Source organism: Eumetopias jubatus, unplaced genomic scaffold, assembly GCF_037043125.1.
Source record: "Eumetopias jubatus isolate StellerSeaLion01/CBP00866 unplaced genomic scaffold, mEumJub1_p1.0 scaffold_5, whole genome shotgun sequence".
NCBI classification, from domain to species: domain Eukaryota; kingdom Metazoa; phylum Chordata; class Mammalia; order Carnivora; family Otariidae; genus Eumetopias; species Eumetopias jubatus.
In genome coordinates this window covers 141121978-141243873 of record NW_028274811.1, presented here as the reverse complement: position 1 = coordinate 141243873, position 121896 = coordinate 141121978, and the positions used below count along the sequence as shown (strand labels likewise).

At 40.7% G+C, this 121896-nt stretch overlaps 1 protein-coding gene across 1 annotated transcript; it reads right to left on the bottom strand.

Moving 5' to 3' along the window:
• Positions 1-432: 432 nt before the first annotated feature.
• Positions 433-99248, bottom strand: MARCHF11 (membrane associated ring-CH-type finger 11). The gene is made up of 4 exons (XM_028097914.2): positions 98688-99248; positions 97310-97465; positions 23205-23397; positions 433-834 (listed from the first exon to the last, which is right to left on the bottom strand). The coding sequence occupies exons 1-4, from the start codon at positions 99246-99248 to the stop codon at positions 512-514; spliced, it is 1233 nt and encodes a 410-aa protein (XP_027953715.1). The 3' UTR covers positions 433-511.
• Positions 99249-121896: the final 22648 nt, after the last annotated feature.

Sequence of the window (121896 nt, the reverse complement as noted above, 5' to 3'; positions counted from 1 at the left end):
GGTGACAGATTATTTCAACCCAGCAAGAAAGCCTCGTTCACATTTGCCAATAAGCACGAGGCACACAGAGGACCAGTACACAGTGTTGCATTGCCAGTTGGCACTTTGGCATCTGCCCACAGCATTCTAAACTCTTTCCCGTTCGTAACATGCCTGAAAAACTACACATGGAGCAAAAAGTTTGATAAAAATATATTTAAAACAAGCAAGAAAAAATAGTTTCAGCCTTAAGGATAACTTTCATCATTCTTTTAACCAAGTAGAGTTAAATTATACGTAAAATGATTTCAAGTACCAACTTATAAAAGATGTGATAAATCAAAACCCAAAGAACCAGAGAACCTTTTTTTTTTCAGAAAAATGTATTTGCAATTCAAATGTTCATATAAAAAGCATAAATTTTAAAAAGTTCATAGATGTGTGTTTTTAGAAGTGCTATGGTTTCGCCATTCATTGCAATTACATTCCAAAATGTGCAGGGTGGTCTACACCACGCTGCCTTACACTTGTGTCACACAGAAGTCACTCTCATCACAACCTCCCCTGAGCTATTATCTTCTGACAAATCTTCGTGGGGCCTCATCCGATTGAACAGATGCAATAACACATAGCCACACTGAAACCTCGGGGAAGTTAACTGCGTTGGGTGGACCAAGTTCCTGTTCCGCAGAGCCGTCAATGGCAACCATAAAGTCCTGCTTGTGGAAGACTCTCCCCGGCTACTTTCTTCGATGTCTGTGGCTTTATCATAATTTAGTACATCCCAGTGTAAGTTAACAGCTCGCCAGCGCTTAAATACTCTGTAAACTGCAGCTCCTTCATGGACAATGAGACCTAAAATTCAAGGAAAAATAAAAAAAGGCCAGTCATAATCAAAAAAGTTAAGAATGTTATTTTGTATACAAGTAAGGGATTGAAAAAAAATAGTCAATTCTCTGTTACTCGTCATCATCAAAAAACATGGTATCCTGACTTCTCAAGTATTATGGCTAATGGTAAGCTACTTTCCAGATTACACAGGAATAATCAATATCCAAAGGATATGAATACACTAACATGCACAAAGCAAAGTTCTCATGAATATAATTAACTTGCCCCATCACGGCTGAGAACATACCTTGGGCACTTACATTGCTTTAAGAGAATCATTAGGTTTATTGATTCATTCATCATCTCTTTGAGTGCCCACTGTGGCCCACACAATGTCTTAGGGACTTTGGTCTCAACTGGTAACTTAATTTAGGAAAGAGACAGATATTAAAATCACTACCATCTTCCCAGTTCCTAAAACAATGTCTGATGCATAGGAGGTATGATACACCTTTTTCTTACTTTTACTCTCTTCAACCATCCAACAAAAATGTATTTAGCACCTACTTGAGAGTTTCATGTATATTACCTCATTGAGTTCTCATTATGAACACATCCAGCATTTTACAAACCAGGAAGGAGCTCAAGACCAGACAACTAGCAGCGGGGGAGGAGGGTTTCAGACCCAGGCAGCCTGGCTCCAGAGTCCTTGCTCATTGCTGCTATATAGTAAATTGGATGATTACACATTTCTGAGACAGACTCTCGGGAAAATAAACAAGGTAATGCAAGAACCTCAGGGACCATAAACTGGCAGTGTGTAACTAGGATACATGGCTCCATCTCTACCATCCAGCCCAGATCCTGCCACACCCTGCATTTTTCACACAGTTACACTTCCGCATGTGGTCCAAGAGCTTTTGAATTGGTGACTGCTCACAAAAAGAAATTCCTTGGGGGAGGTCCCCTTCATTCGAGAAGTGAGAAGAAACTCTTCTCCTTCAGGAGGCTGAAATTCCATTGAAAGTCGGTAGAGAGATCAATAAGAGTCTTTTCTTAGATGGAATGTGGTTTCAGCTCAAGTCGTGATCTCAGGGTCGTGAGATTGAGCCCTGCGTTAGGCTCTGTGCTTGGGCGGGGTGGGGAGCGATCTGCTTAAGATTCTCTCTTGCCCTCTCCCTATGCCCCTACCCCCCTTCTCTCTCTCTCTCTCTCTCAAATAAATAAATCTTTAAAAAAAAGTTTATTATGGAATTGTTCATATTTGAGGGGGAAAACCCCAAACAATCTTAAAGTGCATTCTGAGAAGAATGGATAAACTGCATTGTGTGAATCAATGATCACAGCAACACAATTGAAGGGAACAGAGTCACATGCACTAAGATGGATAAATCTTAAAAGAGCAGAAATCTCAAAGCCACATTAAAAAAAAAAAGAAAGTTTCAGAAATAAATGATTGGGGTAAATCATTATTAATTAAAAAGTCAATAGTGAATCTATGTAAAAAGTATAAAAACATGCATAAAAATAATAACCATGAAAGGCATGATAGTGGGGAGCAAAGAAAAGAAACAAGGTCCAGGAGAGGCTTCAAATAGGCCATTCGACTGTATTTCTGATGTCACATTTTTTTTATGCTGGGGGTGAAGATGTGGCTGTTCAACATATTCTGCGTACTTTTTTGTCCCTGAATAATTCCTATGTTAAAAAATTACAGAGAATTAGGAAAATTTATCTAAGATGTATTGAGGCATAGACAACTCAGGTAGTGGAGACAAATAGGGAGGTTACCACGTTGCATGTGGAGAGCAGAGTGGAAACAGTAAGGAGAATATAGAGGGACAAAGTAATACACTTGTCAGATTAAAAAAAACTGACAGAAATAGTAATGCAAGAAGCAGGAAGAATCAGAGTCTCATATTTTTAAGGCTGCATGAAGCGGTGATTGAAAGGATGATAGTTACCTTCCCATAGGCACAATGAGTAAGGGTTTTGAACATGGTTTTGTTGGGAGGATTACTTCATTTTTTTGTCCGCTAAAACAATGGCAGGTAGGTGATGGAGATACCCAGTTTTTTAGATGACACAACTACCTAATACCAGAATTTAAGTTTTATATTATTCCCTTCCCAGGGGATAAACTTCTGACGCTTGTGACCTAAAAGCATTCCAAGGATGTGAACATAGGCCACTAAAACATGCATGTGGCCCAATAAATAAAAATAGATAATTGTGGACCACCACCAAAATAATGAGAAGGAATGTAAACTTCTGTTAATCATAGCAATTGCAAATAATTGTTTTGATCAACTTCATTTTCCCAAGGAATAATTGACACAACTGATCAGATATTTTTGGGAAACGGCCAGACTAAGTAAAGACTACCAGATTTTAATTGATGATTCTATTATTAGCCTTCCGAAATCTCTGTGGGCCATGATTTAACTTTTCTGGCTCTATTTTTCCTCATTAAAACACAATCAGGGTACCTAATCTATACTTTCAGCAAGATAGTAAAAAGAGAAATTGAAATTCATCAATTATAAAGCACTCAAATTTCCTCGAGATGGCGGCTCTATAAGCACAGGGCATTATTATTAATTAAAAAGTCAATAGTGAATCCATGTGGTGAGACACATTCACTCACACTAATCACAAAACCATTACAGCTTGCAACAGGTTCCTTCTGGAGAAGTGCAGTGATGGGAGATGGCTTCACCCCAGGAAACCACTCATTTCACAGGATCCTATTCTTTTTTTTTTATCCATTTCCTTTAAGAGGCCAGAAATCAGATCATTTACTAGAGCTTCAAGTCATTTTCTGGGAATACATTCCTGGTAGCCCTTTTCTAAATACATAAATCTACCCAATGTGCACAAATAAATCCCACAGGTCTTTATAGTACATTTTGAACGGAATTTAGAGAGAGAGCTACTTGAAGTTTTCATAAAGACAGAGTCCTCTTGAATTTCCAGCTCCGTGTGCTGCTGCTTAATTGCATTTCAAGTTACGAATGAGGCTTAGATTTTGTTTTATTCCCCATTAGCGTTCAGAATTACTCCTTGCCCTTTAGAAGCTTAAATTTTCCTGAAATAGGAGAATGCCACTCCACCCCAACGTTGTCCTCTGGAAGGTGCATTTTCCCCCTTTCTTCTCTAAATCTTCTAGAATCGTAGCAAATGCCTTTTGTACTTGAGGTAATGAGAACATATGGCTACTCCCATCATTGAAATCCAAGAGTAAGGATTCATTTGACTTTAGCCCACATGCTGAAAATCCAACAATTAAAAATCATACTGCCATACTTTCTTACTGACGATCTTGTCTCCTCTTGTTTCACAACCGATAAACTCACTTCCTCCAGTGGCTTCACTCTCTGAGTAATACCTCAAATTAAGCATTAAATGAATTTGTCACCTTGACATTTCAGGTCATATAAGAACAGGCTTAGATTTATTCTGAGATTTGTTTTTTTTCATCTGAGTCACTAGACCTGAAAGGAAAAGCGATGATAATTTCTATAAAATGTAAATATTAAATATTTTAGGATACTTGCTACATTATTAATAGCATGGGTGTCAACAAGGAATGATTCATAGGAATTTGGGGTTTTGAGAGTTCAGTAAGTATGTGTGTATATGTGTGGTTGGCTGCTTTTTATCATTTCCCTGCTTTTTATCATTCAACATTTAATTGGAGCATCCCCTTATTAATGTGCAAAGGAACATTTTTGTTAGGGAACAATCTTCTTAAAAAAGAGCAAGTTTAAATGTTTCTGGTTTCACTGAAATAAAAGCACAGTGTTCATATATAGGTAAAATATATCCCAAATTTGTAAGTGATGTGTTGGTTGAAATTCTTATATGATAGTAGAAAATGAATTAATTACCCAAAGAAATGATGGGGGAGATTATCAAGGTACATAGGCTCACATGTGTGTGCACACACATGCCACTTGTCCATGTCTATTTCAATACAAACAAATGATGTGTTATAATGAACAGAGACCTGTAAAATTTATAGTCAAATACAAACACATTTTGGTATTAACAACCAAACTACTGATCAAATAATTTCATTTCTTGTGTTACCAGTCTCAGCTCTTGTTCAAATAGGTTTGGTTGTTTTTCAAAACTTAAATTTTTATCAATGTTCTATTTTGTGCCAAGCACTGCACTAAGTGGTTTATTTGCGTGATTTTCACTTAAGCTTGACAGAGACTCTACAAACAGATACCATGATTGAACAATTTCATGGTTGAGGAAATTGAGACATGGAGAGATTTAATAACTGTCCAACATCATGAAGATGTAAGAATAAGACCAGAGATGGGAGCTCAAATATGTCTACTTATAAACCCTGAGTACTATAGTCCCATTTATGTTAAATTTTCAATGGTAAGGCAGTTTCTCTTAGTCATAGAATTAAGGCCACCTAAAAGAGTCCTTGCTATGGACTGAATGTTTGTCTCTCCAAAATTCATATGTTGAAGCCCTAATCCCTAATGTGATGGTATCTGGAGGTGGGACTATTTTAAGTCATGAGGGGGAGGCTCTCATGATAGGATTAATGCCTTTATATAAAGTGGAAGAGACACCGAGGAAAGGCCATGTGAGGACACAGGAGAATGACAACCACCCACAAACCAAAACGAGAGACCGACTAGACTGAACATGCTGGCACCCTGACCTTGGACTTACCAGCCTCCAGAACTGTAAAAAATATATGTCCTTTGTTTAAGCCACCCAGTCTGTGGTATTTTGCTTTAGAGGCTCGAACAGACGAAGACAGACCATGTAGATCTACATCATCCTCATTTAAAATATGAGTAAATAGAGCCCTGGAGACTGTGATTTGGGCAAAGTTAGATCATTAGCTGCCATTTTTAATATCCTTGTGTGTCACTGACACTGTTATATCTCTAAGAGGCCCAATGAAACAGCCCCTTCCTCCTCTCCCTACCCACAAGAAGAAAGTTGTTGAAGGCAACACTAAAAGTGGTGAGAGCGTCATCCGGGAAGCCACACCCACCCTGAGCTTTCCCAAGAAGTGCAAGGCCCACAAAGGAATAAAGACTGAAGCCCTGTGTGCTGTTCAATCAAAACGACCTTTGGGAGAGCTAAAGAACTTGCAACGCACAGCAGATATTTGGCCAGAAAAGGTCCAAGATTTCAAGAAAAATTTCACCACTGTCCACTGTCAAGAGTTCTTTCTGTCTCTCTCCCTCTCTCCCCACCTCGCTCAGTGAAATTTACACATATTCTATAAAATACAACCGATGTCATTCAGAGAAGTCAGCGTGCACCAGAAGCAGAACAGGGAGTTTGGGTCCCATTTAATCCCACTTAAGAACAGTTTAGAGTCAATCTCATAAAGTGGACCCATTTTTGACTCCTTAATTTCTATTACTTGAAGACCAGAGCATGGTTGTTCAAGGAGTATTAACTAAGTAAGACTGTGGTCGAAGATACCCTTTGTAGTATGAGCTTTGCTAGAGTGTCATAAAATGCATTAATCTTCCTGGCGTATTTTCCCAACCTACCCTAAATTTAAATGCTCGTGGACACTTAGATGTGACGGTAGAGGTAAACACTTTTAAAAGTCACTCCCCCATGGGGCACCTGGGTGGCTCAGTTGGTTAAGCGTCTGCCTTTGGCTCAGGTCATGACCCTGGGATCAAGCCCCACGTTGGGATCCCTGATGAGCAGGGAGCCGGCTTCTCCCTCTCCCTCTGCTCCTCCCCCTGTTTGTTCTCTCTTTCTTTCAAATAAATAAAATCTTAAAAAAAAAAAGTCACTACCCTATTGTTGAATCTTGTTAATATGAACCTTGAAGAAATAAACATGAGTGATTCCTTCTTTGTATACTGAATGCTTTTTGTTGAACTGAACTATATGTGGAGCTTAGAGAAAAAAACAAAAATGCAAAAACATAAAACTTACAGAGATGAAAACTGAAAGACAATATAATATATACTGTCGCTGAAGTCACTAGACTCACAAGACAAAGCCATCATAAATTGATATCTCAAAAGCCAGGTCTCTGGGAACTACATGCCCTGATTATATATGGGGAGTTTTGTGAAAATGTACTTCCAGTGTTGCCTGTATCAGAACAAATAATGTAAAGAAATATCCCACATAAAATGCACTTATGTCTATAAAAGACGAGTTGATTTTTCCATTGTTGAATATAAATTATATATATATATATATATATATATATATGTATTAATTCACAGATTTAAGTTGAGAATGGCAGGCTGATTGTGAGAGCATAAAGTTCAGGGGCTCAAACACTCAAACTATTGGTAAGAAAATCTTCTGTGCAAGAAATATAATAAGAATAAGAATTATTCACAAACTTCCCACAGCACAGAAGCCCTTGCAACAAAAGGCTGGCTAATTTCCAAATACTGATGATCTGACCCACCCAGCCCCAAAGTAGGGTACCTAACAGTACACATGAAGAAAAGGTTATTACAAATAGTGAAGACCCTAAGTGACTGTTTCTCTGAGAGTACACAAAAGAAAATTCACAGTGTCTGCCTTATGACCCTGCGACTCTCTCTGTCCTCCCGTCTGCTCAGTGAAGTCCACAGCCATCAGCCTGGATGCAAAGAGCACACAGGTGCTGGCTCTTCCATGTTGATGACGTCACTGCCTGGCGACTGAACAAGATGGCAAAGCCGAATTTTAATAAGGAGTATAATAGTTTACTAACTGGCAGGGAGGGAAGAACACTCTTTTCCAAAAAGTCTTGACATAGGTTGAATTTGCTTCTTGACGTACCATCCCTGTTTCAGTTAACGATTGTCCCCCAAGTCAATTAAGCTAAAAATCTTGGAATCACCTAGACTCCTCTATCCTCTTGCACTAAATTCTGCTAATTCTATCTTCTTAGCAAATCTGTGATAAACCCGTAAGACAGAGACTTCTCCGGAATGATCACTCTCCTACATTTTCATAATGAACTATTATTAAACATGCTTCAAGATCCAGATTCTCTCATAATTTCTTCTCTGACCCACTCAAAATTAATCCCTCTCTCCTACCTTCTACCTCACCACAAGGAAAAACCTGCACTATTTTCCTTATTACCTGTAGTCGAATAATTTTTTTCTATGCCTGTGACCTCACTCAGCTGTGTGTCCCCGGAGGGCAGGAGCCCTACTCCTACTTCAGTGCTTGAAACACAGTAGAAACTCAACAAATCTTCACTAAATGAGAGGGAATGAGAAAGAGGAAAGTAGCCATCCCTGGAATCTGAGGGATGACAAGGGTCTAGTCGTGACAGTGCCACCAACACAAAGATCTCAAGTATTGTTCTTTAAAACGGTAGAGTACCATCTTAAGATACCAAGTGGAGACATTGAGACATGTGACAAGGACTCCAAGACTAGAGATGGAAGGGGTTTAGGAATCGGGAGCTATGTTTCATACATATATGAGCATATGTATGTGTACACGCACACACACACACACACACTCACACACACACACTCGGATGGGCACAGGATAGTGCTTCTTTACAAGGACTTATTTTCAGTCCCAGTAAACTGTAGCTGACTCCTCCATGGTCTTTTTGGCCTGGTCATCAAATATCTCCCTGCATCCAACAATCATGAACCCAGCTAGTCACAAAATGACTACGCTCAGGCCTAAAGCCTAAGAGGCTGATATGGATTCTTCTCTGCTATTTCCAGGCAAAACAGGGAGTATAAAAAAGATTGTCCATTCATCTGACTACTTGCTGTTCTAGGAAGCCAATCCATCAATCAATCATTTTAATGATTTCTTTTATTCCTTAGTAGATAGGAGACTTCTGATCTTTCAATTACTAGCCCTGCCTCTCAAATCTACCTTTGGCATAGTCACAGAACATTCCTCAAAAGCTGTAGACCTTGTTACACGTTATAAAACACATGATACGTTAATTTTTTAAAGGATTAAGAGAATTCACCGGAGAGAAGAACTGTTATATCATCTAAGCTTCTGCCCAGAAGTGCCTGTGAGAAAAGCCACCTACGGATACAATTATTTCAATAAAAGAAATGAAGGAATAAGCCCAATGCCCTTAGAGATGACAAAGATATCCTAGCGCCCTCCTATAACTGGGAGCATGGATTAGAACTAGTTTAATTTCAGCTGAATACAACTTCAAGTCTGTCCTTCAATTCATGAGCAGATGAAACACCTTCAGCAAAAGGGTGATGACATATCACACAGCGATTGGCAGTGGACATAGTCACTGAATTTCAAAATTAGAAAACACTGGGTATGATTTCATCTAACCCCTTTGCTTTGGGGGATGAGGACTCTGAGGCCCAGAGAAGTGACATGGCTTGCCCAAGGGTCCACAGTGCTAGAGCCCAGGATCAGAGTCAGACCTCTGATGCCTGGTCCAGCGTGCTTTATACTCTGCAAGAACTCAGACCTCAGGAGCCGTCCTTGGCCAAAGTCAGCCCACACTAGTGTCTCCTTGGCCCAAGGGATATTATACCATGAGGTAGACAGAAGCACAGTCTCTTCAGTAACACCCGAGGCTGGGACGGTAAGTTCTCCTCCGGTCTTTATCCTCAAGGGTACCCGGCAGCATTGGGACGGATTACAGTGACCCTCACAATTTATAGGAGTAATTCCACAAACCCCAGTGTAACAGTATTGGGTTAAAAAACCCTATCAACGTCCATCTTCTGTGTTAAAGTTTTTGGAACTGGGACTCTACTTTGGTGGGTTTCCATTCGTTTCCCACATTCCAGTATATGGACTAAAAACAGTTCTTTTCTTCCTTTCCTAAGTAGGCTCCACCCCAACGTGGAGCTCAACGCAGGGCCCGAACTCACAATGCTGAGATCAAGAGTCAGATGCTGAACTGACTGAGCCACCCAGGTGCCCCGGACCAAAAACAGTTCTTAGAAGAAGGCTGTTATGGGCTTTTCCTAGTGACAAGTAGAAACAAACACAATGTCCTTCTCCAACGGACAAACTGTCTACTGCAAACTCACAGAACACGATTTTATCAATCTCTAGAGTAAAGCATATATGTGTTGGTTGTTCTATTTTTCAGGATGAGAATAACACTTAAAAAGACCTAACCTGAAACATCTAAAGCCTGTTTATCTTTATGACTGTAATAGGCTATCTCATCTTTGTTGGCTTTGTTTTTCATTTCTCTTAAATCATACAAGCAGTGGGTAAAAATTCCAAATAGAAGTGACCACCTAAGCATAAATAAAATTTCTAACTCTTTGATTTCATTCACACAACCTCCGTAAGATTTTTTTAATTGAAAATATTAATGGCATTTTTAACCTGAATATTAAAATGCTCAGACCTTAGCTTTCCTTAATATTCTAGTCTATGAGCTAGCAACAAAATTCAAGGTTTAGATGTGATTCTTTACATACATAATTCTTTTTTTTTAAGAATTTATTTATTTATTTGACAGAGAGAGACACAGCGAGAGAGGGAACACAAGCAGGGGGAGTGGGAGAGGGAGAAGCAGGCTTCCCGCTGAGCAGGGAGCCCAATGTGGGGCTCGATCCCAGGACCCTGGGATCATGACCTGAGCCGAAGGCAGACGCTTAACGACTGAGCCACCCAGGCGCCCCTACATACATAATTCTTATTAGGAAATTGTTTCACTCAGATCAATGGAAAAGAGATTGCTCTTGGGATGCTGAATTAAATCTTGCCCATTCTCTATTAATATTTCTCTATGTTCTGTATGGCTCTATTAATTTAGAATACATGAGTAAAGACTTCACAAAGTGGCTATATTACTTTGGGTTTTGGGGGGGGTTTCTCCATTTCTGATCTAAATTCAGCTCCCCCATCCCTCCAAAAAGTACTTATTCCTGTTGTTATGCCCTAGGTGTTTGAGACACCAACTGACGTGGTTTCACTTCATGAATAAACATCTTGTAAATGAGCCATTCGAGCTCAGCATATAAGAAGGGGTATTTACTAAATAATAAATAGAATTAACTGAATCACATAAATATTCTGTCACAGGCTCTGGGGCGACAAGGTCTGGATTCCAATCTCGGGTCCCTCTTCCAATCTGTGAGACCCTGGGGGGACTACTTAATGGTGCCTCGTCTCTGAGATGAGAATAGCAACCTACACCTAGCAGAGTGTTGAAGATTAAATAGGAAATCTGAGGAAAATCGCTTCGCATAGTACCTGGATTAGAAAACATAATCTGAGATATTATTGCAGTATGGTCTTTAAAACCTTGTTTCTACATATCTGGAATAAGATATGAGCTCCATTTCTGTGCTCATCTCTGTGCTTCCTGAGTTTGTCTCCGGCTCCCCGTCAGCGCCCCCACAGTCCCCGAGCCTCTGTGTTGGGCACTGACGCATCATCAGAAGAGTGATCATGTTCACATTCTCTTCGGTAAATAAAGTTCTTGGCTGCAAAATAGTCTGAAGCCAGGAGATCCCCAGAGAGGCAGGTGATGGTTCTGAAGAACAATCTCTAGGATTTTAGGCTAAGGGGCTGCCTCGTCGTGTCACGGTTCCCTCTGCCACACTATCAACTCTGATCTCTCCTCCCAGGAAGACTTCCCGTTCCGAGCCGGTGGCCTCAGTACTAACCCATCTCCGACTGGCCTAGGGACACACTCAGATCTCTCAAAGGCTGTTCAGCTGTGCGTGAGCCTCGTGTATTTAAATTCCCACATCTAGGAATTCCCGCATGTGTGATCCCATGAGCATACAGTGTGGCCACAAGAGATAGCCATCCTGGCCCCTCCGCCACTCTCAACCATCACCGATGATCTGTCCCCTGGTTCCGGGCTCCTCTCAGCCCTCTCGACACACACGACTTCATGTTTCGGGCCAGTGTGGATGACCTGACCATGACCTGAGGTGCATGACCCTCGCCCTCTGCTGTCCCTCCTTCACTCCGGCCTGGGCCCTTCCCTTCCAGAAACCATTCCAGCTGCAAGCTTCGAAACTCTCCCACCTGGTGCGGACAACCACCGCCTCCTGGGCTTCTTACCCACTTTCTTAGGCTCAACGCACCCTCCTCCACCTGCTGAAGCCTGAGCCCCTGGACCGCACATTCCTTCCCAATTGGCCGCTTCTTTCTGGCTCTGGTTCCTTCCCCAGCACCGAGAAAGCACCCCCCCACCCTGTAATCACTCTCCCAGCCCTGGAGGTGAAAGTCAAGGCTGACAGTGCTGCTCAGGCTCCCTGCAACTCTGCATCACAAACCCCATCTCAGCCCAGCCTCAAAGTTCCCCTGTCTCCACCTTGCTCCTCATCTCTAGTGCGTCAAAAATACAGAGCCACGGGTCCTTGCGGATCGGGCCACCCTCATTCTAGTCTCCAGGGGGCGCTCTATCACGCCCAGTGCAGGGCCCGAAGCTCTCGGCAGCTGATCTTCATTTTTAATGCTCCCCTCAGACTCTTCCCCACAGCGTGCCTTGAGCATACCACCAGTTTGACTGAGAAACGGGAAGTCTTTTGCCAGGAGGCCCTTCAGCTTGTTCTCCGGGAGCAGCACAGGTAGCTGTGCCCACTGGGCCCGCTCTCCACCTGCCTGCCCTTCTCGGGCACCATGCCCCTCCTGGGCAAGGCCAACCCCTCCCCTGCGTGCTGGGTGCTAGCTCTGCATTCACACAGGCATCAAGCTGTCCATTCTTCGGTCTTTTCTCTGGTTTCTTCTGGATCTTTCTTCTCAGCATTTGTCCCTGCCTGACTCTACCATTAAAACAAACAAAGAGATGGGGCGCCTGGGTGGCTCAGTCAGTTAAGCATCTGTCTTCAGCTCAGGTCATGATCCCAGGGTCCTGGGATCGAGCCCCGCCTCAGGCTCCCTGCTCCGCGGGAAGCCTGCTTCTCCCTCTTCCTCTGCTCCTGCTTGTGTTCCCTCTCGCACTGTCTCTCTCTGTCAAATAAATAAAATCTTAAAACAACAGCAACAAAAACCAGGAAGTTTTCTCAATTCCACACCCACCTCTAGGTTCTGCCCTCATTTAACTGTGTCCTTGTTCAGCCAAGATTTGTTTAACCTACATTCTGAGCCCCCTTCTGCCTGTCCCAGCCATTCTCAGCCTTGCGTCTATGCAACCAACACCCATACTGCTAAATCCAGCGAGTACACTTTGGCTTAATTCACCTACTCTTGACTCGGCATCTGGCACTACTGACCACGTGTTCCTCCTCCCCGAAGTTCCTTCCTTCCTCCTCACCTAGGCTGACCCACTTTTTTCTCCCCTGGTCATGCTCCTCTGCCTGCTCTTTGTGTTTCTGTGTTCCTCAAACTGCTGTTCATCTCGCCCCGATCACTTTCCCCTGCAGACCACGGCTTCAACTACCAGATGTCAATCTCCAGCTCAAATTCCTATCCTGAGCTCCAGACCCCTATGTCCAGCCACTTCCTGGCGATTTCTACTTGATTCCTCACAAATTCTGCAAAAAGAAAATGTTCAAATAGAACGTATCATCTTTTCCTCCCATCTGCCCATCAGCCTCTTTAAATCACACCTGATGGCCCCTTTCCTTTACCCCCCACTTCTGCCCTACCTCTATTGATTCGAACGCCGTTATCTTGTGATCAACCTTTTTTAATTCCAGCAGCTGCCTATCTACCTTAATGTAGGGCCTAATCCTTTGCCTGGATTATTATCTTCTTGCCTTCCCGGCATGCCCCCTACCCTCTTCAACCTCTCCTAGATATCATTGCTTTGTCTTCAACATCACGCTGACCGGTCACACGCAGCCGACCACCCTCCAGGGGTTCCCTGAGCTTTCAGGGTTGGGTCCCACACCCATGTCTCACCTACAGGATCCCTGTAGACAGTCAGACCTTATTTCCTCTGCTACTCCCCAGCAAGCAGCTTTTGCTCTTGTCACACCAAATTCCCTATGAGTCCTCAAAAATACACATTTTCATGTGTTGACAGGTTCAGGCAGCTGCCTCTCTGGCCCCTTTCATGTTCTTCTTTAAAGTTTAGCTCAAGATTTCTCCCCCCACCCCATAGATGCTGCTAAGGATGGCTAACAAACCTTCTCCCACGAGCTCTCACAGGTATTTGTCTCCTGACACCTTCCATTTCCCATTTTAATCGTTTCTTTCCCTGTCTCTCGCCAGCAGCTGGAGAGCAGAGAACATGCTATATTCCAAGCTCCACAAACCTTTTCTGGGAAGGACCAGACAGTAAATATTTTAGGCTATGTGAACATTATGGTCTCTCAATGATGAGATTGTAACTCCTCATCGACAGCACATAAATGAATGGATATGTCTGTATTCCAATAAAACATTATTTATGGGCCCTGAAATTTATATTTGATGTAATTTTCATATGTCACAAAAAACATTCCTCTCTCAATATTTTTTAAACCATTTCAAAATGTAACAACTATTCTCAGATCATGGGCTGTTCAGAAACAGGCCGTGTTTTATTCTGTTCTAGTAAAACCTCTTACCCTGCACTCCAGGCTTATAAATACACTGTCAACACTCAGCAAATGTTGGCTTCATAGATGACTGGTGCCCCTTCGGCTCAACTGGTCCCCATTGGGAGAGATGACTGAAAGGGTCACCTTTTCTCTCGAGGAAACAGAAGTCAACAGCACGAGCATGTTTGGTCTGCTGCTCTGTTAACCTATGTCAACGTTTCTCCAAAAGAGCTTGAACTTCCCAAGGTCAAAGGAGAGGAAAGCAATGGGTTGTGTTTTCTACCCCATGAGGAGGTCTAAAGAGTTCATTTGCTTTGAGAGCCCATTTTAGACACTGCACTGAAGGGCAAGTAGCAAAAACAAGTCCTTCTATTCTATTTCCTGGGTTTTAAAGGCAGCAATATCCCTGATAACCAACCAGGATAATAATCTTTAGAGAAATTGGTAAACATCAGTGTGGTTAAGGCATAGAAAAGCCTCTACTTGAGTACTTCTCAAAGCATATAAAATATGAAGATTTGTTTTTCCTCTGACAGTTCTGAATTACAAAGCGCCTCTCTGCCCCTCCCTCGGAGGGGCCTGACCATGATGTGCTCAGAAGTGAGAAACGTAAAGATCAGAGGATGGACTCTTTTCAAGGGAAGTTGTGGCATTTCCTGGGGCATGATGCGTGCTAAGACACACTGAAGTCAGGAAGGAATGATCGATGCTTGCAAAGGAATCCTACTCTGTTTAAGAAACGATTCCAAACGAGCTAGCAGAGCACTCAAGTCCGGTACCAGGTCATGGCCACAGCGGTACCAGACCCCGTGGAGTGGCTGCCCTCGAAAGCCAGCCCTCAGCCTGGGAGGAAGTTTGAAGGGAAACCCAGAAGGGCTCTGGGCAAGAGCAGAAGGAGGCTTTTGTCCTCCTGCATTAGCAGCTGGACCAAGTTCTCCTCAGTAGCCAAACTGTGGCACTGAGGGATACAGATGCCCCGTCAAATTACTGCTCCGGAAATGGAAGCATTTCTCTTGGAGCAGAGGGAGCTGATTGTCTTTTTACATCTGGAGGGAAAATCATGATATGAAGATTCAAAAAAGAAGTACTGGACTACTCAACTTTCCTAGCTATCCTGCCAACCAGTGTTTCAGTTGAGCTGCCTTTTCCACATGCCTTATGATTCACGCAGATGCATCCATATCAGTGCTTCCTAGGACACTGGGCAGCCACCAGCAAAGACACCTCCTACCATCCGCCTTCTGGGGCAGCCCGAAGCGCCACCCACAGAATGCTTTCAGTAGCTCAGATCCCAGACTTGGGGGCGGGGGTGGTGGTGGTGACTTAGGTGGGGGAGGGTGCAGGCCCGTGAAAGGCTGGATCTGGGCTCCCAGTGTTCTTTGATTTAAAAAAATCTACATATATTTGAGTATCACCATCAAACTTGCTGACAACTTTGAGTGGGGTGGGGCTGCCCTGCTCGTGGGGCCCTGAGAAGAGGTGTGGGGGTATCGGTGGTGGACATCTGTCCTCCCCACTTCCCGTAGAGGAGGCCCACCCAGATCGCACTGGATTCTAGGGTCATGGCTCTCCCACTCTACCAGGCATCCTCACCCCCTCTGTGCAGGACAGCGTCTACATGGGCCCTGAAGGACGTCGGGAACAGGACTGTTCTCTTGGTAATTGTACATTTTTCGCTCGGAACTTTTTGATAGATTTTACATCTATCCATAAATATGTCTCTCTCTACAATGACCCAAAGGCTGCACATTTTATGAACTTTGCCTAAATTCCTCTTTCAAACACACTCGTCCGTATGGTTGATGGCCCTGCCTGACGATGCAAGAACCAAAGGCTCTCCTGTGGTCTCCAGCAAGCTCATTTTCTTTCTGCTCTAAATTGTGGCACATTCCAACTTCCAATGTTAATTTCTTTCAAACTCCTTAAGTAAATATGTTGTTTTTCACTGAAAATACTTCAGGAAATATTGTCAACTTCTGAATCATGCTGAGAAGTGCCAGAGAGCATGGAAAATTTTAAACAAGAGATAGTCCAAAAGTCATTTATATTTTGCTTGGAATGCATTAGAATTCTTTTTCCTGAGTTGATTTACTTTCTTAATCATGCTTTGCTTATGCTAATTGGTTTATATTTGTTGAAAGCGAGCCACAGGAAGGAAGACAACCTAAAAGCATCATTTTAGGAAGAAACAACCCGGGCATGAAATAGACCACTGGCCACCCGCAGTGAGAAGAACTCATCTGTGGTCACCGAGAGTTGGACTATCCTGAAATTCTTGGTCAAAATTCTTCATTTTTCCTCATATAATATCATAGAATTAGAAAAGGTACATTTTAAGTTTCGTGTCAGTAAAAGGTTCAGTCATGTGTAACTTTTAGCTGCTCTGCCTGGTGGGGTAAAAAAAAAAAAGCACAGTAAAGCAGTATCGAAAGTAAGAGAGAAATATTACCTTGGCTTTTTAACATGTAAACATACGTCTAATATAATCAAAGACCATAGGAATAGTTGGTATTTATTTATTTGAAGTTCTATAATGAAATGTGAATATATTACCAACGGGTAACTCTACCTAGTTTATTTGAGTGTGCCCAAAAACCTTGAGCTAGACAGATCACCAACTATGAAAAACAGATTTTTCAAAACTAATAGCTATAAGAATTCACATGAATTTTTAGAAATTAATTAGATTTAGACTAGAGGAAAATAAAACCTGACATTGGGGAGTATGAAATTTCTGCAGAAGGAGCATTTTTTTTTCAGTATTGACTGTAATTGGTACATTAAGGAGAAGTTATTTTGATCTGATGATCTTCATTCAAGTATATATCAGGTTATTTTTTAAAACTCCCTAATCTCTGCAGTTTTCAAAAGCAGGACAACATAAACAATCATAATATACTTTATTTCGTTATTTCAAAGTAGCCCTGAGAGGGATTTTTGGTTCCTGGTGGGTCCGTGTGCGCGTCAACTCTACCCCGTGTGCTTGTGTTTTAATCTGAGAAAAAGAGTAATAGGGACAACAGGCAATAATAGCCTCAGTACTTTAGCCACAGACCCAAGTGACAGAGGAAGGCAACTTTCCTAAAAGCAATTTCTGGGAGCCCTTTCTACATGAAAAAAGAGAGAAGTGAAACTCCTTGAGTGTTTAATGGTATCATAGATGGGGAGAAACTGGTCCTGAGTTCCTTACATGTGCGCGGGAATGTGGGGTGTCTGAGAGACAGGGATCTCTGACCTTGGCCCTGTCTTCTGGCTTCATGTTCAGGAAGAAGAGGTGGAGTATTTACAGGGCAGAGTTAGTCTGGGCCCCTGCCTACCACACCCCAATAGACGCCAGGCAGGACGAGCTGCATTAAGAGCAGGGCTCAGTGTGGATGTTCTTATTTTCTTAGGCAAAATTACCCCGCAAACCTAAATAGTTAGACAGACTTTAAGGAAAGCACTCTAATGGTGTTAAATATAGGTCAAACTACCAATGAAAAGGTCAAAAAACGGATATCCATTTTTGTCAAGGTGTGGGAGAACGGGAATTGTCATCTATTTGGGGGGAGGGCAAATTGGCAAAGCCTTTTTAGAGAGTAAAAATAGGGCATGTACTTATTACTCAGCCCAGACTTTTCACTTCTTGGAATCTTGCCTCCGGAAATACTCATTGGCAACATTGTTTCTAATGGCGAAGACTGGTAACAACGTGAATATCCATCAGTAGAAGAAAAGTAAATGGTTGTCCATCCATTCTAACAGGGAAAGATCGCTAGGTCATGTTGTTGAATGAAAATGACTTTTTTTCAACAATGAATAGTATGATCCCACCTATATTAAAATACCTACGTGTCTGTATGCCCATATGCATGTAAACCCAATGAAAAAGATCTGGCAGATATACACCAAAACGTTGGGGTGGGGGAGACCATTCCACAAAGAGAATGACATAACAGAACGGGCTGTATGAGTGAAGTGTTCTTCTTTTAAACTTTATATATTCATAAAATGGGCTTATTTCAATATGTATATGTTTATACTATGTGGACAACTAAGAAAAAAAATTTTAAAAGAACAAAAGTGATCTAAGTTTTTAAATTTTATAAGCATATCTGGTCCCTTTCCTTGGTGTATCAGGGAAGATCAAAATAGTTTCCAGATACGGAGGTGGCACTAATTTATAGTGTTAGTGAGATTAGACATAAGCAATGCTGTCCCTGTTTCAGGAATCCCACTAAAGTAACGGGGTTTCAGTCTTATTTTGTTGCTTCAAACAAGAAACAGAACTCACCTCATCAAGTTCTACTGGACACTGAAATGACTTGGTAACGTTTTAGAAGCAAGTTAATCAAATGACTCCCTGTCCTCATGGCTGACTCTCAGTCATTTCAGTCATAACTAAATGTATTCCTCTGACGGAACAACCTTCCTCTGAACCACACAACCAATGAAAGGAATAGCCTTCTATTCTCTGTGTGCAAAGTACAGAGTTAAGAACCAAATCCCGAGCCCACAGCCTTCCGCCATGCATTTGCTCTTCATCTCTGGGTCTGCTAATCTTCCCTTGTCCACTGTGCAAATCTCAGGAGGGAGCCAACACCAGCTTGCTTTGGTTATTCTCCCTAAATTACTGCCCTGGGCTAACACAGCTCAGTGATTTAAATCCTTTATATTAGTTTCCCTGGTACACAATCATAGTTGGAACGCCAACTGTTTAAATATTTAAAAGAGCTCCCCAAGTATAATATAAAGTTATCTCTTTATACTTCGAGTCCCTTAAGACACATCTCCCTTTCATGGCGCTCTGTCTACCTCTCGGCCACCACCTGCACACCTTTAATACCCTTCTCTTAATCCTCTTCAGTTCATTCTTACTTTCTTCATTTGTCTTGGCACAGAGCTTCTTTGTTATTTAGGAAATGCCACCTGTTTACACAGGTGAGGGGAACCTGGCTAATCAAACCCTTACACATTTAATTTGAATCATCATCCAGGATCCGTGCCATCCGATAGCCACTAGCCACAGGTGGCTATTTACTTAAATTTAAGTTAATTTAAAGAAAATTAATTTTAAAATCCAGTTTCTCTTTCTCATGAACCACACTCAAGTGCTCAATAGCCAACGGTAGCCAGTGGCTTGTGTCTGTAGCACTGGACACCAGATGGACATCTTTATCATTGCAGTGAGCTCTAGTGGACAGCCAGATCCAGACATCTCAACTCTAAAAATACCTCGACCCCTGGGAGAACTCAAAACTTGAATGGCAAGAAAAAACTGAATCTTGGGAAAGCAGAAAGGGTATTAATTAATAATAATGAATAAAAGCAAAAGACAAATTCACTATGTGTAGAAATCACTAAACAGATTTCCCCAAGTAAATACATTTTCTACAAATCCTTACATTTTCTCTTTAACAATCCAGCAATAATCTCTTCCTAAGCATTACAACCACTGGCTGGATTATAACATTTTTTTTTCATTCAGGAATAAGCTTCTACGGATTTTCAGAATTATTTTTTTAAATGATTTTTTATTGTTACGTTAATCACCACACATTACATCATTAGTTTTTGATGTAGTGTTCCATGATTCATTGTTTGTGCATAACACCCAGTGCTCCACGCAGAATGTGCCCTCTTTAACACCCATCACCAGGCTAACCCATCCCCCCACCCCCCTCCCCTCTAGAACCCTCCGTTTGTTTTTCAGAGTCCATCATCTCTAATGGTTCGTCTCCCCCTCCGACTTACTCCCCTTCATTCTTCCCCTCCTGCTATCTTCTTCTTCTTTTTTTTTTCTTAACATATATTGCATTATTTGTTTCAGAAGTACAGATCCGTGATTCATCAGTCTTGTACAATTCACAGTGCTCACCATAGCACATACCCTCCCCAGAATTATTTTTTAAACAGAACATTTATGAAGCTCTCAGTCTGCTCCTTCTCATTTAGGTATAAACAAGTTTGAAGAGCTCGAGCAAACAGGAATGTGGGAATGTTTCCAAGTACTTTAAGGCCCTCTGAATGGGAAGCCAATTTTACATCCTCCAACAGTGACAAGGGGGCCACCTCCCCACTTGCTAAGCATCTACTCCTCTGTCAGCTTGCTTGGTTATCACTTCCCCTGAAATCTGCCTGGAACCACCCCCACCTTGCACGCAACACCCCAGCATTCATGTCTCCCCGCTTTGTCCAACTATCACCTCCTGTGCATCCTTCCAGAACCATGTACACTCCGCCGTCTTCTCATTACCTCCTGACACACCTATCCCCCTCTGGGGCTGGGAGCTCCTTGGGGCCAGGCAAGTGACTGACCCTGACTTGTATTCCCAGCACCTAGCACTGTGTCTGACACAAAGAAAGTTCTCAATAAATATTTATTGATCTGAGCTGAGCAAACTGGACCCAAAGTTATAAACATGCTTTCCACCTTAACTCAGACTCTTTTTTTTTTTTTCACCCTAACTCAGACACTTAAGTCCTGCAGTGAGGGGTATGTGAGGTATAATCAATGTAATCTACTCTGTTACTGTCTACATGTAATTTAACAGACATCTGAATTAAATTGAAATGTCAACAGGAGCTATTATTGGCTATGATCCAGTTGGCTATTGATAGCCTCCGTGTATTTGCTAACTTGACTATAGTAGTTTCTCAACCTCTTGAGGAAAAAAATAAGATTTTCTCTGGGTCCAAATAGACCAATTAATGTGATTACCAAGTGACAGGAACAATGCTCTCCAATCTGAATTCTGTAACATTTTTCAAAATACAAATAAATCCTTAAATGATGAAATTTGGATTTAATAAGTCAAAATGTAATGAAAGGTACTGTCAATATTTAAAACCTCAATAAAAATTCACTCTCCAAAGTGTAAGCCAGCAAAATATCAATTGGCTTTTGTTCTTACGAAACTTAACTTTCTAAAATGGGCAAATACCCAAATTTCAAAAGGGAAGCCCAAATATGTCATATTCTGCCAAAAAATCATTAGCTCATATGCATGTGCTTTTAAAACCAAAATTTAATAATTTTGATTAAAAGACTGGCATCAGCAATCAGAATTTAAGACCTGGTAACTCAGCACTAAATGCAAGCTGTGAAAACCAGGGAAGTGAGTTCTAAACAGAATGCGCGCGCGCGCGTGTGTGCGCGTGCGTGTGTGTGTGTGTGTTCCTCTCTAGTGTCGTAATGATATCGAAGTCAAATGGACTCTCTCCCTCCGGGTTGAACTGGAAGCCTAATGGTTCCATTGTTTTTCATCTCTCCTTTTCATATCAAAGAAATACCACATTTTTATAACATTGATGTTGAAGGACTGAATAAATACGATCTATCTCTGAACTTACTGAGGAATTTGTAGAACAATTTTGTGACTCTCCTTTATTTAGAGCAATACCCTGGAGATTATATTTGTATAGAGACTTAGCATTTCCAAATGCTTACAAGTGTATGATCACATTTAATCAAATCGTTCATATATCTGATTAGCTCAATTATTCAGGCAACATCTGCTCAGTTTACATATTACTCATGACACCCCGCCCCCCGCCCACATCTTTTTCCTCCTCGCCTGAAATGTGATCATTTTCTTTCCTTTTAGTCTTGTACTAGGGGCAAGGGACGAAGGAAAGGAGAGGAAATTCAGGCTAATCCTATTTTAAAATTTATAGAGTTCTTTTAGAAAAAAGTCACTGAGAATATTAAAACTTCTAGTTAAATTAAGACTCTGGTGAGTAGAGGCATGAATTGAAATGATTTAAACTGTTTTAATATTTGTGACTTATTCAAATACCTTTCATTTATAACTTCCAATTAATAACATAATTGTTTATAATCATTATTTCCTTTATTTAGGATTGTGTGCTAGGGATTATTATTTCTGTCTTCATGGGTGAGGAAAGAGGACATGGAGAAACAGCATTGATCTGTCCCAGCAGGGGCCCAGATTGGAAACCAAGTCAGGGGATCCCAAATTGCACCATTCCCTGAAACCAGTGGTTCCCAAGCTTTGGCGTGTGTGAGCATCTCAGTGGGCTTGTGATGCGCAGATGGTGGGGGGTGGGGGGGTGGGGGGTGTCCAAACCCTGAAATTTCTGATTTGGCTGATGGGGTGGGACCTGAGAATGTGCATCTCTTAAAAAGCAGCAGCGGGGCCACACTTTGAGAACCACTGCTATAAACCATGGCTGCCTCTCAGCTCTTTACAGCTGCAATGCACATCAGAGCAGAGAAAGTCTCCTCGAGACCCTGTGGGGCTCTAAGTCCCTGCCCCCCACAGCCAACCAGACACCATCACAGTGCCAGTTGACGGGCACCGCACACACACCACATCAGTGCTGCATGGATCGGCTTCCGTTTTCTCATGGTCCTGGGGCAACAGCAGATTGGCTAAGTAACTTTTTTGGTAGGATCTGTTTAAGCTAAAAGGTTTGATCCTTTATCTCTTCTAAGCCACTGAATTTATTAATCAAAACAAAGAAGCCCAAGACAGAAAGGAAAACTGACCTCTGGTCCCCACCCCTTCAAGAAGCACTTATGCCCTCGAGGAATCTGAGTCGCATCGCCACGAGGTAAGCCTTCCAGGAGTCTGTGGGTCCTCTCCCCAAATGCACAGACCACCACCGGCACCGGCACCGTCAACGCTTCCCCGGCTTGCTGAAGAGGGGCTGATTTGCTCTTATTCCATAGAAATAAATGACTGTCCTGATTTTGCCCACCCCCAATCATTTCTACCATTCCTCCTTCCTTTCTGTTGCAAAACAAGGCACCTTAAATGGACATTATCCTGTTCATTTTTTCGGACTCCTTGGGAAGAGAGATGCTATGCTTTTTTGAGGGAAGTGGCCAGATTGTGACACCCCAGATAGGTAAGTAGCTGGAGAACCAAGATCACGTGAACCACAACATTCTATACGAGATCCCACTGATGAAAATATAATAGCTGCAAGAAATGGATTACTGACAGTTAATGTGTAATGTCATGGTCTTACCTATGCACACTAGATCCATAAAACCATACATTCCATAGCAGATTTGAAAAAGGATGTCCTTCCTCTGCCACACTGCATAGGGGCTGAAGGCTGACCAAAGGAGCCAGGTCACACTCGCTATTAAGAACAGGGATCCTAGGATTACAGCAATCATCTGAACTTTCTCAACCAGTGTTATAGAAATGCTTTGCCACTAAAAGAAAAACAGAGGCATGTGAGAAAAAGGTGCTGTGTTTAACTTAAAAAGAAAAAAAAAAAGAACACATTTCAGCCCCATGTTTCTCTCCATCATGTTATAGACCCTTTTCAATCTGATCAGCCCCCACACGAATTTTTCCATTTCATCCAGGCTATAAAAAATAGATAAGCAGATAAAGATTAATGAATTGCCTTAGCTTCATCATTTTCCGTAATTCACCGTTCTGCAAATTTAATCTAGTTTTATTCCAGGTAACAGTACTGGGAGTGAATGGCTGAAGAATATTTAGTACCTGGGATCACATTATTATCTTTCACACATGCACGAAATTAAATACACTCCGAAGATATGTGTTGAAGACTCCCCTACTTGGAAACTTATTTTGCTCTTTAACACATTTGACTACTGCAAAAAAGGGAACTGTTTCTTGTTTTTGCAAAAAAAAAAAAAAAGTAAGCAACAAATAAATAAGTTACATAAGAACATCAGTGAAAAAGTCGTTAAAGTAACACACTAGAATTTTAAGGGAACTATAAGATTGTACATTATCTGTTATTGGTACATTTCATATACTCAGATATCACTGAACTTTAATTATCTAACGGGTAATCTGTGAAGCCATTTTTGTCAAGATTTAGAATTTGTAAACAAACGGAGTACCTTTGAAATTCACAAACTGTGTAAGTACCACACAATTCAATGGGGAGAATAATTTGGTGTCCTAAGCATCGGTATTTGGGAGGATTTTACAGTACAAATGATCAAAAGTCTTTCAAAGGTGTTATCAACTTGAAAGAACTAATTAGTCATGTTCTCCCTTTTGCATAATTGAGACAGAAACAAAACTAGAATTGCTATTATGGTTTGTCAGTAAACAGTGAAACTCAAAACAACCTGCAGTTTCATTCTGTGTGAAAGAGCTCTGTAAAAACAAATGAGCTTGAAAAATCGGTATCCATTGGGTGAATCTGATATTTCCTTAAACTCTTTACTTACCTTTAAGTCTGAATATGTGCATCCCAAATGGCAAGTCTATCACCACCCTTCCCTCTCTCCCTCACTGCTTCTGTCTCTCATCATAAATAATTTACTTATCATATTTAAATACGTCCTTTATCCTGCATATTCATGGGTATTGTTAAATTCTACATTTTTAATGATTAAATATCAAAATGCATTTGAAATATTTAATTCTCTAAAGTCATTTATTTTTCCTTTAAAAACTTCAGAACCAAATGATAGTTCGGCAGAATTCTATAAGAAGGATATTTCTAACGATTTTAATATGCAGATTCATTTGCTGAAAAATGGCTTTTGCTTTTATAATTCCGGATGAATAATAATTAAATTTGTCAGTATATCTTATCATTACAGCTGAATTAATTTATTTCAAGCATGTATTTGAAGTTTCTTTTTTTTTACTAGTTTCCTGACATAATCTTAAACACATTAATTTCGAACGGCCTGGCATTGGAATTTAAAGCCATTTTAAATTTGGTGTCACCGAACAAGTATGAAGTGTCACTATTTGTTGGTTTTTAGTCTCAGGGCTCATTGAAATCTGCATTAAATACAACAACATGGTAAGCAACACAGAAAACTACTACCAGCTAACATCCATCCCAGATGGATCCTATCATGTCTATATGCATTATGTTACTCTTTATCAATTTATTAATTACATCAGATAGATGAAAACAAAGCATACTTCTAAACTTATGGGGCAAAGGTACACAAGTTATGTGTCCATGACAGGGAAAGATTTTCACATGGTGAGCCATATGTTTCAAAATACATAAGCTTGAATCATAAGAGTCTTGGGTAAGCAGCAGTGAGTAAGGAGGATTTATCAAGAATGGTATGGGGTGTCTGGGTGGCTCAGTTGGTTAAGCATCCGCCTCAGGCTCAGGTCATGATCTCAGGGTCCTGGGATCGAGCCCCGTGTAGGGCTCTCTGCTCAGCGGGGAGTTTGCTTCTCTCCTGTGCTCTCTCTCAAGTAAATAAATAAAAATCTTAAAAAAAAAAAAAAAAAAGAATGGTGTTACTGATATCTACTTCCCTTTTCCAGAAATCCTTTATGTTCCACGTTCACCCTGTAATTTTAGTGGAGTTAAATTTGGACAGCTCAATATTGTACAATTAATTATATTTAGCTTCAGTTAGGCTTACTAATTAATTGCTCCAAGACTGCCTGCATGCCAATTTAGAAAAACATGGTGGTCACAGGCATATGTGATGAGGTCCTACTAAACACTCAGGGGTTCAGTGAACTGGTCAGGATGGATGGATGAAGCTGAGGTGTCTCCTGGGACATAGGAAATTGAGGTGGTTCACATCTGAGAGTGCGCATGACTGCCTGCCACACTGGGCCTGGAAGCTTCTGACGCACAAAGCTAAGCTGTTCCTTGGCAGGGAAGGAGAATGAGCAAAGGGACAGACTTACCAGGAATAAGAAACATTGATGTTTCACACTTGTTTGAAGACACTAAATTTAAAATGGCTTAAAATTCAAATACCTGGCAGGTTGGAATTAAATGTGTTTTAAAATTATGTCCTGAAAGCTAGGAGAAAAAAGAGAACAATTCTCAATTTCAGTACACTGAGATGCTTATTTATTATTATCATAGAAATTATCTTTTGTGGTAGACATAGGAAATAATTTGAGATTTTTGAAGCTTATTTCTCAAGAAGGATAAACTGCTCAAAATCAACAATAAGCTCCCTGAAATTTCTGGTTTTATATCACTCCAGTAATAATGCAAATATGCCAGTGTGTCTAAAAGTGCTGTGATGTTCTTCATACACTGATGAACCTTAAAATTAGCACCATTTCACTGAATAGCTAATGAGGGCAAATCATTATTGAACCAAAATCATTAAACTGATTATAAACATAAGGATTTTCCCTTTGAACGCTGATATCATCTTGGTAATTTCTTTGCCCATTATATAATGCTCTTTCTTACTGTTACCATTATGCGAAAAAAGTGGGATTATTCACATTCTTCCCCTAGGAAAAATAATGCTGCCTTCCGCCACTAGGAAACACCCACCTGACGTCTTTGCCCTGGGAGGTACACATTATCTAACCGGCTCAGCTTCAAGAAGCTGTGTTAATGGACCATTAGCTTAGACAATAAAAATAGAAGATGAGTCTCTTGGGGCTTCTCTAACCCAACGGTATCCAAGGCCTGGATTTCAGTCTGTAAGGTATTTCTGAATCCTGAACAGAATTTGTCAACTGCTGAACATACTTTTCACCTCTAAAACCTAATATGCATGGGTGTATGTATAAGTTATGTGAGTATGTATGTGTACGTGTGTATGTATTTATTTAAATTTCTTTCCAAGTTTGGAAACGTAAATCCTATAACAATAAGCAGATTAACTCTAAATAATTGCTATTATTTATTTCTTTCCATAATATTTGAATATGTTTGACTTTTATATTCCTGAAAAGATGTTCACTTCTACAAAAATTATTGGATGTATTGTTAGCAAAAATAACTATCTTCTGAAAGTTCATCCTCATTTGGTGTAGAAGTAATTTAATAATCACAGCCTATATTTATATAGGGTCAATATGTCCCAGGCACTTTTCTAAGAGTTTTTTTTTTTTAATTAATTTAATCCCCACAACAACTCTGTGAGGAAGGTATTATTATTATCCCCATTTTAAAGATAAGTAACCTGAGGCAGAGAGAGGTCAAACACTTTGCCCAAGGTTACACACCTACTAAGGATGAAAGCTGAGATTTAACCCAGGCAGTCTGGCTCCTAGGTTCATGCTTTTATGTTATATTTATATTATATATTTATATATCCTTGAACAACACCGGGGTTAGGGATGCCAACCCCCCACACAGCCAAAAACCCATGCATAACTTCTGAATCCCCCAAAACGTAACTACTAATAGCCCACTGCTGACCAGAAACCTTAGCAATGGCAGGGGCGTCTGGGTGGCTCAGTCGGTTGAGCATCTGGCTCTTGATTAAGGCTCAGGTCATGATCTCAGGGTTGTGAGATCAAGTCCTACATAGGTCTTGGGCTTGAGCTCAGCAGGGAGTCTGCTTGGGGAGTCTTGCCCTCTACGCCTCCCCTCCCAGTGCACACACACTCTCTCTCTCAAATAAATAATAAATCTTGAAAAGAAACCTTAGCAATGACATAAACAGTCAACTGACTCATATTTTGTAAGTTATATGTATTATTTGCTGTATTCTTACAATAAAGTAAGCTGGGGGGGAATGCAAATGAAATCGTAAGGAAGGGAAAATACATTTACAATATCATACTGGATTTATCCAAAAACATCCATGTATAAGTGGGCTCACGTGGCTGAAACCTGTGTCGTCCAGGGTCAACTGTACTATATAATAGTTCTACTGAGCTCTGATGACAATGAACTACATACACTCCATCTTTGCAGTGACACCACGGTTTTCCTGGGAACAGCTTCAAGTCTGTCTTCTCTGGTCTCCTGAAATAGCTTTGCAGCTGAACTGCTAGCCATGAGTCATTCCCTGATACCAAGTGGCACCCCAAGCCTACATTCCTAATGAAAGGAGGCTTGTGAAGGAAAGCTACATGTGTGGCTCAGTACATATTCCCAGCGCCTGGCATCTAACTATCGCAGGAAGGATGAAAAGAAGGGATAGAGGACTATGACACGGAAGAGAGGGAAGGAAGGAGGAAGGAAGAAAGGGAGGAGGGGAAGGAGAGGGAGGGACATGTACGCTCCCCAATTCTGCTTAATCTGCCTCCCTGTATTATCGCAAATGCCATGTACTTTTCATTTTGGTCCCTCTCTGCCTTTGAGCATGTTCCTTTCTCAGCATGCTATGCCTTCCTCCCTTTTCTCATGGGTGGAAATCTCTCCCCCATCCGTAACTTGCTTTCATGCCAACTCTTCTAAAAAGCCGTCCCCTCCTCTCCTCGTGCAGAATCCCTCTGTCCGGACCCGAGAATCCACTGTTTGTATTTCTGTTGAGTGCAGATTTCTTCTTGCATCCCAGATGATTATCTCCCTGTTGTCCACAGACTGTAAGTTTCATGAAAGCAGAAGCTAAGTCTCACCCAGAAAATACTTGACTCCTTGGTATCCTGACTTCAGTTTCCATCATCTATCTGACAGCCACAATCTCATTCTCCGCACACCTGTTCTGTCTTTCCTACAGGATTACGTTCCAGCTCTGGCCAAACCACCACTGAGTAGAGAAGTGAGAATTTAAACTCCGATCTCTTTCCAAAGCCCAAGTTCTTTCTAAAATGCCCTGCGCTCTGCCTACATAAACTGACATATCCTACATCTGAAAGCAAAAACAAACTGGTCATAATTATACCTCTCTAAAAGGTGTTGTTGTACAGTTAAGGCAAAGTCAACATGTGTGCAAAAAGCAGTCGAGCCGAGCAAAGCCAACCCAATAGGACCAAATGTTTTCTAAATGGCGTTCTCAAATGAATACTTCTTCAGTCTGAATGTTGCAGTTTGTTAAATGAATATTAACATTAAGAAGACAATCTCAGGGAGATAGATCTCTTTTATTTTAATGAAGTTTGAAAGGAAATAAATAATTTCACATTGGAAATTGTTTAATATTCTCATTATACACAGCTGTTCAGAGATGCACCACGTAAGGTCCACCAGTCCTAAAAAGACACAGACAATGTACATGGCCCAGAATTGGGTATCACTGCGTGTGAGGGTCCATGTCAGTGTGGCATTCTTCATGGGAAATTAAATAACTATCCCAATAATTACCACAGACTTCTTTGAAATCATGGCAAAATGGTTGCCTTTCCCACTGAAATCTAATTAATTAGCACAGATTTATAACTTCCTTCAGACAAAAAAGGATGAAAGAATAAGCTGGGAATTTTCTTTAAAGAAATGACGGGAACCAAAGCCAAGGTAAGACCAAGTCATCTCCTCATATAAATCACTTCCAGCCAGTAAGATAAGAACTGGAGAAAGGCATATACTCCATCAGGCCTCCAGGAAGCTATTTAGAAAGATATACCTGTCATTCCGTTGTCTGAAATAGTTAATGCACCTTCTCTATTTAGAACCCAATTTCCTCCCCGAAAATAACACACACTCAGAGGGAATGAAATTGAACGCAAAGAAAGTAGATTCGTTCAGTTTGCATTAAATCCTTCACTCTAAAGTACTGTTTCACCTTTGTTTTTAAAAGGCAAGCCAGATATGAATCATAAGCTAACAGATTTGTAGTATGATGATTTATAGCATGCAGAATGACAGGTGGGATTACTTACCAGTGTCACAGGAGAGAACACCTGCTCTTAAGAAATGTTCTCTTCAGAAAAATGAATTTAGCTAAAACCTATTTTCAATCATCTTAGATGGTGTTTAAATTGAACCACTATAAGCTGGAATTTGAAATGCTGGCAGAAAACATCTCTATGTGTAATCAATCTGACATGAAGATACAACATTCAGTTAATTATATGCCCATTCTTTGTAGAGTTGTATTTATAGGCTGCATATTAAACATGATTTCATGCTTTGGTATGGGTCCTCTCTGCTAGAAAAAGCATCTTCAGAAACTTATCAGAGATGAAATAAAAATTAGAGCAAAAAAATTTGCTTTGCCTGAGAAAGGTGAAATTTTTTTTTTTTTGAGAAAGGTGAAATCTAAACAACTCAGATGAAATAAATAGGAAAATATGGAACTGCTTCTTTAAAATAATTAAGAAAAACTGATAAAACTCTAGTAAGGCTAATGAAGAAATAAAAGAGGAGATATAAAATGACTGCTCCAACAGGTAAAAAGAGTAATAACGGTATATAATAAACAACCTTATGCCAATTAATTCAATAACATAGATGAAATAGATAAATTATTTGAAAAACATAACATCAAAACTGACTCAAGAAGAAATAGAATGTATGACTAACCCTTTACAAAACAGTTGAACTTATAATTAAAAGCCTTCCACAAACAAATGAACAAACACCTCAAGGACCAATGGTTTTACCGGAGAATTTTATCAAACATTTAGGAAAAAAAAATAATATCAAAGTTACATATACTCTATTAGAAATAAAAGAGGACAGAATAGTCCCCAACCTATTTTATGAGGTCATGCAAAACCGTGATACCAAAACCTGAAAAAGAAAAGAAAATTATAAAAAAAAATTCCAGAATAATATTCCCTATGAGCATAAATGAAAAAGTAATCCTCTACAAAATATTAGCAAACCAAATCCAGCAGTATACAAAAAGAATAATGCATCCTGAGTGAGTGGGGCTTATCCTAGGTTGAAAGGTTGATATAACAAAATGTCAATCAATGTAATTAATGACATTAAGAAACTAAAAAATAAAAGAAAAAGAAAAAGATCCTCTTAAAAGATGCAGCAAAATTATATGACAAACACTCATTCAAGATGAAAACTAGGAATAGAAAGAAAACTTCTTAACCTGAAAAGGGCATCTACAAAGACTTAGAGCTAGGATCATGCTTAAGGGTGGGAGGAAAGAAAGAATGCTTTCTCCGCTAAGACCAGGAACTGGGAAGAGATGTTCACCCTTATTACTCCTATTCACTAGGAACTAGAGACCCTAGTCAATAGAATAAGTCAGGGAAAAAAAGGTATAAAGATTGTAAAGGAAGAACTATAAAATTATTTCTATTTGTAAATGACATGGTTATCTATGTAGAAAATCCTAGGGAATCTACAAGAAAACCTAACAGAATTAGGAAGTTAATTTAGCAAAGCCTCAAAATATGAGGTCAATAAACAAAGATCAATTGCGTAAGATACCAACAGCAAAAAGTTGGAAAATGAAATTACAAAAAACAATACTACATAAAAAATACCATAAATCACAAATTACTTAGGACTAAAATTTTTAAAAGATAATCTGCAAATAACTGCTAAAAGAAATTAAAGAAGACCTAAATAAATGACACTTATGAAGACTCACTATTGTTCAGATAATTATTCCCCACAAATTTAGGTTCTACAGTTAAAGCAGAAGAAAATAGTATCAGAAAAACAATGGTTTCTTGTTACGATCTACAGTTTCAAATCAGAGGCCACTGGTTTAGAATGATCACTAATCAGTTGATGTTAGCAATCTTATTTTAACTCAGAGTGATTAAAAAGAAAAACAAATCTTCAAATCGTTGGTTGCAATTTCCACAAGAGGTCAGCAGAAAACCCTCTGGACTTACTTTCTTGTAGAGAACAATCTTTCCCACTGTTCCCTTGGCTGGTCGTAATGCACATCCTGCGAGGCACCACATCTTGGCCACAGAACATCATTTTGTTTAATTAAGACGCCTGGAACGAGATCACATGACCAAGACAAACAGAACAGCAGAGAAGTGGATGGGCAACTCCCCATGTGTACTAGGGGATGTGCTGAGGGTTTCATGTTATTGTACAGAACTCAGAGCACCAATGAAATTTTTTTCTTCCAGAAATCTAGAAATCCCAAGAGGTTTGACAAGCCATGTCCCAGGACTGCAGAGATTGTACTCAATATGGTTTGCAGCTCAAGGAGAAGAAACTGAGCACCTCAAGGTTAAGGGTCACTTTGTGGGGGGGCGGGTCCTGGGTTGAGTGTCAAGGACTATTAAGTGTCTGGGACCTAAGATTAAATGAAGTAGGAGAGAAATTTTCTTTCCCTAGAATAAAGCCCCTGGAAGAAGATGGCCTCTAAGACTTCACTCTGGTAAGGAGGTTCTTCCCAGTTTTCCTCATGACAATTAGGCTCGATTGTGCTAGACATAAGAATAGGCAAGGTTACACTTTGACTTCGGGGTCAGGAGAATAAAGTCCTGGATGAATTGGGACAAAGATAAAACTGGTCCAAGGCCACAGAGAGCACCAAAGGGACCACAAATCCAGAGCTAGATAGGCCAACGTGACCAGAGAGTCTGCAAAGTTTGAAAATTTAGTTCTGGCGGCTAGGGGCAGGGGAGGGGAGGAAAGGAAATGAATCTAAAGTAAAGGTTTGGTTACTGAGAAGCAAAACCAGCTGAGCCCAGAGACGTGGAATGGGAAGGGATGCTACATGGGAGGGGCATCTGTGAATGGCCAGAGACCAAGATGCTAACTACGCAAGTGAGATGAGCCTTCTAAAGAAACGCGTGTCCAGAAAAACCCCTGGAATAAAAGCTGTCCTTTATCTCGATGCCAAATCTTTGGAATAGGAAACTAAGTCCTAAAGAATACCCTATCTGGCTGTCTCCAGACTCACAGGATGATGGTAGATCAAAGGAGTAGAAGGTGTGAAGAGTTTTCTTATAAGAGATGAGTATCCTTAATTGGAAGGTTTTGTCTGAGAAAAATCTCTCAAACGACTATTAACAGAAGCAATGACTTTTGAACTAACAAGCATTACTTTAGCACCTATAGGGCACAGAATCCATGAGAAATACCAAAGATTCTGGATCTCACTTAAGATAAAGTATATTGAATCTCCCCCTTTTTCCTTTTTAATTCTTCCAGAACTATTCCCTATCTCATCTCTCAATGTTCTCTCTCGTTCATTTGTTTTGATTGTTATAGAGTGTCATAATTGTCAAAGGCTTGTAAATCCACATTTAACAATCCAAAAGTTAAGATAAAAATACACTTTAGCTCTTCTGTGTTCAAGAGCTTATATTGCCTTTTCCCTCTCTGTGTTCTTTCTGTAACAAAAGCAGGTGCTATCCATTATTTCAAATCAGGGAAATCTCCTAGTGCCAACTGTCTAATAGTGTTAGTCTTAGTAACTAGATTTTGCCCCATATGAATCAAAAGCGTGTCTGTATATAATCCATTTCTAGTTCATTACTCTTCTCAATATTTGATATTAATTATGTTTAAACACAGATTCCCCCAGAGATTTCTATCTAAGTAATTAGTAGGGTGGTCATAACCATATTTACGTGTTTTCTCGACGAAGAGTTGAAAGCTACCTTTGTTAAAGCTTATTTGAACGCTCGGTGGACTGTTGCTGTTTTCAGTCTAGAGTTTGGAGCAGAATTTTCATGGAGAGAAACTATCTTCCCATTTGAAATACTTGAGCTCATGTCACCCAAACACTGTATATTCTGGTGGTCAGAACAGTGCCCTTGGTAATTAGGGACCAGAGCATGAGGAATATCACCTCTTCTGTGGAATTTATGCGGTCTTAACAAAGTGACTTTTTCTTAGCTATGGAGAGGCAGCATAATGTGCTGGGACAAACAGACGGCTGTGAATTGGCTCTAATAACAAGTGAATTATTCTTATAAGGATCTCCAGTGTTCTCTATAAAATGACATTTGACAAGGTATCTCTCAGAATCATTTTGTACTGACACTCCATGCTTTGCTCCCCTTCCTTAATTGGGTTCTGGGGACTGAACGAGTGGCCATAAAACCATGAAGTCAGGAAGTGGCAGCATCAGGAACAGGGAAGACACAGCCCATCACACTGAGTACTGAACGCAGTGTCTACACATGTAACTGGGCTTTGCCTCAGTTCTTGGCCAGGGAAGCCTCACCATGAGATGACACCACCAACATAAAGGTGTGCACGGAATGGCATCCGCTTTAAGTTTCTGATGTGTATAAGTGTATCCCTTCAACATATACTCACCAGATGCCTGGTACATGCCAGGCCCTACAGCAGTTACTAGGCTGAGGAAAAATCCTATTCAAATGGGAATCACTATCTAGCTATTAAAAAGAAATGCAAAAGGCTTTTAGGACAAGGCAACAGGTGAGTTGAGTTTGAAAGGATGGGCAAGAAGCGTCTGCCCAGTGGAGGGTGTGCTAAAGACGTGGGGAGAGATGAGAAAGGCAGACAGAAAGAAGTATGTGCAAAGGAGCTGACAGGTCTGGAAAATAGTGAGATTTTTATTGTTGCTGGAGAGTAGAGTCCATGTGGGCAAGTGGTGGGAGCCAGCTCCTGAAGGGCTCCCAGGATTGGCTGTGGAGTTTGAGCTTTATCCTCTCAGGCAATGACTATTAGACAATCACAAGGAAGAACCAGGTCTGAAGATGACAGGATATCTCTGAGGGGTTTACCTACCTGGCTCTGCTCTTGCTTCTGGTGTTTCCCAAAGAGGGACACAATATATCCCATCCCCCATGCTCTTCTGCCGTGTGGCCTCGCCCATCCCCGTTGAGAAAGAGCATTGATTTCTCCCCTCCCCTGAGTAATGGATGCTCTAACCAGCAGAATATGGCAGAAGTGACCCTCTACCAATTCTAAGCACAGACTTTAACTGTCATGGCAGCTTTTCTTCTAAGAAGTGTGACCACCTCAAGACCGCCATGCCGTAAGAATCTCAAGCCATGAGAAGCCGTGGGTAAGGATGATGTCATGTGAAGAGGGAGACCAAAGAGCACTGAGGCACTAGACATGTGAATGAGAAGCTATCTTGGAAGTGACTCCTCCAGTCCCAGACCCTCAGCAGATACCACAGTGATCACAGACGAATCATCCAACTGAACCTTTTCCAAACCACAAAATCATGAGCAAAAGAAGATGGTTGTTTCAAATCACTAAGTATCAGGATAAGCTTTTTTAACAGCAAGAGATGAGGGGAACCACCCCCTTCACTTCTTTGCATCGTGGTAACTGCAGGGGCAACAAGCTGAGAATCAGAAAACCAGACTCTTGGTCTGTCATCAACTCATTCTGGTTCTCCAACTTCTCGACCCTCCTCACCCCCACTTTTAAAATGAAGATTTCAATTAAATCACCTGGTAATGCTCTATAATTCCCTCAAATACTCCTTTTTACTATGTAACTTTACCTTCCCACTGTGCCTCTTACCCCCGCCCTTCTCCTCCCCATATCACCAAGGGGTCCTAAGACAAATTGTCCTTAAAAGCATGAGGATGTCTTGGGGATAATGGAAATGATCTAAAATTGGAATGTGCTGATGGTTGCACAAGCCAACGTATTTACTAAAAATCACTGAATTGTGCATTAAAAAATAGGTGATTTTAATGGTATGTAAGCTATGCCTCAATAAAAACTTTTTAAAGATTTATTTATTTATTTTAGAGAGAGAGAGAGAGAGAATTAGCAGGAGGAGGGGCAGAGGGAGAGGGAGAGAATCTCAAGCAGACTCCCTGCTGAGCGTGGAGTCTGACGTGGAGCTTGATCCCAGGACCCTGAGGTCAAGACCTGAGCTGAAATCCAGTCAGATACTCAACCGAATGAGCCACCCAGGCACCCCTGAATAAGACTATTTTTTAAGCCCTCAAAAAAGCATCCTTAAAATAGCAAAATGAATGAAATCTTTTCAGCAATTACTTGCTTGGTTGGTGTGTGCTATCTTTTATTATAAAATACTTGAAATGAGTTTAATTTTTAATTAAATATAATTCCTAGTGCAACCCAACAGAGAGGGGACCCATAAGAAGGCCATTTACCCAAATTCACTCTGCTCAGCTTTTCAGTTCCTAGAAAGATACACACTGGATAAAGAGTTTAGACTCTGGGTGAGATTTGAATACAGGGTCTGATATTTCCACCTCTTTGCTATATGACTTTGAACAAGACCACAGGGACTCCCCAGCAATCACATCTGTGCACACAATGCTATCAAAGCAGAGATACACTGCATAATCGGAAGCCACAGAAAGCATACAGCAGGAGGTAACACGTGCTCTGGGGTTTTGAAGCATCAGCGGAAGTTCATAAGGCAGAAAAGAAGATGCCAGACAGAAGATCCAAGTACCTGCCATTCTTTAGCTTTAGGTCTGCTTCACCTTCACCTTATCATTCACTCGCTTTTCCTAAGAGTTTTGAGTTCTCCTCTTACACCAACTTTTGCAAGCCAACGGCAGTCAAAGAATGACTCGCTTTGCCTTTAATGTGAATAATCCAGTATAACATCTGGTTTCCGCCTTCAAGTGGCCCACAGTCTCTTGAGTGATTAGCCCAGTGCATGGCAAGCAGGGGGGCAACAGGCTGTACAAACAATACAGCATGTAATTAAGCCACAAGCTAAGCGGAAGGGATTGTGAGTCTCAAAAGGGGAGTTTGGTGGATAGACACTGATGCAAGCTAAAGCAATCTAGAACGGCTTCCTGGAAGAGACAGGCTGGCCTGTGAATGGCAGGGAGAATTCGGAGGTGTGAAAATCTGAGGTAAAACCTTCCAGGCAGGAGCAACTCGAGCAAGGCTGCAAGGCGGGAGAATGAACGAGAGAGGTGCCCAGTTTTTAAAAAGGGACTGGGAATGCAGGACGCCGGAAAAACTGAGAAGTGCAAAGTGCTGTGTAACACCCAGCAGTATGACTCATTTTCTCCCTATAAGTCCTATTGTCCATGACTATCTGTTTACACATCTCTCCCCCAACCCACCTCACTGTGAGCTCTCTGCAGGCAGGGCGGGACCTTCCCGATGTCTGAGTCTTTGTCACTTGGCAGTGTGGTGACATGCTGGCAGAACTCAAGAAACACTGGGTCAATAATGAGGTTAGGTTTTGCTTTTTCTCTTTATGTGCGTGACTTGTTCTGACAGCATGAAAGGATCCCAAAAGCCACTTTCACTTTCTAATTCGAGTGCGGTTCTCAGCTGTGGATGATTTTGCCCAGGGGTCATCTAACAATATCTGGAGACATTTTTGCTTGTCACTCCTGGAGATGGTGCTATTGGCATCTAGGGGTTAAGGGTCAGGGATGCTGCTCAACATCCCACAACCTGTAAGTCAGCCCCCACAACAAAAAATTGTCTGGCCCAAAATGTTGCTAGTGCCAAGATCATGAAACACTCTTCTGGTCTATCACACTTAAGGCTAAAATGGATGCTGTGTTTGGATTGTTGGTGTTTTAGTTGTATTCTCTTCTGAGCAAAAGAAACGAGGGGGAAAGAGGGGGAAAAGGCCTGACTCTTTTCAAGATAATTGCACTTAGTTTCCTGGGAAACTGAACAGCAGAGACATCCAAGGTATGCCATGGGTCAGCTCATCAGCGAGCAAACTACATTACATGGTCACTGAGTCTGGAAAATGTGTGAGAAATGGTGCAGGGAGGATGATGTCAGATGGCGACTAATGTGCTGATACACACACGGTGCCTAGTTAAACACAAGTGCACACTCTCTGTGATTCTGTAGGCAATCAGCTACATGTACGTATTGGCACTACCTGCTAATTTTTAAAATGAATGAGAGGTGATTCAATAAAGCATTGATGAAGGGGGAGGAGGCATGTTGCTTAAGGAAATATTTCTTTATAACATGGGGGAGATAGATAGGGAGGGACAGAAGAAAGGGAGGGAAGGAGGGAAGGAAAGGAAAGGGAGGTGGGTGATAGACAGATGAATGGATGGATGGAAAGAGAGACAGACTGAGCTACCCTCATCCAAGGCCATGGCCTTGGTCACTATAACATCCGTAATGCTGTATGGCCTTCCCACATTGTGTCTCCATACACCGTAATCACTCAGATTACTGGAAACTGTTGGCCTTTTCTAGTTTTGATTCGGAATTGGAAGAAAGCTATCCAAAAAGATTAGGATGGTGCTAATATTCCGGTGCCAACCTGGACTCGGCCATCTTTAGGCCTTGGAGAGAGCAACCTGGCCTACAGACTAAACTCCTGTGTTGTAGAAGGAATAGCCCTTTAGACGGGAGAGAAAGGCGAAACAACCTGGTTCTGAGAGCAATGGTGAGCACAGAAGAAAAATGTGTCCCCCGGGGACCAAATTCAGCCTAGTCCAGCTCTGAACACACACAATTTAGAACTTGTCCTCATAAAAGCACATTTGGAAGGAGGCAGAACGCTCCTCAGAGGCCCTTCATTTTAAGGAAGAGAAGAGTGGTCCAAGCAGAGAAGCAGAACGCTGTGGCAAGGCTGCTGAGCTGGCCGGCGGGTCGGGAACACGAGCACCAGCATGGGTCCTCGGCTACGGGGACTCCGGACGTACCCCAAAGCCTCACCCTTCCTAGCTGGCTTATCTTCTCATTCCTGTGGGTTCAGTACGATTCACTCTCCATCCTGCTGCTTAATAACTGCCGCTCCAGGAGAGCCAGCCTGTTCCTTCCGACAGTGGCAGAAACCTCCTGTCCCATGACCCTGGACCGTGGCCAGAGCCCTGGCTGCAGGTGAGGCTTTTACAAAGCTGCACCTGTACTTCTTACGGAAGTTCTATCTGGAAAACATTCCTAAATAATGAGTGTCGCAGAAGGAATGAATAAGAAATTATCCTCCTGACAGGTGAACTGGCTTTGAAGCCACTTTACTGATGAACAAGATTTGTCTGCCAGAAGATGCAAAAGCAAATTTTCTAGCGTTTTCCCTCCCTGGGAAGATATGTAGAGTGAAAAAAATCAACTAAGTGGTTTGAAGATAAGAAGAGGGCTTGAGGGAAGCACTATTGATATTTTTGGAAATCATATTACCATACTGTTGCTTTTTAGGAGGCTATGCCCCTAGTGAAGTATAATTTATTCTTCAACAAACTTCTTTGACAAGTTTTGCAACCTAAAGTAGGAGCGCATGACCAGAGAGCTCAGCATGCTTTGCAAATAGCAAAATAAGGCAACTTGTACCTCCACATAATTAATAAATTATGAAACATAATTAAATGAGCCCCTCACTAAAAGAAATAAAATCCTGTATCTGGGCATTTTAGGGCAAAGACCAGGAGAGGGCGGGCAGGTGTCAGGTTGTGAAGCTACCCTGGCACATAAGTGCTCAATGAGCAACATCTAGCTATTAACTGTGAAGAGGACGGACTTCCCAGAAACTCACCAGCTGAGCTCTGAGTGAGAGGAAGCCCAGAGACAGTTTATCAAATGCACAAATACAGCAACAACCCCCCCTTTTTTTTCCAGGACCATCAGTGTTAACTTATCAGTGAAGTCCCATTTGGGGACTATATTTTCTTTCTGGTTCTCTAGAAAAGCTGGGCAAATTATATTCCTCATTTTGTTACTAATTTAGAAAGTTTTAGAATATATGCAATTTTAAAAGCCCTCTTGAAAAGACAAAAATGATACTGCAAAGAATTTTCGGTTAGGACACTAAGGGAGATCAAAGTCACATAATTCAGTATTTGTAAGATAACTTTTTAAGGGGGAAAGGGGAGAGACCAAAGTCACATAATTCAGTATTTGTAAAATAATTTTTTTAAGGGGGAAAAGGGAAAGAATCCCAAGCAGACTCCATGCTCAGCCCAACACAGGGCTGCATCTCACAACCCTGAGATCATGACCTGAACTGAAATCAAGAGTAGGACCCTCAACTGACTGAGCTACCCAGGAGCCCCAGTAAGATCGTTTTCCACAAATGAATCATTAAATCGTGTCACTGACTCAGAGGGGACCGGAAGTAATGAAGAAGACCATTCATCCCATGTACTTTTGCATCTTTCCACCAGTGACATATGGGCTAGTAGTTGTAGGTGAAGAGCAGCATCCTCATGTATGAAGTGCACAATCACAATACAATACAATAGAACCACATAATATAAAACGGATAGGTATTTGGACTAGAAAATATCAGAGGTTAAAAAAAGTACTTAGAAACAATCTACTCCAAATTCCCATGTCACATAAACTGAGAACAAAGTTAAAGTGACCTACCCAAGATCACACAGCTAGTTAATGGCCAACATAAGTTACAGATCTTTTCTGTTATTATTACAGACCTTATTTATTATTATAATTAATAACAGCAGACTCAGAAAGTGGTGTGGTTTTATGTTTCTAACCTCCAGCCTATGAAGTAATAGTTACCATACTCCTTCAGGTCCAACAAGAAGATAATTCATTCTATATCAAAAGCTGAGGAATTAAAGAATGATACAACCAGAAAACATGACTGTTATGGTATCAACAAGAGGAAATTGCTCATACCATGGCCAACACCTCTAGTAAACGAAATTCTTGGCAATATGTGATATATTTAAAATAGATTTGTCTCTGGCAGACATATTCTCTTTCCTTAAAATTATTAGTAGCTTAAATAATTTCTAGAAAGCTTTTTCTTTATATATTGGATTGGCAATATTTGAGGTACCTCATGCTTTCTTTTTCATGGTGGGGAGTTGAGACTTTCATTCAAAGGAGCACATCTGTATCTAACATACGGTTAATCATTTCAATGCAACAACCATAATTAATGTTAACTGGGGATCAAATGAAAAGTATGACTAAAATTTGGAACATTCCTGAGCATATTGAAGAAATTCACTATGTTAGTGTTGTTCCATTTTTAAAAAGATAGAATTTTATTTATTTTAATTTTATTTTTAAGTAATCTCTACACCCAACGTAGGGCTTGGACTCACAACCCTCAGATCAAGAGTCATAGGCTCATTTTTGAGCCAGCCACGTGCCCCAAAAAGATAGAATTTTAGAAAGATAGGTTTTAGGGGTACCTGGGTGGCTCAGTCGTTGGGCATCTGCCTTTGGCTCAGGTCATGATCCCCGGGTCCTGAGATTGAGCCCCACATCGGGCTCCTTGCTCAGCAGAAGCCTGCTTCTCCCTCTCCCTCTCCCCCTGCTTATTATTTCCTCTCTCACTGTGTCTCTCTGTCAAATAAATAAATAAAATCTTTAAAAAAAAAGAAGATAGTTTTTAGATCAGAGTCTGTCTTCTCCAGTTAAAAAAAATACATGTATTTGAGTGAGGATAAAAAAAGGGCATTATTAAGGAATGACACCAACACCACACTGTCCTTGAGAAATTGTTAACAATATAATCTATTCTCCTAAATCTGATATTTTATATCAAGGGAGTATTTTTATTTTCCAAGGATGGTCATTATCTTACTTTTTCACAGCCACAGGGACCTTGGTTTTAAGATGAAAACCGAGCTTATACAACTAAAGAGAAATGGTATAGAAAGAGTCTAAAATCTGAAAATGATTTTTTGGGGGGTTCCATTTTTGTACTGATTATATTTGCACATCATTTCCAACGTGCCCCTTTTCTGTTACTTCCAGCTTGTTCATCCCCTGGAAAACATCCTTATTCTTGGTAGAGTGGTCGTGTCTCCTTCACGTCCAGAATCTCCGTGTTGCACAACTGGTGGACGTGGAGGACCGACTGGCATTGAGTACCAGGGCTGATACTCTAGAAAGTCTTTCTCTCATAAGCAAGAAGAAATGGCTGCCTTCATTATTAAGAAAATGAAATACAACATGATTTCTCATATTTTTCCTAAGATTTAATTTACTTTGATTATTTGGATTGTTGCTTTTAAGAATAAAATGCCTGGGGCCACCTGGGTGGCTCGGTCAGTTAAGCGTCTGCCTTCAGCTCAGGTCATGATCCCAAGGTCCTGGGATTGAGCCCCACATCGGGCTCCCTGCTCAGTGGAGAGTCTGCTTCTCCCTCTGCCCCTCTCCACTGCTCGTGCTCTCTCTCTCTATCCAATAAATAAAATCTTAAAAAAACAACAACAATAAAACACCTGTGTGATGGAATGAAAACCAACCTCTGCTAATTGACAATATTCATCTGTAGCATTTAACTGCACACCATGACTCACACCGTGGCAATTCTTTCACACTTTTGCAGTGAATAAATTCCTGTTACCAGTCAAGTTCATGAATAGGATTATGAGTCTTGACTTGGCAGTAACATTTTTAATGAAGACTGAGGTGGAACTTTGCAAAGGGCATTTTGTAGTAAGAATAATGTAAAGTGAAATATGTAGCCAATCTACTTATTAAGATAAAATTTGTGAGTCTAATTTAAACCATTATTTTGCAACAAGTGCCCTCTCCCTCCCTAATTCATCCATTTCTGTCACAACACTCTCACAGGACGTGCACTTAGGTTCCCTCCCTGTGTGTCCCTGAATGGCGTGTTGCACGCGGTTGGCTTTCTCCTCAGCTGGGGAACATGGTCAGGTGCTGCTTGATGTCATAGCCTCATCGGTTTATGAGAAAAGAATGAGCTCATCAGTAAATCTGAATCAAGAGCCCTGGATTATGGAAAAGAGGACAGAAGCAACAACATGAAAGAACACTTTTTCTTAAGGAAGTGTTTTCAGAAAGCATGTATGTTCCCAGTGATCTAGTACTTTCATACACTGGGTGCGCAGCAAGAAATAAAAAGGTTTATACAAAAGTTTTATAACACTTAAATTGAAACTTGGGACTTACTTACATTTCTAGATTATTTTTTCTAGGAAAATGTCCATATAAGCAATTCTGCTGAGACTGGTTTTGCATGGGTGTCTCTGAGAACTAAACGCTCGTGTAAGCGCAGGTTGATTTGCATTTCGCAAGGTTGAGAATCATTAGGAGCAAGATGGAAAAAGTTGCATGTGGCATGATTCTAGCCTTTGGAACGTGCATGTACTTAGTAATGACCGTCAGAAGAGACCCAGCAGGCAACAAAGAAAATCATCCTCTTTATGTTTAAGTGTATCAAGTCAATGAATGGCACTCTTGAAGTCAGTGTCTTGAAAGGAAGCATTTTGATCACAGGATGCTTTCTGCCTACAACCACAAAATTGAATCTATCTCTATGAAATCAAACTGACTGCACTTCAGTGCTCAGGGCTGGGATTCTCTCTCACTAGGGTGGGTACTACACCCACTGTCCTACGTTCATGACAGGTGCCCCTAGATATCTAACAGGCAACTGGGATTGCCTGCTTTTCCATGCTTATGATTTCCTCAAACAACTCTGAATATCTCAAATGGCTTAGTTCAGTGTAACCCTTATCCCCTAAATTGCAGAGTACTGTCATTATAGTGATACAGAAAAGTTTCTGCCACCATATGAACTTCGGAAAAAAAAAAAAAGCAGTGCTGAGCTCTTGACTACACTTTGTCTACCTTGATAAAGATCCTATAATGATGTTAGAGAAATTAATTTTTTAAAAGATTTTATTTATTTATTAGAGAGAGAGAGTGAGCAAGCACACATGAGCAGGGGAGAGGAAGAAGCAGACTCTTGGCTGAGGGGGGAGACTGATGTGGGGCTGGATCCCAGGACCTGGTATCATGACCTGAGCTGAAGGCAGACGCTTAACCGACTAAGCCACCCAGGAGCCCCTAGAGAAATTAATCTTAAGGCTACTGGAATCATAAGTAAAACCTGCTATCCTATTGATTATGATAAAAAGTATTTTGGAATATTTTGAAATAAATCAAAGGTATAACCTCATTCATTGATGAATAGTTGCACAAAGATATCTAAACCTATGGACAAATGTTGAAGAAATTGGATTTGTGTAAAATTTCCAAAGAACACTTTTTTTAAAAAGATTTTATTTATTTATTTGACAGAGAGAGAGAGAGAACACAAGAAGGGGGAGCTGAAGGCAGAGGGAGAAGCAGACTCCCCATTGAGCAGGGAGCCTGATGCACGGCTTGATCTCAGAACCCTAGAATCATGACATGAGCCAAAGGCAGACATTTAACTGACTGAGCCACACAGGCGCCACCCCCCAAAGAACACCTTTATAACAGAAGTTGGTTTCTCAGAAACAGTGCCGCCCCCTCACGCAGGGGCAGCACAGGGATGAAAGCTCAGGGGTGCTGAGATTGCCCAGCAAGGACATCTAAGGAGGACAGAGACCATGGAAGAGAACCAGACTCTAAGGCAATGTCATTCTGTGATTAGAAGCACAGAGCAATTATAAATTACAAGTCAGAGGCGCGCCTGGGGGGCTCAGTCAGTTAAGTATCTGAATCTTGACTTCAGCTCAGGTCATGATCTCAAGGGTCGTGAGATCAAGCTGTGGAGCCTGCTTAAGATTCTCTCTCTTTCCCTCTCCCGCTCTCCCTCCCCCCTCTCTGACGGGGCACACGTGCGCACACACACATGCACGCTCTCTATCATAAACAAACAAACAAACAAATAAAATAACAAGTCAGAAACACATCGAAAAGGGCAAATGTGTAAGTACTGCAGTGGTAACTGCAGTGGGGGTCTTATCAGAAGTAATAAGAGCAAGAGAAAGAATGAGTTTTGCAGCTGTTCTGTCTGAAAAGAATCACCTAACTTTACACAAAGAGGAAGGGGTGGTGATCAGCTAAGCACCAGGACTGCTCTGGAAATTTTCTCAAATTGATTTTCTTCAATACAGAGATAAATAAAATATGACTGGATCAACTGTGCTATAATATGGCTCATTTGGGATGCTGTGAATTATTTATTCCTGACTGTATCCACTCGGCATGTTTATTCACTAACCTTTTAAAGCTATCTGATAAAATGGTTCAAACTTTTCTTAAACTGATTCATTTGGGGAGGCATGCCTCAGGACTAGCTTCTTTCTTTGCTGTCCTAAAGAATTTTCATGTTAAGCATCCAGAGAAAACATCATCGGTCTAGGAAGTGCTCTACACAAAGCCACAGAGCACAGTCCTGCCCCCATTTGGACTGACCTCTCAGGAAGGCCCACAGAAACTGATGACTGCTTTCTTTGAACTCAGTTGTCTTCCAAAATAAAGTAGAAAATAAAATTCACATGTTCACCCAATAACTTAGTGCTCACTATGTGCCTGATACTGGGCATCTGCTGGTGAAAAGTCAGGGAAGTTCCTGCTCCTATGGTGCCTTACAGAAGAGTAGAAGGCACAGACACTAGACCAAAATTGCACCAAGAAAGTCAGCATGTAACTACAAATCGTGACAAGGGCCATGAGAACCAACATGGCTGCTCTGAAGGAGGAAAGCGGGTTTGGGTGTTCAGGGAAGCCTGTTGGACCAAAAGGCACTTTCTCCTGAGACCTGAGGGAGGGGTAAGAAGACGTCATTAGGAGGAGAGCAGAGGGACAGCTGTGCCTGGCAGAGGGCAGAGCCCCAAGCACTTGTGGCAGTCTGGAGGCACATGCATGCATGCATGCAGATGAAGTGACGTGAGAGGAGCTCAAAGCCTCAGGCACCGCCTGGGTCAGGCAGAACCTGCAGGTCCTTTCGAGGGCTGAGGTTTTCTCCCAACATCACTGGGGAACCAACCACCAAAGTGTTTTAAGGCAGAAGGTGATGCTTCCTTCATTGCCATGTAGAGAATGGATCCAAGCAGGGGAGAAACAGAAAATCCATTTAGAAGGTCATTCAACTGGTTCAAATAGGAGGGGGCCATGATTTGGGCCACACGGTGGCTTCAGAAGGCAGGTGAATGGAGGAACAACACATTGACGTAGGGAGCCTGGAGGAAGGCAATTTTTGAGGGGAAAGACCAAGAGTCCGGTTACAGACATTTAGATCGAAATTCCCACGAAGCATTCAAGTGAAGACATTAAGTAGGTAGTTGGATTTATGAGAATGAAAGAATTACCATATTTGAAAGAGAAAGAAGAACGAAGATAAAAACCAAAAGGAAACAGAGCAGTAGGTGAGATAAGGGGAAGCGGGAAAGCGACATGAGAGCAAGAGAAGAAAGGAGGGCATCACCCCTGCTTCGTGCTCTGACATGTCTGAAGACCCTCTTCCAGGTCCTAACTGGCTTCAGCAAGAACAGTTTCAGGAAAGTAACAGAGGAAGAAGCAGCTTAGAGTGGGCTGAAGGACAGGGAAGGGAAGAGGCAGTGAGGGGGGGCAATATTTTTAAGTGGAATGGCCAGGAAAGAAAAGGAGAGCAGTAGCTGGGTGCATCAGAGGAAGGTGGATTTGTCCACCATCTTGCTTCTTCTGTTCTGTTTCTTTGAATGGGGATAGGGGACATCGGAACTCTACATTATTCTGGGTATAATCTAATGGAGAGGAGACACTGAAGAGTCAGGAAAGAGAAGAAAAATAACTGAGGAATAAGAGCCTTGAGCCGTAGAGGGGCTGAGCTCTGGAGCAGGGGAAGGATGGGTCCTGAAGAAGCTTACATTTCCTCTGGTACCGGGCGCAGAGAGAGCCTGCGGGAAGCATCAGCCTCACATTCTTTCTACAAGGGACTTGAAAAAAATTTGATTTTAATTTTTCCAAGTTCCTGGAGCCATGAAGGTTGGAAGTCTTGTGATCTTAAAATGTTAAAGGATGCCTATTCATGAACACGACATGTTTTGGGGATACTGAAGTCCTTATCAGCCAACAAAACAATTATGTTTACTGACTTGCTGACAGTACCATTTAAGAATGCTCAAATTCTGAGTTTATCCCGCCAACTATTCCTCCGAGGCAAAAAACCCAAGGCTCTGTGTTTTATTACTTCTATTTAAAGTAATAAAAACTCAACCCGCAGATTCAAATAAACACGCAGAATGCAAAGAAGCAAAATGAACTAGCTTAAAATGCATTACTAAATAACACTTCACAAATGGTTTCCCCTAGGCTTTATGTCCATACGTGTGGCACTAAGTGCTCAAGTCAAGGACACTCCCGTGCCTGCAGCCTGGTCCTAGGACAGCAAGCAGAAAGCCTGCATTGGCACAACAGGCCATGAGCAGCCGTGAGCTGCCCAGAGCCACTGGGGTCCCAAGGAGTTTCTGAGAATGGGTTTTTTTCCTTTCCGTAAGTTCATCTTGGAAATCAAAAGCCCAACAGATTCATTTCCTCACTCATTCCTTCAACAAATATGTATTGAACATCCGCTATGTGCCAGCCATGGTCCTTCGTGCTAAGAACACCGTGAAAAATAAAACATTCCTCGTCCACAAACAGCTTTCAATCAAGGTGATGAAAAGAAGGAATAAGCAGGGGAAGGCACTCTTTTCGGTTGGCACTCAGTGTGTATCTAGAATGTGGTCATTTCTCACCCCCTTCACTGCTACCCTCCAGTTCAAGCTGCTACCAGTTCAAGCTGCTTCCTGGCCCCTCTATGGTTTCTTCTCCACTGAGCAGCCGGAGAGAGAGTTTTCAATTACTAAGTCAGATCATGTTAAAGCTCTGCTCCAGACTCTCAGATGGCTTTCCAACTTACATTATGAATGAAATCTAAACTTACACTTACAACTTAGGAGGCTGCACCACTCTCTGGCCCATGTGCTGTCACTCCCTTTAGGGTAGATTGCAAAAATGGTGATGATGCTTCGCAGTTGTTCCCATCAAAGGGTGGAGCCAATTCCCCACCCTTTGAGTCTGGGATTGGCTGTGAGACTTGCTTTAACCAATAGAAAGTGGCACAAGTGACTTGGTCACGTGGAGAAGCATCCAATGTGGACCGGAGACAAGCCATCCTGCCTGAGGTCCCCAGTCAGGTGTCAGCTTCCTGGCACCTGCCAGAGATGCATAAGTGAGCCTAGTCAAGACCAAGAAGAACTGCCCAGCTGAATCCAGCCAAACTGCCAACAAATGAGCCACTAATTTTATGAGCTTCTGAGCATGGAATGACCCAGGGTGCAGGGCCCGGGAACAATGAAGAGAATTATTAATACACTGTGAGGAGAGGAAGGAGGAAAATGAAAATGAAGACCTGGTATGTAGGGCCTGGGGGCTCTGCATGCAGAGCAGCTCCAGAGAGGCCAGTAAGGGTAGGGAGGGAGGAAAAAGGATGGAGAGAGCCCTGGATGGTCTTAGTTGATGGAGGCATTTCTGGAACTTATTTCTCTTACAGAAAAGGAAGGCTGGTTCACACAAAGCTCTGGAATGATGGCTCAAGGGGCATCACCTACTAGAATGTGGCGGGGATGATGGATTCGCTCAAAGGCGAGTCTCGGTAATCTGAACAAAACTGGTCCCTCTTCTTTATTAATCCAGGAGAGGGCAGAACCGTGACTCTGGGGGCAAACAATTGCCAACAAAGTTTGATGTTTGATAGAGCGTTGAGCCTGGAGCCCAGCATAATGGGTGACAGAGGACATGCAGGGAAGACAAAAGTATGTTTTCAAGAAGTGGAGCCAAAACCAGACTCATGGCCTGTTACCTTATATGCTCTATTAATAAGGATTTCTGCCTCCTGTAGGGAATGGTGAAACATGTTGCCCCAAGGAGCCTCGCATCTGGTCACTTGAGTGCTAGCTACAGGTGCTTTGGCGCTTAGGGGCGATTCATCTTAGCTGCACAAGCAAATTAAAATCCAAGGCAGCCATGATCCTTGAAAATGCAATCACCAATTCGGGGCAATGAGAACTGAGATTGCCCTAATGCAAATTTGTAGGCATGGTGAGAACTATCAGCTTTTATAAGACCTTCAAAAAGATCCCAAGCACATGAATAAAACTGGTCTGCCCCATTCAAATGTGATTTGAAACTATCTCTATAGGAACAGTGTAAGAGACTTGTCTCCCTATCTTGCATATTACACTTTGAAAGAGTCTTGGTAACTATCATGGGTTTACAGCCGATGTTCCCAGATTTTCTAGGTTCATGGAACCTTTAGCATGACGGTAAATTTTCTCACAATGCTCCTAGCCTAAAAGAAATAGCTTGTAGCTGTTTATTGAGTAGTTGGATCCAGACAACTTAATAAGTATTTATTCCCTAACTTAGTAGCCATTGAAAAAAAGAATAGAGTAAGTGTCACTATTAAATGACTATAACTACGGGTAACAGGACATGTGACCCTGCACATCTTCTCAAATTTGGGACAAAAATAAGACACTGCCACTTCCATGATCTATTCCACCTGGATTGTCGAGGGGCACTTGTGTTTTTTATTTATTTTATTTTTTAATTTTATTATGTTATGTCAGTCACCATACAATACATCATTAGTTTTTCATGTGGTGATCCACGATCCATTGTTTTCGTATAACACCCAGTGCTCCATGCAGTATGTGCCCTCCTTAATATCCATCACCATGCTAACCCATCCCCCCTCCCGCTCCCCTCTAAAACCCTGTTTGTTTCTCAGAGTCCATAGTCTCTTATGGTTCATCTCTCCCTCCGAATTCCACCCCCCTTCATTTTTCCCTTCTTTCTCCTAATGTCCTCCCTCCTATTCCTCACGTTCCACAAATAAGTGAAACCATATGATAATTGACCTTCTCTGCTTGACTTATTTCACTTAGCATCATCTCCTCCAGTCCCATCCATGTTGATGTAAAAGTTGGGTATTCATCCTTTCTGATGGCTGAGTATTTCCATTGTATATATGGACCACATCTTCTTTATCCATTTGTCTGTTGAAGGGCATCTTGGCTCTTTCCACAGTTTGGCTATTGCGGACATTGCTGCTATGAACATTGGGGTACATATGGCCCTTCCTTTCACTACACCTGTATCTTTGGGGTAAATACCCAGGAGTGCAATTGCTGGGTCATAGGGTAGCTCTATTTTTAACTTTTTGAGGAAACTCCACACTGTTTTCCAAAGTGGCTGTACCAACTTGCATTCCCACCAACACTGTAAGAGGGTTCCCCTTTCTCCACAACCTCTCCAACATTTGTTGTTTCTTTCCCTGTTCATTTTTGCCATTCTAACTAGTGTAAGGTGGTATCTCAATGTGGTTTTGATGTGAATTTCCCTGATGGCTAATGATGATGAACATTTTTTTCATGTGTCTGTTAGCCATTTGTATGTCTTCTTCAGAGAAGTGTCTTTTCATATCTTCTGCCCATTTTTTGACTTGATTATTTGTTTTTTGGGTGTTGAGTTTGAGAAGTTCTTTATAGATCTTGGCTACCAGCCCTTTATCTGTAGTGTCATTTGCAAATATCTTCTCCCATTCTGTGGGTTGCCTCTTTGTTTTGTTGACTGTTTCCTTTGCTGTGCAGAAGCTTTTTATCTTGATGAAGTCCCAAAAGTTCATTTTTGCTTTTGTTTCACTAGCTTTTGGAGATGTATCTTGAAAGAAGCTGCTGTGGCCGATGTCAAAGAGGTTACTGCCTATGTTCTCCTCTAGGATTTTGATGGATTCCTGTCTCACATTGAGGTCTTTTATCAAAGGCACTTGTGTTTTATCAGAGCAAATGCTGTAAGTCTAGCGTCACAAATGTATGACATCATCAATGTGCAAGATCGACTGTTGAAATCTGAAACTCTGAGCTACCTCGAGCTAGTAATTCACCAAGAGCCCGGAAGGTGGCGCTGTACTTTCCTGTATGTTCCTTGAAATTTTATAGTACCTGGTGGTGCCCTTCGGAAGTCTTGGGCTGGCAGTTCCCGAGCCAGGGATTTACACAATCATTAGTTTTTATCTAGTCCATGACAATGCCCTTGGGGGAAAGATTTGTAATAAACAACAGAAGATGCAAACCCACATTTCCAAACATCTTACTCGTTCCTAGGTTTTTAGCTTTTTGTCAGATATGATTAGATTTGTCGTTTTTTTTTTCTCCTAGAAATATGACTACACTAGTACTAGGTAGGAATGCCCACTTGGCCGTGTTCTTATTGTTTGATTACGTTTGCAGTATTGTAACTTCCTTCAACCCAAAGTTTCTTTGCGGGAATATTTTTCAGCCTTTTGCCGGTTATGTGAAGGTAAAGTGGAGTTTAAAGCATGTACTGTAATCTGCAGTATCAGCTCCACAGGGCCCTGATAACCATGATATGTCACATTACCCCGAAGTGCAGTACACGTGTGGCAGGAGGGGCGCCAAACAACTCCTTCTCTGAGACACAGCCGAGAGCACACTCATGACCATCCCATGTTTGAACCGAGCCCTGGCACAGACGCCAACTGTACCCTGTATGCTGTTAATCCTGCTGTTGTGTGCGTTGGGAATAATATATGTTATTACTTAGAACGAGGATGGCATGTGGTTCAAGTTCAATAAATCCTAGCATTATCATATCCTAGAGCCCTCAGTGCTGTACGGAGTCCCCAAGATGGCTGTCATGTGGCTTTTAAATGTTTGTTTTAAAGATTTATTCATTCATTTGAGAGAGAGAGAAAGAGAACATGTACGCAAGCATGGGGAGGGACAGGGGGAGAGGGGAGGGACAGAGGGAGACGGAGAGAACCCCAAGCAGACTCCCCGCCTAGCACAGAGCCTGAAGCTTGGCTCGATCCTACAACCCTGAGATCAGGGCTTGAGCCAAAATCAAGAGTTGGTTGCTCAACCGACTGAGCCACCCAGGGACCCCTGCCATGTGACTTTTAAAGCACGGAACCACTGTCCAGCAATGCTTGGGTGACCATGAAGACTCTAGTCCCAAGTCCAGCATCCAGGGATGGATTTGGAGCTTGGATAAGTAGCCAAGACCTTACTGGTTGGTCATCCATGGTCACCTCTCAGGTGGTGAACCCTGGCTGTCCGTAGTTCACACTGACCACTGCTTCACTGCAATACCAAAGGGACCCATGTCAAGAAACCCAGGATATATGGCCTGATTATGAGGAAATCTAGCTATACCTGCTCTGTGAGAGAGAGAAAAGCTATATAAATAAGTCAGCAGAAATTTAATACAAGTCGCTTTCAAGTTCAGTTGATAAATACCAGTAGGCCTGAGGTAACCTACATTTTTAATTTTCTCCATGAGAAGAAAGTTACAGCAAAGACATGATGCCCGTGAAATCTGCAGACACTAAGTCAATGTGATGAGAATTTTCTCATTCTGATTTGTGGACATAATTCCCTGCTTGCACATCTTTAGAAAATGATCATTCTGAGTGTTCCTTATGAAAGATTCAGATGAATCCCTTAACTTCATAGTTGTTAGTTTGGATTTCTTAAACAACATCACTCCAACAAACAGTTGCTATGCACACTAAGCGTTGCAGCCTGGTGCAGTCGAGGAGAAATCGTTAATGAGCGAACAATGTAACATAAACCAGCGATGGTTTTAAGTTGGGGTGGTGGATGGAAGGGGCACACAGGGATCTTGACATCTAATAAAGGAGAATCAGAAATGAAGATAAATTATTTTCTCATTTGCACATTGCTCACCAATTCTATGAATTCACATGCCAAGAATGCACCATATAAATGCCGCTAATTAACAGCTAAAGCATTTACAAGAAAATGTTGGCAGATAGACTAATTTTTAACACATGAATTGTTTTGTAATTCATCTCAAATTACAATACTTTGCATCTGGATTTAAAGTTCTTAATTGCAAAGCTCCTATTTGATAGCATTCTTATTGTTATAACAGCTACTTTTCTTTAGTGTCTAACATAGACATTTTATAAATAAGAACTAGCTGCTTATGAGAATGGAAAAAATAGCATTAGATGGTGGTCCTATATTTCCTATGGCAAGGAAAGCTGAAAGATATATTCTTCTTCTGGATTTCTCTTTGGTCCTAAATATTTGGTTTCAAATACTCAAAAAGTTCTCATGTGGTAAACATGTATAGTTAAGATTCTAATTGCAGAGTTAAGATTCTAATAGTGCTGACATTAAATCAATTTGCCATATTAACTGTTCCCCATAATATGATTCATTGTTTGTTCTAACCTTAGGAAATGGCGTCTGCAAAAGTCCTGCTTTGGTTAGCACCTACTTATAATAGGCATGAACATTTTATAAGGAGTCAAATTAAAATCTTGATTAAAGCATTAATATTTGCTCAATTAATATTTGGGGGAATATTTTTAGAGGACCATCAATCTTTAATAACATAAATTTACCTTCTTCTATCATCTCAACTCAAAGAAAAAAGCATCTTCCATGGTTCTTCCAAATAATGAATGGTGGAAATAATTAAAGTTGCATATAATTTAAAAATTAGATAATTAAAGTAGCCTGTCTAGAGTAACGGGTCAAACACCTCACAGGGCATGGTGAAAGCTCATAGGACAATAGGAATTAATGGATATGTGCAAACATTGGGGCTGAGTATTCAATTAACATGTGTTAAGGAGTCCCAGTTCACTCTAGGTTATGCTCATTGTTGGGATTCAGACACAGAACAGAGACTGTCATACTCTTCAAACATCCTGCCTTTCTTTGCATTCAGGTTAGAGCCATGTGGCTAAGTCGTCAACAGGATGTGAATGACTAGATGTTAGCCATACCAGGCCTGGCCATAAAGTCATCTTATATGTTCCTTTCTCTCTCTCTCTCTCTCTCTCTCTTCCTTGTCTTCCTTTGCAAATTTCTGCTCCAACCCAGCTCCCAAGACCCATAAGCTAGCGTGGCATGGGACAGAGAGGAGGGAAAGAAAGGCTGTGTACCAAACACTCCTCATTTGCCCCTCCAGATCTCACTTCTGTCTTTTTTCTGTCCTGTTCCTTATGAAACCATATTAGCTCCCCTGCCCTCTGGCTCCTGGTTGGATGGGGCCAATGGGAAGGGCCCGCAGGACGTCAGAGGGAGGAAGTGGCATTAAGTCATGGTATCTGCCCTCCCTGCTCCCTCCTCACGTCATCATGAACAGGACAGTGGCTACATTCTGCTACCCTCAGCTCATCTCCTCTTCCACAGCTATAGCTCTGAACGCACTCCGGGAGCTCTCCACCTGTCCTTCACTTTCCAGTGCCTACCATCTTTTTGGTTCTCTTAACTCGGCTCATATCCACCCACAAAACCCATTGAGTTATCCATGTGTTTCCTACCAGGGTTGATGCAGGCTTCATGTAGTTAAAAAGGCTAATATCTTTATTGAAATGTAAACCCCAAGACACAAGGCAGCACGATCAGGCAAACAATGACCAAACAGAGAAAGTAAGGTTTTTCCTCCTACTCAGACTCAAGGCACAATGCAGCCTATTTGCAAGCTATCAGAAACACCCCCTTATCCCGGCCCCTCAGAGGCAGTACTCATATGCCTGCAGGTGAAGGGATAGTGCCCATCTCAGTCCAAATATGGGCACAAGAGGCTAGCTTGGTACTTCTGCACAGCTTTGCAAACTGCTGAACAGGTAGTAACAGTCACGGCAGCCTCGAGCCCACTGAGAGAGCCCCTGGGGATACCCAGATATATACAGGAAAGAGTAGGAAGCCACTCAGGATCCCATTATAGGAAGGGGGGATGAGAGCCAGAGAAACAGAATCGAATGCTCTTGATGTCAGTCACCACCTATGAAATTCTCAGCTGATGTGGCCTGGAAGATAATCTTTCCCGGAGAAGGTAGTGTGGGAAAAGTGTCTGAGCAAAGAATGTGCCCTAACAAAAGAAACAACCTCTTTGGAATGGATTGTAGAGTTCACTGGTCATATGCCAAACTGTGTGTGTGTGTGTGTGTGTGTGTGTGTGTACACGAGCGCGCGTGCATGTGTGTGTGGAAGAACACTTTCAAATGCATATTTCAGAGCTTATAAAAAATAACTGATCCAATATTCAAAAATTTGGGGAAAAAATAGGAGCAAGCTTGGCCATCTGTTCATACAAGTAATTCATAAAACATCAATTCCAGATGGATATTTAAACCTTATTCACTTATTCTACCCTTCTGTGCCTCGTTGTTTTCATTTACAAGGTAGTCTCTTTTATTTTGTATGTAGAACCACTCCCCTCTCAACACTTATAATTTTACACAAAGAAGTCCCATTAACCCCTGACTAGCAAGGGCTGATGAGAAGATGAACTTTACTACCATTACTCAGTCCTTTCTGGGGCGAGGCAGAACTTATCAACTGTGGGCCACAGTTCATGCACTTGGCATGCGATTGCCGGGAGCCGGTACTCTGCTGCTTATCCTGGTACACTACTTTGTTTTCATTTTTTCAGAGTCAGATGTCTTACAAATGTTAACAATGTAGGTCGGATGCTCCAAAGACATGTATAGGTCTTTAAAGGTGTGGAATAGCTAGGAATGTTTTCTATCACCTTCACACTATTACCAGTGTTTCTTTGGTTATATTTTCATAGCACTGCTTAAGAAAGCTTTTTCTAGCATATAGTTTGTGCCCTTCGTTTTTTTTCTATAAAGCAATGTATTAGAATAAACCATTTTTAAAGTCACAGTTTACAAAGGGAAAGGTTGAATTTTTAAGTCAAGTGTTTTATATTGAAATAGCTATGTCAGATATAATTTTTTTTGTTTTCTAAAGATTTTATTTATTTATTTATTTGAGAAGGGGGAAGAAAGAGCGCACAAGCCAGAGCCACAAGAGCAGGGAGAGGGAGAAACAGACTCCCCCCCCCCCGCCCTGAGCAGGGAACCCAACCCGGGGCTCGATCCCAGGAAGCCCGGATCATGACCTGAGCCAAAGGCAGCCGCTTAACCACCTGAGCCACACAGGTGCCCCTCAAATTTAATTTTACTCAATATGAAGATGTTCAAATAAAGACATTTAAAATATTTACCTTAGGGTTATCTTACATTCCCATTATGCTGTAAGTAAATTATTTTTCAAACAACTTGCTAGCTCAGCAATACTTTATTTTTACACTAAGTTTCAGCAATCCCAGAAAAGATTTTATAAAAGTTAAATGTAGAATTGAAGAAGATATTTGCAATACCCTGCTTGGGTTTGTTTTCAGGTATTTCAATAGAGAAACAGTGATTTCCAATTTACATTCATTCCAATGAGTTGCATAATTCTTTTGCTTAAGGTCATTTTATGACACCTGTCCCAACCTACTTTTATCTGAACATGGCGCTGTGGGGATGTTACCAGAGTGAGGAATACTTACCAGTGAGACAAGGACCAAAAGAAAAATAAATCAAAATCACAAAGAGTATGCAGTCAAATTTGTGCTATGAAACCCAAAATGGCTAAAATTTCCATCCCTTCTCTTTTTTAGCACTTTAAGACATATTTTCTCTGAAATTAATAGACAAAATACTTACAGCGAAAATGAGAATTCTTTATTGCTCCTAAGATTTTGTCTAAGTCCATTATGTGAATATGGGTAAAAGCTCATGTTAATAAATTCAGTAATTACATCTAGATTTGATTTCAGAAATTTGGTCTACGTCTCAGTTAACAATTCATATTAACTGTGGTACAGAAGAAAATACCATAAATTCTAGGTGATCAACACACACATATAATAGGTATGTTCATGTTTTTATTAAGCATTTATTAACCATTATTAGCCCATGTTTCTCACCAATGAAGACCATAAGCTCTCCAGTAAGACTGACTGCACAGACCTTGAACTTGAATACTTCTATGCTAAATAAGCTCACAAATTAGTTATTGTGATACAACATGTTGTGCTTGTGATCTTTGGGCATTAGAAGTGGTTCTGTTGTTTCCAGGCTTCTGCAGAGCTGTGGGCTGTTATGGAATATAATCAATGCAGGGTGCTACTAAACAGAGGACAAATCACTCTTTGGAAAATAAAAAATCCTTGGTTCTAGTTTAAAAAAAAAAAAAATCTCCTGATGACGATATTCATGAAAGGAGCAGACATAAAAGGGCAAAAGGCAATAACAATTTCATAGATGGAAACAATCAAGAAAGTACTATTAAAGGACATGAGGGATGCTGAAAATATGCTCCCAACTTGTAGTTACTAGCGTCGAAGACAATCGTCATCACCCACAAATCAACCCAATATCACTGCCAGAATTGAAACCAGAAGCTGACGCCTATCTCCAGATATGTTTAGGAGGCACCACATTTTCCCTTCTCACTGAAATTCATTTCCTAAGTCTTTTCCTATCTGGCAAAATTTATTTTAATCCATATGCCTGAAGGCTCATGTTAATTTACCATGCAAATATGATCTGATGGATCCTTCATTTTAAATAGATGAAATAATGTTGAATATTTACACATGTCTTTGAATACACATTTTAAAGCCAGCAGGACCTCGATTATTCCATTTAACAGAGGATAGCCTGGAGAAGTAAATAGAAGGGAAGGGCAAATTAACTGAAGCCACAGGTACCATTTTTTTTTTAAAGATTTTATTCATTTATTTGACAGAGAAAGAGAGAGCAAGCACAAACAGGGGGAGCAGCAGAGGAAGAGGGAGAAGCAGGCTCCCCACTGAGCAAGGAGCCCAGTGCAATGCGGGGCTGGACCCCAGGACCCCGGCATCATGACCCGAGCCAGAGGCAGACGCTTCACCGACTGAGCCGCCCAGGCGCCCCGGATCCACGGGTACCATGAAGGCAAGGGTTACAACAGCTAAAAGCAATTCTTTTTAAAAAGTTCAAAATACTATGGGCGCCTGGGCGGCTCAGTCAGTAGAGCATGTGACTCCTCATCTCGGGGTGGTGAGTTCGAGCTCCATGTTGGGTGTAGAGGTTGCTTAAAAACAAAATCCTTAAGAAAAAAAAGAGTTCAAAATTCGAGCCCTAAAGTGATAACTCCTAATTCATTTGTAAGGAAGAAAGCAAACAACCATCACGAAAGACACAGCATTTGGTTCAGTAAGTAGTAACATAATCCCCATCAGAATTACCTTGTATGGAAAAATGGAAGCAGAAAATAGTAAAATTATAGTTTGCTATTTATGATTTTCTAGACAACAAGAAGTAGATTCTGGAAATAATTTCAATCTTGAAACATAATAAATAGACAAATGTGTAATTATACTAGGACAAGGGTGAAAATAATGTATACTGTGGTAGTAGAAAGGGAAGAAAAAATATAACATAAAACAAAATGTAATATTATCGGAAAGCAGTGTGAAGACCTGGGGGCATGGGTAAAGAATAAAAAGCAGCAGATTGGGGGGACCTGGGTGTAAATCCTGTCTTTCAGTTATCCACTCTGGAATCATGAATGAGTCAATCCCCACCTTTCTGGGGCTCAGGTTCCTCTGGTTCAACCTGATGATCTATCAGATCCTTGTCAGCTCACAAATTCTGGGAATACTGCCATTTCACAAAGGACGACTCAAATAGAAAGCTCATTTTACTTTGTGCTTAGGAATGGGAATACACGTCCTTTTCCCCCCTAAAATTCCTAATTTCTGCCAACTTCTGATGGGAGATATTAAATGGTGGTGATGTGGCACCATTTACAAGAGAGTCCCAGTAATTAAGCCACAGATGCTCCAAGGTAGGGTGGAGTTCACTGACAGAAAGAACAGCAAAGAAAAACAGAGGTGAAGCCACCGACTGCAGTCCTCAAGTAGAGTCGAAGCTGGCTACAGAGGATTCCCTTCATCTCTGAAAGGGAAAGTGCCCCCTCCAAGAGCTCAGAGCACCCTGACTTTGGCTGGGGAGGCTCCTCAGGGAAGGAGGGAGAATGCAGCAGGGGCACTTCTTCCTCTTGCCTACAGAGCAGGTTTGCTGCCGCTCAGAACCAAGAGTAACATGAGTTCTCAAGGTGTCTAAATGGTCCAAGAGCAAAGATAATGAGAGGAAATAATTAAAGAGCTGAAAAGGAGAAGGGGCAAAGTGTGAGGAACAGCCATCCAGATACATTCCTTTTGGTCTGATAGTATCAACTGTCAGGCGGGTCCTGTGTGCCCTACCCGTCCCACTAAGTACCTGCTTCAGGGCTCCATTTCTTGCTTCTCTAGGAGCTTCCACTTTGCATCCATCTTTGGCTTCTTCCTCCTTAAAGGAGTCCTCCTAACCTTCCTCCAGTGTCTGGACTGCCAGAACTAAGATGAGGCAATGATGGAAAGCTTGTGTACGGAAATCTGGTTGTATTAGGAAAGATTTTTACAAGCAAACTACTAGGATATGGAAAAAGTCTGAGTAACAGGAAAATAAGGGGCTGCATTTGGATGTGGGTGATTTATAGTCAAAGTGTCAGAGGATACTATAGCGTGGTGAGCTAGCCTGGAGACCGAGAGCAAGACAACTGACATCTTATGAAAGGAACCCAAAGAACATTTTAGAAGACTTCTTAGAAGCTTCAGAAATATGAAAGAAGGGGCGCCTCAGTTAAGCATCTGCCTTTGGCTCAGGTCATGATCCCAGGGTCCTGGGATTAAACCCCAGTCGGGCTCCCTCTCTCTTGCTCTCTCAAATAAATAAAATCTGAAAAGAAAAAAGAAATATGAAAGAAGGTATGCCCTGCAAAAACTGGGATTAGAAAGATGAACAGTCAGTAGGAACAGAGAGAACAACCAGCTACAATAGGGATAAAGATAAATAACTGCAAGGAAATAAGACGTAACAGGCAAATCAAAGTTACATTGCAGTAAGAAATTGACATTATCACAAACAATAGGAATAGATGCAAGAATCAAACACATGTTGAAAAAAAGCCTTCCTGGACTGAAAAAAAAAAGCAAAATTATTTTTTTAAATGTCTCTTAAATACATCCTTTTGAAACAAAAGGATGAAGAAATATCCTAAAAAGAGACCAAAAACAAAAAACAAAAACAAAAACCACCACCAACAAAAAACCATTCACCTACTGTGGAAAACTAAAATGGCCATAATTAACCACTCTTCCTATTGTCTTTTTTGCAATGTATTTTGCAGTTCCTCCCATCAAGATGTTGAGTCCATTTCACCATCCCTTGAATCTGGTCTGTTTCTGTGACTTACCTTTGCCATTAAGAATATCAGGGAAAAAAAAATGTCAGAAATGTCAGAAATAGCTGTGTACCAGTTCCAAGCCTTTCTTGGAAGCCTGCCATTTGAACAAGCCACACTAGCCTGGAGATGGAGAGAGCGCCCAGCTGGCTTAGTCCAGGTCATCAGAGTCCAGTCAGCCTGCCAAAACCTTAAGTGCTTAAATGTCAGAGATCTCAGGGAAAATCAGCAGAGGCATCTCTCCACCCTACAGTGGGCCACACAGGCATGAGAGAATCCAACCACGACCAGCAGAATACAGAGACTACCCCAAAACTAACAAACAAGAAAAAAGGAGTATTGTTGTGAGCCATTGAGTTTTTGGAGGGTTTTGTTAACTGATTTACCTGAAGAGGAACAAAAATTGTAACATGTGCAGATGCACACACACATATCTACAAAAATATGAAAAATGTTGAAATATTTAAAATGCCTTTAAGGAAAATAAGCAAAATTCTAATACTCCAACGGATAATTTGGCAAAGATCAATCTCTTTAGACAATTCACAGAAAAAAATACATATGACTGACAACAATCTACTCAACTCCATTGATAAAATAAACAAGTTAAAGCAAAGAAATGCCATTTTTACTATATTAAATTGACAACAAAATTTAAGGCTCACATAAATGCTGAGGTTGGCATGGGCAGGCAACCGCATGAACACATGTTCTCCTGGTGAGAACATAAAATGGCACAAACCATTCTCATCAGTCTCACATCCATCTTGAGACTAAAAATGCTCACTCCTGTTCTATTTCTGTATGTGCAGTTTTTCAAAATAAAACACTTAGAAAACAACCCAAAACTTGGCATCAAAAAAGTCCTCATGCTCACCTATTAACTCTACTTCTTGGACCTGATCTCAATGAAATATTTATAAATATGGGCAGCATTTGGTAACACAAGAATTTCAACAATGAGGGAGTGACTAAGTAAATTCAGGTATAGCTTGAATTTAAAAATTTTGTAGTCATTACAAAAACCACATGTAAAGAATATTTACCAAAATGGGATAATAGGGCAATATAAAGAGAAAACTTGAAAGCAAATTTTAGGTGTACACAGCAGGACTATAATTCAATAAAATTATATGTGTGTATGCATATCTAAGACTAAAAGGAAATGCAAAATCATGCTGAGTAATCTTTATGCCCTCGGGATTAGGGGTGATATATCACACACACATAGTTTTCAAATTCCCTATAATAAGCATACATTAATTTTATAACTACAACCAATAAATTCACTTTTTAAATGACTGGTTACGGTTTTGGGTGAATTTAGAAGTCAGTCCTGGCCGGGTGCATTTTATAATCTTTTCATCAGTGACTACACACTGGACAGTGTATAAACTTAACAGCTTTGGGTCTTTTATGAAACCGAGAGACTTTATGAATTCAGAATGACATGGTTAAATGCTGAGCTGATCAGAAGCAAAAAGGATGAGATGCAAAAGGGATCTCTGCTGGGTCATTTACAGAGGATAAGTTAATTACACAACGTAATAGACAACAAGTGCAGGTGTGTCTGAAATAGATCTAGGAGTTAGTAGACCAGAAATCGAACCTGAATTCAAAAGCTGTGCGTAAAATCAAGTGCATTACTGAAACCTAAATTGACAAGTAAAATATGAGATTAATTCTTCCCCACCCTACTGGTCATGTAGAGTCTTTTATGAATATCATCTACAGTTTTTGGATTCATAATTTAAGAAAAAAGATTCAAAGGAAAACATTATAAATAATAGTATTTCTTCAGAAATGAGATCATGTAGCTCCCCCCCCAAAAAAAACAATGTTGAAAATACTTAAGTCTTGGGATAGATGAAAAGTAATTATTACGTAGCTGGCAATGCCCAAGTGGTCTACTGATAAAATGCCCCCCAAAAATATGAGTAAATCATGTGGTAATCACATCATCTCCCTCTCTCTCACCACGTCCACCCCTACCCCCAAACAGTCATATTTTTATATTGAACATGTTCCCCAGGGCAAAGTGTGGGAAAAGATATCAAAGGCAATAAGAAAGAATGAAGGAATCGAGGGAGAGAGAAATCAGAGAAGAAGAGAGAGGTCGGGGCAGGAAGGGAGGGAGGGAGGGAGGGAGGGAGAACGATGAAATACAAGAAAATGTTTTAGGGATAAAGAAACAGATTGAAAGTATACATTAGATACCAGAAATAAATTTGACATATAACAACCAACATGAAGTTAGTAGACTTCAGTGATAAAGAACAATCCTTTGGGCATCCAGCTCGGAGAAAGAGATAAATTTATCTTGAAGGGAAGACATCGGCTAACCTTGGGCTGCTCCCCAGCAACATTCAATATTGGGACATGGCAGAAGGTGTCCAAAGTCCTCAAAGAAACTCAAGAGACAAATAAAAACCCTTAGCAAAATGACTAGTGGTGATCCCTGGCTGCATTTCAACAAGGAATGAGAGTTAATACCACCATGAGAACTAGCTCTAGAACAGAATGCAAATGGTCTGTACTGTAAGAAGGTAGAAAGAAAGGAGGCAAAGGGCACTGATTGTTTCATCCCTTATAGCCAGGGCAAAACCATAACATTTAAATCTGGTAAAGGAAAAGGAAAAGAAATTTAAGTATATTAAAAATATAAAGGTAAATAGAGAATAGCTAAAAAAAAATAGTATAATCAACTAAAATTAGGTAGCAGAAGGAAGGAGTAGAAAGTAGAAATAAGTGGAATGATACTTATTTCTTCATGAGTCTTGGGGGCATAAATAATGTCTAAAAAAAATCATTAACTAAATATATCTATGAAGCTACAGTTATAAAGGTTGTTACTAAAAGAGTTAAGCCATAACAGACAGGAACTTTCCAAATAAGAGGAAAAAACATACAATAAAACCAAGACCATATGATAAAAAGTTAAGAAATAAAAGAATAACATAAAATATGATTACAGAATTAAGACTAAGCACATCTATTTTATAAGTAAACATATTTGCACTATATTAAGAAATCAAGACAAAAAGACCCCCAGACTGGCTCCCAGAGGGGGAAAAAAAAAAACAGATGGTATGCTCTATTTAAGAAGCACCTAAAATAAAGTGACTCAGAAAAGTTGAAAATAAAAGATTGGGCAAAGACATGCCAGGTGAGTACCAACCAAACCTTGGAATTCTGATCTAAATTTCAGACACACTGAATTCAAAGCAATTTGCACCCAATAGGAAAAAGCTACTTTAAAATTGTAGAAATTGCAATCCACAGTGAACACCTAACAGGTATAAATATGGCATCACTGTTTAACTAGCAAAACCTATATAAAGTACAAAGTATAAGAAATACAGAAGTATTGAAATTTATCTCTTTCTGCAGAAGAATGGTCACATGAACAAAAAATAAGAATAAAATCACAAGGCTGTTCTGACTGATTTATAAATGGAATTCCGCATCTTAAAAGAGAGGATGTGACTTCTTTCCAAATCCATGGAATATTTTGATAATTAATTATATCAAAAATAAAGCTTCAATCAGAAATGAAAGAAAAAATAACTTCTGCTCACAATGCAATAAAAATTAAAATCTATAACAAAACCAGAAATTCAAGGGACCCTACCATCTGAAAATTTTTTAGCCTTCAAAATAAACTTTGTGTCAAAAATAAAATTAAAACCAAGAATACGGAATATGCAGAAAATAGCAAAGATGGAATGCTCTAGATCAGAAACTCTGGGATATAGCTGTGATGTGCTCAGAAGAAATTTCACAGATCACACTACTTATATTAATAAATAAGAAACAAAGAGTCTTTTTTTCAAGTCAAGAAATCTAAGGCCAATATATGAGATTGAACTCTTAGCTCACCAAAATAAAGAGGAAAAAAAATTGAGATTATAGAAACAATCATAAATTTTTCATGGAATGTGTGAATCATAAAAACTACTGGGCTCCAAAATATTATAATAAATGTAAAAACCTAAATGAATGGATGACATCATCCATTACCAATTACAACAAATGAAAATGCAGTACATTTTCAAAGAATAACCCCTCCCAAAATGCGCCAGACTTAATCAATTTCACACTTGAGAATTCTAAAGATCCTTAAAGGAACAGATAATTTCAATGCTATTTACCATGTACATAGAAAATGAAGGGCAGTTTTTGATTTCTTCTAAAAAACCAGTATAACAACCACACCAACATGTGAAAGAGACAACACACCCACACAAAAAGAAACTACAGGCAAATTTCGCTTATGTTCTCAATGCAAAAATCTCAAAGTAAATATGCACAAGCTGAATTATGCAGCACAATGGAGCTCATAACAGGTGTGCAAGGAATGTTCAACATTAGAAAATACGTCAATATAATTCTTCACATTAGTAAGTAAAAAGAGAGAAACTTTATGTTCTCTATTAATGCTGGAAAAGAATTGGACAAAATTGAGTAAAATTTAACATTTACCTATTTTTTTAAATGAGTTCTTTCTTTTTTTTTTTAAGATTTTATTTATTTATTTGACAGAGAGAGACACAGCGAGAGAGGGAACACAAGCAGGGGGAGTGGGAGAGGGAGAAGCAGGCTTCCCGCCTCAGGGAGCACTATGCGGAGCTCGATCCCAGGACCCCAGGACCATGACCTGAGCTGAAGGCAGACACTTAACCAGTGAGCCACCCAGGCGCTCCTTACCCATTTTTTTTTTTTATTTTTTAAGACACTTAACGAGATAGAAAAATATGGAGACATCACCAATATCATAATAATGAGTAACATACTATAATGAGTAATATAATGAGCATTTACAAAGTGCGTATTACATGCTTAGTGCTGCTGTAAGTGGATGTGTACCTATTCAAAATTGTTCTTTTTCCTTTTTCTAAAGCAATGGTTAAATAAGGCAATGGCAGTGGGAATGAAGGGGGCAGCGGCCAGAGCCAGTGCTGCAGAATTCTTGATTTATTCTGAAAGTTGAAGGAATCATCTAGTTGCCAAACCAACATAAGAAGAAACATCCAGTCTCCCTCCCAGAATTCTTTCAATGCTCTTGACAAGACACCTTTGAGACTGTGTATAAAACACCCTGCTTTATCTAATTACTGGTGTGTAACACATCAGATGGCAGACATATTCATTCAGCGTGCAAATATTTATTGGGCATCTGCTGGGTGCCAGACGCTGTTCGAGGTGTTAAAGATAAACTGGTACAGATCAACTGTCTTCATCCAGCTCACTTTGTGGTCCGAAATCTAAAAGCAGGAAGAATTTAGCCACACAAACCCTCTTTATTGGTAGTAAACACTCCCCAGATATCAGGCACTGAGTGAAATAAAAACAAAAACATGGCCCTTCTCTGAGGAGCCCACAGTGTCCACAAGGACGAGAAGGCTGTCTGGAAACCAACAAACTACAAATCCCTCAGCCATGTTCTATTGGCAAAATCAAAGAAGGATGTCCTTGGAAAGTCATCAAACAGAAATGTTAGAGAAACACATCCTTTAGAGGCCAAAGAGCTTGGAATACGCTCGTCTACACATCACATTCACTTTAATATTTTGGAAAAAATGACATTTTTTAAAAAATACCATAAACTCTACTTTCCATTCACCTTGAAAATGTGAGTTGAAACTCAAGAGCCGAGAAACACATGAGAACAATATATTCTGACCTTGAGCACAAAAAGTGGCCTCCAAAACATCGATGCTGTGGAAAGTATTTTCCAGTATCCAAGTTCTCCACGTTCATTACCTCATGGCACAAGGACCCCCTCAAGGCATTCAGCAACCAGGATGTTGCCTAATTTTTAGAGGGATTTCTTTTCCATCTTCCTGGAAAATCACTTTAATACAAAAATTTTAAAAGGCAAAACAGAGCCACCCTATGGTTTCCACATGACTTACTGCCAAGAAGTTAGAAGACAGCCTTGTGATCATTTTTAAGAGGAAAAACAGCAGATTCTATCTTAGTCTCACGGTATCAACTCAGGCCAAAATGACTAAAAACCTCACTGGAAGGAGTTGGCATCACTATTTCTGAAACCAAAATAATTATCAACAAGTAGTTAAAACTGGGGGGAGGGAATTATTAAATTGTACTCTATTTTACAAAGGCAAGTCATTTCTAAGGTGAGATTGTTAAGAGGCAAAAGCATCCAAGAACATACAATCAATCCTAATATGGTTTTCTGCATAATCTTGTGTGTACCTGTTACCATCTCCTCCCCTCAAGCTCATTTTCCTTGTTACAACAAAAACATTAAAAGCAATTCTATGCTAGGACCATTGGGACAGATTTCAAAAAATCCTCCTCTGAACTCAACAGTGCCTTCAGCCAAGTAGATGGCTCAAAAGGTGACCAAATGACAAAATACACTATAGAGTACGACAGTGCAGCCTGGCTATGCCCTGAGGATTCAGACAGCCTACAAGCCCTGGACGCCAGCGTCTCAGTGGAGTGTGGTATGCTGTGCAATCTGGTGGACCCGGGGGGAGTTCCCATTATTGTTTCCAGGACCCTGACTTCCTCTCCTTTGTTAGCGCCGTTCAAAGGGAAAGCACTGCTTACTCTCTATGCAGGTTACCTATGAATGCATACAGGCAACCAACATCAGACCTTAAAAGGGGGGAAACAGGGGCACCTGGGCAGCTCAGTAGGTTAAGCGTCCGGCTCTTGGTTGTGGTTCAGTTCATGATCTCACTGTTGCAAGATCGAGCCCCAAGTCGGGCTCTGAGCTGGGCATGGAGCCTCTTTGAGACTCTCTCTCTCTCCTCCCCCTCTGCCCTCCTCCCCCTCACCCCTGCCCAGCTCACGCACTCTCTCTAAAAAAAAAGAAAAATATGTGGGGGGACATCCTATGCCTCTCTCTCTTCCTTTCTCCTTTCTGTGTTCCTCAGGTTCCTTATCTGTCCTTGGACCTTCACACCATTCGAAGCACCTCTTGCTTATCCCTTTGTTCTGTCCCTCTCTGACTCCTAACTTAGCAGAGTAACAGGACACCACGGAGGTGGGGGGAGGCAGGCAGGGAGGTAGGAGTTGGGTGGGAGAGGACAGCTGATGGGGACACATGCCTTGACTTGCCCTCTCTGCTTCTATTTCCCAGTTAGTCCCTGTCCCTCCCACAACCCTAGATCTGACCGACCGGGCCAAGGCAATGCGGCTATACCATCTCACCATCTTCCAGGAGCGGGCTCACGGCGCCAGTGAATGTTGACTATCCCCTTTGGTTGATCTCTCAAGCAGCAAATCTACAAGAATGTACCCTTGGAAGAGAACTGTCCTACCCAAGAGCTGGGTCCTGGTTAATATTCCAAGGAACACAGGCGTTTTTTCTCAACTATAATTTAATCTTTTTACTAAACCAGAGAGACTAACTACACAATAGAGCAAGGTCAAAGAGAGAGACGTGGGCATTTGGGAGAATCTTGTTCAGATCTAGGGGAATGAGAACAAGGAGTGGGAAGTGCAGTCAGAATCCTCAGGCCTTGGTTTGGGTAAGCACCCCCTTCACCAAAAAATGCCTAAACATCCTGATAACAAAATCTCTTCAAAATACCGGTAGGCTTCGGGAGGTAATTTTATTTAAATGGACTGCAGTAGATTCACCTGTGCATGACTCCCCCAGGCTCAGCAGGGAAGGCTGTTCCCTCCCTTTTGCCAACCAATGGACTTGAATTGAAACAAAGTGAAATTCCTAGTTCTTTATCCCTGAACGAGTGAGACCTCCTTAAGTCTCAGTAGACCCATCTGCAAAATGGGACTGATGATAAAATTACCACCTCAGATTCTTCATAAGAGATTAATGAGCCAATGCATGTAAAAGCGCTTAATACATGAAAAACAAGCAGCAGATGTTTATTATTATTTCTCAGAGAAACTCAGAATGAACACCATAAAAAGACGAGAACATGTTCTTGAATACTCTCTGAACATTCACTAAAGCGACTGTGCTCTTTAAAATGGAATCTATCAAATTTCTCCAGATCTCCAAATGTCCAGGTCATACATTCTCTCCCAGTGTCCTATCCGCCTCCACATACAATCACCAGCAGGTCCTCACTGCCCTCCCCGTAACAGAATGCTTCTCGACAGCATCGCCCCACACACTCCCTATCTCCTCCTTCGTTCTCTACCATTAACTGTGAAACATGTGCTCGCCGACCTTCTCCTCTCTTTATCCTATAATCCTACCTCTTGTTTTTTCATCAGCCTGTTTGATGGATCTGGGGGGTTTAGCTTTTAGTTAAAGCATGCATTTTGAGCCCTAATCAAAGCAACATATTGCAATCTGTTTATCAAGCACACAGAGGAATGCTCAGATGAGTCACATGGCTCTGCATCCAGTGAAATTATATCCTTGTTTAATAGCAGAGTGAGGCATTCGTGGTGCCAGAGTAAGTATATCACTTAGCAGTGCCAAACACTGTGATTAAGAGATGATTTTCAGTTCGTTATTTGAATTTTTAGGCTATTAGGCAAACCTTTACATTAAGTGGGAACATGGGGATAGCTAACTTTTTCAGTCTGAATCTAGATTTTAAATGCCATGTGTACACAGCAGAAAACCTGCAAAATTAAGAGTGACAGCTGCCAGAAATGAGAAAGAAAAAGATGGTACATAGAGCTTATGAGACAATCCCTAGACAAAACCTTCCTGCTAGAGTTAAGTGTTAGAATTGAGATGTGCTTAAATGTTGCAGGTTAACAGAAGACAGAGGAATATGCTCAATTTAAAAAGTTCAAGATCTTCCATCCTTTGAGTGTGGGTTGTACCTACTGACTGGTTTTCCAAGAGTCTGTTATGGAGGGGGAGAGAGGAAAGGGTAACTTTACGGTGGAGAAACCTGACAAACATGACCTTAAGCCAAGCAGTCAAGGTCACCATCGACAGTGATAAGCCATGCTGACAGCATGTACCCGATAGGATGTGAAGACAGTGGCACGTCACCTAGACGGTCTTCCCCCCAAAGCCCCACAATCTCGGTCTACCCAAGAGAAGAACAGCATGCAAACCCAAATGGAGGGACATACTAGAAGACACCTGACCAATAATCCACAATCTGTCAAGGTCATCAGCAACAGTGGAAGTCTGGAAACTGTCGCAGCTAAGAGGACCCTAAGGAGACACAAACAACTAAACCTAATATGGTACCCTGGAGAGGATCCTGGAACAGAAAAAGAATATTTAAGGGAAAACTAGTGGAATTTTAGTAAAATGTGAAGCTTAGTCAATAATAACACGTTAACATTTCTTTCTTCATTGTGACAGGTGTACCGTAGTAATACAAAATGTTAACAAGGAAAGCTGGATGTGGGTGTGTACAAGAACTCTCTGTACTATCTCTGCAACTCTTCCATAGACATAAGACTATTCTAGAATTAAAAATTGATCAAAATGTCAAAGAGCACTAACAACTGGAAAAACTAATTGCTTTCTTTTTTTTAAGGTTTATTTTTAAGCAACCTCTACACCCAACGTGGGGCTCAAACTTACAACCCCAAGATTGAGAGTCACATGCTCTACTAATTGAGCCAGCCAGGTGTCCCAAACACTAAACTAACTGCTTTCATCTCAAGCATTTTGTAGAGATGGAATAAATAACAGGTAAGTTACATCCTATTGTTTGGTTTCTATATCCTCAAATTCCAGATCGGGCCTTACTTTCACCTTCTTCTTGTCCTCCATCTCTATCTAGCCAGCTGTCCCTCACAGGACCCTAAGCTCAGTCTCTTTCCTAATCCCCACCTTGACCTCCTCTCTCTGTTCTCTGGGAAGAGCTGACCCATTCATTGATGTTACTGTATCAACAGCTCTGAAGTAATCTACAATGCTACCTGGAATAATGTTTAAAGACAAAGAAGTGAACTTAAGGGGGAAAGGCCCATAAACTGGGGGGTCAAAGCAAGATTTTCTGGATTTTTCATCATGCCCAGGGAATGTGAGAGAACTCACTCTTCACCAAGACATCTGGATAGAATTTATAAACTAAATCTCAGTATCCTTGCCAGACTTTAAATGAAATTGACAACTAAAAGGCTTTTGCTTTGTAGATATCCACTTTCAGTCCAGCAGTTAAGTCCTCGTTGTAGACTGAATTGTGTCCCCCACAAAATTCATCATTCAAGCCCTAATCACCAATGAGGCCATACTTGGAAATAAGATCTTTAGGAGGTATTAAGGTTAAAGGTCATAAAGATAGGGCCCTAATCTGATAGAAATGTGACCTTATAAGAAGATAGCCCTCCATGGAGAACACAGGAAGAAGGTGGCATCTTCAAGCCAGGAAGAGAGCCACACCAGGAACAGAATCAGCCAGCACCTTGATCTTGCACTTCGCAGCCTCCAGAACTGTAAGAAACACATTTCTGTTGGTGAAGCCCCCCAGTCTGTGTGTTTGGTTACCGCAGCCCAAGCTGACTAAAAGAGTTCTTTATGAAAGAAAAGATGGTTTTAGAATACAGGACCAAACATAATTTCGCTACCTAAAGTAATACATGTGTTGAAAACATCAGTTTGTCAATACTGATAGAAGTATATTTGGGGAAAAATATAAACCATGTCCATTTTTTCCCCTTCTAGAACATGCCATTAACCAAATAAATGCAGAAAGATGTTTTTCTTCTTCATGAACGTCACTGGTGCTACTTTTCACAGAATCATTCTCTCTAAATTTCAATATTCATGCAGTACATGACCCTCAGATGGGTGTCCTACTAATGAATGTCCTTCCATTTCTAGATAAGATTTATCCATATTTGCCCAAGAGAAATAATTATATATGCTTTTATCCCCCCCTTTTTTTTAGGCCTGGATTTTTAAGAGGGTTCTGTGTGGAAGCTTTTCAAGTTTCTTCTCCCTAAATTCAATGAACATTCTCCCAAATTTCATAAGTGTGGCTATCTTTCAAGAACAGCAGAAAATTGCTTGAGTTTGTCAATAATCAAAAGAATTGGAACAAAAGGTCAACTTCCTCAATCATGAGCAGGTAATGATATTAATCTCACTGTTTAAATGTCAAGACTCAGTTTGTTTCTATCTTGTCAAAATAAAGGGCCAGGCAGTTTTCCTGTGACCTCTCACAGAGGCTTTCTTTGTATTTACCACCAAATCATTCCAACTCATGGAAGTCAATGCCTGCTACACATCAGTTAAGATCACAAATAAAAAAAATCAAAAACAAGGTACAGTTAAGCAAAACCTTTAATTTGCTAACAGCATTCTATTTTTTTCTCTTTAGCTCTGATGGTTGAAATAGTTTCACAACGAGTATTCACGCCGAGAGAGAGAAAGATGTCAACTCAGAGCTGGAGAACGCTCTCTGGTTCTCTGGTTTGCCACGACTTGGAGAAGAGGGAAAAGGCCCCTGGATCCCAGGAGCCAGGACTCTGGGGCTCAGTCCCCCAGCTTTATGACCCTGGGGGTTTGGAAGATGTGATGACTAAGGTACCTACAGCTCTAACAACTAAAAACCTCAAACTAATCCCAAGTCCTGATTTGAAGGACTGTGAGAAGCAGGAGAAACTCTTCGGGGCGGGGGGGCTGTTTCCAAGTTTTGAAGTTTGTGGCACAAGAACTAAACTGGAGGATAATCAATAACCTCCATGTAGGCTTTCTGCTGGAACAGTTTAAAAGCAGTCCAGCTCGTGCGGAAATACAGGCTTAGCACTCACACGTTGTAAGCAATACAGCTCTTGCCCTTCCGTTATATAGTCCTCTGGAGGAGACTAGGTAACTGGAAATTCTAGTTTTGTTATTCCTAAATAACACCGAGAGACAGACAGACAGACACAGAAACAGAGACAGAGAGATGCTAACTGTGTTGAAGTATACCGGAGCAGCAATCCTGAAAGTATCTCAATGGTCCTTCGATCAATATTCTCAAAGGAAGGAAAGGTTCAGAGACCTCTCTTTCATTTGATACTGTGGTAGATGCTGTGTCTGAGGGGACTGTGTTTAAAGTAGGGCAATGCCACAAAAGAACAGGCTTTCACTGGGCAGTCTAGAGGGACTTTCAACAACACCTTGAATCGGTACTTAGTCTTTCTCTGCTTTCTACCCATCTGCTAAATGCATTACATACCTATTCTCATTGAATCCTCCAAAACCCTATGACCCAGTTACTACTATTATTTTTAATCCCCTTTGACAATCGAGAAAACTGGAACACCAAGAGGTTAAAAAGCAGGCCCAAAGTTACAAAGCCAATAAATGCAGAGACTCGAAACCTGACCCATGGGCTTATTAAACTATGCTCCTGCCTATAACGCTTCTTGGAAGAAATATCAGACCCTGGTTCTAGACACAGCTCAGCCACTAATTGTCTTGGGGAGCTTGGCTCCCTCATCTCTTCTTATAGTAAAGAGGGCTGGTCTGGAAGATCTTTAACATGTATGTCGAGTGACCATGAATCAGCCCCCCCCGCCATTAACTCAGAGGACCCATCCTAGACAGTGGAGTCTACTGGATCTATTTTTGCTAACTAAATATTGTGTGGCACACAGAGCAATTCCAAACACTCTGCATGTGGGTTTGCTGTGATTTGGGTTCGTTGTCTATGTCTTGAATATGATACACATTCAATGAGCACATGTGAATGGATGGAATAAGCTACAGAACCCAAGGAGGAACAGCTGGTTTGTGGTTTACAAGACTGCATATTCCAGGAAACATCTATGTCCCCTGCAAGACCACGATGTCCACCGTTGGCCATGAGCAATGTCTATAAAGGGAGTTTTTCCTCATCTTCTGCCCCTGTTTTATATTGCACACTTTAGGAAATATTAAGGAAAAATTGGGCAAAGAGGCAATCAACAGCAGATCTAATAAATAACCATACTTGTATCAGAGAAAACCAACTTGTATCATTAAATAAACACACACACACATATACATATATACTGAGTAAAAATACAAACTCATCATAAATGTGACACTCTTTTATAATCCCAAGTTTAGGTGATTTCCATACCCCTGACAAAAGAATGGCTACCCAGAAATCGACCAAATTCAGTGGCTACATGGGATTTTCCTCTCCTCTTTCCTTCTTTCCTCACTGGTCTACACACACTCACTAACATTTGGCCACCTTTCCCTACTCGTGGCACCAACTTCCAACTGCAATCAGTATCGACCCTCATCCAAAAGCATGTGCACAATGGCGAGTCTGGGGAAGAGGGAGTAAGCGTCCCATCCTTCCATGACCTGGTCCCCATGCCCCCTACTGAGTCTTCCCTAGCTGTGTCACTGAGACACCTTGCTAGCAGGCCCCTCCCATCTCCTCACCCAGTGTCCTCCTTACCCCAGCCCGGCGCTGGTCCGTGCCTCACCCCAGCCCTGACTGGCTTCAACTTCCAGGGCTTTCTTTTGAAATATAAGTGGAGTTTTTCCAGAAAGTCCCTTGCGCTTCTTGTTTTAAAGATCCAGGGTCCAAGTGAAAGGAGGAGAAAAGGCCAAGGAAAGCTGAGACGAGGAAAGAGCCCTTTCACCTCATGGATGCTTCCTAGTGAGGATGTGGAAGCGATCTCTCATACTCCCGGTGGGAGTATCAATTGTACGAGCACTTGGAAAACTTTTCGGTAGTCTCTACTAAAGCTATCTATACATATGCCCCATCACCCAGTGCCTCCTATTGCATATGGCCCCAGTTCTTCACCCTGCCCTGTATCCATACCAGTCACAAAGCTGGAGAGAGTGGAGATGAAAAGGAACATGTCTCCCACCTCCCCAGATCCAGAAAACAATTCACCTAAGCAACTTGATGCATGGGGTTAAGCATACAGGCTAAATGGCCTCCGTGGGCAAGCCAGAGAAGCTCACACGGACTCTGTGAATGGAGAAGTAGTGCTATTTCCAAACAGGTTCAACACACTACCTGTCAGTGAGCTGGGAGATGGCTTTTTGTATCAGTGTAATGGTGAAGTCTGAGGTAAGCATTCATGCTTGCTTCCAGTATTATTTACTCTCCACCGAGCTAACTCATCCTGAATTTCAACTCACGCTCGCCTCTTCTAGAAACTTCCCTCATGCAGCCCCTCGCTATCTACCCCTGTTCACCACACTCAAGGCTTAGGCAGGTACCCATTTTTAGCACTCCCACAGTGCCTTTAAAGATGTGTTTTCCACACTGGACTGTAATTTATATGCTTTTATTCTCCAGTGGGCTATAAGCTCCTCCAGGCTGGGAGCCATAACTTACATGTGATTCCTAGCGTCAGCCTCGTTGCTTCACACAAACGTTGTAGGAAGAATGCTGTTACCCTATAATGCTGCTCCTGCTTCTCCAGCCAATCAAACTCTGACTCTGGTAAATGAATCAACTCAAGTGCTCCCCACTGTGTGAGACCCTCTTAGATCTCTCTTGCTAAGCTGATCTTTCCCTTCTCTGAAACCCTGTGACCTTGAGTTATTGTAAATATCTTCCATTACTCTCCAACAGCCTCTTTTTTGCAAGTATCTTCCCAGCTGGATTTTAATTACCAATGTCCGTATTTTAGCATTTTTTTCTAGCTCTCTCTATACATTCACAGATATGTTTAGATATATAGACATAGGTCTACCTATCTATTCAACCACTAAGTAGAACACACACAGGTTCCATAACCTGCTTTTTGTCCTCAACAATAGGTTGCAGAAATTTTTCCAAGTCAATACATTTCATTGACTTCATAGTACTCCACTGCATAACAGTGCACCAGCCCTTATGGATGATCATTTAGGTCTTTTTCAATATTTCTCTGTCACAAACAAGACTGAAACCAATATCCTCATACATACATCATTTCAGACTTGTATAATTATATCCTTAGAGTAAACCTCTTGAGGCATGATTGCCAAGACAAAGAGCTGAACATATTTGATTTTATATTCAGACAAACATTTCTAGACCACTCTCCAAAAACACAGTATCATTTTATAGGCCCCAAATCCTTTTCCCAGAACCACTCCCCCACCTTACCCCACTCTTTGAGACTGATACATTATTTTGTCTCCTAGAAGTACAAAAACCTGGCAGCCTACAGTCTTGCATCTTTGCCTTAAGAGCCTGTGTGTGTGTGTGTGTGTGTGTGTGTGTGTGTGTGAAAGAGAGAGGGAGAGAGAGATGGAAGATATTGAAAGCCAATGTCAATTAGAATTCTTCCTCCCATGTCTCCAGTTATTGCCACAAGTAAACATTTCATATCTCACTCTTAACACTGCCAATAAAACATGAAAAGATACCTAATCTCCCCACTAACCAAAGGAATGCAAATAAAATAATAGTGACTTTCTTGGGGTTTTTTGTTGTTGTCATTTTTGGATGAAGGCAAAGAGTGGTATTCTTTGTTGATGCTGACCATGAGGAAAAAGCACCAATGCCCATTTTTTGGTTCTCTTTCCTAACTGCATTAGTTAGCACTTCCAGAATAACCTCAGATAAGAGGGTGCCAGCTGTGTATCTTAGTCATTTAAGCATGAAGAGGTTTTTAGTTGAGCTTTACATTTTTATTTCTATTTCGCTCACGGCTCTATTATAAACAAATGATTCTTACCAAATGCATTTTGAACTTATTAAGATAAAGACATAGTAATTAATGTTCTTTTGATGGGTGTGATGCAAGTCAGATGGTTTCTACCTGCCTACCCATCTGTCTAACAGAGAAATTTTTGTTTTTGTCCAAACTTGAGATTTGTTCCAAGTTTCCGGACCAACATGGAAAAACATAGTTAAAACACACATTCTGAGTGTGTGTATATATATATATATATATATATATATATATATATATATATGGCCTAAGAATACTAACAGTGTTATCAAGAGCCATGTCACGAATAATATCAAGCCCTGTTTATTAATTCATCTTAAAGAAACTAAGCCAAATTCTGGCAGGATCCAGTCAAATACCAAGAAATCCCAATTGAGGTGAGATAGGTATAAGACCACAAGGTAAGACAGCCTACAAACAGCTCTCACAGCAAAATCAGGGATACATTTCTTTTTTTTTTTTTAAGATTTCATTTATTTATTTGACAGAGAGAGACACAGAGAGAGAGGGAACACAAGCAGGGGGAGTGGGAGAGGGAGAGGCAGGCCTCCCGCGGAGCAGGGAGCCAATGTGGGGCTCGATCCCAGGACCCTGGGATCATGACCTGAGCCGAAGGCAGACGCTTAATGACTGAGCCACCCAGGCACCCCCAGGGATCCATTTCTTACCCTCAGTCAGAGACACAGATGGAGCCCAAGAAGTTTCATCACTCCCTCCCAAAATTGATGGAATAAAGTGCCCCCTGATGAAGCCAATGGCAGGAACTGGCATTGTTTCTAAATTCTCCTTCCTCTATTTGGCTAAGAATGAGTCTATTAAAATATTAAGATGTGCCGGTAAGTGGTATCATGCTCTCTCCCACCGCCTGCAGCTGCTTGTGCTATCTTTAAACTAAATACATCTCTCAGCTTATTACAATGATCAAGTAGCAACCATGTCATTTGGACCCCACAGAGCATAAGTTACGTTAACGTAATATGGTAATTTAGACTGTATAAAATAAATATTATGACACTAAATGCACACATTTTACAAGCAGTCAGTCATTCACTTAATTTCCTTTCTTGATGGATTGTCCAATGTTATACACACGGCTGGGCACTGTGGAGGATGTACCGGTCCTGCCCTTGAGCACCAAGATAAAAATGTGTGCACCATCACAGAAGCACAAAAAAGATAAAGTGCTGTGGCAGTTGCAAGGCAGAGAAGATTACACACATGCTGGACTGTTTGAAGATGACTTGGTAGACAAGTGCCTTTTAGATTAGACTTGGAAAGCAAAAGGGAACTTCTCCATGTAGGAAATAGAGAAGGGGCCTTTCTAGGTGAGAAAGGAGTGTCTTCAGCTCAGGAACTAAGATGCAACTCGTGGTTTGTGCTAGAGAAACAAGGGTAACTCTTCGGCAGGATCACAGGTTATCAGAAGCATGGATGTGGGCGTACATTTGGCTAACTGAGATGTGGCTAGCTCGAATAAGACCTCACCACCGTTTTGGGAACATGAACGTCACTCTACATGCAACCAGGCTCTGCCGGAGGGGCGCCTAATAAGTTGTGTTTTAGGATGCAGAAAAGGTGAAAGTCTAAACATTTTAGCAAAGATTGCACACAAAATGAAGTGTGGTATTCTTTACACTTCAAGACACTTGTATTCGAGAAATTGAGTATTAACTGATGGATGAACCACTGATAGAACTGGTTATGGCAGAGACTGCTAGCTGTTGCTCAGTACCTGTTCATTCCTTTCTTGCTAAAAAAAAAAAATTCCCAAAATTCAGTTGGTCACAGGCTGACCAGAATGAACACCACACATTCCCTAGTCTGACTTGAAGCTAAATATGATCATTGTTAGTCATGTGGCCCATACATCCCATGGCTCATGGGATGTAGTCTGATGTGCTGTGCACACCTTCTGGGAAATGGCCTCTAGATATTTGTAGACATTTCTAGAGGAATGTGCTTTCCTCTTTTTCCTTCTTCCCGGCTGGCATATGGATGTGATGTCTGGAGGTGAAGCAGCCATTCTGGGCAATAAGATGAACTTGGGAATGGAGGTCACATGTATCAGGACAATAAGAGAGAAAGAGCTTGGACTCTGGCACATGGAGCACCTTCACAGCCCAGGAGCATCTTATCTGACACTTCTATGAAAAAAGAAAGTCCTCTCTCTTCTGAGTTTCAGAGAGTTTAGATATCCACCACTGGCATCTAAAGCAGATCTTATCTGACATGGTTAGGAAGTAACACAGGGAACTTTCTGTAGCTCCATGTCCATCAAATCTGTTAGTTTCACCTTAGGTAGGAGCTCAAAGAATTCTGTAAGAGGTGGAGCATGCCCTTTTGGACAATCCAATCAAACCTGAGAAACTACATCCAACAACTGGAGAAAACACATTCTTTTCCAGCACACATAAAACAAATGTAAAAATTAACCACATACTTGGCCAAAATTCAGTATCACCAAATACTGAAAGAGTGAATTTATAACATCTATGTTTTCTAGTCACAAGGCAATTAAGCAGGAAATCAGAAACACAAGGATAATCCTAATATAGAGTTTAAATATTAATGGGATGATGATTTGTTAATTCCTATCTCCCAATTAGATTGTAAGTTATGTAACAGAAATTGACAGATCAAGCTGGCCAAAAAAGGGGGAAAAAATTTTTAATGATGTAAATATAAATTTTTAAAATAAGCTTGATCTCAATAAAAACAAAGGATATGAACATATAATTCACAACCACAGAGAAATACCAATGGACAATAAACAATAAACTACCTCGCTAGTAATCAGGGAAATGCAAATCAAAATAACAAGATATCACTTTTATGCAACATTAATGATTTCTTAATAACTAATAATTGGTAATTTCCCATGTTGGTCAGAATAGGGGAAATGGCCACTGTCCTACAATGCTGATGGAGAGTCATATTCATATAGTGCTGACAGTGGGCAATTTGGAAGTGTTTGTCAAAAATTTCATGGTGCACATTCCATAACCCAACATTTCCCCATCTGACTCAACTCTACAGTCATACACTCAATGTGTGTGCAGAGTTCACTGCAGTGTTTTTACTGCAGTCAAGATTTATAAACTACCTAAATGTCCCTCAACAGGAAAACTGTTAAATAATTTGTTAGATTCATTGTGAAGAATATATACATTGGTTAAAAAATAATAAAGGGTCATACGTACTGATACACTGTCAAGTGAAAGAAATTACAGAACAAGGCAGGTAGTAGGGAAAGAGAAACACTATAAATACACAGAATTGGAATATATATGTAAATGCATTCTTCAGACAGTCTTAGAAGTAACAGTCTTAACAAGGGATCACCAAGATTGTGGTAATGGATTGGGGGTGGGGCCCAGGAGGTAAGTAAAAGGAGGGATTATCCGTTTTTATTCTACTGGTTTCTTTCCTATCTGAATTATTTAAATTTTAACATACATTTTAACAATATCACATTTTCCTGAATTATTTGTGTAGTTTATTTTTAAAGATTTTATTTATTTATTTGACAGAGACACAGAGAGAGAGGGAACACAAGCAGGAGGAGTGGGAGAGGGAGAAGCAGGCTTCCCGTGGAGCAGGGAGCCCGATGCAGGACTAGATCCCAGGACCCTGGGATCACGACCTGAGCCGAAGGCAGATGCTTAACGACTGAGCCACCCAGGCGCCCTACTTGTGTAGTTTAAAACAGTTTTGTAAATCATTAGACTTACCCCAAATTCCATAGTGATGCGTGGTGGCTCATGAACTAGTATTCAGCCTCCCTCACTGATCACTGATTGGGAAGCGTTCTTTCTCTTTTCCCGAACTGATTTAAATATAATCCTGAAAGGGTTTCTCTAATATCTTCCATGCTTTTTTCAAGCCCAGCTAGTATCTTTAAAATCGTCATTCTGAACTCTAGTTCTGACAATCCTGTAAATCTTGGCACAACTTAAATTGAAGCATCTCTAAGATACATTTTTCTAGACTGCTCATTCTTACTGCAGTTGGGGAAGGACATGGGACAATGTCTCTTAAGCACTTTGAAAAGTGCCTGGTGCACCAGTGCTCAAAAAATGGTGGCTCCCATTATCAGGAAGTGTCTCTAGAAATAGTCATTGTGGCGCAACACAAACTCTGTAACATGTGTGCTTGTTTCCCTGGCTCCTCCAAGGTTCAGCCGTGGTCAGCCTGAGAAAGTGTGTCCACGGGGAGGTGACCAAACATACTCTTAACCTCCTACTCCAGATCACTCTCAACCCTCCTTAAGAAATACTTTCGGTCCTGGAAATGACATGTTGAGATTCGCTTAAAGTAAACACGTGTCTAATCTACATCACTTTCCATAGCTGTTTGCTATGCAATCAAGTCAGCTTTAATCCTTAAATGTCTGGAGGTCAATAAAGCAATATATTCATTGTACTGAGTTCTGAATGGGTTTACTATACGAAAGTTAAAAGAGGATAACTGTATCATTTCATTATGGTATAGTCACTTTGCTGGCACGGTTTGGTTCTGATCCGACATCTAGAAGAAATTCCATTGTCAGACTCCAATAGCACATGAGAAGTGAGCTCTCTCACGTCTGAAGTGCTAGACAAACTCAGACTCACACTTGATGAGGAGCTCTGTGTTACTTTTTATAACATACAACTGCACCCATGTAGAGTTAGCACCTTATCTGCTGTAAGGACCCTGTCTTCAAGTTACAAACTAAAGCTGCCTTCAACTGTGACCAATATTCTCTTAGTCCTTCATGGGAATAGTAATCTTCTACGAGCATGGAGCTGCTAGGAAATGGTTTTAATGCAGAACATGCAGTGTGGAGACATTATCAATTCTCTCCTTACTCTCAATGAAACTTTATGCTATTTTATTGAAAAATGTCCCAATTGTGTACCAACCCTTTGCTGCAATATTGCCACAAAAATTAATATGCTCAGTATTTGCTCAAGGTTTAACTGCTGAAAACATGTTGCTGACCATGCAAAACAATTTTAATTTACTGTGTATGTCGTTTAGTACCTATGGTTTGCAGCTAAGAAAAAAGGCACTTAATAAGTAATATAAATTATTTTTCTTACTGTATCAAAATCTGATGAAGAATATTTTTCTAGCCGTCCAAACTAAAATATGCACTAGCTACCAAGATATTGAACTGCAAATTAACCATGCTAATATATGCAATTATTATCACGTTTGGCTTATTAAGTATTCTATGAAATTTATTTTGGTCTAGAAATACATTTCAATTTTTGATAAGGCAGAAGTACTATATGTACATTTTTATGTAAAAGATATTGTTTTTATTTTATGTATTTATTTATTCACTTAAAATCCCCCACACTTTAACCCTATTTAAAATACATTTAATGAACGTTATGGCCACATCATCGTCTAATGGAAGCTTCATATTCCTATAGTCCCCGGTCCCACCGAAGACGCTTGGAAACCACAGTAGAAATGGTTTTCCCTGACCAAACATAACATTCCTTGTACCTTTTGCCATGCTCTCATGGACTATTTGATAAAAGAGTTACTCAGTCAAGGAGGCAAGGACAGTGTTACAACCAAGTTCTTTGATGATGAGTATTTACACATCGTTTATTTTCAGTAACTAATAACGTCATATTTTCTATGCATCAAAACAAGAGTAATTGTGGCCTCCTTGATCTGGAAAGGGCATGCCTGTGAGTTCAAACAGTATTTGTCTAATGCTCACTGTGAGTGCTCTTAAAAAGCCTGTACCTCTAAACCAAAATTATATTTCCCATTTAGAAAAAGAAAACTCTACTTATCTCTCCTTTTTCCTTCCTCTATTTCTTTGTTGTTTCCAGTTATTTCCAGGGTAACAGAGTCTTTCCTGGGGATTCACAACCAGCCAGAGAGACTCATTCTCCACATCCCCTCCCACCAGTGATGAACCTCAGGAGATGGTCAGTGCCTAGTTCCTGCTTAATTACAGTTCCTCTGGTTGTTAACTAAGAACCCAAACTGCTTGAAAAAATTTTCTCCCTCAAGCAAGATGACTTGCCATGAGTAAAACAATCAGTAGTAATTAAAAAACCTCATTTTCAAATATAGTTCGTAAGTTTTACATCAAAAAAATTGCTTCTCATCTAAACTCTTTTAAAATGTTGCCCTAAGCAAAAGGCCCTCTTTAAAAAAACCTAAAGCCAAACCAAAAAAAAAAAAAAAAGCCAAAATGCAATCACTGTTTTTCAAATAACAACACTGCTCCAATATTTATGAATCCAAATAAAGGATTTTTTTTGTCTTGCTGACAAAAATATCTATAAAATATTTAATCATCGATATAGTGCAAATATTTTGGTATAGACCACTAGGTGCTATAATTATCTTCAATTTAAACTTGTTGTGCCCAGATAGTCAATGGGCAATCAAAATGTGAATGCACTCCCTAAAATCACTTTAAATGGATTTAACATTCTGCTTGAGTTCACATACTTCACACTCTTAAACCATTTAAAAAGTGGCTATTCCAAAATCTCTGAACAGAGTAAAATTTAACTCCCCCAAATTGCAGAGTGTAAAAAAAAGAAAACAGAAATGTTTGATTTAATCAAATCGAATCAAATAGAAAAACAGGCACCTTTTTTGAAACAAACCAGGTGAACAATAACATATGTCAATTAAGTAAATGGAACCTGGGCCAAATGTATTTTCAAACAAGATGCAAAAAGTAGAGAAACATCTCTAACGTGATGGAATTCTGTGCACCATGAGACACATTTCAAGAATATAACTGGAGTTAACAGGAAACACTAGAGGGCAGAGTTGCATAGTGAAGTTCTTCTAACTCTAACTGGAGAAAGGGATACCAATACTCAGATGTTTGCTCAGATAAATCGTCAAGACCGGCCACTAACTGACTTATTTTGAAAGACTTTAAACTTTTAACAGATGACCTAAACTCATCCACTACAAGAGGCAATCAAGCAAATTCAGGAAACCCAGATAAGGACTCCATGGACAATACTTACCCTCAGCATGATCTATTTTCCCTCTTGCATGTGTTGATAAATACAAATCTTACCCCCCATGAAATGACCATCATTTTTCTCCTGAATAAAGGATTCTTAATAACCCACTTTGCTTATGGCCTTTGAAAGCCAAGGGTTGTAAGTTATAGATGACATTTCCAGTCAAATTTGGGGAACTGATTATTCCATTTTGGTTGACTAAGTACCATAAGCTCAAACAAAATGTCTCCATATTATTAAAAGTTTTCTGATGAGATGGAAGGAGTGTTCACCCTTCAAAACTCCCTTATATTCATATTCTCTGTCAATGGCAGAGATTTAAAAAAAAGATGGGTTGCCCAGCATCTTGTTGCACTGATTAATGGAAGCCATTTATTCCAAATGGATTTTGGAAGCCCAGATGTCAGTTTCTGTAGCTCCAGAAGCAACATAAAAAGTCATTTCCACTCTTTAAGTCAATGTGTGACTTTCATAGTGCCCAACTCATGTTCAGTATCTCCCAATTATATTACCTTGAAAATCACAGCCTCCAACATTCATTCTCCAAATAGCTAAGTTTCCTAGATGACATTCAATGAGATGATGGAGCTTCTCTTTAAAACAATCCACCTCAAAGATTTTATGTTTTTCAACACCAGGAGAAAATCGGCCCAATATTCATTTTTACTTATTTTATTATCACTATACTTATAAAAATCATTGTTAAATGATTGTTTAATGATTTAATCAATGTTAAATGTTAAATGGCTGGCTCAGTGGGTGAAGCATATGACTCTTGATCTCGGGGTCCTGAATTTGAACCCCACACTGGGCATAGAGATTACTTTAAAAAATAATTACAATCCAAAATAGCTGAATTTCTCATATATCACAGTTTTTATTTTAAAATCCTAACCCCTTGATAATTCTGTAGATGGAACAGTGAATAACTCAAGGACAAATTGAGCATCTGTGACTCTAAAATACAATCTCACTATCCTTCTTCTCTTAATATCTTTTTGTACTCTTTTTCCTTGCTCCTAAATAACCAATATATTGAATCTTTACCCTGACATTTGGGATATTACAATGGATTAGGAAATTGGCCACTATCAAGGCTTTTAATATATTGATGCAAATTATAAAACTATAGGCTATAAATATTGACCTTGCCAGTTCACAGAAAACTGAAACCCAGAATGAAATGTGTTTCAATGGGAAAATTAGTCATAGTGAATATTCATTCACATACCCTATTTCTAGAAAGCCATAAATTAAAAAATTCTGAGAATCAAAATCAAAGATCATGGATTGGTAAGCCTTCTCTGACCAACCTACCTAAAAATTTAACCATCCCTTCCCAAGATCTCTCCTTCTTTGCCCAGTATTTTTTTCCTTAGCACTTACCACTAATTTTCTCATTATTTTATTTAGAGTTTTTTATTTATCCCTCTCTGGATTGTATGTCCTCTGAAGGCAGGGATTTTATTTCTTTTGTTTACTCTTTTGTCATCCCTAGTCCTGGAACAGTGCCTGTCAATTAGTAATTAAATATTTGTTGTATTACTTAAAGAAATAACAACAAATACAAAATCTGGCAGAATTGTATGTGTTACAACTCTTGTTCTAACGAGGTTGGAAGTCTGGGATTAGTAAAGCACCATCACATGCCAAGAACTCTGAAAAATGTTACTTGATTTAACTTTCCCAAAAACATGATGAAATTAAGACCTATGGCATCGCTGCTGGTCACATAGCTTGGTAAGTGGTTGAGTTAAAAATTTGGACCCTGGTCTGCATATTGCTAAAGTCCACTCTTTTTTCTATTATATCACACTGACCCTCATATAATCTCAACCCCTCTAGAAGATGTGTAACAAGTCTTTTAAAGGAGGGGCTTAAGTTACAAAAGCTAATTGTGTCCACAAACTCATACTCGGGAGGCTCTGGAGACCTTGGAAGAAGCAGTTGAATATTTATGAGTGGCAATAAGTATCTCCTACTTACTTGAAAAGCAGAGTCCTACAACTCCTCAATTACTCACACCAAGTCTCAGGTGATTGGGGAAAGAAAAGATAATGAAAAATCACGGTTTCTTCATGATTATGGGAGAGGACAACTGCACAAATACACGGGTTAACAGAAGACTTGATGGGGATTGAAACACATAATCTCATTTTGCACATAATCACCATGATTTCAGAATCATAGATTCTCCCTAAATTCATAACTTCACAAAGAAGCTAGCTCAACAACGTTTATTGATTTTCAGAAGGCTCTATTCCAGGAATAACCATATGCAGGTCCAAATTCCCTTAGCTGCCAACAATCCAACTATATGCTGTCTGCAAGGATACACTTTAGATTCAAAGACCAAATCGCGTGAAAGCACAAAGATGAAAAAGGATATATATCTAAACAGTAACCAAAAGAGAGCTGGAGTGGCTATACCACTCCAGTGGTTGGTACCACAGTATCAGGCAAAACAGACTTTAAGATAAAAATTGCTACTAGAGACAATGGATGTTTTGTCATGATAAAACAAAGTCTCAAGAAGATATAACACTCATAAACATATTTGCTTCTAATAACAGAGCCCCAAAATACAAAAAGCAAAAACTGACAGAAAGGAAGAGAGAAATAGACAATTCAATAATAGTTAGAGATTTAAATACCCCACTTTCAACTAAACAGAAGATTAACAGAAAATAGAATCCCTGAACAACACTATCAATCAATATGACAAGCACACATTTATAGTATACACCACTCAACAACAGCACAATACACACTCGTCTCACAAGTACATAGAACATTCTCCTCACAAGTACATGGAACATTCTCCAGGACAGACCATGTATTAGGCCCAAATCCCCTACCCAAAATACTTTGGGTCATATATGTTTCAGAATTTGAAACTGTCCAGATTCTTAAAATATGATATGGTGCATTTTCAACATAAATGGAACATCCCACATCCTCAGCAAGGTCTAGGTCAACATCCTATTAACTAATCACAGTATTTCTATGGCAAAACAAATAAATATTGATCTTAACTGATAGCTAGATAAAGACCATGAGTAGCCTCAAGTAAATTCAGATATTATGTCTTCAAATAAATTACAAAAAAAAAAAATTAAAACACACATGTTGCTTCAACTTTCAAACATTTTTCTAATGGATCCACTTTCCCTCATCTCTGCCACCATCATGATCTACTATTATGTCCTTCCCATCCACCCACCAAGGAAGCCTTCTAACAGCATTCCTGCCTCAGCCCAGCCTCTGTCCAACCCAGTCTCCACAAAGCAATCAAAGACATCTATTATTACTACTATATTACTCCTCTACCTGAGACTTTCCAATGTCTTCCCCTTGCGCTTAGAATGAAACATGAATTCCACACGATGGCCTGATGGTGAGGTGCGCCCCTGCTTCCACAGCGACATCACTTGCTCCTTCTCCATCACGGTCCTCTTTTTATTCCCTCCAACACACCGAGCTCTTACCTACTTAGAGTCTTTGGTTTAACTACTCTCCCTTTCAGCAGGTTCTTCAAAGAGTTTTTCAAAGGTGCGATTATCATCAACCTTTCAGTCTAAGTTCAGATGTTGCCTCCTCAGAAAGACTTTCCCTACCGCTTCCACCTAGATATACTTAGACTTCCCCATAATCTTTTTTCTAATAAAATGGACTTGGGAGTATTTTTAGGTTTACATAAAAGTTACGAAGCTAGTATTGAGTTCCTATGTACTCTGCACACAGTTTCCCTCGTTAACATTTTACATGACTAGGATATGCTAACACTGGTGCATTGCTATTAACTAAGCTCCACACTTTCATAGGATTTCACTAGTTCTTCTCCAGTGTCCTTTTTTTTTTTTTTTTCTGTTCCAGCATCCCATCCAGGACACCACAACAGTACATTTTGTCATTACATCTCTTTAACTCCCTCTGATCTGTGACAGTTTCTCGGACTTTCCTTATTTTTCCTTCACAATGTGGAAGAGCCCTGGTCAGGTACTTGTAGGCTCTCCCCCAATTTGGTTTGGGCTGATGTTCTTCTCATTATTAGACTAGGTTATAGGTTCTTAAGAGGAAGACCATGGAGGTAAAGTAGTCTCATCACATCATAACAACAGCCTATGTTATGAATATGACTTATCACAGATAATGCTAAATTTGATCACCTGGCTAACATCATATTTGCCAGGCTTCTCCCCTGGATGGTTACTCCCCTGCCTCCTTCCACCTTGTAATGAATCTACTCTTGAGAAGCAGGTCACTAAGTACATCTCACACTCAGGAGGGTACAACTGGGGCACAACTCCATTGTGTGAGATGCAAAAAAAATATTTGGAATTCTTCAGTTAGGGAGATTTGTCTCTTCTCCCTCATTCACTTATTCAATCATTTATTTATATCAGTATGCACTCATGGATGTTTATATTATAGTTTAAGTTATAATCCAATACTACATTATTTATTTCATTGCTCAAAGTATTCCAGATTTAGCCAGTTCAGGTTGGCCTTTATATTGCTTTGCTATGCCTCCATCCCTTTGTTTTTCAAGCACTTCTTTACTTTCTGGTACAAGATACTCTAGCCTCATCTTGTGTAAGAACATCATTTTGTATGTGACTGGTTCCCTTTATTGGAAAATGGTATTGGAACCAAGATCTGATGCTAGGTGAGTTTATTACTACTGGAGTGTCACTACCATTAGGCCCTCTCAGCAGACAGAGCTAGGAAATGGATGTGTGTATACTAACCCATGCATAGGCACATATCTATAAATATTTATATCTATCTTGAGCAAAACATGAAATTTATACTGATGTCTCCAACTCTAATCCAGGACCACATGGCTCACTCTAGCATGCCCTGTCTTAACCACTCAGTTTATTTCCAGTAGAAGTATTAACATAATCTATAATTACCTAGTTTTAAAAATTTATTTGCTTACTTATTTACAGTCTATCCCTCATCATCAAGGATTTAAAATAAGAAGCAGAGGTTTACCTAACTCTGTAGCTCTAGAACCTAGAACAGTGCCTGCTACATAATAGTGGTTAATTTATTGGATGTGTGAAAAAATAATCAACAGAAAACTACTGATTATATAATTCTTAATAGGGAATAACAAAGATAGAATATTTTGAAGCTAACCCCTGACATGAGTAAAATCATATTCTAGACCAAAAATAAACACATATTAATCCATCACTATGCCCTGTTATATTAATAATCTCCACATATTCATCATCACTTAGCATTGAAATTTTCCCTACGAGCAATTCAAGGAATGGTTGGTGTTTTCCTCCTAAAGTTTACTGTAGTAGACCTTAATCATGTCCAAAATGAAAGTAGCATACTCTATCTCAAATTTCCTTTTCTGTAACAGTAAAGTGCAGGTCAGAGAAAAGATGTAGGCAGGAGGCAGGGAGATGAGTCACCCACTGGTACATGTTTCACCAAATTACTCAAAAAGTTTTCAATACACAAGAGTCTTTCCCTCCACAGTCTACGAAACATGTGTCATCCAAAGCTACCCAACAAATTTTGGCACAGTTACTTATTATCTTGTTGGCTTAGCATTTTTTCACTTTAAGATTTTATTTATTTATCTGACAGAGAGAGAGCTAGCATGGGCAGGGGGAGGGGCAGAGGGGGAGGGAGAAGCAGACTCGCTGCTGAGCAAGGAGCCTGATGTGGGACTTGATTCCCAGGACACTGGGATCAGACCTGAGCTGAAGGCAGATGCTTAACAACTGAGCCACCCAGGCACCCCAATTTTTCACTTCTTTATACTGCTTCTCAAATTGCTGACAAGTCTTGTCTAAATCTGAAAATGACTTTAATAGAAGCTATAGCGGTAGGACTGAGAGTCCACCATAAAAGTAAAGGAAACAGTTTCGGAAGGGATGAAAAGGTGATTTTACATTCAAAATTTTCTTTCAACTTCCAGGTTTGAGCTTGGGCATACTTGGTCCTAGAGGATACAACAAGGGTAAGGATCAATAACCTTTCCTCTCTAAAAGGACTGGAGCTTCCTCTGGCAAGCTCCCATCTACTTGCTCCCACTAAAAATAAGGGAAAATGTTTTCAAGAAAAGGAAGAAAAAGATGGAATGACCATAAAACAAATATTTACTGAATGCTGAATATATTCCTAGTAAACCCTATGCTCTGTTCTACCCTACTATAAACTCTTTAAGTTCTTTATTTTTTCTTTAAACTAATAAAGAGATTCCTCTTACATGCATATTCATGTAAAAAAATTGCAAATGTAACATAGAAAAGAAGTTAATACTGGGGGAGGCAGTGAGGGGAGAGAAAAGAGCAAAAGTATTTCCTGGAATATTCTTTCACAAGAATCTAAGTAAAAATCCCTGATATTTGTGAGAAACGTTATTATTCCTAAAAATCTTTTTTAACAGGCTGAACAAACCAAGGCGAGCCTGTATACATTTCTTGAAATAGTTCCTTGTTTATTTGAACTATATTGTAACTCAGAGTCATGACACAAATGAACGTCAAGGCACAAGTGTATGTCCATATATAACAAAGGAGTGCCCAGAGGGTTCCTGTAATTAGAGCTAGATGCATATGGGAGGGCCCCCCGTGCCCAAATTAAGCTTTGGCCACTTGCACATAATTAGCATACCAAAATGAGAAACAAAACCAAAAGGCATATTAAGGCAATGACACTCTATTACTATGATAAGGATACACCACCCAAGTGTTATCAAAGTGAACTGTCTTGAAGAGACAAAAACTGGAGAGAGAGCATGGTTTTTAGACAGTAGTTTCCAGAGCATACCACACCTAAAACAAAGGATGGAATAAGAAATGTCTCCTCAGTAAATTCTCTTATTGACTTTGCCTATATAGAAATGCTTCCAGGTTTCTGTCATGTCTTCCCACGTGACTGCTTCCTGCTGAGGCCATCCACCTCTACCTACAAGGGACATCCGTTTGGCTAAATCTTATAGAACAGCTGCTGAATTATAAGTTATGCTCACAGGGAAGATGCTGTCAAATATCCATTATACAGAAAGCACAAGCCACAGTGCAGTTTTTCCTGGAGAGACCTCTGAGTCTACCATCCATTTACTTGTAATTGTAGGCGACCATCTCCTGTCAGTCGCCTCCCTGCTGCTCCGAAAGGTCAGAAGCACACACGCTTTGTCCTCAGTCATACCACATTCTACCCTTACAAGGCCCGAAAATAGAAGGAAGCCAAGTTTATCAGTCACATCACAGCAAAGCCACACGCCAAGCAGGAAATGAGCAAGGAAGAAATAGTGTGTTCTCTTGCTACATCTCCCTGTGCTGGAGTATTGTTATCACCAGTGGAAAACCACATCTGAAGTTATGTTACAACTGTACATTTTGTTAAAAAAAAAGTCACCTCGTTTTCTCTCAGGTGACAGATTCCACACCAAAAAAGTTCTCCCAAGTAGACATTCTTAGCGGTTCGTCTATACCCATGATCATACAGCAAAATTTCCAACAAATTATTCAAATTCTCAGAACAAACCCTAGATGAAATTCTTCAACCAGTGACAACCTCAAGAAAGCACGTGTGTCACACATGGGTAATTCCACATTCACAGGGTCTCTTTTCATGACATTTTATTTTTGAAAAGAGCAGACATGTCTCTCTGGAACCTTTTTTTTTTTTTTTTAGGTTTAAAAATAGATCCCTCTATTACTCTTAAGGCTTTTTCCGGTGGTCTGAAGAAGTGAACAAACTTTGCCCTAGCACATTGAGAACAGAATTATTAGAAGAGCAATTTAAGAACAAGTTGAGAACTAACAGCCTGTAGATGGCTGACGTGTGAACAATGAATGCAACTTGTTTTCCTTAAGACATATTCTCACTGCATGAATATGAACATGACCCCCATGGTTCTGTTTATCTTAAAAGCCATTTGCTTATTCATTCATTCATTCATTCATTCATTCCACAAGTATTCACTGAATGACCACCGAGTGACCAAGAAAGAGAAGTTTTCCTAAGCTACGTTGAGCTGTGTTAGGAAATTTGTTCTAAAACTCTTCCCATCAGCTTGCTCTCCTAGAAGGCAAGCTTGGAAACCCCAGTCAAACTAAATATTATTTTAAGACATTCAAAAGGGGGTATTCTAAGCATACCTGCTGGGTTGCAGATAGCCTGGAAGGACTTGCTTTAGGAATGGATCTGCGAACCCTCTCTAAAATGCATTCTACAACTCAAGGAGATGAAATGGTGGCCTAGTCCAGGGACGCTGAGGGTTTATTCTGGGATGTCTCTGCCTTCCGCTTCTAACTTAACTAAATCTGCTCCTGGAAATGGAGAGTTTGAGTCTGATACAACCAAGAAACGGTTTGGAAAAAACAATGGTTTTAATATTTAGTATTAAGAAGTTAATAGCATTTTGTTATGGAGCTACAGTGCCACCATTTTCTGAATGATATAGGTTTATGATGATTTCACTCAAAATTACAAAGAAACACATACAAATGTTGGAACACTTCACCCATTTCATCTTCTAAGAGGTCAGAAAACACCTATGTCCATAGAGATACTCAATTTGCGTAAATCAGGGGTTGGCAAACTTTTGCCAAATCCATTTGGGCCCAATCCAGCTCAACACCTCTTTTTGTGTTGCCCACAAGTTTTTAAATTTTAAATGGTTGGGGTTGGGAGGGGAGACAAAAGGAAGATATGCTTTCCTGACATGTTAAGGTTACATGAAATTCAAACTTCATGGCCTACAAGAGAAGATTTAGTGGAACACAGACACACTCACTCCTTCATACAATGTTTATGACTGCTTTCATGCTAGGACAGTAACTATAATATTTTAGGCCCTCAAAGCCTAAAATATTTACTCTCTGGCCCTTTATAGAACAGATGTTCTAACCTCTGGTTTACATAACAAGATAAATATCATCAGGTGAAGACATTTTGGAGCCATAGCAAGGTTCCTTTACCGAACCACTCCCAAATTTTCTTGCCACCATAACTTGCTTTGACCAAAAAGTCTGCCCAAGCTCCACCCCAGCGGGGGGGGTGAGGATGGGGGTTCTTTCTTCTACAGGCAGCTGGGTGGGGGGGCCAAGAAAGTAAAGAAGAGAAAGGTATCAAAGTGGAAATATACTTTAAAAGAGGGAGGGAATGTACCAAAGCAAATGTGTGTAGAAGACAGTTTTGAAGAGTATCACCCATCTGGGCAACACCGTCCCCAATCCTCTTTCAATAAAGGGTAGAAGCCAACACCCACACACAATGCCTAAAGACTCCATCTCTTTTTACTACCATCTCAGAACAGAATTTGCCTTGAGACAAATTGTAAAATCCCAGTACATGTGGCCTATACAATAAGTAAGATGGCTTATAAGTAGTAGTACACAAAGTATAATTTACATATTTTATTCAGCAGAGAATCATTAATCTATTCTAGCGAGTAAAATGAAGATTCATGTGTTTTGAGAATTAGTAAGCAAATGAAACAAAAATAATTTCAAAGGCGAGCAAACTGCCTCATGATGTGTTCTTTGTTTATTTTGACATTTTTAATTACCTATAAAATATGCCAACATATGCATTTAAATATTACACTTTAATGTTGTTTCTCAGTTGTTTAGGCATGGTAATGAAAAGCTTCTCCTCAGCTTGCCATTTGCTAGCAAACCTACAGAGAATGTTAGTAAGAGCAACAGTTGGAAAAAAAAAGGGGAGGCTCACCACGCGAACCAGGTTGTACGCATGCAGACATTTTTAAGCTATAAAACGCAAATGCCTTGAAGTATTTCAAATGACAGCACACAATACTGCTAAAGTTCATGCTCTGATGTTTTCTTATTACATTTTCAAAATCACAGTCGATTTTCTAGAATAACTTGCCAACTTCTCCTAGTGCATCAGCTACATTGTGAGAATGACTACATCACTTCTGAAGGTAGTCCGCCCCTTTCATGCCACAGCACCATTTAGGGAAATAAAGACTCCAGTGTCCCCAAGAAGTTAAAGTTTTATAAACACTTTACAAAGAAGGTCCAGAATATGAGCCCCGAGGAGGCTACCTGGTGCCAACTTCCTCTCTAACTCAAAACTGTCATGATGAGTGAGCCCCAGGGTTTTAAGAATTTGGATAAAAATGAAAAACACTCCCAAGTTCTTCTCCCTCTCAGAAGACCTTCCCATCATTCTTCCTGCTATGAGAAGACGTGTTGCACACAGCACACTGTAGGTGTTGAAAGGAAAAGCCATAAGGGGAATGCTGATAAAAATGTGAGAGGCTAGGGAAAACGTCCAAGGGCCTAATACTCATAAAGGTATATGGCCCACAGGCAACTCTCGATGCCATCCAAGGCAAGATCCTTCCTAGTCCTTTCCTTTGGTACTCTAAGTAAGGGAGGAAGAAGGAAAGCTGATGGACGCCACTATTCGCTCTGACAGATGCTCTGCCAACTGTCTGCGTTTCTTCAGGATCGCCCCCTCCCAGGCATCTCTGGGGGCTTCTCCAACCTCCTCCCACTTGCACACATCCCACCCAGCAGAGGGATCTCCCAGTGTAAAGGAATGATGCCTGAAAAGCTGAGCAGCACTGCTCTGTGCTTGGCTACCTGTGGAAGCATCTCGTAACTCCCATTAAGACCCGTGGCTAGGGATATCTGGAGAGTACATATGCTCTTGTGTGCTGAGACTGTCATATCGCATTACACCCGAGTTTTTTAAATGCTGATTCTTTCATTATTTACGAAAGCAAATTTGTTCAGACACTGAGATGGGCTCTCCTAGAAAAAGCGGGGGGGTGGGGGGGGAGGGCATGGTGGTTAAACATCCAGGGAAAAAGAATGATCTGGAAAAAGAAGTCCTTAACTTCACGTTGTTGACAAGAGTTGAAGGACACAACAGGGATCCATGAACCACTGAAGGTCCCCATCTGTTAGCTGAATGAACAAGTAATAATAATCAGAGCCAACATTAAAATGGCACCTACTATGTGCTGGGCACGACTCTAACCACTTTACATATATTATGTATTTAGCCCTCAAAATAGTGGATAAAATAGGTGCCCTTATGATTTTTTAAAGATGAGTTAACTGAGGGGCGCCTGGCTGGCTCAGTCGGTAGAGCCTGACACTCTTGATCTCAGAGTCACGCATTCCAGCCTGATACTGGGTTTAGAGATCACTTTTTAAAAATGAGCTAATGAGGCACAAAGAGTTAAGTAAGTTGTGCAAGGTAATACAGGGAGTACCTTCCATTTACAGTGTATTTTTCTATGTTTAGGCAGTGCGCTATCTTTTATAACAAGTCTGAAGTTTCCCATACAATATGTTACCAAATAAATGTTATCTCTTCAAACATCAATATTTCTTGAACAAGTACAGAGAGCATTCATAAACCTGAATATAGCTTAATTAGTTAATGTCACCAACATCTCAAGATAAATTTGATCTTATATATTCTTAGATTCCACTAATTTTATACCATACTATGAGATTCAAAACAGAATTAGCTTTTACTCTTAAAATATTGTTAGTGCACCATCTTGAATATGTTAATCAATAAAATAGATTCTGCAAGTAGGTAGGAGGGTAAATGCATGTTAATTACTTGGAATGTCTTAATTAACTCCTACTGCTAATGACAAAGCAATTAAGGTTTAAGTATGTTTAGAGGATATATCAGTTTTCTACCAGGTTATGTTGCTGAACATCACTAAAATCCAAAGGAATAGGAGTTTTAGACCCAAGTTCTCAAAGACCTCTAATACTAAGGAGAAAAACAAGTAAAATTAAAGTTTTAGACTCTTTGCAGCACGAGGCCCCCCTCCCCCCCACACACACCTGTTTCCTGGTTAGCTGCTCCTTTCCCTTCTTTGTCTCCATAACCCTCTGAGCACCAGGAAGTACCTCATGGTAGTAATCACTTCTGAAAGTGCTTGAGGGTATGCATCAAGCTTCACTCCATACATTTTTTTTTAAAGCTTTCTTTATTTCTGAGCGCTGGGAGGGAAGTTACGGTGGTGCTTGGTAACCTATCTGGGCTTAACAAGTACTTAATGCAGAGACCAGGGTAGGTAGGTAGAGCTATTTTTAGAAGCTATCTCCTATTGTGAATTAAAGACAGCCACTCTCTTTGAAAGGACAGACTCCAAAGGTGAAGTCTATTTTCCCTTCTCTTGAATGTGGGCTGGCGCTGTGACTTCCTTTAATCAAGAGAATACAGCATACATGAAACTGTGTTACTTCCAAGATTGGGCCTTAAGAGATCACAGCACTTGCACCTCAACCAGCATACTGTGAAAACTCCAAGTCACAAGGAAAGAGAACTGAGGCACCAGTTGACAGCCCCAGCTGCCTTCCAGCCAACAGCCAGCACCAAGAACAAGTCATATGAGTGAGCCATCCTGGATTGGAGCATTCTAGTCAAACCTCTGGATGGCTATGGCTCCCGGCTGACACCACATATGGAGAGGAACCTTCCAGCTGACCTCAATCAACCCAGGCTCTGAAGAGATCATAACTGATTGTCGTTCAAACTACTAAGTATTTGAGAGGGTTTGTTACACAACAATAAATAGTCAAAAACTTTCTAGACCATCTTAGAGACCCAAGCTAATACCAGTTCCTGAGTGACTCAGCTTTGCACAGGACAAGCCATGATAGGGCCAGAAATGGCTCTGATGGAATTGAGAACACTTTCTAATATGGGGCATGGAGGCTAAGACCATGGACCTCAGAGCCAGACTGAACAAATGTGAATCCTGGCCTTGTCCTTGACTAGATACATACCCAGGAGAAGTTAGGTAACTTTTCTGTGTCTGTCTCAGTTTCCATTTGTGTAAAATAGTGATCATACTATCCCCTACCTCACAGGTTTGTTATGAAGATTAAACATCAGTATCAGCATATGTAAAGCACTTAGAACAGTGCCTGGCACAGAGTAAGTATTCAGCAAATATTCTCTATTAATATTATTATTTATTCTCTCTTCTATTCTACATCCAAGGAACCACCCACTCACAGCTGTGGAGGTCTCTATACTTAGGACAGAGGGATAGGGAAAGTGATGGGGGGGGCGTTGCCAAAACATACTTCCTGTTGGATCCTACACCATGAAGAAATGGATTTCTGCCGGGTTATAAAAGCATGAATGTGATAAATGTGACATCTGATCGGCCTCACACCAGCAAGGGAGAAAACCAAAAATCAGAGTGAATGCTCAGTTTGTACGTGATCCAGAACAGAAATATCAGACAATTAATAAAACTTTATCTGAGAATAAATTGCTCCTAGGTAGAAGAATCCACACTGTAGGAAATTTATAACTGATTTCCACTCATTAGGAGTACTGACTGAGCTTTTATACATATAACACAGTCCTGGAAAGTTACTTTCTTGGGCATGATCTAAGCTATCATCATCACACTCATATCAACTTTGTTTCTGAATATTATTTTGTAATTCACTCTAACAAACAGGTCACCTTACAGATCAGGGTAGTATTTGCATATGTCATAATAAAATTAATTCTAGTGTATTAGTGACACTGGGTTAGTTTTGGGGTTTGGGTATTTTTTTTTAATTTTTTGGTCATATCATATACACACTTTGGGGAACTGCTTTTGTTAAAATGATATTGAATGATTTGTTTTATGAATGAAGGAAAACATAGTAGCAATCAATTCATTTCGCTATAGAATTAGTAAACAGTACTTTTTCCACCAGCTCTTTGTCTCTTCTCTATTTTAAAATTATATCAAAGACCTATTTCTGTTTACTTCAAAATGAATCATCCCACATGAGTTAATATATGGTAGCCATAAGTTTCTGAAATACTTAGCATTCTATTTGAGCTCTAGAACATCTGGCCATAATGCTTCTCATGGGACTTTTCACTGGAGTTCCAAATTCCCCCTTTCTCATCTCCCCATGTTTCTAGTCATAGACTTATTGTACATCCACTGATACTACTCTTACCCTTATATCCATACATGATTTCAACTGTTTCTCAGGACAGCTACGATAGATCCATAAATTGATACCCAGGTAGTTCAATCAATTAGAGGCTCTGGGAACACGCGTCAGGTTTGTGCCTATCTTCAGCATGATAGCATCACTTATCCACATTAGTTCTTCTTCTTCTCTCCAAATTATTTATAAGCCTTTGGTCAACTTGAAAAAATCCACATTTTCATCTCATGCCTGCTAATCATGCTTTAAATGATGACTATCAAAGATGCAAATTAATTGCAAGCCATACGAAGGATGCACAAATTAAAATCTATGAAATTTAAATTATTAATGCAGTAGTAATTCAGCTTTCAGGTTCCCTCTGCAATCCCTAACAGTTTCACCTATTTTACATTGCTCAATGCAAATTACTTTGGTTAATTTAAACAGAAACAAGGGACACCAGATTTTATGACTTTCTTCCCCTCCTAACTTTTCGATCCCCTTCCCCCCTTCCTTCTACTGTGTACTTCGTCTCTGTTTTGAACCTACTCTTTCATGTCTGCTTAACTTCAGCCCCACGTCACCACCAGATCTCAAGTATACACTATTCTGCTTTAATATGTCATTCTTAATATTTTGAATTTTACATCCCACCAGTCTATTCAAAGAATCTGAATCAGTTTCACCATGGAAAAAACCAAAGCCTATTTTTCCCAAGGGCATTTGTAGGGTTATGGGTATTGTGTTTTATGTGATCATACACAAAAAGTTTAAGAATACACACAATTTTAGTGGTATTATTGAGAGTAACTGTTGGAAATACTTCTGCATCCGCTATGTAGTTGAACACAGCAAATGAAAGTAGCCAAATCTTCCAAATGCATCACATGAAAAAGAGCCTAGTTAAGTGAAAAAAGTTTTCAGATTAAAACTAATAGATTTAACTGAAGTTTCCAGACTAGTAAAGTTCAGCTTTACTTGCATGTGTCTCCCATTAACAGAGCCCATCCTGGGCTTCAGTGCATAATTAACAATATTATTATTAAAATAAATTGTGTAATATTTCTAATTAATAACTAGTTTAATTGAAGTATAAGACAGTTTACCAACTTGCCCCAAACAAAGATGGGCATAAGTTTATCAAAAAGTAACAAACTAATAAAGGAAACCACTTGAATAAGATGTCTCTTTAGCTTCCCAGATAAAAATGTCACAGATTTCTCCAAGCACAACTCAACAAATTCTAAATCTTGGCTTTATTGTATTTACATAAAATGTTTTTAAGTAGCATATGTAAATATTCTTAGTAGTAACTGAACTCAAGTGCACACATGGTTAGCAAAATCATTTCAGGGTAAAAAAAAAAAAATGTCATGGATGTTTACCTGGCAAGGCTGTTTCATTTTAATGGCTATGACATGGTATCTGTAACAGCAGAGCTCACAGGTCCAGGAACCCCTCTCGCTGATCCACTTCAGCAGGCACAGCTGATGTGTATACCGTACTGACCCATCACAGCGGCAGGGATTTAACAATTCCCCCTGAAAAGAACACAGCCCATGTGAATATTTATGCTCATGTCTCTATTAAAAAAAAAAAAAAAAACTAACCCTTGCTTTCTTTTCTTTCAAAGCCATTTACCCGGAAGCATACAAGCATCAAACTATCCGAGAAAATAAAATTAAATTTTTATACCTCTGATGGGAATGAAACTGAAGTCTTAAAACTATTTCAAAGGTATTGCTGAGAGTTATGACATAAATGTTCTACCAACATACAAAATGTCTGCAAGATATAGCTCCCAATACCCTTGGGGGAAATCTGTACTATGAAATCTCTTTAATAACTTCTAAGTGGATGGTCAGATGCATTTCCTCTGCAGTTATTCTTAATCATCGCTAAAGAAGAAATGCATGGCATCCCAGAAAGTAGCTTGCAGTAGCATTATGCTTTTATTTTTTTCTAAATGTAGCATCATAAATATTGACCTAGGGCACTATATTCCTGAAAGCCTGCATATTCTTACACAATTAATTTCCTTACCTTTAAAAATATTAAACCTAATGTTTTCTCAGACCACATTTTGTAAGAGATAAGTTATCCTGTTGTCTCCATGATTACTCTCATATAAGTTTGCATGCACCGCTAATGGAGTTTTTAATTTTAGTTTTTAATTTATGTTTCTAACAAAACACAAAATACATTGTTAGCTAAATAGGCTTTCTTTCACAAGGTGAAAATACATTCCTATTTCCCTTGTAAAAACTTTAACACGCTCTTCACATCAGTGAGATTAAGTCAACATAACTTGCAATATGTAAAGACCCTGCCCTTTTTGGTTTTGGCATGACTCATCCCCAGTTTGTATTCTAAGACTATCTACCTCAGGATACATTTGTAGTAAAGGGGACATAGGTTTGTTTCTAAAATCCATTTAGCAATTCACAAAAGAGATACTTAGGGCATGATCTTGAAAGCACCTGAGGAATGCGTAACTGCAAAACCAGGTAGGAAAAAAAAATAAGTGTAGATCAAATTAAACCCTGCATTCGCCACCGGGACATTTTCATCTGCCTTCACAGCAAGGGAAAAGGGAACCCAAGTAGCAGTCGCTCAGTTGGCCGGACCAGACCAGCGGGGTGGCAAGGAAGGGGGAGGCGAGCTCTGTCCGTGGTGCTGAAAGGTCGATCCTCCCGAGCAGGAGCGGGTCCAGTCCCGACCAGAGCCCACCGCCAGCTGCTCCGAGGTCTCCCGGGGCCTTACCTGCTCCGCGCCCTGGAAGCAGATCTTGCAGATGGGCTGGTGGTGCTGGTGCTGGTGCCCGGCGCGCTGGTCGCCACCACCGCTGCTGCTGCTGCGGCTGCTACACACCGAGCGCGTCTCGGGCTGGTCGCCGGCGCCCCGCCGCTCGCCCTCCCCGCCCGCACCGGCCTCAGACTCCCCGGGGACGCCCTTCCCCGCCGCCGCCGCCTCAGGGACCGCCGCCTCCGGAAGGCGCCTCGGACCTTCCCCGGAGTCGCCAGCCGCCGACACCTCCTGGCCGGCGGGCGGCAGGGGCACCGGCGGCGGCGGCAGCTCGTCCGCGCCCCGGCGTCGCGGGACCACCTCCTTCGGCGGTTCTTCTGGTCCCGCGGCGCGCTCGGGGGACGCGGGCGGCGCGGGCAGCGGTGGCAGGTAGCGTGGGGCCGCGGGGACCGAGGCCGGCTCTCCCGGCGGCGGCGGCGACGGTGGCGGCGGCGGCGGCGGCGGCGACGGGGGCGGCTCGGTGTCCCCACTCTCCGCCCCGCGGCGCAGACTGCCGCTGAGGCCGCCCTCAAAGCTCATGGTGGTGTCGCTGCCGCCCTCCTGTCAGCCCAGCTGGCGGGCCGGGCTCGGGCAGTAGCCGAAGGGAGAACGGAGGGGGCGGGAGGACAGAGGGAGGAGTGCAGGGAGGGAGGAGGGTGGGAAGGGGGACCGGGGCGCCAGGGGCTGGGGGGCGGGACGGGGAGGGGACGCGGAAGACCCGGCGGCGGCGGCAGTAGCGGCTGCTCCGCGGAGCCGCCGACTCGGCTCTGATGGAGGCGGCGCCGAATTCGGCTGCGCGTGAGAGCCGCGCCGCGGGGGGGGGGGGCGGGAAGGGGGCGGGAGGCGGTTGATGGGGAGGGGAACCGGAGCAGAGCCGCTGGGGGGTGGTGGGCGGGGGAAGGAGGTGGAGGGAGCTGGCGCGGGGCCGACGGGGAGGAGCGGAGGGGGCGTTCCGGGGTGGGGGGGATGTGGAGGCAGCGGGTGCGAACCCTGGCTGGGGTGCGGAGACCTCGGGCCGGAATTCAGGGAGGGGAGATCCCCGAGCCACCTCCACGGACCCCGCCCCGGGGCAGCTCACGTCGGTTCCGGGGCGGACTACCTCTCTCCAAACGGCGCGGCACTGCGGCTCTCGGGAGTCTGGAGAGGGGGGAGGGGTCTGAGGCCATGGGTCCAGAAACCGTTACTGGGAAGGCAGGTGGGATGCGGCAGCGCGGGGCTGGGTGGGGCCGGGATGGTCGAACCCGAGACCCGCGTGGGAGTTGGGGTCTCAGGCTGGTGCCCTGGGCTCGCTGGAGCCGGCTGAGCAGGGGTCAGGAAAAGGTGCGCGAGCCCTGGGCACTGTAACCGCCACTGCCCGGCGATTGCTCCCAGCCCTCTCAGAACCTTGTCCCTCAAGGGCACTCTCATGGATCCACCAGAGCCCTAAAGACCGAAGCCTCTGGAACCTATAGCCTCCCTCTGTCCGTCTCGCCCCTGAATCTTCCCCGCGTCCTCCTCGCCCCCTCCCTCCTGCAGTGAGTGTCCGGCTTCTTTGTAAATATCTTGGTGACATTGTCACTATCTTGGGTCATTTCCTGGAATGGTTCCTCCCAGTGAACCCTGGTGCCACGTTGTGTGCGGGTGATCACTTTCATCCTTGTCCTTTAAGGGCTCGAATGACACCTCCCCTCCCAGAGAAGTGGCTGTGTCCTCGGGTCGTGATTTTAAGCACCCAAAGCCAGTTTTCTGTACCTCCACTCCGCAAAACCTCTCTGGGACTGCTCTTTGGGCAGGGCAAATTTCCCCTGTTCTTCTCTGAAAATAAACTGCCATACCTGCAGGGAGCTGGATGGAAAAGAGTGCACATGCAGGGTGGTTTCCAAATCCATTCAGTGTAAACTCACGAAGCATTGGATTTATATAGTGCAATGTGTCTATCCAAATCAATGGTGATTTTCACTATTCTAACGATTTAACATCTTTGGCACAATCGACTCTCTCTGGGCAGGCATTTTGGGCTGTATTTCATAGCTGAAGACCCAGGATCAGATAGGCAAAGTAACTTGTTCAAGGTCACCGGACTATTATTAACAAAGAACTTTTGAGCTCCCTGACTTCAGATTTTCTGGCTCAAACACCCAGTGTTTTTTTTTCCAATCTTCTAGCATGTCTCCTAAAACAGTATGTTTGATGGTGCTGACTCCCATTAATAGATGCTCTGAAACGACTGAGGTAAACTACCAGCTTAAATTAATTTGTCCATTACACACTTTAGCAGTACAAAGTATATATGGTTAAAAAAAGAAAAAACAGTCCCAGCTCTTTTGATATAAACTGGTTTGACTGCAAAGCAGAGAAAGAAGGTAGTAAAAAAGAGTTCAGAAATGCTTTGTCACACACAAATGGTCCTGAATGAAATAGTTCCCAGGAATGTCCTCTAACACTTAGCCCTCCTCAGACTAGCTTATTTTTGGTAGTAGAGTGGCAGGCAGCAAGCATATTTTTAAAATAATAATCCCTGAATGCTCTCGGAACTTATCATGTTGAAGAAATGTGGTTGTAAGATATGCTCTCATTTTCAGTCTGCACCTGTCAAACTGACATTGCCACGTTTGTATACTGCCACAGTCTTATGGTAGTCAGAAGCCTTGATCCTAAGTTATTGAATTAAAAGCTATCTGAATTGTCTTTTAAAAAACCCCTAAATAATTCAATTTATAACAAGTAAATTTCTACCCAGTGTGATAAAGTCCATTATTATTTGAAGGACAGCATAAAAGCTGTGGATTCTGTATAAAAACAATGTGGAACAATTCAAACAGCAGAGTAGCATGGATAAAGGAGGAAAGAGCCACAGTGCTAGATGTGTCCTCTTGGTTGATTGTTTCTGAAAAATAATTTCAGTAAGAGAAGATTAACTTTCATTGATACAGTGAGCAGCCACATAAGAACATTATTTTTTCCATTTTCTATGACCTTCCCTGAAAAAGGGAAATTTATTTGTTCGTGATCCTTCTTCAGTTAACTCAGTGAATCTTAGGTGGATCAAGGAAAAAATACCTTTGTAACTTTGAAACATTCTCTGCTGTAAAAATATAGAACATTGGGGAACACAGAAAGGATGAGCCACTCTAGTTGCTGGCATCCAAGTGAAAGAGATGATAGAGACACAGACATCTGATAACATCAGGGCACCAGCAGCCACTGCCAGGCATCCAGTAGCCAAAATGCATCTACCAACTGAAAAATGAATGAGGGGAGAGGCAATTCTATCAATTTCAGCAAATACTGAAAGGCACATCCAACCTGCTTCAACCTATATAGAGAAGAAAGCTATAAATAACGTAACAAATGCTTGAAGTCTCCCTTATGTCTCCCTCCCCTCACGCACACGCAGAGTGAAATGTACCCTTCACCAAAACAGGTCTTTCATTATGAAGTTGCAGACCCTTTAGATACCAGCAGTTTCTTGAGCTGAATCCAAGAATAAAGGAGAGATTAGGAGGGGACCAGGCAAGTATGTCCCAAAAAGTCACTTGGTGATATTAGTGGATATCTTAAGGAATTCTTTTTGAACTTCCCTTGTTACCACATCCTGAATCTGTCATCTCAGGTCACTTTAGGGATTTTAGATAGAAAACAATTCAGGCTACACTTAGGTCAGAATGCTTTCAGAATGACCTTGAAGCTAGATTATGTGTGATGACCTTGAAATGCCCTTCAATAGGAGGGTTAGCCATAGGAGAGTTAGCCTGGAGAGCACTTCAGAATTGCTTTTTAATTCTTTTAAGTTAAATTCTTCAAGCTGTTCCACAATTGTACACTTGGCACCTTTGGGGTGCACTAATTTGTTTTAGGGGGTTTAGCTTTTCTTTCCTTCAAATTCCTTCTGTAGTGTTTATTTAAATCCTGACATTTAGTTTAAGATAGTCTTGCATTTTCACAAAATTATTTAATGGAGACATTTTTTTCTTTCCCAAACTGATGACAAATGTTTTTTAAGCCATAGACTATGCCATATTTGTAAATATAAATTCATAGCAAATATTCATTATACATATTAAATAATTTAGTGGTTAAAAGATGAATAAATATATGCAGGGACACATGGTAGTGGTTACATATTTTTGATATATATATTTTTTTAGATTTTATTTATTTATCTGACAGAGAGAGGCACAGTGAAAGAAGGAACACAAGCAGGGGAAGTGCGAGAGGCAGAAGCAGGCTTCCCGCTGAGCAGGGAGCCCGATGCGGGGCTCGATCCCAGGACCTCTGGGATCATGACCTGAGCCGAAGGCAGACGCTTATTGACTGAGCCACCCGGGTGCCCCTAGTGGTTACATATTTTTGAAAAATGTTTTAGAGAATATTTACTTGGATGGGGTGCACTAATTTGTCTCTGTGGTCACTGAGTACAATACACAGAATTCTCAATTGCTTTCAAATATCTAAGAGAAAAGAAATGTTATAGAGCAATTAGGTTATGCTGTATGGGTGGGAGGGTGATTTTTTTAAAGAGGATAGTGAAGTGCAATCTGTGTATTGTGAGTATTCAGTGTAGAGTATAGCTTTGTTGTACATCAGTACTAAAATAGTATCAGCATCCTACAACACAATGATGTGTGCAGAGCAGTCCACAATTTATATCTCCTAGTCTAACCTCTCCATTGAACTTCAGAATCACGAATCAAAGTGTCTTCTTGACTGCTCTAGTTAGATGCCAAAGAGTCATTTCAAACTAACCCAGTCCAAAAGCAAACAACATCCCAAACCTGCTCATTTCCCAATCTGCATTATGCTAGTGAGCTAGTCGTTTGTTCATCCAGTTACTTAAGCCAAAATCCTTGGAGTCATCCTTGACTTTAATTTTTCACATCAGACATTCAGTGTATCAAAAAATTCTTTCAGATGTACTTTCAAAATATACTCCAAATTTTACTACTACTTTTCACCACCCCACCATCCAATTCAAACTACCATCACGGTGCTCCAGGAAGATCAAAGTAGCCTCTCATCACCCTGCTTCTTACTCTTGAATCCATCCCCTCTAGCAGCAGGATGATCCAATTCAAATGTAAGCCCACCCCTACCCAGTACCCCCCAATGGCTTCCCATCATACTTTGTGCAATATCAAGAATCCTAGCATGCCCTACAAGTCTTCAGTCTAGCCTCTGGATACATCTCCAAGACATATCCATATCTTCCCTGCCACCCCACCCCCCTCCCTGTTATTCATTCCTACTACCCTGAGCTCCCAAGCTTATGATTTCCCAAGTACACTCCCTCTTCACTACTCTTTCCAGTCATTTTGGCTCGCTCTCTCACTTCACTCAGATCACTGCTCAAGGGCACTTCATCAGAAAGACCTTCCTTAAGCTTCCTATCGGAAATAGAATATTCCACCTCCATTTTAACTACAACCCTTGCCCAGTTTTCTTCTTTTTCATATCACTACTCAACATTATATGCCAGCTTACCTTGTATTGCACTTCACTGTGCTTCACAAATCTTGTGTTTTTTTACAAACTGAAGGGTTGTGGCAACCCTGCATTGAGCAAGTTTATTGGCATCATTTTTCCAACAGCATTAGCGTTTTTGTCACATTTTGGTCATTCTCACAGTATTTTGAACTTTTTTTTTTAAGATTTAATTTATTTATTTGTCAGAGAGAGAGAGAGAGCACAAGCAGGGGGCGCAGCAGGCAGAGGGAGAAGCAGGCTCCCCACTGAGCAAGGAGCCCGATGCAGGACTCTATCCCAGGACCCTGGGATCATGACCTGAGCCGAAGGCAGTCGCTTAACTAACTGAGCCACCCAGGCGTCCCTGAACTTTTTTTTAATCATTGTTATATTTGTCATGGTGATCAGTGATTACAACTCACTGAAAGCTCAGATGATGGTTAGCATTGTTGAGCAATAAAGTATTTTTTAATTAAGGTATGTACTTTTTTTTTAGACATAACGCTATTGCATGCTTAATAGACCACAGTATAGTGTAAACGTAACTATTATATGCACTGGGAAACCAAAAAACTCATTAGGCTTACTGTATTGTAATATTTGCTTTATTATGGTGGTCTGGAACCAAACCCACGATATCTCTGAGCTATGCCTGCATTTACATATTGTGTGTATTTTGTTTGCTTCCTTTCTTATCTAACATCTTCCACTGAAACACTGGCTCCATTGGAGACTTGTTCACTGCTCTGTCCCCGGTGCCTAGAACAGTGCCTGGTCAGAGTAGTGTTCAGCCAATATTTATTGAACAAATAGATGAGTAATTCAGTCAATCAGGCAGGTAATCACTAACCGGCCTCTGCCTTTAAGGCACTGTGCATCTGTTAACCCTAGTTCCCAGGTAGGATTGCAATCTGTAGGTCAATGAAGGATATAGTGTAACATATAGCGCATTTTTTTCATTGCTTAACCAAAATAACTAAAATTATGCTGTTCTCTTAGCAACTGGTAGCTAGTCATTTGCTATCATGTAGAAGTGAAATCAAAGTCTTGATTGACCTTTGATGGGGAACAGAATACACGATACCAAAATATGTCATTTTGGCATGTGTATTATTTTGGAGTGAAGGCAGTCAAGACCCAACAGATTCAAGAAAAACTTTTACCTCTCCCTTAACTACCTTAAGAATTTAGATAAGAGGCATGGCCCAGAAAGAGAACTATTACCAGAGGTAACTTTTTCTAAAAGTTAGGTGGCAAGGCAAACATCTAATTACAAAACATCTGCCCTTCATATTGTCCTGTGACTTACCCTCGTCCCTCCTGATGCCCGAGGCCCCTATTCCATTCCTTAGCTCAGGATGGTCTGTAAGCCACAACAGCATCACTTGCCTTGGGGTGTCCTGTTTTATGGGGCTCCCATACCTACATAATTAAATTTGTTTTTCTCCTATTAATCTGTCTCATCTTACTCTAATTAGGAGACCAGCCAGAAGAATCTAGAAGGGAAGAAGGGAAAATATTGCTTCCCCTACACCTTGATTTCACATTCAATGAAGATGTCAGAAATCTGAAAATGCATGCCACTGGCCTTAAAGGAAAGTGAAGGAATATGGGTGCATGGATCTCCATATCTGACCAATCTAATTGATCACTCATGATGCACCCCATGTGATTTTACACAACACTGTATTCTAGCATTTATCAATTCTACTCATAAGTTTGGTACCATACTTTCCTTCGAGTCTTTCTATCTCTGCCTCTTCCATCTCTCCATTGTTCTCTGTTCCTGCTGGCTCGTCCACTCTTGAAGGCTTCCAAATCTGAGCGGACTGGCCAGTCCTCCCTCTGCCCTTCTTAGGTGCCTTGATCCTCACTAACTCCTCTGACCTGTCATCTCTCCCAGAATCTGGTAGCTTCTCTGGACACTCAACAGATATCTAAACTCTGCATATAAAATCATCAAAGCTATGAGATAATTAGCTTCCTAATTTCTACCCAAAACCCTTCCTATACCTTCCCCCAATATTCTGAGACCTTCAAGACAATAAAATAATATATGAAGGGTATGTTTGATTTGTAAAGAGTCATAATGCATTTTAAAAATTATATAAAAAAAACCCACATTATTTTCTTTCTTGGTCTTGCTACCTTGAAACTTGGTAATGCAGAAGGGATTTTTACCAGGCAAGTTGAAGGCAAAGAAATATGTTGAATTATTATGTACACTGAATATCCTAAACCTGACTGAGATCTGGAATGCAGTCGAATCAGCATAACCCCATAGGGCCACCCAAGCTTTTGAAGGACCTAGAATAAAGCCAGCCCTGATTCCCCTCAGCGGAAAATCATCTATTCTTATACCAAACTCACACGTTAAATTAGACAGATTTTTTTATGGCCTTTATCACATTATGCCTTGCATTGTGGTTAGGTATGCACTTATTTAGATTTTTTTCACTCTTGTGCTAGATTGTAAGCTACCTGGAATTCAAGTCTGTCTGTTTAAATGGACCTTTTCTCTAAGGCATGTACAATGATGGCTGATATTAGTGGGAACTCAATTAATGTGGATCAAATAAGTAAATATTAACTGAAATCTTATTTCAAAAGAAGTATTATTTACTTTTTAAAAGTTTCTGATAGAGTTCCATAGATAACTTAAAGAGAGTTATGCTTCCATGATGTTTGGATGGAGAGCAGAAAATTAGTTTGCTAAACAGACAAACTCTTCTATGCATACCTTTATCAGAGTCCCTAAGGATCAATCCAAGATTAATAAGTACAGTGAGGGGCAGCCGGCTGGCTCAGTCAGTAGAGCATGCGACTCTTGATCTTGAGGTTGTGAGTTTGAGCCCCAAATGGGGTGTAGAGATCACTTAAAAATAAAATCTTTTTAAAAATTAAAATAAATAAATTAATGAAGTAAGTAAGTACAGTGAAACACCCATGTTTTTCTTCTCCCTTTCCCTGCCCACTCTCCCTCAGGATACTTCTCTTAACCACCTGGGCACCTGGTCAGTTTCACCACCATTCTGAGAAGAGCAGAGCCATGAAGCCAGAAACATACAAGGATGCTGTGCTGGAGCTTGGCTTCAACTGGGTACTGACCTGAGCCCTGGTTGTTCTACTCATAGAATCCTCGGCTCTCTCTTTCTTCTACAGGAGTACTTGTCTGCGCCTATTCCCCTTAGAGGGTCCTTGATCAGTCAAGAGGAGGAGGCAGCTCCGTGTTTACACCAGATCACAAATTCCATGTCCCATCTCCAGCCCTACCCCAACCCACCCCTTTTCCAGACTTTAAAAGTTTCAGAAAATGACCGTGACTCAGTCTGGATCAAGAGCTGCTGACCAATCGCCAAATTTAAACTTCAACCGAATGACATGGTTGGTATGGCCAACAGCAACTCCTCAAAGGAAGAGAAATGCTGTGTCCAGGGAAATGACTTCTTGACAGATAAAAACAGATACCAACCTTCTCCGCATCTTGGAATTTGACTTCTAGCCCATTTGATTTACAGTACTTGTCAGCGCCTTCCTCCTGTCCAACAGAACTCCCAAACTTAGCTGCTCCCAGCTAAGCCAACAAGATGACACTGCACTCCAAAAGATGCTGAAAGGCAAAAACCAAGAGTTATAAACTGCAGCTATATACAAGGCTTCTTAAATGCAGGGAGCTTTGAACAGATGGACTACGTTAATATAATTAAAAAGTAATTTTTGATGCTATAAACATGAGCTCAGTATGCTGATGGGTGGGGGGGTAAGTGGGTGGGGGAATTGGAGGGCCCCACAAATGACGGGCATGACCAAAAAAGGATTGAGTGCAAATCACAAAACATCATATTTTGGAAAATTAACAATTACCAAGGGACAGGTTTTTGTGTAATGGATTTTGAGAGATGGATGGGCCTGACCTCAAAAGAGCCATAGCCCAAATAAAAAAAATAGGCACATAGACATACACATTGGTATGCAAATTAAAAGTTATGGTAGATTAAAAGGACGATGGAAGCAGAGATATAAACAATTCTGCATGAGAAAGATGATTATCCCAAGAAAAAGTTTCTCAGAGCGGGTCATTTGAACCGGGCTTTGAAGGCTAGATAGGAGCATGCCAGGTTTGCTTCCATCTCAGCAACTAACGAAATCAAGAGGCTAGAGAAGCTGCTGTGGATATCAGACTTAAATATGAGGACTGTAGAGACAAGGAAGGGGGATTGAGAATATGATTCAAGTTCCTAAGAAATAAAGGCAGTAATAAGCAGGATAGAAGTGAACCTACTACATACTAAAATACTGGAAAAGGAGCACTCCTTCTGTTGGAAAAATAATCACTATAGAAGAATTAAGACCATTTAATTACCAAGAAGTCACTATTCTACCAAATGCGACTTAGAACCACAAAATAAACAAATCAGCCTCCCGAAGACCACTGCAGCCCACCCCAGTCACATTTACTAATGCTTTTACTTTCCTATCAAGTGAAACCACTAGATCTGTTATATTTGATTTTAAATATAATCCTAATACCTATGCTTGATTTCCCTACACACAGCAAATTACAAATAACACATTTAGAAATGTCAGCAGAGTAGGAGCTTACATTCCAGCTCTCCTCCCAAAGAAGCAGACCCAATAATTTAAAAATTTAGCAGTGGGGCACCTTGCTGGCTCAGTTGGAAGAGCATGTCACTCTTGATTCCAGGGCTGTGAGTTCCAGCCCCACGTTGGAGGTAAAGATTACTAAAAAAAATAATAATAAACTGTTTTTTAAATAAGGTATAAAGATAAATAAATAAAAATTAAAATCTTAACAGTAAGAGTTCATTTAAGAGCAAACAGCCCTATATGCAGTTTACTACGCCACTGGAGGTGCGTTTGCCTTGCAGCCTTGCATAATCACTGGTATTCATAATGAAGGGCATGAGTCTCCCAGAACAGGTGCCAGCCTGGGCAATCTGCAAAGAACGACGAGGCAGGTGTTCAGAAGATTTCCCTCCAATATTGTTAATTACAAATTTCTACCACTTAAAGTAACCAGATTAAGAAGTTGGGTTTTTTTAAGATTTATTTATTTATTTGAGAGAGAGAGAGAGAGTATGGGGGAGGGGCAGAGGGAAAGGGAGAGAGTCTCAAGCCGACTCACAACCGGATGCAGGGCTTGATCTCAAGACCCTGAGATCATGACCTGAGGCAAAACCAAGAGTCGGATGCTTAACCTACTGTGCCACCCAGGCGCCCCTAAAAAGTTTTCTTAGACTCCTCTGGGCAGCCGTCTGTGCCCCCTCCCGAGTGGGCGGGGATCGCACAGGGCCCTCTTGAGCCGGGAGCACAGCGCCCTCCTCCTACTCTCTGCTTGTCTCTCTCCATCAGCAGATCATAAATTATTTAAGCGAGATCATTTATATACATATGAAATTTACGGTCTGCTCCCAGTGCTAAATACAAATGCATTGGTATGTAATGGGTAGCCAAAAAAATTTTATATAATGAACAAGAGAAATGAAGTGATTGTAGCACTTTTAAAGAAGATTTACGTTAACAATGAAGGAAACTTTGGGGCGCCTGGGTGGCTCAGGCGTTAAGCGTCTGCCTTCCGCTCATGAGGGTCATGATCCCAGGGTTCTGGGATCGAGCCCCGCATCTGGCTCCCTGCTCCGCGGGGGGGGGGGGGGGCTGCTTTTCGCGGGGGGGGGGGCTGCTTTTCGCGGGGGGGGGGGCTGCTTCTCCCTCTCCCACTCCCCCTGCTTGTGTTCCCTCTTTCGCTGTATTTCTGTCAAATAAATAAATAAAATCTTTTAAAAAAAAATGAAGGAACCTTTAACTACATGAACAATTCTCTTGCACTTACCAATGATAACTGAAATTGATTGATCATTTACTAGGTCAGGCACCGTTTCAAGCACTGAACATGTGTTAATTTATTTAATCTTCACCACAGTGCTGTGGAGCAGGTGCGATTATCCTCATTCTACTGATGGGGAAAGTAAGGCCAGAGATAGTGAGTGGTGGTGCCCATTCAGGCAGCTAGTAAGCCGCAGAGGCCGTCTGACTCCCAATCCCAGCCCCTGAACTACTCTGCTATATGCCTCCCATGCTATCTAATTCATAGCGGACCAAAAAAGAAATTTCTGCTGCTAGAGGTGACTAAGATCATCAGTGTAGCTTCACCACTAAAAAAAAAAAAAAAAAAAAAAAATCCTCCGTGTTTACCCATGCTTCTACCCTCGGCTTCTGTGAGTTGGATGTTTCTGGATTCCATATACAAGTGAGATCATAAAATATTTGTTTTCCTCTGTCTGACTTATTTCACTTAGCATGATATCCTCAAAGTCTATCCATGTTGTTGCAACTGGCAGGATTTCTTTTTTTTTAAGGCTAAGTGATATTCTATTGCATATATAGGTCACACTTTCTCCATCCATTTATATATCTCAGCTATCGTAAATAATGCTGCAGTGAACATGGGAGTGTAGTGTTAAAAGATACACAGAGGCATATTAAAAAATGTTGAGTTTGAGCAAAAATCAATACTGATCTGGTAGCACCCAATCCAGCAGATAGAAAGGAGCTCCGAGAGGCTGTATGAAATGAAAGACTGACAGGCAGACGAGAGCAGGAGCAAGAAAAGTTAGACTGGTCAAAAAAGTAGGTTCATTATTGCAAGGTCACTTTCCCTCAGCTGGCAGGGGTCTATAAGGCAGATGGCAGGGGTCTATAAGGCAGATGACCTGACTGGTGCTGATCAGGAGATTCCTGACTGACAGGTTTAAGATTCCATTTCTGGGAGAACAGAAACCACAATTAAGTTTTGGACTGTGATGTGGTGTTTAGCGTAAGAGACTCCTTTTGGGGCCTGATGTCTTGTTTTTAATAGAGGTAAACTTGACCTTCATCCACATTTTCACATCTCTGCTCCTGAGTATCAGGGAGTGTTAGGGTAGGGTGCTGGGGAGGTGGGGGGCGTTACATGCCTGACCTTTTGAGGTTGATAGAATGAAGTATCATGGCCATACTCTTTCAAAAATTGCGTTTTGATGCCAGTGGCAGAGAGAAAATAACAGAAATGAAGGGTCATTGAGTTGAGTAAGTATGATACTTCCTAGGCTCTTACCTATGTACTGCCTGAACAAAATATCTGGGTGTGAAAGGCTTATTCACTTTCATGTTTCAGAGAATAATTCACTTATACATCATGATTGAAAAATGGCAACACAAGCCTAAAACTCACCCTAATTCTGTGGTTCTCCATAGGGAGAAACTTTGCCCACCTGTATCTTCCATCCCTATGGGATATTTGTCCAGTCTGGAAACTCTGGAACCTGCTTTTAGACAACTGGCTTGAGCAATGGAAACTCAATCAAGGCAAAAGGGCCCACAGTGACCCCTGAGCAGAATACAGACAGGCCCATCAGGCAACCCACCCCAAATATCCATAGGCCCTAACTAACCAAGGGATTACTTACAGGCACAGGCACCAAAAAAAAAAAGAAAGAAAGAAAGAAAAGAAAATTGCATGTGTCCCCATACCTCTTCACCTTCCTGCTTTAGATGAGGCCCCCACCCACTGCCTCCTAGCAGACAGCTTCTCCCCCGCTGTCTTGCCCACCAGCCCCCTGCAGTGGATTCAATAAACTTCTAGCTCCTTTGTTCTGCCTTGGGTGAATCCTTTCATCACCCTTGCTGCTCGCTTCCACCCTATTGGGTCGCCCCACATTTTGGGGCCCCTGTCCGATTGGGAGAGATGCCACAGAGACATGTTGGGGTGTCACAATCAGCGGGCAGTGCTTCTGGAAAGGAGTTGGGGAGAGACCATGGTGCTGCTGAATCACCGACCATACACAGAACAGCTCCCTCAAAAAAAGCCGTCTGGCCCCAGATGTCAATAATGCCAAGGTCCCACCCCAAATAATTGCAAAACTCTTCTGAAAACATTAGTATAGGAGAAATAGTTAAAATTTTAAAAGCAACACTGAAAAAGAAATTATAAACTACACAAAGAAGGATATTCTGAAAAGTTGCAGAGGAAAGTAAAAAAAACGAGAAGTTAAATATTAAAGTTTCTTATTTTTTTTAATTTGAAAGAAATAGAAACAATTAGGGAAGAAGGACAAGGTCCAAAGACTAGACCAGCAATGCATAATACAAGAACACATGCTTACGGAGCTAATTTAAAATAGATTGAAAGTAATGTACGTGCGAAAGGTTAACTCCTCACAAACTGGTGAGAGTCACTTTTGGCCTATTTTTCATCTTTTCCAGTGAACAAACCTCCCACTGATTTCAAAGAATATTTTGGTTTTGACATTAGCTTTAAGGAAGCTAAAAGGTAGACGTGAAGAATTAGGAACTCATAATAATTTAGACTTCAAAACTCTGAAAATAGAGGGACATGCTTAGCTAACTTATGCTGAAATTCATGTACTAAACAATAAATATTTTGATGAAAGCAATAGGAAAGACCCTGTATTTCTAGGAGAGGCAGTAGTAACAAAAAGGAAAAAATCTACTGGTAGAGGAAAACGTAATCCTCATAAAGTGGGTTTAAAAACTAAAACACTCAGAAGACATCCCTAATCATCAGACGTCATGTTAGTAACTCTTAAGACAAAAAGAAAAAAAAATGTAATAACATGGATTATATTTTTTCAGATTTTTTATAAGAAAGGGGAGCCAAACATGCCACCTCAAAATATGCCTCTTTGGCCTAAAGATTATCTTAAACTGATTTTTTTTTTTTTTTTAAGAAAAATCAGCCAAACCAAAGCTCTGGAAAATGAAGAGGTTACCCTCTCATAAAGGTCATTTACATTTAGGAGGGAAATCTGCATGTGTAAGGATGTTTCCCTCTGGTACCAGGAGGATGACTCTAAATCCCATCAGAGAATCTTGACAATGTAGAAGGCTTCAGTTTAGATCTACATATCAAGCCTCACCTTATTTCCTGAGCTTTTCCTGGTCACCTCCCCGCCAGCATTGTTCTGTCTTTAGCTTTAAGGTGATGTTTAGGGGTGGGGGCGGTGTCTCTCCCATGTATGTACAGGATTAAACTTCTGTTTGTTTTTCTCCTGTTAATCTTTTATTTTGGAGGGGGGCAGTTCTCAGCCAAGAACCTAGAAGGGTAGAGGGAAAATTATCTTTCCTTCCTTACATATGTTATTTGTTGAAATTTTGAAAAATACGGAAAACAAAATAGAAAAAACTGTGACGGCTGGTTCTATTACCCAGGCATAACAACCATGCCTTTGTAGTGTCGGAGCTTTTCTGTCCATTCCAGAAACCCCTTCCCAGGAAGGGTCTTCAGTAAGCGAGGAAAAGAGACTTAATCTCCATTGGAATATCAACGCAGCAGAGGGGGAGTCAAAAAGGGGTCTCTGCCAAGAGAGCAAAATTAGGGTATGCGAATAAATGCTTTCTTTTTGTTTCATAAATGCTTCTCCCTGAAGGGCTGAAAGCTTCGGAGCCCTTCCCCAGTACCCTCGGTAAAGACAAAGAAGAAGAGGGGTTTCTGTGGGGGTATTTGGGGGGGGGCCAGAAAGAGACTGAGTTCTATAGGAGGGGACACAACCACCCAGAACACCTTTATCATAATAGGAACACCCTTAACAGAATATGAAATCTTCTCCACAGGCTAATCTTTAGGAATGCATCCTTATCAGAAAGATTTCCTTTAGTGAATCAACTAAGCCCTATAGTCCTCCCAAACAGTACGGCTCAGCTAAGGGAAGTCTACTCTATAGGCAGTATATTTTGATCCTTTTCTCATATCCTTCTAAAATATACATTTTAAAAAAAATCTTATTGTTATGTTAATCACCATACTAAAATATACTTTTTAATGGTGAGATTAATGAGTACAAAAGCCAAGCTGACACCCCACATACCACCCCCGCCCCCACTGAAGGTGCAATATATGTGACATTCCTCAGGCACAGTGACTGCCCAAAAACAAAGGGCAGGGAAGAAACAAATGGTAAACTGATAAAGATCGCAGTCCTGCAGGACATGAAACTCCATCACAGTCTGTAACTGTCTTAATGATTTACAAGTAAAACACAAGCTTAATAAATAGCCAGAGCTCCAGGAACCTATAGACTCAATTTCCTCCAGTCCGAACGTCAAGTTCCCCTCCATAGGACAGAAAACCCTACACAATCAGTCACTCCTCACAATCCCAGCGCCACTCTTTCTGCCCACAGGTCCTGTCCCTATGCTATCATAAAACCACCTATTTGCACCACGAACTGTCTCAAGAATTCCTTCTTGACCATTGCATTCAACGACCCTGCATCAAGATGAACTACATTATATGGAGGTCCTGTTTATTTTTTTCTCCTAGGACATTTAGAGTATTGTTCATTCTTTTCATTTTTTTCTGTTTGTCATTGTTTATTTTGTTTTTTATATTTCAATAATATTTGTGTAAGCATAAATACAGAAATTTTTCTTTGTGTTTTCTGATGATTTCCTAAAGAAGAATCGCTACATGAGAACAATAGGCCAAACACTATGGAACAGAAGCCGCACTTATACTAATGATAGAAACAGTACAAGTGTAAAAGCAAGCGACAGTCACTCTTCTGAAGCACCAAAATAAGTAAGAGTCCCTATTTTCGGATGGTAACATTGTTAATTCCATAATGGCATCTACGATGCCATTACTGTGGTTCTGCAGGGCTTAGCTTCCTTTGCGCTTGACACATTTGCTTATGACATGATCAGTTCTGTGGCCTGAATGTTCACATCTGTTTCCTTAACTTCCTTCTCTTCACTCTCCTCTGATGCAGTTGGAGTCTCTCTTTTTCTTGAATGTTCTAGACAGCTTCACCTTGAACTCTGGATTTCTCAGCATCTAAAATTACATTAAATGTCTCTTTCCAAAATACCTTGGATATAATTATTTTTAAAGCAGTAGGGTTGTTCATATTTTGAATGTACTTTAATTTATTTAATAATTTAGGTTGTCCATTGTTTTTTATAAGATGTTTCTACTAATACATTTTGTTTGAATATTTCCATACAGAAAGTCTCTAGAAGTAGAAATCTAAAATAAAAGATAGACAGCATAATTTAAATTTTGATAGATGCTGTCCAAATACATTGCAAACTGGTTTATTAATTTATCTCCCACCTATCTGTTTTCCTTCACCTCCAAAAGAACAGGATATAATCCATCTTTTGAATATTTGAAATTATAATGTGGACAGAGAGAGCACATAACTAGTCTTCTGGCATTTACTTGCATATTCCTGATGACCAGTGAGGTTGTGTTACTTTCTGTTTATTGTTCATTTTCCCCCTTTTCTGTGAATAGCCTATTTATATCTTTTGATTGATTTTTTTAATTTTGAGTTTTCTTTTAAGTGTCTTATAAGGGTACTTTGTATAGGTTGGATAGTAATCCCTAATGTTACAAATGTAGCAGATATTTTTTTGTTCTCTCTGTTTTTTTCCCCTACATTGTTAACACCCTATTATTTAAGGTTTCTTCCGTCATCTTGCACTTCCTTAGAAAACTACTCTTTTCATATAGATTTTCAAAGATGATACAAGGTTTCACATTTTATTTAAAAAATATTTATAATTATGTCCTCAAGCCTAATGTTTTATCTGTGCTATCTTACTTACGACCTCTCAAAAACTGAAGTTTTGATTCAATTAATTTTATTTTATTTTTGTTGTTATTGCTCTATTTTGAACACTGTAAATAATTTTTGGAAGTATTTCCTTGGCAGAAACCCACTGAGTGCTTTCATTCAATTCTAAGTAGAATGTAATTTCTGGTTTTTTCTTTCACTTAAGTAGTATTTTTTAATGATTCAAATATTTTCAAGGACAATATATTTAAGAGAAGAGCATACTCTTTCATCATTTATTTTTGCTTTTATATCATTGTGGATTAAGGACATGGCCAGAATGGTTTCTCTGCTTTGGAAGACACAAGATTTTCTTTTTAACCTGGTACTTGGGGTGAACATTTGTAATTTTTTCATAAGTGCTTGAAAAGACTTCATATTCTTATTTTGTTTGGTACAAAGTTATGTATTTGCTGACCATTTTTCGCTAGTCGATATGCTGATTTTTAAGATAGCTCTGAAAATCCCCTAATAAATCTGTTGGATTTGTATTCATTTAGCTTTAAACTGAAACTCTCTGAACATGCTAATGACTATTATTTAGCTTATTTATTATTATATTTATATAATACACATTTATATTTTATTTGTAAAGTTTTATACCTTTTCATGTAATAGATATATATATAGTGTTTATATAAACATATATGTAATATATAATGTAATTATAATAACTATTTAGCTCATTCTATTGCCCAATTTGGTTTGGAATGATCTTTGTTTAGTTTAAGTTTTCCATTCAACACAGCCTTTGGCGCTGAATGGGGTGTGGGGAGAGAGGGTTGAGGGCTGGAGGAAGGGAGACAGGAAAGCATGGAGAAGGGAGGCATGAGGACAGACAGAGCCACAGACGCAGAGCTAGACTGGCTCTCCATGTGTGTGGATGAGACATCACCACATCCCTCAGAGGGTCTTGGAGACGTGGGCTCCTAAGGCACCTTGCATCTTGGCTCTTGGGATGCTTAGGAGCTTCGGTGGACAGCCCATCCCCAGAACTCCCACATTACACCAGCATCCTGGGAATTAACTTCAGAGGCAGCTTCTCTCTAGGAGTGGAGTTGGGGCAAGAGAGCTCTTCTCCATCTGTTACCTTTTCACTATCTGGCCATACCACGACACCACCACAGTCCATGCTTTCTCCCGTTCCCGATAATTTTTTGGAGCTCAAGTTACAGTGTAGTAAGGTTGTAGGTTTCTCAGTTCTGTTAGCATTTACTATCAATCTATTACCAATTGCTTTCTACATTCCAAAATTTCCTGTTTTATTATGCCCTTAGCACCCCCACTGGCTTTCCAGTATCATATGGGTTTACTTATTTATTATTATATTTTAATAGGGTTTGAAAAGAGAAAGTCTGAATTATGCCTCTCATTATCTAAACTGGACCAGAATTCAAAGTTCTTTATATAAGAAATTTGCCTATGTTCAGATTTAGGCTCTGTCACTTACCAGCCGGAAACTGAGGCAAAGTACTGTGCCTCAGTTTCCTCATCTGTAAAGTGTGGATAAAAGTGCATGGTGATGTCATAAAGAGACATCTAGAACACTCCATAAATGCTAGCTGTTGTAATTATTTTGTTTGTCATGTATACTGTGTGTTTTTTTACTTGTAATAGTGTATATTTATATATGTGTAAATATATGCATATGTATATTTATGCTTTTCAATAGTAAAAGCCAGCACTTATATAGTGCTTGCCATGTACCTTTTTAGCCCTTCACATATATTAATTTATGGTTCTGAAGAAGAAATCACAATGGCAATTAGAAAACATTTTTAACTGATAATGAAAACACAACCTAATAAAACTTATGGGGTGCTTTTCCCATGATGGTTCCTAATTAGCTATTTTTGGTGCCTTAAAGATGTTTTAGTTTCTGTTCATTTATTTTGAATCTGGTTTCGATACTGAGCAAAGCCTCAGGCAGCGGTCTTATCAGCTTTATTAGGAATTGGCATTCCGGGGAGTAGGAGGAATGAAGCACAAGCGGGGCGAGGCAGGGTCGCCAGGAGAGTCCGCGGGAGCCTGGCTGCCGGCAAGCGGGCTTGCTCAGCGCCTGCGAGCCAGCCCTGCGGAGCTCTGCAAACTGCACCTCTGCATGGTCTTTCTGGGGGAGGGGAGGGCAAGGAAAGGGAAATCGTTTATCTACCGGCTTCCGTCTTCTTCTTTCCATCTGGGATATTAGCCCTTCAGCTCCCAACCTTGGCAGAAATCCAAGTCAGTAAGTTGGCCTCTCTCCAGAAGCTTGGCCCCTTACTTCCAAGGGGCTTCTACGGTCTCTGAAGTCTTCAAAAAATAATCTATTTTTCAATGCAACCAGCTTTTGTTGTTCTCACTGAGGCACCGCTCAGCCACAAATTCTACCACTGAGGTCAGAAGTAAAAGCTCACCTATATATTTTGATATGTGATTTTTCTTTCATTGCTTCCCCCCGCCCCCACCAAAGGAATCAATAGTTTCAGTTTTGGTTAACTCTTGACCTAAGAATCACTAAGAAGTAGTTAAGTTTTTTAAAAATTGGTTTTCCATTGCTTCATAACAAATTCTATAAAACCCAGCAGGTTAAAACAACATATGCAATCTCACCATTTCTGTGGGTCAGGAATCTGGGCACAGCTCAGCTGGGTGGCGCTGGCTCAGAATCTCTTCCAGGAGACAGTCAAGGTGTCAGCTGGGATGGAACTCATCTCAAGGTTCAACTGGGAAAGGATCTGTCTCCAAACTCACTCAGATGTGGTTGCTGGCAGGGTTCCATTTTTCCACTGGATGTTTAACAGAGGGACTCAGTTCCTCCCTAGCTATTGGCCTGAGATGCCTTCCATTCCTTGGGAGGGGGCAGCTCAACATGGCAGATTATGTCACTAAATGAGCAAGTGACAAGAGCCAGAGAGCAAGAGTCCAACAAGCCGGCAGTCAGTCTTTTGTAACCTGATCTCTGAAGGGATATCCCATCTCTTTTATTGTATTCTATTTATTAGAAACAGGTTTCTCAATCCAGGGCACACTCTAAGCTTTTTTTTTTTTCAAACGATTCTCCAGTTGTGTTTGGGAAAAAAGCTGGCTCACCTCTACAGAAAGTGAAAATGGCGACCACCACACATTGAGCGCCTTCCCAGTGTCTGGGGTACAGGGACATGATCTACACTTCCCCACTCAGATGCACCACCGCAGACTTTGAAGTGGAAGTCACTGGCGGGAAGAAGCTGGGGGCCAGTAGTGGAAGCAGCTACATCCAAGTACCAGGAGAGCAGGAGGCAGGACCATCCCGGATCCTGCACTCAGTCCTTCTGCCTACCACTGTGCCTCCTTCCTGGTTCCCAGGACTCCAAGCCTGATTCTGGTACTTCCTTACAGATACTGTGAGCTAACCACTATTTGTACATAAATTCTTCTCTCTGGTTAAATGACCCAGCGTTCTTTTCTTTAGCTCGCTGGGAAGAAATCTGAAGGCGAGAATGTCCTCATCCTTGTTAATCCCACGTGCTCTAGCATCTTCATCCCGATCAGCGGCTCTCCGCTTCTGCTTCTCCTCCTCTCCTTGCGTTTTCTTTTTGCTCATTTGTATTGTCTTTCTGTCCTTTCCCTGTGTATTCCGAAATATTTGTGTTCTCTTTCGCCGAATGATTTTTCTGCAGTACCAATTAGTATTCCAATGGCAATTTTGCCTCCATAATTTTATTTTGACATTGTTTTCATCCCTCTCTATCTCATCCGGGTATCTGTTATTTCCACCCACCCCTCAGGTATATCCCTACTCATGCGATGCTGGGATTTTCACCTTGTCAATGGTCTCTTATTTCACGGAATTCATGTACTCCTACACTTTATTGAGCATGGAAGCAAATGTTTCCCCAAATTTATCTCTGTTTTTCACAGTAAAATTTTTTTAAAGATTTTTATTTATTATTTTGGAGAGAGAGAGAAAACACACACACAAGAAGGGGTAGGAGCAGAGGGAGAGGGAAAGGGAATCTCAGCCGACTTCCCACTGAGTGTGAAGCCCAATGCAGGGCTTGATCTCAGGACCCCAGTATCATGACCCGAGCCAAAACCAAGAGTCCAACACTCAACTGACTGAGCTACTAGGTGTCCCCACAGAAAATATTTTTAAATGGAGACTCATTTCCTCTATCTTAAGTGCTATGTTCTTTATCATCTGAAATGTAGATAGAACCTTTCCAAAGATCAACTCTTTTGGGGTCAGATTCCACTTGAGTGTGATCACTCTCTACTGGTTGCTGCTAGAATCTTCTGGGGTTTGACCTAGAAAGCATGCCTGCATGCATGGCTCCCAGCAAACAGTTTTTAAAAATTTAGATTAAATCGAAATTCTCAGAACAAACATGATATATTCTTTACAGTGTTGACTCTCAGGCAGGGAACTTCAAAAGTAGAATAGGTTGCTTATAAAATAAATTAATGATCTAACAAAATTCCACCACAACATGATCAACGTCATCTGACAAATAGGAAATTGCAAAAATATATTGGCAATATTCACGGAAAGGTTAATTAACCTTTCCGTGAATATTATATAATATTATATAAATATTCCATTAAATATTCCATTATATAAATATAATATTATATAAATATATATAATGGTTACTATAAATATTATTGATTTATTATAAATTACTAATAAGAAAAAGGGGCACCTGGGTGGCTCAGTCGGCTAAGCATCTGCCTTTGGCTCAGGTCATGATCCCAGGGTCCTGGGATTGAGCCCCGTGTCGGGCGCCATGCTCAGTGGAGAGCCTGCTTCTCCTTCTCCCTCTGCCCCTACCCTCCTCCCCGCTTGTGCTCTCTCTTTCTCTCTCTCTCTCACTCTATCTCAAATTAATAAAATGAAAGAATATATTTAAAAAAAGAATCCTATGCATACAAAGGTCATGAATAGGTAATTCTTGAAAGGAAACATAAATATTTTTATTCTTATGAAAAGATAGTCACCTTAAAATAGGAGAATTGCAAATGAAAACTACAATAAGATATCATTTCTTACCTATCATATTGGCAAAATAAGCACATGATACATTGTTATTGGTGGTATAACTTTTATATAATCTCTATAAAATTTTCAATATATATTAAAATTTAAAATGTGTATATCTCAGCAGTTCTGTTGGAGTGCTTTTATCCTACAGATATACTTTCACATATGCCTAAAGACAGTGTAGTAGACTATTAATTGTGTCATTTTCTATGGCAGCTAAAGATTAAAAAAACTTAAATATCCATCAACAGGAAAATGATAAAATAAATTATAATACATCATATAATGGAATCCTATGGAACACTGAAAACAATGAGGAAGCACCAGTCATTGTAACACAGAATGATTGCCAAGGTACGCTGGATACAGTGGGAAAAGAAAACAGGGTGTTTGAGAGTGTTTATATCACGTTATCATCTGAATGAGAGAAATAAAACAGAGGCACCTGCCTAATGTTTGAGTGTGCACTCACTATCTCTACAAAGGTACAAGAAACAACTCAAATTGTTGACTCTTGAAAAAAGCACTGTGGGACAGGTGAGCAAGGGTAGAATATAAGGCTACTTTTTACTCTATATCCTTTGTAACATTTGCTGTTTGACCATATGCATGGTTAAACTGCATTTCAAAAATACAACAATTAAGGTCTTAATGAGGGTGCACAATACAATTACCTGTTTTTTATGTACAAGTTATTTTTCAACTGTTTTGCTTGTTATTTTTAATGGTAAAAATTGAGGCAGGAATAATATGGCTTTTACAATCTCACAGGTTTTGATCCTGAGATTCTCAGGCGATTTTGTAAACTGAAAAGAGACTATTAAAAAAAAAAAAAAATGGAAGCAACAGTGTCTGGAGAGGTATTTTGACAATAAATTCACTGGATAGTAAAATAGTTTTGAATAATAAAGGGCTGATGCTCAACTAGTGGTCCTTTGAAATTAAACTTCATTCAGAACTTGAACCGATTACATTAAAAGCGTCTGTTCAATCAAGAGGATATAAGCGCAGGGCTCCGTTTGTGTGGACCCACAGAGCACATATGGTACATTCCTTGGCTTCCTCACAAAATAGCAGGCCTTTGATCTTTCCTCTGATATAATTTCACCTG

What these genes read in the sequence shown, in the direction of transcription:
- MARCHF11 (XM_028097914.2), bottom strand. Translation starts at nt 99,248, where the DNA reads ATGAGCTTTGAGGGCGGCCTCAGCGGCAGTCTGCGCCGCGGGGCGGAG. An exon ending in GCTTCCAGGGCGCGGAGCAG is followed by an intron (nt 97,466 to 98,687) that starts GTAAGGCCCCGG and finishes TGTTCTTTTCAG; the next exon opens with GGGGAATTGTTAAATCCCTG. An exon ending in AAATGAAACAGCCTTGCCAG is followed by an intron (nt 23,398 to 97,309) that starts GTAAACATCCAT and finishes TTTTTCTTTTAG; the next exon opens with TGGCAAAGCATTTCTATAAC.